The following is a 144179-nucleotide window of genomic DNA, read 5'->3' on the forward strand; positions in this document are numbered from 1 at the left end:
CAGGCCCATGTTAAAGTAACTTCCTTTAAATTCTTAAAATATAGTGCACAGAATCCCTTTGACATGATCAGATTTTACTACAAATGCATTGGAAACATGATTCAAACCATAGCCACATGTGTTCTAGGACTAGATGCCTTTTGCGGTGCCTGGCTGGATGTGCAGGTGGTATGATAACACAGCCAAAAGACTGAAGCAGTTTCGAGAGCCAAACAGTTTACATTTACCGAGGAGGTGTTTCTCTCTGCTTCCTCAGAAAATAAGATTTCTGCTACGCTCTCAAAACTGTAACTCTGGTTAAATATATAGCAGCCTATATTCATCATGATTGGACATAAACATAAACGTTTTAAATCATTGTGTTTGGGACCGAAACCGCTTTTCCCTTCATATGTGTGTTTATGCCTCCTATGAGGGGCCCTGTATTTACGGACAACTGGAGAACACAAATAATCATCCCCCTCAAGTGAAAAATCAGCTTTTATCATCCACGAACGTCTGCAGTGCCATTGTGTACTCTCGTGCTGCCTCCTGATTGCTTGTTTATTATTCCAGAATGGCCTCTGAGCCAATGGGGGACGAGCCAGCTACCTCAAGGTGCCAAGTCATTCCCAGCCATTTCCTGTCTGTGACATCATTGTGTATTCCCCAGATCCATGTCTTGTCTGCAGCCTGGGTGGCACACGGCGCACACAGCTAGTGTAAACACAAGGTGCAGTGGTGAACCAGTCATTTAGCCTGTTCTCTGGACAGCTATGAAGGGAGAACTCAGGGCTCTGGACACAATCTGATGCCACGTTTCAATTACACAGTCACTTTGGATTACCAATGTCCCATTCACTGTGATGAAACACTGATCTGTATTTCATTTACCATAACTTTATACATCGACTGCCAAACTAGATTCTATTGGTTATTTGTGACCTACCTGAAAGTCATATAAAAGGCGTAGCTCTGTTAACTTTTCTTGAAATAGCCTAATTTGATCAGCTATTTCTGGAACATTTCTCTAAACATTTCTGTATTCTTTGATTGTATTCTTGCCCTCTAACAGGGTAAGAACACATGACTGATAAAAAGCCAAGCCTAACTGGTCTCTGTTTCATTTTCTCTCTACACGCTGACGAAGGCTGCAAAGCCAAAACGTCTGTGCATGCTATCCCTGACGCAGTGAAAAATATCGATATATTTTTTTTTTATGAAGTAAGCTTTATGCGACATCGATTTGAGCCCATCACACCTTCTGTTTGTCTGAATTCCCAATTAGGCACCAGCCGAGCTTCTGGGAGAGCGCGACGGTCCCCTTTTGACTAACTCTCTCACCAACCCACCTGAGAGAAAAGCAGCTCTCTCTCTCTCTCTCCAGCTACATCGATTCACAAATCCAAGGGCAATCCTAATGAAAACAAGCTGTCCTCCAAGGCTGAGATGATGTGGGAGCTCGGTCAATAAATGACACCGTATTCCCTACATAGTGCACTACTTTTGACAAGAGCCCTATGAACCCTGGTCAAAAGTATTGCATTACAGTATATGGGAATAGGGTGCAATTTGGAACTTATTCAATATGGTTTCAGTTATACTGAAACAATGATCTGAGATCTGTAAATCAAACATGAAAAGGCCTTGGAGGAAAAGAGAGATTTTTCGTTGGTCGTCCAGTCAGGCAATACTTTGTCCATCTCTTTGGTAATGGGAAGGGTTAGGCTTCCCCATCTCTGATAGTGTACAGCTCTGTTTTCCTGAATACACCTACTTATCAAAAGGACTACTCCTTTCAAACATGCTCCAGTTTAATGACAAAATAAAGATGCAGGCTTTAGTCTCATTGCTGAAATAGTACATGTAGTGTACTGTGGCTATGCACCTCTACTCATTCCCAGCTTCCAATGGGCTCATTCAACCCCTGTTCTATCCTCCTCCCTAAGTTATTGTTGTAACTACATGTTTTCAAAACACCTTACCTGGTAAATGCAGGAAAGTAAGTGAATAAATATAGAAACAACTCATGCCATATCAGAGCTTATTCCACTTAGTAGACATAGACATCTTGCCTTGCCACACAGCTCTCAGGGTTTTTCATCACAGCACATAGCCCAAGGCAGTTAAGAGGCTGCATCTCAAATGGCACACTATTCCCTATATAGTGCACTACATTTAACCAGGTCAAAAATAGTACACTATACAGGGAATAGGGTGACATTTGGCACACATCCACACTGTTCCTACAACAGCAAATCCCAACAGATTCAACAAGCCCTTACCTTCTAGAACAGTACCAAGCTACAGAGGATGTCCCAAATGGCACCCTGTTCCTTATTTAGTGCAATACTTTTGAACAGGGCCCATAGGTAAAATGGGTGCACTATATAGTATAGGCAACAGGGTGCCATTTGGGACGCACCCCCTCTCCCCTGTAGCTTGGTACTGTTCTAGAAGGTAAGGGCTTGTTGAATCTGTTGGGATTTGCTGTTGTAGGAACAGTGTGGTTGTGTGCCAAATGGCACCGTATAGTGTACTATTTTTGACCTGGTTAAAAGGAGTGCATTAGGTAATAGGGTACCATTTGGGATGCAGCCAGGGGCTTCACTCTTCATTTCTGCTGGATGACTCTCACTTTGTCTGTAATAATCATGGCCAGCCTTTTAGCTTTGTGTCTCTGTCTTACCTTCCATAATATACAGCTAAGAGTGCAGGCACCAATGGGACTGATTCTTTCTTTTTTCAGAGACCCTGAGGGGATCTCTCTGACACTGGAGGATTTGTCAACTATATGTGGACAACACCACATTCATTGTTGCAATTTTAGATTCTATTTAAATTGTAGTTAGATCTTGAGGTTCACTGTGTTGATGGAACTGAGATATTTTGTCATTAGATTATCATTCAACACCACACAGTACATGTGTTGCATCTTTAACCAGACCCTTCAAACTTGTAGATGAAGACTGGCTGACTGAAGTCCTCACATTAGCACATCTGGACTGAACGTGAGGGGTTTCGTTCGTGAATTATTCATAGATTTTCAGTATTCAAACAATCAGCAGACTTACAACCTCAGCGTGTGTGTGTGTGTGTGTGTGTGTGTGTGTGTGTGTGTGTGTGTGTGTGTGTGTGTGTGTGTGTGTGTGTGTGTGTGTGTGTGTGTGTGTGTGTGTGTGTGTCTTGGTCTCCTGTCTACCAAAGCCTTGTCTGGATTGAAATACTGTATCTTTGATCTTATCTCCAGCCCTGGTCTGGCCTGCACCTCTCCTTTGCTGAATCCTCACATAGTTGGAGTATTTTTATTGGCATTAGGTGCTATATTTCCATAAAATATTGTGAATCTTAACAGTCTGTGAATGTATTAAAAGTCACAAAATATGTCAGATTTCTCAATTTCTCCTTTGGTTGTTCATGTGTTTTTTATTCGGATGCCACTAGGTCTTAGCTCGGCAGTCTGCACCTGTGGCCAACAGTTACATTCACCAAACAGAATACAGTCAGGTCCATTGCCCTAAAATATATCCATATGTCATCACAATTTATTCTGTTAGATATTTCCATGCAATCTAAATTGTTACATTCGTCAATCAATCATATTATCACTTTACATATTATTGCTGAATGATCAGCGAGGGTGTAGTGGGAAAGGAAGCTTCTCACTGGTCACAAACTGGTTGAATCAATGTTGTTTCAACGTAATTTGTCAAGGTATTGTGATGTGGAATCTACGTGGAAAATACATTGGATTGGAAAGAAGTCATGATGTCACATCCTGATCTGTTTCACCTGTCCTGTGCTTGTCTCCACCCCCCACGTGTCTCCCATTTGTCCCCATTGTCTCCTGTGTATTCATACCTGCCTTTTCTGTTTGTCTGTTGCCAGTTTGTCTCGTCCCGTCAAGTCCTACCAGTGTGTTCCCGTGTTTCCCGTGTTTTCTTTCTGCCTGTCCTGACCCTGATCCTGCCCGCCGTCCTGTACCTGCCTGACTCTGATTAGGACTACGACCCTTTGCCTGCCTTGACTTACCTTTCGCCTGCCCCTTGAACTATCATAAACTCTGAGACTCGTATTATCTGCCTCCTGTGTCTGCATCTGGGTCTTGGCCTGAGCCGTGATACATGAACTGTTGTTTTAAGGGTGAAATTTCAACTACATGATTATGTCATCATGGTAACCAAATTTCAACATAGGCAAACCTTGGATAAAATATATATTGAACGTGTACCTTTAAAACAACGTCAGATCTTCAACTTAAATCCACTGGGCAGCACCTCCTACTGGAGAATATATCTATCTACAGCTACCCTTTGGTCTCCCATCCAGGGTTTTAACCAAAAATGGAAATGAAAGAATAGGCCTAAATCAAATCAAACTTTTTAAAGTGCATTTATAGTTTGATTTGATTTAGTCCTATTCTTTAATTTAGATTTTTGGATGAAATGGAGACATGAATCCAACATATAAATTATTAATTGTAGACAAACTGTAAATAAAGACAGACTAAGTCAATGGCACAGATGGAACTATCCAAGCAGAATATACATCTCTCATATGTTGACATTAGGTTGTGTTGACAATTCAATATCACTTTTGAAATACAATAAATTGCCTATTCATTTGTCCACAAGTTAACAGATAATATTGTATGTTGGATTCACGTCTCTAATTCAACCAAAAAATATAAATTAAAGAATGGGATTAAGCCAGTGGTTCAGATTGAACTATCCAAGCAGTAGATAAATCTCCTTTAAATGTTGATATTTGGTTGTGTTGTCAACTAAACACAATTCAATATTACATTTGTAATAGTTAAGTTAAGGCTATTTTACAAACGAATGTAACATTCAACCTTAAAATGAGTAACACATCCATGGCCACATTCTGAGGTTACTGTAAGTATACATGTCTTCTTAAGTAATAATTTAAAGCGTGCATGTTCAAGATAGCATGCATAGGTTGTCGCAGGTCTGTGGAAATTTGTAGCTCAGGGATGTAGCTCAGTTGATAGAGCATGGCGTTTGCAACGCCAGGGTTGTGGGTTCGATTCCCACAGGGGGTATGAAAAAAAAATATGTATGCACTCACTGTAAGTCGCTCTGGATAAGAGCGTCTGCTAAATGACTAAAATGTAAAATGTAAATGAAATATTCACAATTGCTGTAATAATCTGTCAGAATCTCGAACGGCATTGATCACTTGCACCATGCACTTTAAATGTAATCTCAACTGCAATCCAGGTCATTTGGTTCTGCTAATAGATGAAGCACAGTGATGTTGTTTAAATAAACAAAATATCTGACATTGTATTCCCATTTTAACTTTGATGTGCTTTTAAATTGTTGAAAGTGCATAGACATTTGGGTGACAATTAAACCAAAAAATCTGACATTTTTTTTCGATTGGAATTTCGTTACACGTTTAGATGGTTGAAAATATAGTGATCACACATTGGAAATTCAACTCACTTTTAGCTGTCTTTTTGAGTGGATGAATAAAGGTTGTTAATCTCATCAACGTCTCAACCAAATATTACCCAGTTATCCAAGTTGAAATGACGTGGTGTGCCCAGTGGGTTGTCAATATATGATCAAGTTATATCTACCGACTGACTTCATGTTACAGCAATGCTTATTGCATTAACTATTCATTTAATTATAGAAAATATATAATACAACATTCACAACAGAACGGTATAACAATCATAAGGAAAAATACAAGTAGGCCTACACCACGGAAGGTTTTGATGCGGCCCGGAACGACTTGGCCATTGAGAATGTTTATATGTTTCACAACAATTATAATGGTAGTATACATATTTATAAATTGAAAATAGCGTCACTGAAATAGTAGTTTGTGCCATTTATGAAGGGATCTTGTGCTGTTAGGCAAGCGGCCTGTGGTAGAATAGGTCTATACTCCACCTGTTCTCAGCCATTCTTTAAACTGTCCACTTGACCTAGTCCCCTGATATATCAGAACTCAGGCACCCTTCCCCCCATTTGTGTGTCAAGTATATAATAATAATTATAATAATAATAATAATAATTATAATAATAATAATAACAACAATCATCATCATCATAAATTGTGTATAATTATAAATAACAATTTGATAAAATGTCTATTAGGCCAAAATACTTTTTTATGTAATTTACCATGGGCCAATTCTTAAGAAACGAATGAACTGAATATAGAATAGTACAGACAGCATCATAATGCCGCAACTCCTCCAATGTAGGAATGCATTCTGGAGATAGAGAACAATTGTTACCAATGTATGCAGTTAGTTATTCAAGACTCATTTTCTGATGCAGATATTTGCACCCAGTGATATAAACTGAGACTACAGGGATGAGCGATTGTTTCCGATTTTTCTTTTAAAAACACGTTATTTCATTCTTACATTGTAATTAAATTAAACATACGGTAGGCCTATAATGTGCTTATTAGGAACATCACAGTTACTTCAACCCTTATAGAAAACATTCAGTTACTGGGCAACACAGACAATAGGCTATATTATATTGATTTATGATTTATTTATTTTATTTTATTGTCCTTTTCAAAACCACTTATTTGTCATCGAACATTTTACATCCCCATTTTCTAAACTAAGAGATAGCATTTTACATCCCCATTTTCTAAACTAAGAGATAGCATTTTACATCCCCATTTTCTAAACTAAGAGACAGCATTTTACATCCCCATTTTCTAAACTAAGAGATAACATTTTACATCCCCATTTTCTAAACTAAGAGATAGCATTTTACATCCCCATTTTCTAAACAAAGAGATAGCATTTTACATCCCCATTTTCTAAACTAAGAGATAGCATTTTACATCCCCATTTTCTAAGAAAATAAACTCTGCAAAGTATTGACTATGGTTTAGCAGTCAATGAAGAGCAGGAAACACTGCAGGTCGGATTGAAGGCCCACTTCAGACTGACCCTTTGCACCAAGGTACAATTCCACACAGGCATATATTACATTCAATATATCAATAGATAAGCGCGTTTCAATAACTATCAGAAGTTATTTGGCGTCTTTCCAACAACCACTAGGCTACAGTATTGCATCCTGCCATTATCAAAACAACTTACATAATACTGGTTAATAACATTGACGTCGATTGCTGTAGGCCCTCTCCCAGCACATATCAAAAATGCAATATTCTCTTACCCCCATCTCCAGTAAATTCATGCGCTGTTGGAACCGTCCATTTTAGTTTGTTAGATTTCCTATGGGACGTAGGCCGAGGTTCAATCGCAGGTGAGGCCCGTGATAATCTATTATCACCCACACGATGTGTTTAGTCGATTTTTGTTGTGAATAGAACGCTAATGCTTCTCTCCGATCTTATTTCGAAGCCTTTCTGTCGAGGAATGCTCTCGAACTAAGGCGAGTCCCTGTTCCACAAGAACATCTGTTCATTTCACGTGACTTTTGTAAAATACTAACATCTGTTCAAAATAGGTTTCATTCGGGTGCCTCTCTGCATCGTGTCAGTTGCCAACTCCTCTCTGCAAACACGGGAACTTATACTTGCTCTTAGTTGTACTACATTTCTGAGTTTGAGAGAGTTTGTTGACTTCAAATTAAGCTATTTTGCTTGTCAGCGGGAACAGCTTGCATGTTCGTATAAGCAAGTTTTGTTCTAAGGTAGACTAAGGACTAGGTTAGTTTGCATATAACTCTATTTTCTGTTTTGGAATGCCTAACTTTTCTTGCGATTCTGCAGTGGCTGTGTCCATAAAAACAAGCGGTGTATAGGAGACTTTCACATATGCTGGCTGTATACCTCACCACCTTCCACTAGCCTACAGGGCCTACCAAAGGCGCCTTGAATTTCATAGACATCTGGGAATTCCATACATGCCTCACAAGCCAATTGCACACCTTCAAACGGACACGTGCTTTGAATCAAACGACTTCGGGAGTGTTGAAGAGTCCAAAATACTTTTCCAGATTCAACAAACGGATGGATAGATGAAGCTTCCGGGGCAATAAATGCAGGCTATGCAATATTTTGATTGAACAGGTATTCTGACAGAACACGCCTGTGATCTCAGATTGACAATCAGTTGTTCTGCGTTATCTGCAATAAAGTGACATGTTTGCACAACATCTACAACTGATACACATAGCCTTTAATACATGCTAATAATCAATCAACACCCGTTCACGTCAAATAAATTGGTGAAGAATATTGGGACAAAGTTATGGTGATAAATTAATTTGACGTGTTTTGATTTACAGGCGGTTTGCAGGGGCTTTAGCCGGAGAGCTTGCTACTATAGCCCGCCATAAGGGAAAGAGCATGCGCCCCATCAGTTCGACTTATTACATCGTTTTCGTTTATATGGAAGCCACAGAGAGAAAATAAAACACACAAACAATATTTGTTAACTTATGCTTCATCTTTTACTCTGTCTCCCATGAATAGCCTATTACATTTAGCAAAGTAACATGAATATTTGTGAATAGATTATACAGAAGCCTAAGATAATACAGACAGTCATTTACAATATGCCTGCTACATCGTCTAGGCTACGTAGTAGGGTATATTAAATATCATGATTTAAGGTGTTATGAATCGCATATCAATATATATCACAATTGAATAGGCCTATATTAATTTAGTATTTTTCAGCTTTTGCAAAACTATTCTCCATTTCTCATTAAAGAAAGAAGCAAATTCATGCAACTGATCAATCATGTCGAATTGTAACCTAATTTATCAGGAACATGGAATAACCAAATTTATCAGGAACACGAATAACCTTATTTATCAGGAACAGGAATAACTTCATTTATCAGGAACATGGAATAACCTCATTTATCAGGAACACAGAATAATTTAATATATCAGGAACAGGGAATAACCTCATTCATCAGGAACACGGAATAACCTTATTTATCAGGAACAGGAATAACTTCATTTATCAGGAACATGGAATAACCTCATTTATCAGGAACATGGAATAACCTCATTTATCAGGAACATTGAATAACCTCATTTATCAGGAACATGGAATAACCTCATTTATCAGGAACATGGAATAACCTCATTTATCAGGAACACGGAATAACCTTATTTATCAGGAACAGGAATACCTTTATTTATCAGGAACATGGAATAACCTCATTTATCAGGAACACAGAATAACTTAATTTATCAGGAACAGGGAATAACCTCATTCATCAGGAACACGGAATAACCTTATTTATCAGGAACAGGAATAACTTCATTTATCAGGAACATGGAATAACCTCATTTATCAGGAACACGGAATAACCTAATTCATCAGGAACATGGAATAACCTCATTTATCAGGAACATGGAATAACCTCATTTATCAGGAACATGGAATAACTTCATTTATCAGGAACATGGAATAATAGCAAATGTCAACACTATAGGCTTCAGTGACGCACAAAGTGTTGCTACACAATTATAAACCGCAAAGTTTGCCTACTACTATATGATAATAATTAAAGTGGTAGACAGGTTTAATATACAAATAGGCTAATAATAATAATATTAATAATAATATTAATAATACATTATTCCAACAATGTCCTCTCATTACTACAAAACAAACATAATAAATATTGTAATTATTTAGTCCTTCATAACCTATACCTTCGCGTCGAGAGAAATCCGATAATCTGAGGCATTTCAGGAGTATGTTGGTTTAAGATAAAGCGTGATTATGTTGACTATAAGCCCATGCCAATAACAACCGTGAAACGTTTCCCAGGTGGACACAGTTTCATACACCCCTCTTACTGAATGACCCCTGCGAAAGTTGTTGTCGTAAATGTGGATGTTAAGCATGGCCCACTTGTGGATTGGAGCAGGGCACATTATAAACATGTCAAAAGTTCAACTTCAATGTGTAGACGTAATGCCAATTTATTAACTATTTGGGTTAGAATAAAACTCAAAGTAGCCTAACTGATAGCCTATAAGATAATTCTGCTGCATAATATTGCCTATTTGCATCAAAAGAGGGACTTACTAAAGTATTTGACAATTGTTCGATCCTAGGACATTTATATTTTTATAATCACACCATATTTGTTTGATTAAAACTGAATTCATGAAGTAAAAAGGCAATACTTTTTTTTAAAATCATTTACTTTATTGCGGAAAATATACAATTATTTACACAACAATAATAAAAATAGGAATGCATTTCAGACATCAGATCTATTCCTCATGTAACACGTGTCATCAATAAATAAATACATGTATTCTTAAAAGAATAACCTCAATTATTTTTGCACAGGTTGGCGACACATTATTTCAAAACATTAGCATATAATACCGCAGTCAGTCCACATCGAAAGTCTCACACGGAAACTGAGACAAATGCTTCGATGCTGCCCTTTAACCTCCACAGAATACAGTCCACAGAGTCAAAGACATGCATAAAAACATACATTTCCAAGTAACATTCGTCGTCAACAATAAAAAACTAACGTATATCAGAATGTAGTAGTGTAGTAGCCTAGCACACGAATGCAGGTCCAGGTCGTCCAAAGGCGGGCCTTTCCCCCGCAAAGTGCTCTCCCCACGCCCTGTCCTCTTTGGTTTAAATAGTTTGCTCCCATAAACCGCAGCTTTGTGTGTTTCCAGCATTATTCTCCAGATTTGGCCCGTTGTCATATTGATAAGCGGAATCAGCTGTCACCTGCAGATCAGAAAATGTATAAAAAGACGATTAATTCTTGACGTCTGACTACGAACAAGTGAAACAAACACAGCAACCTAGACTTGTTTGTGGCTGCAGTATGATTCACAGATCCAGTGAAGTACAATAGGCTATTAAAGTTGAACACTATTCAAGCTGATACTGTAAAAAAAAAAAACAATAGCCCAAATAGGCTATAGTCAAATGTAGAAGGCCTATAGGCCTAAATGGACTGTTTTTGTATTTTGCCATTTTCGTACAACGAACATCAACTGAAATGGTTGCAATGTAGTATGGTCTTAAAAAGTAAGACAATGAGTTGGAAAACAGAGCATACCATTTTGGACTACAGCTCTTCGGCCGTGAGCTAGTGAGATGCTGACATGGACCAAGCGCCCTCCATCCTCCATACAGAGAACGCATAGCTTAATCTCTCATGAGCCACATAACTACAACTTGCCATTTTGGAGTCCAATTCATCGCTCTGCAGAACTTGGTACAGGAAATCGATGTACCTGGCAGCAAGTTTTAAGGTTTGTATTTTGCTCAGTTTGTCTGAGGGCAAAGTGGGGATAATTTTCCGCAAAGAGGAGAAAGCTTCGTTGAGTGACTGCGTCCTCTGCCGCTCGCGCACGTTCGCCATGACTCGTTGCGTCTGTAGGTCTTCGAAAGAATGTGGACTGCTGCTGCTGGACTTTTTCCCTCTTTTCCCAGGGGTAGGGCTATCTGAATCCTCCCCGTTTTTCCTGCTTGATCTCCTTTTCCTCCCACATCTCTTCGGTTGCCTGTCCAGTTCCCCCTCACTGTTGCTGAGACTGTCTAGTGGAGAGCCTGGGGAGCTCGACTCTTCCCCCGTCATTTCCTCAGACATCACCCCTCAGTTAGAAGACAGACAAGCGACAGTCAGTCCGAATGATCCTCGCATCAAGTTAACGGTTAATTCCAGTTGCGCCTTCGTTTCGCCGCCTTTGAAGACACCAATAATAAAGTATCCATACATGGGATCCCGAGACAAGAAATATTTTCTGATACTTGAGAAAGTTACGGAGTTCTTATAGCCTGTATGGCGTAAAGATTTGGAGAGAGAGAGGATTGGCCAATAAAGTTTATTACGTGAAAAGAGGGGTGGGCGCAAGCAAAGAACTATGAGGAACTCCTCTCGCTGCATGGTCTTCTGAAAACAAAGTCGGAGACTGCTGAAAGCATACTTCATCAATGGCGGGTTTGGTATTGTATAACCTAGAATATAAATATGATAGGCTTATCAAAGTAACAATTTTGACTTTTATACACATTTTGTTTGATTTGAATATCATTTAATAGGCCTATTAGGTAAAAATGACACTATAAGGTAAAAAAAAAAATAAGGTTAAGCGTTGAATGCAATATTTGTTTTTACGCACAGCAAATAATCTAGATTTTTAACTAAATTTATGCCATGCACCATGTTGTAATTCAAGGTGAAATTAAACACTAAAGTAAAACAGTTAAATGATATGGAGCCAAACGATGAATACCTAAAAGTTATTCTAATATTCCTCTAGTTTGGATAAACATGATCATAATGCGCTGGCTCATCGATGCGCACAAGTGGCGCGCATCCAACTGACCACACACACACCACCTGTAAGCATACAACTGGAAACCCTCTGCTGACCCAACCTTTAATTTGCTTAAACAGTTTTCGAGGTAATTATCCTGGATGAGAGTATACATAGATACGTTTCTTTAAGGGCATTTCAATTGGTCCTTAACTGGAATCAATATATTTATGTATTAATATAAGACTTAGCCTATGCTTTCTGTTGATTAGGCTACTACAGTACTAATTTTAGCCCTTTATTCTGGAAACTAGAGATGCGTTTGAGTCCAACAATATCATAGACCTCTAGCCACAATTCTTCAGTGTTGTTGAAATTCAAATTGTATGTGTGGCTTCAGTGTTGTTGAAGCTCTCCTGAGAAGACTGTAACTAGATTGTCCACAAGAGGGCATATTCCTCTATCTCTACCTTTTTCTCTATCTCTAGACTCCAGAGCAGGGCTCTCCAACCCTGTTCCTGGAGATACCCTCCTGTATGTTTTCGCTCCAACCCTGTTCCTGGAGATACCCTCCTGTAGGTTTTCGCTCCAACCCTGTTCCTGGAGAGACACCCTCCTGTAGGTTTTTGCTCCAACCCTGTTCCTGGAGAAAAACACTCCTGTAGGTTTTTGCTCCAACACTGTTCCTGGAGAGCTACCCTCCTGTAGGTTTTCGCTCCAACCATGTTCCTGGAGAGACACCCTCCTGTAGGTTTTTGCTCCAACCCTGTTCCTGGAGAAAAACACTCCTGTAGGTTTTTGCTCCAACACTGTTCCTGGAGAGATACCCTCCTGTAGGTTTTCGCTCCAACCCTGTTCCTGGAGATATACTCTCCTGTAGGTTTTCGCTCCAACCCTGTTCCTGGAGAGATACCCTCCTGTAGGTTTTCGCTCCAACCTCAGTTGTAACTAACCTGGTTCATCTTATCAACCAGCTAATTAGAATCAGGTGTGCTAGATTAGGGTTGGAGTGAAGACGTACAGGACGGTAGCTCTCCAGGAACAGGGTTGGAGTGAAAACCTACAGGATGGTAGCTCTCCAGGAACAGGGTTGGAGTGAAAACCTACAGGATGGTAGCTCTCCAGGAACAGGGTTGGAGTGAAAACCTACAGGATGGTAGCTCTCCAGGAACAGGGTTGGAGTGAAAACCTACAGGATGGTAGCTCTCCAGGAACAGGGTTGGAGTGAAAACCTACAGGATGGTAGCTCTCCAGGAACAGGGTTGGAGTGAAAACCTACAGGATGGTAGCTCTCCAGGAACAGGGTTGGAGTGAAAACCTACAGGATGGTAGCTCTCCAGGAACAGGGTTGGAGTGAAAACCTACAGGATGGTAGCTCTCCAGGAACAGGGTTGGAGTGAAAACCTACAGGATGGTAGCTCTCCAGGAACAGGGTTGGAGTGAAAACCTACAGGATGGTAGCTCTCCAGGAACAGGGTTGGAGTGAAAACCTACAGGATGGTAGCTCTCCAGGAACAGGGTTGGAGTGAAAACCTACAGGATGGTAGCTCTCCAGGAACAGAATTGGAGTGAAAACCTACAGGATGGTAGCTCTCCAGGAACAGGGTTGGAGTGAAAACCTACAGGATGGTAGCTCTCCAGGAACAGGGTTCTAGAGCCCTGCTCTAGTGTCTAGACCAGGGTTCCACACCTGGCGCATTTTTATTTTATTTATTATTGTTGGACATGAAAGACCGTAGGCTAAAAACACCAGGAAATCCTCTCCAAGTGATTTTAATTTTGGAAATCTGTTCCCAAGTATTCCCTCGCATAATAGAGAGACACATGTGATCGTATGCAAATGTAAGCAAGGTTTGAAATGATCGTTTTAGTCAAATATTATATCTGTTTGGGCTTCTTGCGGTCAATTTGCAGTCTACAAATTATTTGTAATTATGTTCCGGCCCCCCGACCAAAAATGGTCCTGCGGCTGAATCTAGTTGAGGATCCCTGCTCTAGACTGTTATTGGAAGATATCCCCCCCCCCCCCCATGCTATAAAAGTATAATTTACAGTAATTTAGCATAATACTAAAATCTAAACAAAAAACAGCAATCTCATAAATACTGCAATCAGATATTCATGAAGTCAATCACATGAATTAAATGTTGTAACATACAGTATGATTACTTAGTCCGGGTTAAAGTTGTAGCCTAGGCCACATGTGGGATCCCATATAAAAGAGAAGGTAACACTGCTGCTACCTCGCTCTCTAACCAAGGTGAATTGAGGAGCAAAATGAAGTGCAGAGGAAATTCTGCAACTCTTAGAGGACAGTGCCCCTATATAAAAGGCCTCTGTCTGTAAAAAATATTTACCAGGATGTGGGGGTGGTAAACAATAAACAATATCCATATTGTGTCATAGTAAGAGGATTACCTTCTCTGGGTTCTAGAATCCCCAGGAGCACCAATAGGGGAGCAGGAAGCAGGAGGGCAGGCAGGGTTAGAGGTCACAACACTAGTGACCATCCATTGAAACCAGCATCTAGCCAGGGCCCAGGGCTCAGAGTGAACCATTGTTCTGACTGGGGGACAGACAGGGGGACACCTCAGGGTATACCTTACTTGCACAGAGGTTGGTTAACTGTGACCTGACCTGTCCTGACCAATAATTTAATTTAATCTGTTTGACATGTTAGGGGTCAAACTGAAGTACCAGTATCCAGGAACATCCATACATTGTGACTTTAGATCTTATTGCGATATGCCAACAATTTAAGGGCTCATATGAAAAAGAGGCCTGGGTCTCAATGTGACTCCCTGTCAAAATAAAAAGGCAAAAAAAAATATGATTTCACACAATTTTCCAGAATAATTTAGCACTGAGACTAAAGATTAAACTATTGATATTTCAGTCGACTTTAAGAGTTTAGGAACAGCAGGTCCCCTCACCAGGTGACTCTACCTGGCTGTGTAGCCTTGTCCATGGTGCTGATCCTTACAGCATTACTTTGCCTGATATAGTAGTCAGTGTACAATAGCTTATGTTGAGCTATTGCCTTGATTATGGAATACATCACATTGTGAAGAAGGACAAAGCGGTGGGTGTGCAGTTAGGAGGCAGACAAGGATATTACGTTGTTTTTGCTTAAGGTGAGGGCTTTTCTTTGACGTTGATATAAATAGGCGCCAAAACGTACAATGTTTACAAAGCAATAAACAGGACGAAAAGAAGAGCAACGTAAACTGAAAGTCAGAGCAGTAGCCTTACCCAGGACTCCATAATGCCTGATTGAAAGTCAGAGCAGTAGCCTTACCCAGGACTCCATAATACCTGATTGAAAGTCAGAGCAGTAGCCTTACCCAGGACTCCATAATGCCTGATTGAAAGTCAGAGCAGTAGCCTTACCCAGGACTCCATAATGCCTGATTGAACGTCAGAGCAGTAGCCTTACCCAGGACTCCATAATGCCTGATTAAAAGTCAGAGCAGTAGCCTTACCCAGGACTCCATAATGCCTGATTGAAAGTCAGAGCAGTAGCCTTACCCAGGACTCCATAATGCCTGATTGAACGTCAGAGCAGTAGCCTTACCCAGGACTCCATAATGCCTGATTGAAAGTCAGAGCAGTAGCCTTACCCAGGACACCATAATGCCTGATTGAACGTCAGAGCAGTAGCCTTACCCAGGACTCCATAATGCCTGATTGAACGTCAGAGCAGTAGCCTTACCCAGGACTCCATAATGCCTGATTGAAAGTCAGAGCAGTAGCTTTACCCAGGACTCCATAATGCCTGATTGAAAGTCAGAGCAGTAGCCTTACCCAGGACTCCATAATGCCTGATTGAAAGTCAGAGCAATAGCCTTACCCAGGACTCCATAATACCTGATTGAAAGTCAGAGCAGTAGCCTTACCCAGGTCTCCATAATGCCTGATTGAAAGTCAGAGTAGTAGCCTTACCCAGGACTCCATAATGCCTGATCGAAAGTCAGAGTAGTAGTCTTACCCAGGACTCCATAATGCCTGATTGAAAGTCAGAGCAGTAGCCTTACCCAGGACTCCATAATGCCTGATCGAAAGTCAGAGCAGTAGCCTTACCCAGGACTCCATAATGCCTGATTGAAAGTCAGAGCAGTAGCCTTACCCAGGACTCCATAATGCCTGATTGAAAGTCAGAGCAGTAGCCTTACCCAGGACTCCATGATGCCTGATTGAAAGTCAGAGCAGTAGCCTTACCCAGGACTCCATAATGCCTGATTGAAAGTCAGAGCAGTAGCCTTACCCAGGACTCCATAATGCCTGATTGAAAGTCAGAGCAGTAGCCTTACCCAGGACTCCATAATGCCTGATTGAAAGTCAGAGCAGCAGCCTAACCCAGGACTCCATAATGCCTGATTGAAAGTCAGAGCAGTAGCCTTACCCAGGACTCCATAATGCCTGATTGAAAGTCAGAGCAGTAGCCTTACCCAGGACTCCATAATGCCTGATTGAAAGTCAGAGCAGTAGCCTAACCCAGGACTCCATAATGCCTGATTGAAAGTCAGAGCAGTAGCCTTACCCAGGACTCCATAATGCCTGATTAAAAGTCAGAGCAGTAGCCTTACCCAGGACTCCATAATGCCTGATTAAAAGTCAGAGCAGTAGCCTTACCCAGGACTCCATAATGCCTGATTGAAAGTCAGAGCAGTAGCCTTACCCAGGACTCCATAATACCTGATTGAAAGTCAGAGCAGTAGCCTTACCCAGGACTCCATAATGCCTGATTGAAAGTCAGAGCAGTAGCCTTACCCAGGACTCCATAATACCTGATTGAAAGTCAGAGCAGTAGCCTTACCCAGGACTCCATAATGCCTGATTGAAAGTCAGAGTAGTAGCCTTACCCAGGACTCCATAATACCTGATTGAAAGTCAGAGCAGTAGCCTAACCCAGGACTCCATAATGCCTGATTGAAAGTCAGAGCAGTAGCCTTACCCAGGACTCCATAATGCCTGATTGAAAGTCAGAGCAGTAGCCTTACCCAGGACTCCATAATGCCTGATTGAAAGTCAGAGCAGTAGCCTTACCCAGGACTCCATAATGCCTGATTGAAAGTCAGAGCAGTAGCATTACTCAGGCCTCCACAATGCTTGATTGACCTTGATGACAGCTTTGCACACTCTTGGCATTCTCTCAACCAGCTTCACCTGGAATCCTTTTCCAACAGTCTTGAAGGAGTTCCCACATATGCTGAGCACTAGTTGGCTGCTTTTCCTTCACTCTGCGGTCCGACTCATCCCAAACCATCTCAATTGGGTTGAGGTCGGGAATTGTGCAGGCCAGGTCATCTGATGCAGCACTCCATCACGCTCCTTCTTGGTAAAATAGCCCTTACACAGCCAGTAGGTGTGTTGGGTCATTGTCCTGTTGAAAAACAAATGATAGTCCCACTAAGCCCAAACCAGATGGGATGGCGTATCGCTGTAGAATGCTGTGGCAGCCATGCTGGTTAAGCGTGCCTTGAATTCTAAATAAATCACAGATAGTGTCACCAGCAAAGCACCCCCACACCATAACACCTCCTCCTCCATACTTTATGGTGGGAACTACACATGCGGAGATCATCCGTTCACCCACACCGCGTCTCACAAAGACAAGGCGGTTGGAACCAAAAATTTCAAATTTGGACAAATTTCCACCGATCTAATGTCCATTGCTCTGCTTATTTGAGCTATCTTCTGTATAACTACCTTGTCACAACAAGACTGATTGGCTCAAACGCATTAAGAAGGAAAGAAATTCCACAAATTAACTTTTAAGTAGGCACACCTGTTAATTGAAATGCATTCCAGGTGACTACCTCATGAAACTGGTTGAGAGAATGCCAAGAGTGTGCAAAGCTGTCATCAAGGCAAAGGGTGGTTATTTGAAGAATCTCAAATATAAAATATATTTTGATTTGTTTAACACTTTTTTGGTTACTACATGATTCCAGATGTGTTCTTTCATAGTTTTGATGTCTTCACTATTATTCTACAAAGTAGAAAATAGTACAAATAAAGAAAAACCCTTGAATGAGTAGGTGTGTCCAAACTTTTGACTGGTACTGTACAGGCAGTTAGATTTGGGTATGTCATTTTATGCGAAAGTTGAAAAAAAGGGTCCGATCCTTAAGAGGTTAATCAACAGATCATGGAAAACAGAGTAGGCCTTATAACTATTGGAGCCGCAACAAAAAGTTTGGTGTCTAAAGTTTGGTGTCTAAAGTTTGGTGTCTAAAGTTTGGTGACCATGTTTCTTTCTTCAGTGTTTTTTTTTCTCACTTTGCAGTTTTCATTTCCTTATAAAATATGAATGGGCTGCATACTATATCAGTACATAGGTTATCCAGAGTTTTGCATCAGAATGTTGTATGTTGTTGTGTATGTATGGCAACACATTCGGCTAGTTCCAAAATTGCGACAGAACCATTGTTTAAAGGTCCCTGACAGTTCTTGGTAGAGCTAAAACAATCATCAGTTTACCAGAACCATAATATATAACTCCCATAGTTACACAACAATGGAATCAAATGTTGAACTACTGCATGGAAATCATAGGAGGTGTCCCAAATGTCACCATATTCCCTATATGTAGTGCACTATGGGGCCTGGTCAAAAGTAGTGCACAATATAGGGGATAGGGTGCCATTTGGGACACAACCATAGGAGTAGTATAAAGGGTAATATCTATTTCAGTCTTTTTGGCAGATTCCCCCTCAGTGTTCCCCTCACCGCAGCAGAAGAAGAGACTCTGAGAAAACACAGCTGTTTCATGAGAATATGATGTCATGAGAGGACACACAGACAGGCCTGGTGTTGATTTTTAATAAAGACAGGCCTTTAGGAGCCATAATAACCTCTAAAATGAGATAGCATTTGTCAGTGGTGGATATTAGGAGAGATAGCAGGCTAGACATATCATTAGGACACTGAAGAGGGACCAAGATAAGTCCTGTCCTGTCATGCTTATTTTAGAATAGAATGAGGCTCCATAAACTCTAGGCTGCTCCCTTTAGGGTTAAAGTATGCTCTAAGTATTTTCTTTCTGAATATTAGTGCTGACCTTGTGGTGATTTTTTGCAAGTGGATATGAGCTCCGACCCAATATGTCTGGGCAGCCAACCCTTTAAGTTCGGCAAGGGCATTCTGTGTTTTGATAAGATAAGAGGTTTGCAGGTCTAACAGTTATATACTGTATGTTTTTTTCTTCATAATAGTTTTCCCCCTTAATTATTTAGTGTGGGGTAAAAATGGTTTCAGGATGTAACTGTCTCCTACACTACAGGTTACATAAAGGAATAACACAAACTGAGTGTCCCATCCCATCCCGCACCACCATAATACAAACCCACTCTTTGTCTAGTGAGTAGGAGGGGTGATTATGTCTAAGTGTATAATGGTGATTCATGCAACTTGACTTGACAGTCCTGAGTGATCCACCCCAGAGGATCACTAACAGCCCCTCCCACCAGGTCACTCAAGTCCCTCCAGCCTGCAGTCAGAACCGGGTCCAGCTCCAGCCTCCACCACCATAGCCAGAGTCAGCCCACAGGGACTGGTGACCTTTACTCTGTTATGAATCTATCTGCTGAGCCATATCTCTCTCTCTCTCTCTCTCTCTCTCTCTCTCTCTCTCTCTCTCTCTCTCTCTCTCTCTCTCTCTCTCTCTCTCTCTCTCTCTCTCTCTCTCTCTCTCTCTCTCTCTCTCTCTTCTCTCTCTCTGTCTCTCTCTCTCTCTCTCTCTCTCTCTCTCTCTCTCTCTCTCTCTCTCTCTCTCTCTCTCACTTTCTCCCCCCTCTCTCTCTCACTCCCCCCTCTCTCACTCTCTTTCCACCCTCTCCTTCTACCTCCCTCTCTCTTCCTCTTCTTCTCTCTCTCTCTTTCTCTCTCTCCATCTCTTAACCTACTCAGATATCTGTAGAAATAACAAACCCTGCACGGTCTCTCCATAACATAAGTCTCCCCACAATTGCCAGTGATATTCCTGTTCACTCCATTAAGTTGAACACACCGAGTGGGACGCCAGAGAGGGAAGATGGATCAGCTGCTAGCGTTGAGAAAAGACAGGGGCCTTGTCTTCAAAGAGGCAGGCAAAGCTTGGAGGATAAAGTCCCCTCGGGCCTCGCTGACTAACAAGGTCAGGCTCTTGTGGTGGATGACAGCAGAATTCATTCAACCAAATGACCTCAATAGTCTCAAAAAGTCGCATTCCGAGGAGAAACTCAGACATCATATCTGGGTGTTTGATAGCGGCCAGTCTAGCAGTCGGTCGGGGGAGAGAGGAGAGAGGGAGGAGAGGATGTGGGGTTTAGATTAGAGAGAGGTGAAGATGAAGACAGGCTTTTATAACCAGTCCGGAGCTCCTGAAGTAAACTGTTAAAGAAGCCTTTTAAAAACACAGGGCTTTGATGCTGGGAGAGGCTAATCATTTTGGTTGGCTATGTATCGCTTTAGCAGAACTCTAAAGAAGTCTCAGACTGTCCAAGAAAAATACCCTCAAATCAGATCAGTCACCAATCATTGACATGGCATAGTGGTTTGTCAATATGCATCACTAGGAGCTAACTTTCATTATTCCGGTACTAAACAATACAAAAAGACAGTTTGGAAAACAATTTGTAGATCTTGGTAGAATATAATCTACTCTATACCTGTATGGTTTGTAGATCTTGGTAGAATATAATCTACTCTATACCTGTATGGTTTGTAGATCTTGGTAGAATATAATTTACCATATCTGTATGGTTTGTAGATCTTGGTAGAATACTCTCCCGTGTGGTGCAGTAGTCTAAGGCACTGCATCGCAGTGCTAGCTGTGCCACTAGAGATCCTGGTTCGAATCCAGGCTCTGTCGTAGCCAGCCGTGACTGGGAGACCCATGGGGTGGTGCACAATTGGTCCAGGGTAGGGGAGGGAATGGCTGGCAGGGAGGTAGCTCAGTTGGTAGAGCATGGTGTTCGCAACGCCAGGGTTGTGGGTTTGATTCCCACGGGGGGCCAGTATGAAAACAAATAAATAATATAATTTATGCACTCACTAACTGTAAGTTGCTCTGGATAAGAGCGTCTGCTAAATGACTAAAATGAATAGACTCTGCCATATCTGTGTGGTTTGTAGATCTTGGTAGAATAGACTCTATCATACCTGTATGGTTTGTAGATCTTGGTAGAATATAATCTACTCTATACCTGTATGGTTTGTAGATCTTGGTAGAATATAATCTACCATGTCTGTATGGTTTGTAGATCTTGGTAGAATAGACTCTACCATGTCTGTATGGTTTGTAGATCTTGGTAGAATAGACTCTACCATGTCTGTGTAGAGTAGTAGGAAGATGTCTCTAACGTCAGCAGCCTGTGGTTATAATGGCTCACTGGGATCTCAGACAGCTCTACCATACATCAACACCTTATTGGCTACTGAACCCCAACAAACCTCTAGCATGTTTTTACAGCTTGGAAGCCAGAGGTGAGGGGAGGTCTGGGGAGAGCTAGGATCCCCACGGTATGCTTTCCACCTTATACTTTGGAATTCACACACACACACACACACACACACACACACACACACACACACACACACACACACACACACACACACACACACACACACACACACACACACACACACACACACACACACACAACAAACACACATCTATGAAATTATTTTATAAAGCCCTTTTTACATCAGCAGTTGTCACAAAGTGCTTATACAGAAACCCAGCCTAAAACCCCAAACAGCAGCAATGCAGATGTAGAAGAACATGCATGCACATACACTTTGGAATTCACATACATGCACACTGTCATGCACACACACACGCATGGATGAATGCACGCACGCACGTACACACATACACACATTTTGGATTTCACACACACACACAAATACACACGTGCACACACACATACATAAACACACACATACGCACACTTTGGATTTTACACATGTGCACGCACCCACACGAATACACACACACACACACAAACACACACACAAACACGCGCACACACACACAGTGAAAGGCTTTCCCCTAGGGCTGTTTGAAGCTGCCTCTCCAGCTCATGTTTATTATTCCTGAGTGATTCTCTCCACAGAGATTTGAAGGGGCACATGGCCCTCTTCCTCAAAAGCTTTATTTCTATGTTTTCCTTCAACAAAGTAAACATGCATTGTGAAAACAAGGCAGATTGGGGCAACAAGTTACATCATGGACACAGAGGGAAACAGTATAGTCACAATTTGTGCCTTCTGGCAATTGTGAGAAGTTAACAATGAACCATTCTTGCGCCTACTGTAAACTTGCTTGGTAACATTGGAAAATTTAATATTTTAGACCATAACATGAGATGAATGTGAATGTGGTGAGTTTCCAACATGATATACTAGGGGTCTGTCCCAAATGGCACACTATTCCCTTTAAAGTGCGCTACTCTGGTCAAAAGTAGTGCACTATAAAGTGAATAGGGTGCCATTTGGGAAATATTCCAAGGGCCCCTCGACCACTGAACCATCCTGCTCAGCCTTCTGCTACCCATAAAGCACTCTGCCTGCCAAACAGCAGACCCCACACATCCTCCCATCCTCTGGCTCCTGCATGAGGCCAAGGCACTGACCCACGGAGGGAAAAAGCCTCACTACAGATAGCTATTTCAGACCACAACAGGTGCTACTGTAGGTTTAGTGTGCAATGACTGAAAAAGTTATTTGAGTGAAGTAGCTAGATGTTTCAGTAGCAGTCACTTCAGGGCAGGAAATCTAAACCATTACATCAATATTGGTTATGATGTCATGTAATAGCAGGCTGTAGCCGTAGCAACATAACCTATAGCTACCGTACCATAAAGCCTTACATTTAAGAATGCAGCTACATATTTCGTTTGTTGCCTAGTACTGCGAGGTGAGGACTCCCACCATAGTCTCTTAATGCGAGCTCTGTGAGAGGAGAGGAGGTCACACAGAGTGTCTGCAGCTGCAGTCCAGGATGAATGGTGGACAGGGGGATGATGATGGGCAGGCAGATGCATGGGGGGGGGGGGGGTGCTCTTAGCCAAAAACAAGAGAGGGACGGAGGCTCGTTCTGGCTCCCCGGCGAACCCGCTCCCCACCCCCCCCACTCAGAGAGACAGAGACATTATGGTGTCCCACCTAGCCTGTAGTTCTACTCCTACAAGAAGAGACAGACAGACAGACAGACAGACAGACAGACACACAGACACACAGACACACACAAAGAGAGAGATAATTCCTCACTGGTTTCTCAGGTCAACAGGATAGACAAGTATTGTGAATGATGTGGAGTTATGTGAGAGGAGTCATCCTCCTGTATATCTGAAGAGGGTGAGGTGGCTCTCAGCCCAACAACCACATACACCATGAGAAATATAACCATTTACACCATGAGAAATATAAACATATATACCATGAGAAAAAAAAATATCCTAGCAGTCCATCTTAAATTATGCGAGACGCTGACACCACTTCTCCTCTGAACTGCAGCTGTGAGTTTCACACTGCGTCACAAATGTCACCCTATTCCCTACATAGTGCCCTATTCCCTATTCCTTACACAGTGCACTACTAGTAGTGAATAGGGTGCCATTTGGTACGCAGACTAAGTTTCCGTCTCCAACTAAAATCCAGTTCCCCTCACCTCTCATCTCCTCTCCTCTCCTCTCTGCTCTCCCAAGCTTGTCAGTGAGGTGACCTCCTCCTCCCCAAGTTAGACCAATCTGTCATGACACAATGGGCTACCTCTCCTCTTCTCTGCTCTCCTCTCCCACCTTGTTGTTTTTGGAACGCAGACCCCCTCATTCTGTTGGGGGCGTCCCAAACGGCAATCTATCCCGGGAATAGGGTGCCGTTTGGGACACACCCTTACGCTATTCTCCCTCTGTTGACTGACAGACATTAGAGGCCGTCGAGGAGTCGACGGGACGGCGCTATGTGCGATTTATCTTCACTCATCTCAATTCACACTCGTGAAGTCCATTTCACAATGTGTTTCTAAGGGGTTGTTTATTTGTACACGTTAATATGGTGACCGCCGAGTCGCGGTCCAGTGGTCGAGTGATCCTGTCTGACCACCCAGCTTGGACAGCCTCTCTCTCTAAGGTGTGTCATACAGGATACGTCCCAAATGGCACACTGTTCCCTATTTAGTGCACAAGTTGACCAGGGCCATAGTCAAAAGTAGTGAACTATATAGGGAATAGGGTGACATTTGGAACGCAGAAACAGTCAGCTAACATGCAGACTGTTTTACATTTACAGTATGAATAGAGTAATTACACTGATTCTGTACATGTACACATCGTTTGACATTTTCTGATCTCTGATCCTCAAGCTATGGCCACACTCAAGAAGCAACAACTCTGGACATTAGGTTTTAATAACAACACATGGGTTTTATATACTGCTTTTCCTGGACTCTAAGACGCTCCTTCAAACCAACAAAGTGCATCACCAGCTATGTACTATGTCCTTACACCTATTATCATCAAACAGTAGAGGTACTCCAAATAAGACAATAACAGAATAATGACAGTGTGGTATGGGTATTGTGAACACAGAGCAGTGTGAATGTCTGTGCCTGGTGAACACAGAGCAGTGTGAAGGTCTGTGTCTGGTGAACACAGAGCAGTGTGAAGATCTGTGTCTGGTGAACACATTAGACCAGTGTGAAGGTCTGGGTCTAGTGAACACAGAATTGTGTGGCGGTCTGGGTATGGTGAACACAGAGCAGTGTGAAGGTCTGTGTCTGGTGAACACGGAGCATAGTGAAGGTCTGGTGAACACAGAGCCGTGTGAAGGTCTGGTGAACACAGAGCAGTGTGAAGGTCTGTGTCTGGTGAACACAGAGCAGTGTGAAGGTCTGTGTCTGAGGAACACAGAGCAGTGTGGTTGTGTCTGGTGAACACATTAGAGCAGTGTTCTAGTGTAACGTGGACCCCTGCAGCCCCTGGCTCTGCAGACCATCTGGAGGTCAGGGAAGGTAAAGAGGAATGTGTGGCTCCAGACTGCAGTAGTAGGGGAGCAAATAGTAGTCCCAAATGGAACCCTATTCCCTATATAGTACACTTCTTTTGACCAGAGCCCTATAGATACTGTAAGGCTGCTCTGGTCTAAAGTAGTGCACTTCGTAGGGAATAGGGTGCCATTTGGGACGAGGACTATGAAAACCCTGTCTTTCTGTGGGTTCTAGTTCCACTATGTATATATACTTCACTGGTGAAAGACATAATTTGACTCTTTCCACTCCAAAGCATCATTATGACCTATCAAAACATACATTAGTCTACTGTCCTCATCATTATGACCTATCAAAACATACATTAGTCTACTGTCCTCATCATTATGACCTAACAAAACATACATTAGTCTACTGTCCTCATCATTATGACCTAACAAAACATACATTAGTCTACTGTCCTCATCATTATGACCTAACAAAACATACATTAGTCTACTGTCCTCATCATTAGGACCTAACAAAACATACATTAGTCTACTGTCCTCATCATTATGACCTAACAAAACATACATTAGTCTACTGTCCTCATCATTACGACCTAACAAAACATACATTAGTCTACTGTCCTCATCATTATGACCTAACAAAACATACATTAGTCTACTGTCCTCATCATTAGGACCTAACAAAACATACATTAGTCTACTGTCCTCATCATTATGACCTAACAAAACATACATTAGTCTACTGTCCTCATCATTAGGACCTAACAAAACATACATTAGTCTACTGTCCTCATCATTATGACCTAACAAAACATACATTAGTCTACTGTCCTCATCATTACGACCTAACAAAACATACATTAGTCTACTGTCCTCATCATTATGACCTAACAAAACATACATTAGTCTACTGTCCTCATCATTATGACCTAACAAAACATACATTAGTCTACCGTCCTCATCATTATGACCTAACAAAACATACATTAATCTACCGTCCTCATCATTATGACCTAACAAAACATACATTAATCTACCATCCTCATCATTATGACCTAACAAAACATACATTAGTCTACTGTCCTCATCATTATGACTTAACAAAACATACATTAGTCTACTGTCCTCATCATTAGGACCTAACAAAACATACATTAGTCTACTGTCCTCATCATTATGACCTAACAAAACATACATTAGTCTACTGTCCTCATCATTAGGACCTAACAAAACATACATTAGTCTACTGTCCTCATCATTATGACCTAACAAAACATACATTAGTCTACTGTCCTCATCATTACGACCTAACAAAACATACATTAGTCTACTGTCCTCATCATTATGACCTAACAAAACATACATTAGTCTACTGTCCTCATCATTATGACCTAACAAAACATACATTAGTCTACCGTCCTCATCATTATGACCTAACAAAACATACATTAATCTACCGTCCTCATCATTATGACCTAACAAAACATACATTAATCTACCATCCTCATCATTATGACCTAACAAAACATACATTAGTCTACTGTCCTCATCATTATGACCTAACAAAACATACATTAGTCTACTGTCCTCATCATTATGACCTAACAAAACATACATTAGTCTACTGTCCTCATCATTATGACCTAACAAAACATACATTAGTCTACTGTCCTCATCATTATGACCTAACAAAACATACATTAGTCTACCGTCCTCATCATTATGACCTAACAAAACATACATTAGTCTACCGTCCTCATCATTATGACCTAACAAAACATACATTAGTCTACTGTCCTCATCATTATGACCTAACAAAACATACATTAGTCTACTGTCCTCATCATTATGACCTAACAAAACATACATTAGTCTACTGTCCTCATCATTACGACCTAACAAAACATACATTAGTCTACTGTCCTCATCATTATGACCTAACAAAACATACATTAGTCTACTGTCCTCATTATTATGACCTAACAAAACATACATTAGTCTACTGTCCTCATCATTAGGACCTAACAAAACATACATTAGTCTACTGTCCTCATCATTATGACCTAACAAAACATACATTAGTCTACTGTCCTCATCATTACGACCTAACAAAACATACATTAGTCTACTGTCCTCATCATTATGACCTAACAAAACATACATTAGTCTACTCTCCTCATCATTATGACCTAACAAAACATACATTAGTCTACTGTCCTCATCATTAGGACCTAACAAAACATACATTAGTCTACTGTCCTCATCATTATGACCTAACAAAACATACATTAGTCTACTGTCCTCATCATTACGACCTAACAAAACATACATTAGTCTACTGTCCTCATCATTATGACCTAACAAAACATACATTAGTCTACTGTCCTCATCATTATGACCTAACAAAACATACATTAGTCTACTGTCCTCATCATTAGGACCTAACAAAACATACATTAGTCTACTGTCCTCATCATTATGACCTAACAAAACATACATTAGTCTACTGTCCTCATCATTACGACCTAACAAAACATACATTAGTCTACTGTCCTCATCATTATGACCTAACAAAACATACATTAGTCTACTGTCCTCATCATTATGACCTAACAAAACATACATTAGTCTACTGTCCTCATCATTATGACCTAACAAAACATACATTAGTCTACTGTCCTCATCATTAGGACCTAACAAAACATACATTAGTCTACTGTCCTCATCATTATGACCTAACAAAACATACATTAGTCTACTGTCCTCATCATTACGACCTAACAAAACATACATTAGTCTACTGTCCTCATCATTATGACCTAACAAAACATACATTAGTCTACTGTCCTCATCATTATGACCTAACAAAACATACATTAGTCTACCGTCCTCATCATTATGACCTAACAAAACATACATTAATCTACCGTCCTCATCATTATGACCTAACAAAACATACATTAATCTACCATCCTCATCATTATGACCTAACAAAACATACATTAGTCTACTGTCCTCATCATTATGATCTAACAAAACATACATTAGTCTACTGTCCTCATCATTATGACCTAACAAAACATACATTAGTCTACTGTCCTCATCATTATGACCTAACAAAACATACATTAGTCTACTGTCCTCATCATTATGACCTAACAAAACATACATTAGTCTACTGTCCTCATCATTATGACCTAACAAAACATACATTAGTCTACCGTCCTCATCATTATGACCTAACAAAACATACATTAGTCTACCGTCCTCATCATTATGATCTAACAAAACATACATTAGTCTACTGTCCTCATCATTATGACCTAACAAAACATACATTAGTCTACTGTCCTCATCATTATGACCTAACAAAACATACATTAGTCTACTGTCCTCATCATTACGACCTAACAAAACATACATTAGTCTACTGTCCTCATCATTATGACCTAACAAAACATACATTAGTCTACTGTCCTCATTATTATGACCTAACAAAACATACATTAGTCTACTGTCCTCATCATTATGACCTAACAAAACATACATTAGTCTACCGTCCTCATCATTATGACCTAACAAAACATACATTTGTCTACTGTCCTCATCATTATGACCTAACAAAACATACATTAGTCTACTGTCCTCATCATTATGACTTAACAAAACATACATTAGTCTACTGTCCTCATCATTAGGACCTAACAAAACATACATTAGTCTACTGTCCTCATCATTATGACCTAACAAAACATACATTAGTCTACTGTCCTCATCATTAGGACCTAACAAAACATACATTAGTCTACTGTCCTCATCATTATGACCTAACAAAACATACATTAGTCTACTGTCCTCATCATTACGACCTAACAAAACATACATTAGTCTACTGTCCTCATCATTATGACCTAACAAAACATACATTAGTCTACTGTCCTCATCATTATGACCTAACAAAACATACATTAGTCTACCGTCCTCATCATTATGACCTAACAAAACATACATTAATCTACCGTCCTCATCATTATGACCTAACAAAACATACATTAATCTACCATCCTCATCATTATGACCTAACAAAACATACATTAGTCTACTGTCCTCATCATTATGACCTAACAAAACATACATTAGTCTACTGTCCTCATCATTATGACCTAACAAAACATACATTAGTCTACTGTCCTCATCATTATGACCTAACAAAACATACATTAGTCTACTGTCCTCATCATTATGACCTAACAAAACATACATTAGTCTACCGTCCTCATCATTATGACCTAACAAAACATACATTAGTCTACCGTCCTCATCATTATGACCTAACAAAACATACATTAGTCTACTGTCCTCATCATTATGACCTAACAAAACATACATTAGTCTACTGTCCTCATCATTATGACCTAACAAAACATACATTAGTCTACTGTCCTCATCATTACGACCTAACAAAACATACATTAGTCTACTGTCCTCATCATTATGACCTAACAAAACATACATTAGTCTACTGTCCTCATTATTATGACCTAACAAAACATACATTAGTCTACTGTCCTCATCATTAGGACCTAACAAAACATACATTAGTCTACTGTCCTCATCATTATGACCTAACAAAACATACATTAGTCTACTGTCCTCATCATTACGACCTAACAAAACATACATTAGTCTACTGTCCTCATCATTATGACCTAACAAAACATACATTAGTCTACTCTCCTCATCATTATGACCTAACAAAACATACATTAGTCTACTGTCCTCATCATTAGGACCTAACAAAACATACATTAGTCTACTGTCCTCATCATTATGACCTAACAAAACATACATTAGTCTACTGTCCTCATCATTACGACCTAACAAAACATACATTAGTCTACTGTCCTCATCATTATGACCTAACAAAACATACATTAGTCTACTGTCCTCATCATTATGACCTAACAAAACATACATTAGTCTACTGTCCTCATCATTAGGACCTAACAAAACATACATTAGTCTACTGTCCTCATCATTATGACCTAACAAAACATACATTAGTCTACTGTCCTCATCATTACGACCTAACAAAACATACATTAGTCTACTGTCCTCATCATTATGACCTAACAAAACATACATTAGTCTACTGTCCTCATCATTATGACCTAACAAAACATACATTAGTCTACTGTCCTCATCATTATGACCTAACAAAACATACATTAGTCTACTGTCCTCATCATTAGGACCTAACAAAACATACATTAGTCTACTGTCCTCATCATTATGACCTAACAAAACATACATTAGTCTACTGTCCTCATCATTACGACCTAACAAAACATACATTAGTCTACTGTCCTCATCATTATGACCTAACAAAACATACATTAGTCTACTGTCCTCATCATTATGACCTAACAAAACATACATTAGTCTACCGTCCTCATCATTATGACCTAACAAAACATACATTAATCTACCGTCCTCATCATTATGACCTAACAAAACATACATTAATCTACCATCCTCATCATTATGACCTAACAAAACATACATTAGTCTACTGTCCTCATCATTATGATCTAACAAAACATACATTAGTCTACTGTCCTCATCATTATGACCTAACAAAACATACATTAGTCTACTGTCCTCATCATTATGACCTAACAAAACATACATTAGTCTACTGTCCTCATCATTATGACCTAACAAAACATACATTAGTCTACTGTCCTCATTATTATGACCTAACAAAACATACATTAGTCTACTGTCCTCATCATTAGGACCTAACAAAACATACATTAGTCTACTGTCCTCATCATTATGACCTAACAAAACATACATTAGTCTACTGTCCTCATCATTACGACCTAACAAAACATACATTAGTCTACTGTCCTCATCATTATGACCTAACAAAACATACATTAGTCTACTGTCCTCATCATTACGACCTAACAAAACATACATTAGTCTACTGTCCTCATCATTATGACCTAACAAAACATACATTAGTCTACTGTCCTCATCATTACGACCTAACAAAACATACATTAGTCTACTGTCCTCATCATTATGACCTAACAAAACATACATTAGTCTACTGTCCTCATTATTATGACCTAACAAAACATACATTAGTCTACTGTCCTCATCATTAGGACCTAACAAAACATACATTAGTCTACTGTCCTCATCATTATGACCTAACAAAACATACATTAGTCTACTGTCCTCATCATTACGACCTAACAAAACATACATTAGTCTACTGTCCTCATCATTATGACCTAACAAAACATACATTAGTCTACTCTCCTCATCATTATGACCTAACAAAACATACATTAGTCTACTGTCCTCATCATTAGGACCTAACAAAACATACATTAGTCTACTGTCCTCATCATTATGACCTAACAAAACATACATTAGTCTACTGTCCTCATCATTACGACCTAACAAAACATACATTAGTCTACTGTCCTCATCATTATGACCTAACAAAACATACATTAGTCTACTGTCCTCATCATTATGACCTAACAAAACATACATTAGTCTACTGTCCTCATCATTATGACCTAACAAAACATACATTAGTCTACTGTCCTCATCATTAGGACCTAACAAAACATACATTAGTCTACTGTCCTCATCATTATGACCTAACAAAACATACATTAGTCTACTGTCCTCATCATTACGACCTAACAAAACATACATTAGTCTACTGTCCTCATCATTATGACCTAACAAAACATAAATTAGTCTACTGTCCTCATCATTATGACCTAACAAAACATACATTAGTCTACCGTCCTCATCATTATGACCTAACAAAACATACATTAATCTACCGTCCTCATCATTATGACCTAACAAAACATACATTAATCTACCATCCTCATCATTATGACCTAACAAAACATACATTAATCTACCATCCTCATCATTATGACCTAACAAAACATACATTAGTCTACTGTCCTCATCATTAGGACCTAACAAAACATACATTAGTCTACTGTCCTCATCATTATGACCTAACAAAACATACATTAGTCTACTGTCCTCATCATTACGACCTAACAAAACATACATTAGTCTACTGTCCTCATCATTATGACCTAACAAAACATACATTAGTCTACTCTCCTCATCATTATGACCTAACAAAACATACATTAGTCTACTGTCCTCATCATTAGGACCTAACAAAACATACATTAGTCTACTGTCCTCATCATTATGACCTAACAAAACATACATTAGTCTACTGTCCTCATCATTACGACCTAACAAAACATACATTAGTCTACTGTCCTCATCATTATGACCTAACAAAACATACATTAGTCTACTGTCCTCATTATTATGACCTAACAAAACATACATTAGTCTACTGTCCTCATCATTAGGACCTAACAAAACATACATTAGTCTACTGTCCTCATCATTATGACCTAACAAAACATACATTAGTCTACTGTCCTCATCATTACGACCTAACAAAACATACATTAGTCTACTGTCCTCATCATTATGACCTAACAAAACATACATTAGTCTACTCTCCTCATCATTATGACCTAACAAAACATACATTAGTCTACTGTCCTCATCATTAGGACCTAACAAAACATACATTAGTCTACTGTCCTCATCATTATGACCTAACAAAACATACATTAGTCTACTGTCCTCATCATTACGACCTAACAAAACATACATTAGTCTACTGTCCTCATCATTATGACCTAACAAAACATACATTAGTCTACTGTCCTCATCATTATGACCTAACAAAACATACATTAGTCTACTGTCCTCATCATTATGACCTAACAAAACATACATTAGTCTACTGTCCTCATCATTAGGACCTAACAAAACATACATTAGTCTACTGTCCTCATCATTATGACCTAACAAAACATACATTAGTCTACTGTCCTCATCATTACGACCTAACAAAACATACATTAGTCTACTGTCCTCATCATTATGACCTAACAAAACATAAATTAGTCTACTGTCCTCATCATTATGACCTAACAAAACATACATTAGTCTACCGTCCTCATCATTATGACCTAACAAAACATACATTAATCTACCGTCCTCATCATTATGACCTAACAAAACATACATTAATCTACCATCCTCATCATTATGACCTAACAAAACATACATTAATCTACCATCCTCATCATTATGACCTAACAAAACATACATTAGTCTACTGTCCTCATCATTATGACCTAACAAAACATACATTAGTCTACCGTCCTCATCATTATGACCTAACAAAACATACATTTGTCTACTGTCCTCATCATTATGACCTAACAAAACATACATTAGTCTACTGTCCTCATCATTATGACTTAACAAAACATACATTAGTCTACTGTCCTCATCATTATGACTTAACAAAACATACATTAGTCTACTGTCCTCATCATTATGACCTAACAAAACATACATTAGTCTACCGTCCTCATCATTATGACCTAACAAAACATACATTAGTCTACCGTCCTCATCATTATGACCTAACAAAACATACATTAGTCTACCGTCCTCATCATTATGACCTAACAAAACATACATTAGTCTACTGTCCTCATCATTATGACCTAACAAAACATACATTAGTCTACTGTCCTCATCATTATGACCTAACAAAACATACATTACTCTACTGTCCTCATCATTATGACCTAACAAAACATACATTAGTCTACTGTCCTCATCATTATGACCTAACAAAACATACATTAGTCTACTGTCCTCATCATTAGGACCTAACAAAACATACATTAGTCTACTGTCCTCATCATTATGACCTAACAAAACATACATTAGTCTACTGTCCTCATCATTAGGACCTAACAAAACATACATTAGTCTACTGTCCTCATCATTATGACCTAACAAAACATACATTAGTCTACTGTCCTCATCATTATGACCTAACAAAACATACATTAGTCTACTGTCCTCATCATTATGACCTAACAAAACATACATTAGTCTACTGTCCTCATCATTATGACCTAACAAAACATACATTAGTCTACCGTCCTCATCATTATGACCTAACAAAACATACATTAATCTACCGTCCTCATCATTATGACCTAACAAAACATACATTAATCTACCATCCTCATCATTATGACCTAACAAAACATACATTAGTCTACTGTCCTCATCATTATGATCTAACAAAACATACATTAGTCTACTGTCCTCATCATTATGACCTAACAAAACATACATTAGTCTACTGTCCTCATCATTATGACCTAACAAAACATACATTAGTCTACTGTCCTCATCATTATGACCTAACAAAACATACATTAGTCTACTGTCCTCATCATTATGACCTAACAAAACATACATTAGTCTACCGTCCTCATCATTATGACCTAACAAAACATACATTAGTCTACCGTCCTCATCATTATGATCTAACAAAACATACATTAGTCTACTGTCCTCATCATTATGACCTAACAAAACATACATTAGTCTACTGTCCTCATCATTATGACCTAACAAAACATACATTAGTCTACTGTCCTCATCATTACGACCTAACAAAACATACATTAGTCTACTGTCCTCATCATTATGACCTAACAAAACATACATTAGTCTACTGTCCTCATTATTATGACCTAACAAAACATACATTAGTCTACTGTCCTCATCATTAGGACCTAACAAAACATACATTAGTCTACTGTCCTCATCATTATGACCTAACAAAACATACATTAGTCTACTGTCCTCATCATTACGACCTAACAAAACATACATTAGTCTACTGTCCTCATCATTATGACCTAACAAAACATACATTAGTCTACTCTCCTCATCATTATGACCTAACAAAACATACATTAGTCTACTGTCCTCATCATTAGGACCTAACAAAACATACATTAGTCTACTGTCCTCATCATTATGACCTAACAAAACATACATTAGTCTACTGTCCTCATCATTACGACCTAACAAAACATACATTAGTCTACTGTCCTCATCATTATGACCTAACAAAACATACATTAGTCTACTGTCCTCATCATTATGACCTAACAAAACATACATTAGTCTACTGTCCTCATCATTATGACCTAACAAAACATACATTAGTCTACTGTCCTCATCATTAGGACCTAACAAAACATACATTAGTCTACTGTCCTCATCATTATGACCTAACAAAACATACATTAGTCTACTGTCCTCATCATTACGACCTAACAAAACATACATTAGTCTACTGTCCTCATCATTATGACCTAACAAAACATAAATTAGTCTACTGTCCTCATCATTATGACCTAACAAAACATACATTAGTCTACCGTCCTCATCATTATGACCTAACAAAACATACATTAATCTACCGTCCTCATCATTATGACCTAACAAAACATACATTAATCTACCATCCTCATCATTATGACCTAACAAAACATACATTAATCTACCATCCTCATCATTATGACCTAACAAAACATACATTAGTCTACTGTCCTCATCATTATGACCTAACAAAACATACATTAGTCTACCGTCCTCATCATTATGACCTAACAAAACATACATTTGTCTACTGTCCTCATCATTATGACCTAACAAAACATACATTAGTCTACTGTCCTCATCATTATGACTTAACAAAACATACATTAGTCTACTGTCCTCATCATTATGACTTAACAAAACATACATTAGTCTACTGTCCTCATCATTATGACCTAACAAAACTTACATTAGTCTACCGTCCTCATCATTATGACCTAACAAAACATACATTAGTCTACCGTCCTCATCATTATGACCTAACAAAACATACATTAGTCTACCGTCCTCATCATTATGACCTAACAAAACATACATTAGTCTACTGTCCTCATCATTATGACCTAACAAAACATACATTAGTCTACTGTCCTCATCATTATGACCTAACAAAACATACATTACTCTACTGTCCTCATCATTATGACCTAACAAAACATACATTAGTCTACTGTCCTCATCATTATGACCTAACAAAACATACATTAGTCTACTGTCCTCATCATTAGGACCTAACAAAACATACATTAGTCTACTGTCCTCATCATTATGACCTAACAAAACATACATTAGTCTACTGTCCTCATCATTACGACCTAACAAAACATACATTAGTCTACTGTCCTCATCATTATGACCTAACAAAACATACATTAGTCTACTGTCCTCATCATTACGACCTAACAAAACATACATTAGTCTACTGTCCTCATCATTACGACCTAACAAAACATACATTAGTCTACTGTCCTCATCATTATGACCTAACAAAACATACATTAGTCTACTGTCCTCATCATTATGACCTAACAAAACATACATTAGTCTACTGTCCTCATCATTATGACCTAACAAAACATACATTAGTCTACTGTCCTCATCATTATGACCTAACAAAACATACATTAGTCTACTGTCCTCATCATTATGACCTAACAAAACATACATTAGTCTACTGTCCTCATCATAATGACCTAACAAAACATACATTAGTCTACTGTCCTCATCATAATGAACTAACAAAACTAGCTAGTTTCTGGTGCGGAAAGTGGAGACACACAAACACGTTTGTTTAACTATCCTTGTGGGGACCAAACAATTGATTCCCATTCAAAATCCTACTTTCCCTAACCTTTAACCCTAACCTTAACCCCAAACCCCTAACACACACAAACACACACACACACCCCTGACTGCAATTTGATATTAATTAGCATGAATCGCTCAAAACACAAAATCATTTTCAGTATCAGCAAATATTGCACTAGATTCTTGAATAACACAGGGCATGAATCATTAGTGTTCATATATCCTTACTGTGTCAGTAGTATTGACCCGTTGCTCTCCTCCTCCTCCAGCTAAACATCCCTCTGGTTCTTACATTACCAGTGGAACTGAGAAAGTCGAGGTTGATACCTCAGCAAAATCTGTCCGGCCCACGATCCCATTCAATCTGGCCCACGGAGGGTTGAGGTTTTTGTGTGAAAAATCTTCTTTTGGGAGAAAGAAAACACACACTCCAGGCCACACTTGAACGTCTAAAACTAGACAGGAAGTATTTGGAAATTATAATGGACGTATATATTATCACATAACTGCCTTTTTTTCTGGCCCGCAAATTGATTTCGACAAACAAATATGTGCGGCCCTCAGTTGAATTTCAAAATCCTGATGTGGCCCTCGAGCCAAAACGTTTGCCCACCCCTGTCTAGAGCCTGCTGTTAGAGTCTCCTCCGCCTTATCAAAGGGCCATGCTGTGAGGGAATCGCTTTAAAGTGATGTACATGTGGCTGGCTGGTGGAAAAAGTGACAGTGAAAGAAACACAGTGTGTCCAAGGATGTGGATATGACCCAGCAAACCACAGCGATCACTCCCAAACAGACTCACAAACACTTCACATTTCCTCTCCCTGCAATGAGTCACAGAGCTGGAGCGGCAGATTTTCACCATTCCCAGCGGTGGTCCTGGAGAGAGAGAGAGAGAGAGAAGAGAGGGAGAGAGAAGAGAGGGAGAGAGAGGCACCTCTTGCCAAAAGTATGACCACCTCTTATACTACTGTATGTTCTAACTCTTGTACATAGTGGTGTAGTAATACTCATTATTATTAAGACTCATTATTAGTAATACCCATTATTATTCATACTCATTATTATTAATACTAAATATTACTAATACTCAATATTATTAATACTCAATATTATTAATACTCATTATTAGTACTACTCATTATTATAAGTGGCAAATATTTATTGTAATTTTATGGCACTGTACGAAATGCTAATTTATTTACATGTTACACTAAGGGAATTGAAATGTTCTCTTAATTGTTCTTGGTCTGAAGGAGTGTCTTTGGTATATAACAGCTGACTGATTGATGAGGAGTTGATGAGAGGCTGGTTTCAGGACAGATCAACAAGTGACTCAATGAAACCATGACTGTAGAAAAACACCATCTAGAGGCCGCATTCCAAATGGCACTCTATATCCCCTATATAGGGCACTTCAGATCCCTATAGGCTCTGGTCAAAAGTAGTGCCCTAAACAGGGAATAGGGTGCCATTTGAGACACATAGTGCACAGTACACGGCCTCTTCAGTAATCTATCTCCCTCCATGGAGGCAGTGTTATACTCTGCTCTTTTAGAGGTCTGCTTCCATGCGCTGGTCTCAACATTCATCCATTACCTTCCACAGTACTCAACTACCAGAGTGACACATGAACTGCGGGCCAAGAAACCGTAAACCCATGTTTGTTTTGATTTAGTCTAATTGTTAAACTTTCTCAGCCTTCACATCGTCTGTCACCAAATTATTAGAGTGTACTCAGAGGAGGAGTGGGGAGTGATGGAGTGATGGAGGGATAGAGAGATGGAGGGATGGAGTGATGGAGCAGACACTACTGATGCTTTTATAGTGTACACAGAGGAGGAGTGGGGAGGGATGGAGTGATGGAGGGATGGGTGATGGAGCAGACACTACTGATGCTTTTATAGTGTACATAGAGGAGGAGTGGGGAGGGATGGAGTGATGGAGGGATGGGTGATGGAGCAGACACTACTGATGCTTTTATAGTGTACATAGAGGAGGAGTGGGGAGTGATGGAGTGATGGAGGGATGGGTGATGGAGCAGACACTACTGATGCTTTTATAGTGTACATAGAGGAGGAGTGGGGAGTGATGGAGTGATGGAGGGATGGGTGATGGAGCAGACACTACTGATGCTTTTATAGTGTACATAGAGGAGGAGTGGGGAGGGATGGAGTGATGGAGGGATGGGGGATGGGGCAGACACCACTGGTGCTTTTATAGTGTACATAAATCAAGGGGCTAATAAATTAATAGCTGCATAACTTCTTGGCCTCAGCATATATCACAGAGGGGAACAAGTTGAAGTCCTGTATACCCCAGAGGACAGAAGAATGCTTCTGTTCAGAACTGTGATTTGTGGATGTCTCTTAGACACATTAGCCTCTGAAACTCAAGCTCAAAGACGGTGATCAGGCTCCGCGGGGCCAAGGGCTCCAGTTACACACACTAACAAGCAGAGCCCCTCTGTATACAACAGGTCTGTGTCCCAAAAGGCACCATATTCCCTATATACTACACTACTTTTGACCAGGACCCATAGAATCCTGTTCCCTATATAGTGCACTACCTTTGACCAGGACCCATAAGGCTCTTGTCAAAAGTAGTGCACTATATGGGGAACAGGGTGCCATTTGGGACGCACACCAGAACACCTCTGAATCATGTCTACCTGCAATGTCATGGGTGTGTTATTGGATTGATAGGGGTTTTGGAGGAACATACTTTTTTGGCACATTTTCAAGAAGTTAGTTACAGGCTACGTTAGTGGACTCATAAAACAGGCCCCTTAAATGGAAAATCTGCGATTCAAACAACAGAGATTATACATCATTAATTTAAACATCCAAAAACGGATGTACCAATCCCAGATTGCCCCTTTAAACCAGAACTACACTCCCTGCCAACGTTCTCCTTTCCAGGCTGGCTGAAGTGAACTGTAGTGGAAATGTAGTTTTGTCTAGACACAAATTCCAAAAGATTATAAAGAACCATTAATCTCTATGAGTTTGCAGATTCAAACTTCTTACAGGGAGCAAATGGAGAGGCAGTGGATTACTAGAAGAGAAAGGACAACAGAGGAAATAATATGGAAGGACAGTACAGATTAACATGGTATTAGATACGGGATAATGTTCTCATGGCTTTCACCTCTTTGTATCAACACAGACATAAAGAGCTCGTTCAGACTGAATAGACATGAACACACAATGCATGTCCCGATCAATTCCTTGTCTTTTGACACCACAACATACATGCGTTTACTTTATGAATAATCTCTTCCCTTATCAAGGACTACAAGTCATGAAGGGTTAGACTCTTTCTCAGTCAAACCCCATCAATCCCTGCCCTTATCAAGGACTACAAGTCATGAAGGGTTAGACTCTTTCTCAGTCAAACCCCATCAATCCCTGCCCTTATCAAGGACTACAAGTCATGAAGGGTTAGACTCTTTCTCAGTCAAACCTCATCAATCCCTGTGGTATACAATGGAACAGCCCAGTTCATCTGTGTATATTAAGGGCAGCTCGTGTTGTTGGATGGAAATAGTTTTACCCACAATACGATAGTTCCACCCCTTGGATTGACAGTGTACTGCAGTCTAATTCCCAGTCTAAAATCTCCTGTTTGCTCTCACACAACTGAACAACTACTACAGTCAATGGTACAATATTAGCCAAAGGATAAAGAACATGACCACTTCATAATGGAGTTATATAATCAACATGATGCCACATATACATCCAGTACAGTACATAAGTGATGATAGAATTAAATATCAGATGTAAACAGTATTTGACTTGGGCAGGAGCTCACCGGAACTGAGTACAGGCACCTCAAATGTTCTTCTGCTTTGCTTGAGTTCCTGCACATCGTATAGAATATTACCTCAAAAGTATTGAGGGTTCCCGCACCTAAATATAAACGGTACCAGCACCCAAAATGAGTACCTGCCCGTATTTCAGTCCAAATCAAGCACTGGGTGTAAAATGAGACCGTGTGATCACAGAACACTTCTGGCTGAACCTGTGGGATGTCTGTTGTTCACCTAAACAAATCTACAGTGATATTCAGTGCACCCGCACACACACTCAGGATGCGTCCCAAATGGCACCCTATTCCCTTTATAGTGCACTACCTTTAACCAGGGCCCATAGGGCACCATGCACTATGTAGGGAATAGGGTGCCATTTGGGACACAGCCTCAGTCTGCTCTGTATACAAATCACCTCCCAAATATTGTGGGGGCTGATTCTTTCTGTGGCTCCAGGATTAACCTTCAGTCATATATCTTCAGACACTCCCTTCCGAGACAGGCAGGCAGACAGACACACATACAGAGGCAGACAGACAAATAGACACACAGACAGACAGGCAGGCAGACAGACAGACAGAGAGACACACACACACAGAGGCAGACAGACAGAGACAGGGGCAGACAGACAGAGGCAGGCAGGCAGGCAGGCAGGCAGGCAGACAGACAGACAGACAGACAGACAGACAGACAGACAGACAGACAGACAGACAGACAGACAGACAGACAGACAGACAGACAGACAGAGATGAATTAGCAGTGGTGGGGGAACATCACCTTGTCTACATCCCAAATAGCACCCTATTCCCTGTATAGTGCACTACTATTGTCTTTCTCTCTGCATGGTTGGGAAGGGCCCTTCAGTTGATTTCACTGATAGTCCACACCTGCTGTTTAACAAACATGTGAGGAATAACATTTGATTTGATTAGACTTTTGACCAGGGCCCATAATGTTCTGATAGAGGGAACAGGGTGCCATTGAGACAGACACTCTGTATCTGTGCTGCTGAAGGAAATGGTTTGGTGTAGCTACATATCTGGAGCTGCCCATCACTGACTGAGTCTTTTTCTGTCATTCTCACTTTTTAACCAGATAGCAGACAACTGTGGTGATTCAGCTGCAGTACAGTATCAACACAGGTAACTAAAGTACAGTACAGTACGGACCTCTCCACCGGGGCAATATCGTGTGCATCTCAAATGGCACACTATTCACTATATATGCCCTATGGGCCCTGGTCAAAAGTAGTGCACTATAAAGGGAATAGGGTGCCATTTGGACACATCCACTGATCCATCACTGTAGTACTCACTCAACATTCCCTGGAAACATAAAAGATGGCATATGTCTGTCTCTGAGCGCTTCCCCTAAAGTCTCTCCTGAAGGAAAGAACCCTAAAGTCTCTCCTGAAGGAAATAACCCTAAAGTCTCTCCTGAAGGAAAGAACCCTAAAGTCTCTCCTGAAGGAAAGAACCCTAAAGTCTCTCCTGAAAGAAATAACCCTAAAGTCTCTCCTGAAGGAAATAACCCTAAAGTCTCTCCTGAAGGAAATAACCCTAAAGTCTCTCCTGAAGGAAATAACCCTAAAGTCTCTCCTGAAGGAAATAACCCTAAAGTCTCTCCTGAAGGAAAGAACCCTAAAGTCTCTCCTGAAGGAAATAACCCTAAAGTCTCTCCTGAAGGAAAGAACCCTAAAGTCTCTCCTGAAGGAAAGAAAAATACAATGGAATAATAGAATAAGTTATTATTGGCAGCCAGCCAGCCAGCCAGTCAGTTAGTCAGTCAGTCAGTCAGTCAGCCAGCCAGTTAGTCAGCCAGCCAGTCAGCCAGTCAGCCATCCAGCCAGCCAGCCAGTCAGTCAGCCAGTCAGCCAGCCAGTTAGTCAGCCAGCCAGTCAGCCAGTCAGCCATCCAGCCAGCCAGCCAGTCAGTCAGTCAGCCAGTCAGTCTGCCAGTCAGTCAGTTAGTCAGTCAGCCAGTCAGCCAGTCAGTCTGCCAGTCAGCCAGCCAGCCAGCCAGTCAGCCAGCCAGTCAGCCAGTATGTTAGTCAGTCAGCCAGTCAGCCAGTCAGCCAGTCAGTCAGTCAGTCAGTCAGCCAGTCAGTCAGTCAGTTAGCCAGCCAGCCAGCCAGTCAGCCAGTCTGCCAGTCTGCCAGTCAGCCAGTCTGCCAGTCAGTCAGTCAGCCAGCCAGTTAGTCAGCCAGCCAGTCAGCCAGTCAGCCAGCCAGCCAGTCAGCCAGTCAGCCAGTCAGTCAGCCAGTCAGCCAGCCAGTCAGCCAGTCAGTAATTCAGTCAGCCAGTCAGCCAGCCAGTCAGTCAGCCAGCCAGTCAGCCAGTCAGTCAGCCAGTCAGTCAGCCAGTCAGCCAGCCAGTCAGCCAGTCGTCCGGGACTAGAGCCAGGTGAAACAGTATTTGGAAGTTTTTCCAAAAAAAAGGGAAAGGAGAAAAATATAGCAGTCAGTCAGTTTGTCTCCCACACCTCCACCTGGTTCACCGTGGCAACAGATTTATAGGACAGACAGAGCTGGGTGAGGACCTTCAGGGGAGCTTTGTTTGGAAGGTTTCACCCTGTCCAATGTCCGCATGAGAGCAGGGGTGGCCTTGGAAGGACGAGGTTTCACTTTACAGGAAGTTCTGGTGGTTCTCACAACTCCCCGGGATACAGTCTTCCTGTGTCCCAAATGGCATCCTCCCTATGGGCTCTGGTCAAAAGTAGTGCACTGTGTATGGAATAGGGTGCCATTTGGGACGTACCCATCATCTGTATTCTTACTTTACAAGGGATGAGGGAGTCGGTTAGAGAATACATGAATGTCTTTCCTCGTCCGTCCAGACTCTGCTTAACTTCTCTGGACAGCATTCCCATAAATAGGACTCGATATTTTCAGGTTAAGGGATACACAAACTGCAACACTCATGTATCCATAACGTTCCAGATTTATTATGCTGTTTAAACGTTCTACTACAAGAATCATCGTCTGAGTCCCTATTCCCTATATAGTGCACTACCTTTGTCCATAGGACTCTGGTCAAAAGTAGTGCACTATATAGGGAATAGGGTGCCATTTGGGACACCTAAGTTAAAAGGAGATGGAGTGCTCCCTCTAGTGGGGAAAATATAACTATCACTACTGCCTACTACTGGTGGTGGTCTGCTGCAAAATATACTAATGCATTTAGAATTAATTTCCTACTGGATACAATAAAGTCATCAAAATCATCACCATCATCATCATCATTCATCATCATCCATCGAAGTCGTCATCCATCATCATCGTTGTCATCCATCATCATCATCATCATCATTATCATTCATCATCATTCATCGAAGTCGTCATCCATCATCATCGTTGTCATCCATCATCATCATCATCATCATCATCATTCATCATCATCCATCGAAGTCGTCATCCATCATCATCGTTGTCATCCATCATCATCATCATCATCATTATCATTCATCATCATTCATCGAAGTCGTCATCCATCATCATCGATGTCATCCATCATCATCATCATCATCATCATTCATCATCATCCATCGAAGTCTTCATCATCCATCATCATCGTTGTCATCCATCATCATCATCATCATTCATCATCACCATCATTAAACCTTTAATTCATTATAATTCTCTAAATTGTAAAACCATGTCACAGATGGGACATTATTATATTTGCATGCTTATGAATAAACAATAACATATTTAAATAATAAATACATAAATAATAATTAAAATTAATAATAGTACTGGAAACAACATCCACCGTATGACATGATCTCTATGACCAGTCAAACTCAGAAGCAGTAATGTCTCTCAATGTCTTAACACTGACAATCTCAATTGTTTTAGTTGTTCTTTTTGAGCCTTTGGAGGTGCCATAGCTTTGTCCCCTTTACCTGCTGTTTCCATGTTCTCCAAAGCCCTGTCTGGGGACTATCCAGGTGCATCATTCAGCCTCCATCGTCATTGGTGAGCCGATTGTCAAATCTCACAGCGCCTTCTCATAGCGTTGCCGTAACTTCCGTTGATTAAGTTGATTCCTTTGTGTATCAGTTAAGTGCAAGAGATCACGTCCCCTGCAACCGTTGGGGTTGTATGGAACCAACATTGTCTCCAAGTTGCTTTGAATACAGTAACACAGCTGGGCTTTAGCCTAATGATAATGGAGGTGAGGACTTTCCATTGAAGGAGATCTGGGGGATGCTGGCTGCTCTTTCAGATCTCTCAGCAAACTCCTGGAATAAAGAACAGTACAGTGGGGTTATATGAGGTTCACAATTATGACTTTTTTGTCATTTTAGTTAGCAGACACTTATGAAGAGCGACTAAAAATAGGTGCATTCCAGTGGAGGCTGCTGAGGGGAGGACGGCTCATAATAATGGCTGGAACGGAGCAAATGGAATGGCATCAAACACCTGGAAACCATGTACTTGATACCATTCCACTAATTCTGCTCCAGTCATTACCATGAGCCCGTCCTCCCCAAGTAAGGTTGCACCAACCTCCTGTGGTGCATTCATATCTCTCTTTAGAACAGGGGTTCTCAACTCCGATCCTCGAGTAGCTCCAACAGTACACATTTTTGTTGTAGCCCTGGACAAACATACCTGATTCAACTTATTGAGGGCTTGATGATTAGTTGACAAGTTGAATCAGGTGTGCTTGTCCGGGATACAATAATAATGTGTATCGTTGGGGGTACTGGAGGACCGGAGTTGGGAAACCACTGCTTTAGAAACACATAGTGACAGAAATGACAGGCCATTCACTCTGTCTGACTGAAATGTCACTATTTTATTTCCAATTATATAACATTATTGAGTTTTCCATTTTTTAATTTTTATCTGAGCTCACCTTTTCACTCATCTCATGGGAGTGGTACAGGGACAGCTCTCTCTCCAGGTACATCCTCTGCTGTTCGCTGCTGGCCAGACGACAGGTGAGCCAGGTAAACAGGATGGACACTCCGATGCCCAGGCAGGCCAGCACCATGATGGCCAGGTAGAGGGACGGCAGGGCATCGGGACGCTTTGCCACCACACGCACAAACTGGAAGTTTAGGATCCCACTGATCAGCCCACAGATACAGCAGGCTGAAAACAGGATCATCTGGAGAGAGAGAGAGGGAGGGAGAGAGAGATAGAATCACAGAAAAATAAATGTCCTTACTATGACTGAGATATGTGGTTGTCCCACCTACATTTACATTTACATTTTAGTCATTTAGCAGACGCTCTTATCCAGAGCGACTTACAGTTAGTGCATACATTATTATTTTATTTTTTTCTTCATGGGAATCAAACCCACAACCCTGGCGTTGCAAACGCCATGCTCTACCAACTGCGCTACATCCCTGCCGGCCATTCCCTCCCCTACCCTGGACGACGCTGGGCCAATTGTGCGCCGCCCCATGGGTCTCCCGGTCGCGGCCAGCTTCGACAGCTATCTTAAGATGAATGTGCTAATTGTATGTGGCTCTGGATAAGAGCGTCTGCTAAATTACTACTACTACTACTACAAATTTTGCCATGGGGTGAAGAGAAATTGTTGTAGTTTTAAAGAAAATTTCCTGCAATTCTACACATTTTGCCATGGGGTGGAGAGACATTTTTGCAGTTTTAAAGCTAATTTCCTACAATTCTACACATTTTGCCATGGGGTGGAGAGACATTTTTGCAGTTTTAAAGCTAATTTCCTACAATTCTACACATTTTGCCATGGGGTGGAGAGACATTTTTGCAGTTTTAAAGCTAATTTCCTACAATTCTACACATTTTGCCATGACTTATGCCATGTTAATGATATCTGAATGAGAGTGACTAACAAAATCAATGAGGGGCCCTCTGGACGTCAGGGCCTCTGAGCACGTGCCCTGCATGCCTGGTCGGTACTCGGCCATGATTACTACAAGTTTAGATGGCTGGCTAGACTAATTTAGCAATCTAAAAATGGTTAGCTGACATGGCCAACTGAGTGACTGTCAGTGACTGACATAACAGCAGCCTCGGGCCCTAAGCAACCGCTTATGTCGCTTATGCCTGGAGCCGGCCCTGGGTGTTTCAAGTTTAGAGTTTTAATGTCACATGCACAAGTACAGTGAAATGCCTTTCTTGCAAGCTCTAACCCTGGCAAGCTCTAACCCCAACAATGCACTGAATGTTCAAAAAAAGGGTTCCAAAATGGTTCTTTGGCTGTCCCCATAGGATAAACATTTTGGGTTCCAGGTAGAACCCTTTAGGGTTCCAGGTAGAACCCTCTGTGGAAAGGATTATACCTGGAACCTAAAAGGTTCTCCCTGAAACCAAAAAAGGTTATTCAAATGGTTATCCTATGGGGACAGCCAAAGAACCCATTTAGGTTGTAGATAGCACCTTTTTTTCTAAGAGTGTACCCATGTTAAATATATTGTATTAAAATCAACTTACAATCAAGCCTGACCTCTTCTTTGCACACACCATCCCACATAGTCCACAGATGAGAAACTGGGGGGAAATAAAAAGTTATACCCTCCCATTCCTATTAACCATAGAGCTAATAATACTGCAAAAGTGAATGATTTGACTTACACACACTCCGCTCCATATAGGGGAGGCATCCCCCAGCTGCAGCTTGTGAACCGACCGGACTCGGATGATGCCGACCACCCCGAGGGCGATGCTGGATGCACCGAGCCCCATCTCCAACACCGACAGTACCACCAGACTCCAGATGGTACATCCTCTCTCCGGCATCACTCATTCCTCCACAACGTGTCAGTCAAGAGATGGTGGTGGTGGTCACCCCCTCGAACCACCCAAAAAGCAGCGAGTATTGTTTTTTGCGCTAAAGACATTAATCCATTAATCCAAATTACGCAGGTGGACTTTTGCTCAGAGGGAATGTTTTCTATCCAGTATCCACCAAGTGATCCAGACTCCACTGTAAGACTTTAAAAGGTATTCCTAAATCATATCTTGTCATGGACTACTTGGACTATTAGGAGGCGTTTTGGACAGCTCTGCAGACAGCTAGTATGCGTGTTTGATCTACTGTAAAAGTAGATCAAACACAACTGGCCAGTTGCCACCCTCTCAAAACTTTCCTTGCGCACAGCTGCAGGGGTCGCGACTCACGTGACTTCCTTGACCTCTTATAGTGCTCATGTGTGCAGTTTATATACATGAGGGTGGTTTAGGGTAAATAGCTAGTAAGATTATATAACTAACTAATCCCATTAATTGCCCCTAAGGGGATAAAAATAATAATATTTAATTAAACCCCCAATCAATGCTTAATGCATAGGCTAATGCACAATGCATAATATTTGATATGTTTGATATTTGCAGGAAAGTTGTTGTCAATTGCATAGCTTGCATGGTCCAATGTTACAGTATATAGCTGAATGAATCCAGAGGTTTTATTTTGCACACATTATTACATATTATAAACTGGGTGGTTCGAGCCCTGAATGCTGATTGGATGAAAGCTGTGGTATACCACCTGTATGACAAACATTTATTTGTACTGCTCTAATTACATTGGTAACCAGTTAATAATAGCAATAAGGCACCTTGGGGGTTTGAGGTATATTGTCAACATACCACAGCTAAGGGCTGTATGCAGGCACTCCGCGTTGCGTCGTACATAAGAACAGCCCTTAGCCATGGTATATTGGACATATACCACACCCCCTCTGACCTTATTGTATTTTTATTTTATTTTTATTTATTTTTAGTCATTTAGCAGACGCTCTTATCCAGAGCGACTTACAGGAGCAATTAGGGTTAAGTGCCTTGCTCAAGGGCACATCGACAGATTTTTCACCTAGTCGGCTCTGGGATTAGAAACAGCGACCTTTCGGTTACTGGCACAACGCTCTTACCCACTAAGCTACCTGCCGCCCCTATATTATATTTCAACTGTAGTATTTAAAAAATGTCATTATGGCATTATGAAATATATCTAGTAGGAATACTTCCTGTGTAGTATAAAACCCAGCAACATGTTGTAGGGCCTGTTTCCCGGACACAGATTAAGCCTGGAACTAGACAAAAAATCATTTTCAATGGGGTTGTCCATTGAACATGGTTTTTAATCCAAGACTAAGCATAATCTGTGTCCAGGAAACCGACCCTTAAACGTTGCATAATAATTCACAAACCCTGCCAACCTGATCCTTTACTCCAAGCCCTGGAGAACAACTCAGTCTGACATAGTAAGAGGCGTGCTATTTTTAGCACCTGCCACAATATTACATGAACACTTCCCTCTATAGAGGCAGGCATCGATGTTCACCTGCTAAACCCTACAACCCTAATCTCTGACTGAGATAACACTCCATGCTCGGTGTGTGCGTTCCACTTCTTTTGACCAGGGCCCATAGGGCACTATAAAGGGAAGAGGGTGCCATTTGGGACGTAGAGTGTCAGTGAATGGGAAGGCTACAGTATAAAAGGTTCCCTCAACAAAAGTAGTCATATCTCATTAATCACAAAATACACTGCCTCACTGAGTCTGAAAAGGCAGAGTGCTGGTCTATTCTTTGTGCAGATTGGTTTTGCCTGGGGGCATTTGGGGGTTTTGCTCCTCTGGTTTCGCTGCTATGGGTGAAGTCTCTCCGCTGATTCTCCCTTGGCTTGTTAACAAAAAAGCAGGCAGGCAACAGAAACATTCCAGACAGTGTTCGCATTCAGTTCACACAGACAGTCCATGTTTTTAGTGCTGACGGTCTCAGACAACCTGTTCCTGTGTGTTCTGTTCTTTGCTCTACTGTCGGTGCAAGGAAGAAACCAGGAGAAAGAAATTGTCAAGCACGCATTACTTTTTACACTTGACAAGCTGCAGTTTATGTTAATGCTGTTGATGTTTGGGTTTGTGGATGTTGTATGAGTGTTGTATGAGTGTTGTATGTGGAAGAGGATGCATCCTTTAGTCATGTTATCTTGTTCCTGTAAAAAAGAAAAGCTACAGGTGTACTATTAATACAGCGGGCCCCTCCTAAGTCCTAAACGGTACCCTATTCACTACATAGTGCACCACTTTTGACCAGAGCCCTACTACGGACCCTGGTCAAAAGTAGTGCACTATATAGGGAATATGGTGCCATTTGGGACGCACCTTGTGTGTTTGGAAATGGCCGTCTTCTTTAATAGGCCGGGCAGAGGAGACACTGTCTGATGTGGTGGATCATGTGACGTCAATAAGCATAATGATGGTGATCTACAGTCAACATCAAAACAGGGTCGTGGGGATTAGCTGTATGTCTTATTCAAATGGGCACTGACGATCTGGCTCAGATTTAGGGGTCGACTCGGTACATTACAATATTTTAATGAACTCTGTAATCGACTATTAACTTTAACCTACTCTCACTGCAACATGTGCAGGAAGTTGCGTTTACAGATTGAGCACGGTTAAAAAATAGAAAGTGACTGTACATGAGGCATGTTTCACACATTTCTTGAGCTTGAGACATCACATCATTTAAATGTAGAACAGGTAACCTGCCACCTCCGTTTATGAAACATGTCAGGTGCATTGTTGTTTCGTCTTCACAAAGGGAAGCTGCGTACCTCCATCAGGTACTTCTCTTCCTTCCTGTTTACTTTAACTAAAGAAACCACTGAAACTATATTTGATCATGCAAAATCAGACCTAAATAAATAGACAATACATCTCTGTCTCTTCCTATATGATACTAAGCGAGTGACAGCCAGGCATGTTGACATCTCACTCGTGACGATCTGTGCTGTCCCAGATAGTGCATTTTACAGCCATTACCTCCATCATCACACTGCTCCCAGTAATGTGGAGTGTCAGAGCCAGCGCCATCTTAGAGGACAGCTCACCAGGTACAGGCAACGCTACCTGCCTGCCTTCAACATGTCTAGTGAAGGAAAACCACAAAGTAACTATTGCTGTAAAACAATAACCTGCATGGTGTTATTCTAAAGGCCTAGACTGTTAGATGCAGGCCTGGGTCAGTCAGTTCTGTTTTCATTTCCTGAATAGCAAACAGAAGATTAAAGTGCATTTGGAAAGTATTCAGACCCCTTGACGTTTTCCACATGTTGTTACGTTACAGCCTTATTCTAAAATGGATTCAATAGTTTTTTCTTCTTCCTCATCAATCTACACACAATATCCCATAATGAAAAAGCAAAAACAAGTTTTTATAAATCTTTGCAAATATATTATAAATAAAAAACGAAAATATCACATTTACATAAGTATACAGACCCTTTACTCAGTACTACTATTACAGCCTCAAGTCTTCTTGGGTATGACACTACAAGCATGGCACACCTGTATTTGGGGTTTCTCCCATTCTTCTCTGCAGATCCTCTCTAGCTCTGTCAGGTTGGATGGGGAGCGTCGCTGCACAGCTATTTCAGGTCTCTCCAGAGATGTTCGATCGAGTTCAAGTCTGGGCTCTGGCTGGGCCACTCATGGACATTCAGAGACTTGTCCCGAAGCCACTCTTGCATTGTCTTGGCTGTGTGCTTAGGGTCTTGTCCTGTTGGAAGGTGAACCTTCGCCCCAGTCTGAGGTCCTGAGCGCACTGGAGCTGGTTTTAATCAAGGATCAAGAATGATGGAGGCCACTGTGTTCTTGGGGACCTTCAATGCTGCAGACATGTTTTGGTACCCTTCCCCAGATCTGTGCCTCGACACAATCCTGTCTTGGAGCTTTACGGACAATTCCTTCAACCTCATGGCTTGGTTTTTGCTCTGACATGCACTGTCAACTACTGTGGTACCTTATATAGACAGGTGTGTGCCTTTCCAAATCATGTCCAATCAATTGAATTTACCACAGGTGGACTCCAATCAAGTTGTAGAAACACCTAAAAACCGGTTTACGCTTTGTCATTATGGTGTATTGTGTGTAGATTGATGAGTGAAACAAATAATTTAGTCTATTTTAGAATAAGGCTGTAACGTAGCAAAATTTGGAAAAAGTCAAGGGGTCTGAATACTTTCCAAATGCACTGTAGACGCGGCTATCATTTCTGCACATTCAGATGGGACATCTGTTTCCTATGAAGCAGATCTCCCAGTCTATGGTGGTGACTGGTGATTGAAGGAAACTGATTGATAAGGAAACTGATTATTTAAATGGATTAATCCAGGTTTTTTTACACATTGAGCAACCGGTGTGGTGTCCGAACAACGATGCTGCGATGATGTGTTGATAAGGAATCCGCTGACACTGTACTTGATTATAAAGGTTTATTATATCAAAGATTTCAGCATCAATTTACAGACTCTGCAGAATCTGGAGAGCAACGAAACCAATCCCAAATATGATCGCTCTCCCTGTCCTTTTGTTAAAACATGATATATATATCCTATGCTTCATGTAACACAAGATGGCGTGATTTGAATAGACCAATCCCTGGCGTCCACATATCCGAATCTCCACTGTTTTAGGGGGCCCCTATATTAACACTTTCCAGATGTTTCAGCAAAGTAGAGTAAAGTTCATCTAACCAACAATATGAAAAGCTCAGATACTACAAATTTCCCCCCTTCGAGACTAATTAAGTCTCGAAAACAAAAAGAATAGGATTATGACAAATAACAATTTTTATTACATCAGGCTTCTTGTGTAACTTTAGCAACAAAACCAAGTTTATGGAGTGTGAACAAATTTTTATGGAGTGTAAGAGCGAAAAACCTGTCTGGCAGCTTTGTTTCCAAATATCCATCAATCAATCAAGACAGGAAAATTCTCTCACGGCCCCTCTGCTCCAGGCGATCACCTAAGTACTCCAGATCAATTTATAAATCTTTATCAATGCATTTTAAGCTATGATGCAATCGAATACACGTGAAAGCCTCAGAAAACAAAATACAATAAAAAAATGTCCACATTCAGGCTGGTCGACCCATCGGACCCTCCCGTGGATTCTCTCTGTCCCTGCCTAGACCCAATATCCCTAAGCGTCAAAGAAAAAAGAAAAACATCTGATGTCCCCACATGTACCCAACAACAGAAAACATAATTCTTCAAAAAATTAATACAGAAAGAATATGACACAAATTATGTATTACACATGCAAATATGTATATACAGTGGGGAGAACAAGTATTTGATACACTGACGATTTTGTAGGTTTTCCTACTTACAAAGCATGTCCAGAAAATCACATTGTATGATTTTTAAGTAATTAATTTGCATTTTATTGCATGACATAAGTATTTGATCACCTACCAACCAGTAAGAATTCCGTCTCTCAGAGACCTGTTAATTTTTCTTTAAGAAGCACTCCTGTTCTCCAATCATTACCTGTATTAACTGCACCTGTTTGAACTCGTTACCTGTATAAAAGACACCTGTCCACACACTCAATCAAACAGACTCCAACCTCTCCACAATGGCCAAGACCAGAGAGCTGTGTAAGGACATCAGGGATAAAATTGTAGACCTGCACAAGGCTGGGATGGGCTACAGGACAATAGGCAAGCAGCTTGGTGAGAAGGCAACAACTGTTGGCGCAATTATTAGAAAATTGAAGAAGTTCAAGATGACGGTCAATCACCCTCGGTCTGGGGTTCCATGCAAGATCTCACCTCGTGGGGCATCAATGATCATGAGGAAGGTGAGGGATCAGCCCAGAACTACACGGCAGGACCTGGTCAATGACCTGAAGAGAGCTGGGACCACAGTCTCAAAGAAAACCATTAGTAACACACTACGCCGTCATGGATTAAAATCCTGCAGCGCACGCAAGGTCCCCCTGCTCAAGCCAGCGCATGTCCAGGCCCGTCTGAAGTTTGCCAATGACCATCTGGATGATCCAGAGGAGGAATGGGAGAAGGTCATGTGGTCTGATGAGACAAAAATAGAGCTTTTTGGTCTAAACTCCACTCGCGGTGTTTGGAGGAAGAAGAAGGATGAGTACAACCCCAAGAAAACCATCCCAACCGTGACGCATGGAGGTGGAAACATCATTCTTTGGGGATGCTTCTCTGCAAAGGGGACAGGACGACTGCACCATATTGAGGGGAGGATGGATGGGGCCATGTATCGCGAGATCTTGGCTAACAACCTCCTTCCCTCAGTAAGAGCATTGAAGATGGGTCGTGGCTGGGTCTTCCCGCATGACAACGACCCGAAACACACAGCCAGGGCAACTAAGGAGTGGCTCCGTAAGAAGCATCTCAAGGTCCTGGAGTGGCCTAGCCAGTCTCCAGACCTGAACCCAATAGAAAATCTTTGGAGGGAGCTGAAAGTCCGTATTGCCCAGCGACAGCCCCGAAACCTGAAGGATCTGGAGAAGGTCTGTATGGAGGAGTGGGCCAAAATCCCTGCTGCAGTGTGTGCAAACCTGGTCAAGACCTACAGGAAACCTATGATGTCTGTAATTGCAAACAAAGGTTTCTGTACCAAATATTAAGTTATGCTTTTCTGATGTATCAAATACTTATATTTATGTCATGCAATAAAATGCAAATGAATTACTTAAAAATCATACAATGTGATTTTCTGGATTTTTGTTTTAGATTCCGTCTCTCACAGTTGAAGTGTACCTATGATCAAAATTACAGACCTCTACATGCTTTGTCAGTAGGAAAACCTGCAAAATCGGCAGTGTATCAAATACTTGTTCTCCCCACTGTATAAGTCTGCGTGTCACAGCAGCTCAGTGCAGGCAGGGGAGTGGCATATTTGTTCTGTGTAACTGTAAACTCCTAGAACTCCACACATGCGCAGTTCATTTATTAGTGTGACTTCAGAGTGAGATGAGCATTCCCGCAAGCAATTTTTCTCTAAGTCAAACAGCAGACAGACCAGCTGTCTCTCCGTTCTTTCCAACAAACCACATTTACCACACAGACAACAGTAACACTGAACAAAATGCACAAACCAACACAAAACATAGAACACAAATCCTACTTCGAAGTTTCTTAACTTTACTTTAGTCTATTTTCTCTCTCCTCTTTATTCACCCATTCTACTCCAATCTGCAGATCTATACCCATTTTCTTATCCATTACAAATCCTCTCTATACAATCATAACGTCCTCCCGGGGGCTCATAGATTTTAACAAATTTGAAAACGTTCTCTCAAATGGAGACTCATAAGGTTTTAACCGTAATTAACAGATTTCCTTACAAAAAACTAAAACCCCTGTTCTCAACCAAAACATATATATGTATATATATCTAACATAAAATCTTATCATAGCATGAGTCGAGCATATAAATCTCTGCACAATCCACACAGCTGAAACACAGCAGAGACATCTTTCTTTGCGCACACACACACTCTCTTTCTCTCACACACACATGAAAACTTCCCTAAAGCATGCTTCCGCCGGCTCCTTTTCCTTTATTTTCCTTCCTAAATTTGTGCTACCTTGAGTTGCAGATATTCAATGAGAGGCTACTTCGGATATATAGCTCGTCAACTATATAACGAAAGGTAACATACAATTGAATGTGTATTCTACAATCTCCCAGTTCCTTGGAACGGACCCGAAAATTCACCTAGTGACTTTCCAGGATTTGCGGCCCATCTAATGATCGCCTCATTTGAGGGCTTCCGTAGATCAGCGGCGTCATAATCATTATACCTTTTTCCTTAATTCCTTGTCCCTTATTTTATTCCTCTATTTTATTCCTTTTTCGCTTTAATTTTATTCAAGCCAAATTTCCCTGGGCCCAGTGTTATCAATTCCTTTTTTCCTTTGATCCTTTATTATATAGACACTCCCCCCTGTTTGCGTCGTTTCCAACGCAAACAAAATTTAGGAAATTTAGAACGGAATCTCATCACACAGCAATCACAGCATGGCACACACAGGTTCTTCACGGTGCATCCCCTCAACGCACACACAGCCACACGAACTGACCAGCGCCCAAAGTTGTGAGAAAGCTCACCTTATCTGCCGGCCTCTGGAGCGGGAGTCAGCTCACCTTATCTGCCGGCCTCTGGAGCGGGAGTCAGCTCACCTTATCTGCCGGCCTCTGGAGCGGGAGTCAGCTCACCGTATCTGCCGGCCTCTGGAGCGGGAGTCAGCTCACCTTATTTGCCGGCCTCTGGAGCGGGAGTCAGCTCACTGTATCTGCCGGCCTCTGGAGCGGGAGGCAGCTCACCTTATTTGCCGGCCTCTGGAGCGGGAGTCAGCTCACCGTATCTGCCGGCCTCTGGAGCGGGAGTCAGCTCACCTTATCTGCCGGCCTCTGGAGCGGGAGTCAGCTCACCGTATCTGCCGGCCTCTGGAGCGGGAGTCAGCTCACCTTATTTGCCGGCCTCTGGAGCGGGAGTCAGCTCACCGTATCTGCCGGCCTCTGGAGCGGGAGTCAGCTCACCTTATCTGCCGGCCTCTGGAGCGGGAGTCAGCTCACCGTATCTGCCGGCCTCTGGAGCGGGAGTCAGCTCACCTTATTTGCCGGCCTCTGGAGCGGGAGTCAGCTCACCGTATCTGCTGGCCTCTGGAGCGGGAGTCAGCTCACCTTATCTGCCGGCCTCTGGAGCGGGAGTCAGCTCACCGTATCTGCCGGCCTCTGGAGCGGGAGTCAGCTCACCTTATTTGCCGGCCTCTGGAGCGGGAGTCAGCTCACCGTATCTGCCGGCCTCTGGAGCGGGAGTCAGCTCACCTTATCTGCCGGACTCTGGAGCGGGAGTCAGCTCACCTTATCTGCCGGACTCTGGAGCGGGAGTCAGCTCACCTTATCTGCCGGACTCTGGAGCGGGAGTCAGCTCACCGTATCTGCCGGCCTCTGGAGCGGGAGTCAGCTCACCTTATCTGCCGGCCTCTGGAGCGGGAGTCAGCTCACCTTATCTGCCGGCTTCTGGAGCGGGAGTCATCTCACCGTATCTGCCGGCCTCTGGAGCGGGAGTCAGCTCCGAGCCCATGATGGAACGTTGAAACAGACGCAACACGTCCCAAAATCCTCGTCGCCAATTTCTGTGGTGTCCGAACAACGATGCTGCGATGATGTGTTGATAAGAAATCTGCTGACACTGTACTTGATTATAAAGGTTTATTATATCAAAGATTTCAGCATCAATTTACAGACTCTGCAGAATCTGGAGAGCAACGAAACCAATCCCAAATATGATCGCTCTCCCTGTCCTTTTGTTAAAACATGATATATATATCCTATGCTTCATGTAACATAAGATGGCGTGATTTGAATAGACCAATCCCTGGCCTCCACATATCCGAATCTCCACTGTTTTAGGGGGCCCCTATATTAACACTTTCCAGATGTTTCAGCAAAGTAGAGTAAAGTTCATCTAACCAACAATATGAAAACCTCAGATACTACACCTGTTTCTTTAGTGAAACAAGGAAGTGAATCAGAGGAATTGTCCCAGTAAGTGTGGACAGTCAATGACTAAATGGGCAGACATCCTGACCTGGGGTGGTAATCCAGTCAGACAGTACTCTCTCTAGCCTGTCACATCAGAGAACTGTCATGACTTGGGATGTTCAGGACGGTAGATTAGTATCTATGTTCAAACACACTTAAATACTGTGGTTCTAGCTCTGCCTATAATTAAAATATTTTAATTTTAATAGTGAGGAATAAACAGTAAATGTCCCATCTATGTTCCTCCTCTCTTCTCCTAGGAAACAGTCGGACATGAGCCAGATATCTGGACAGGATTTGGTGTCCTCCTTGTGTTACTGCCTGCTCACCCGTGCTTTAACCTCACCCGGAAAACAGGACCTCTTTGTCTTGGGTTATGTCACATTTAATGGCCCCCTAATAGGTCCCATGTAGCTCAGTTGGTAGAGCATGGCGTTTGCAACGCCAGGGTTGTGGGTATCGATTCCCACGGGGGGCCAGTATGAAAATGTATGCACTCACTAACTGTAAGTCGCTCTGGATAAGAGTGTCTGCTAAATGACTAAAATGTAAATGTAATTGATCTGAAGGCTGGGATTGGTTGAATTTTTTTATTTAACTTTTATTTAACTAGGCAAGTCAGTTAAGAACCAATTCTGATTTACAATGCTGGCCTGCCAAGAGGCAAAAGGCTTTCTGCAGGGACGGGGGCTGGAATTAAAAATAAAACTGTAGGACAAAACAGACATCACGACAAGAGAGACACCACACCACTACGTAAAGAGAGACCTAAGACAACAACACAACACTACATAAAGAGAGACCTAAGACAACAACACAACACTACATAAAGAGAGACCTAAGACAACACTACATAAAGAGAGACCTAAGACAACACTACATAAAGAGAGACCTAAGACAACACTATATAAAGAGAGACCTAAGACAACGCAACACTACGTAAAGAGAGACCTAAGACAACAACACAACACTACATAAATAGAGACCTAAGACGCCACAACACTACATAAAGAGAGACCTAAGACACCACAACACTACATAAAGAGAGACCTAAGACAACAACACAACACTACATAAAGAGAGACCTAAGACGCCACAACACTACATAAAGAGAGACCTAAGACGCCACAACACTACATAAAGAGCGACCTAAGACACCACAACACTACATAAAGAGAGACCTAAGATGCCACAACACTACATAAAGAGAGACCTAAGACAACGCAACACTACATAAAGAGAGACCTAAGACACCGCAACACTACATAAAGAGAGACCTAAGACAACAACACAACACTACATAAAGAGAGACCTAAGACAACAACACAACACTACATAAAGAGAGACCTAAGACAACAACACAACACTACATAAAGAGAGACCTAAGACAACAACACAACACTACATAAAGAGAGACCTAAGACAACAACACAACACTACATAAAGAGAGACCTACGACAACAACACAACACTACATAAAGAGAGACCTAAGACGCCACAACACTACATAAAGAGAGACCTAAGACACCACAACACTACATAGAGAGACCTAAGACACCACAACACTACGTAAAGAGAGACCTAGCATGGCAGCAACACATGACAACACATGAATTCTGTGTGTCTCACTCACTCACTGCTGACCAGTCCAGCGGAGAAAGAAAGAATACTGCCCATGCAAGCTGGAGGAGTGATATCCATCCCTCTTATTACGTGGATATGAAAACACATAGTAATCATTTATTGTTTCCTCAGTGCAGAATATGAGGAGTTGGTGTTGACTGTTACTGTACATTTACCTCCACGTAGGGCCGGTTTCCCAGACACTGATTAAGCCTATATAGTCCTGGAAGATAAAGTGAAAACAGGCCAAAATGTGATTCAGGCCTATGTAATGAAAGCGTTTTTGCCATGGTAAATCAGGCCATTTTATTAATCCACCTCTATGAACAGACTTCAGTATTAGGGTCAATGACGTCACTAACGGAGCCCAAGTATTCTCATTTATCTTTAACTGAATGGATGTGACATGTTAAAGACCAAAGTGAACCGCATGACACTACTTGTAGTATCTTGTCACATGATTCCACTACCCACAATGCAAGACACAGACCAGACCCTTCCTGCTCACTATCCCTGCTACTCTTACAAGAAAATGGGATTCACAACCTGGTGATAAACTACAACATGAATAATGGGTCTTCTTCTCAATTAACTACTTACAGTTTTAGTTGCTAATTAATTGAAAATAAATTTACATTTTACAAAATAGATACATTTTCACAGATAAGTAATATATAAGTAATATTTATTCATACTTCACACACACCAGGTCACCATTTCAGTTATAAATCTACATTGTGAAATATTATATTTCAGAAAAAGCACAACAAGGTTGTTTTACATTATATTACATATTTAAAATAGTTTTTAACATAATATGCTATTTTCAAGTAGACAACACTGAGTGCCCTTTAATAGGTTTCAATGGATGGGCTTAAGACACTGAGATAGAAAACAGCAATCTAAATACTTAGGATTGGATTTGGCAGATAAAACATTCCAACCTTAATCAAAATGTGCGTAAATACAGTGTCTAAAATCAACATTGTCTAATTACTAAATGTAAAATGTAATGAAAAAGCAGGGGGATTGCATGTAACATAAAATATATACAGTATAAAACTGTGTGAGAACATATTGTGTACAACTGGAAGAGCTAACTACTGTATGTTGCCTTACTATTAATGTAAGATCAATAACAAGCTCTATCACATAGTGTCGAACAGAAAAATCAAAAGTAACAGACGTCAATATAGTTTCTGCTGTTTTAAGAAAATATGTAAATGGAGGCAAATTAGATGATAATCTGTTAGAGAAATTATCATGTAAATGGTTAATATGGCAGAGAAATATGTTTGTTTGCATCCTGTGTAACAGAATCTGTCCATACACTGGTTCTAGATTTGTATGAACAAAATCTAGCAATATAGTTTAAGTATCTGGCCACAATGAAACATGCAATATTGCTATAATTATTGTTTACGACATTAACTGAACTATAAGAAGAAACTCTGAAAAAGTGGGCAAAGATACGGCACAATACAAGAACAAGGACAAACATTGACTCTGCATCGTAAACAAGGACCTCCATTTTCAAATATAGTGGGAACTGTACAGTAAGCTTCATCAAAGGGCCTCTGTGGCCTCAGTTCTTACCCATTGGAGCGCTCCAGCGCGTTCATTCTTCTCCTCAGTGGGGTTCTATGGTTCTATGGTTCTATGGTTTGGGGAAGGCCGAGACCCTGAGGATCTCCAGACAGTTGACTGCGATGAGCGCCCCGGTCAGCTGCCTCCACTGTCTGGTGATTGGGCTCTTCATCTTGTCCAGGGCCAGGTGGAGGTCCTGGATCATGTCCTGGTAGCCCTCCTCATACAGCTGGCTCCATGAGTACAGGAAGTCATAGGCAGGTTTCCACATGGACTACAATAGAGGAGAGAGGAGGAACCACGAGTTCAGTTCAGTTGATAGTTAATTGATAGTTTGAGCATCTATCATATCAGAGTTTATTCATCATATGCACAGGATACAGCAGGGTATAAACGGTACAATGAAATGCTTACTTGCGTGCTCTCAAAAGAGCAGTGGAAATAAATCTATTGCCCATCTATAATGGACGATATGAATAAAAGTATTGGTACAGCCTTACTAATCCTTGTCTGTTGATCCAATGAGATCATGAAGGTGTGATCTTCTAAAAACAACACATTTTCCTAAATACAACAAATACAAGTCAAATGAACAAACCGTGGCGCTAACTTCTCCACTCTTCCCCCGGTGTGGTGCCTCGTAATCAGCGATCTGAGCACTGGAGAGTTTCCCCAGCCTCTCAGCGAGCTCCCTCCACCTGATACCCAGCTCCACCGCCGTGGACAGGATGACCGTGTTCTGGATCAAATGAGCCACAAGAGCCTGAGAGTCCATCTTCAACAGGCCCTAGGATGTAAAAAGCACCATACAAAACACATACTTGAAATGCAACAAATGAAGCGCATTTAGAAAAGAGAAAAAGTCACTCAAAACAAAGGTCAAGTTGGTTTGAAGTTTCTTCTCTAAACCTGAGACCTATCAAACAAATGTTTTCATGCCCCGTCCTTTTCTACACTTACGATTATAAGCTTGTGCTGGAACTTCTTCTTGCTGTTCTCAGTGTGGCAGTCCTCCTTCAGTTTCTCCAGCACGCATGCAACCTTCTCGGCTTCTGTTTCAGCATGTCTCCGTGTGATTGTGTCCAGCGACAAGCTTGAGTAGCCAAGGGCATCAGCGAAGCCCCTCCAGCTGGGAATGTGTTTGGTCACCAGTGTCTGGATGTCTGAGTACATGTAGGTGAGCTTCTTGAACGGCAGTGCCATGTTGTCCAAGAGGGTCTCGGTGGTGAAGTCAGTGCCGTTGAAGTCGATCACTTGGTCTCGGGTGATGAGCTTGACGTTCTTGCAATGGACCAGGCCGGTCCTGCCTCGGAGGAAGCCAATGTACCACTCCTTGACTTTGGACTGGCCCACCGACCTCACGGTCTCTCTGGAGAGGAGAGCCACTGTGTCTCCCTTGAAGTACTCCAGGAGGTATTCCACTCGCGGTTGACGGAGCACTGACTTCAGTGCCACCCCGTAACACTGCACCTTCACAGGTCTGCTCCCAAATTTGGGGAACTCTGGGACGGATTCCTCCGGGATAGGTAGCGATTGACACATTTTGTTTTGCCTGGAACCTCGCTTTTCAGAGCGAATAGGTGCCGCTGCAGGGGAAGACACCTGGAACTCTGCTACAGTGACACTGTTTGAATCCCTCACCTGGAGGCGTAGCTTAAAGGAATCCATCTCCCCATTGCCCATGTTGGCCAGCTCAAGAGGCAGGTGAATGACTTTGCCCAGTTTGAGTAGCCCTTGTCTCACCTCTTTCCTTTTATCCTGGGCTTTGACCTTGAACTTTGATGCTATGACGGTAGTCGCGATGTGTAGGTCATTCAGTCTCTCTGGGCTAAACTGGTGCTTCTCCCAGAGCTGTAGAACCAGAGGGGGCAGGTTTCTGCTGCCTCTGTGGATATCTGAGAACGGAAGCCTCGGTGGAACATTATCGTGGCAAGAGACGACCACGACCACTTTGAAAGACGGATGGATATACTTTGGGCCATAAACGGCAACAGTGACTCGACGATCCAGGTAATCCCAAACAGATGTAGCAGGGGGTTGGATAACCGATGCCTCTGCGGCTACAATAACATAGAAATGAGACTTTAAGTCTTGAAGCTTCATCTGCATGATGTTCTTGTAAATGTAACAGTCCTTGACTTTCTGATAAGGTCCCTCTCTCTTACTGGACACTAGTCCAACAAAGGTGGTCATGACCTGACTTATCGGATCCTTCTTAACCTCCGCAACCATTTTCATTTCCAGAGAGATGGATTCCTTTCCGCTCGTGTTGCTGAGACTCACCTCCAGGAGCGGACTCACGGTTGTCATATAGTTGTTGTTCAGCCCGTGAGGGGGCTCCAGGATGGCTTTCAGCGCAACCTCCTGAACCTCCCCAGCAGGAACATGGCCCTCTGGGATATGGGCTGTAATATCAGAGTCTGGTAACTGTAGTGACCCTCCGCTGTGACCTATCTTGCAGACTATCTGAGAGTCGGTGGCTTGGGTCTGGGCCCATCCAGGACTCTGACTCATCAGTCCTAGGTCAAGGCATGACCTCGTTAGCTGCCTGTGACTCAACCAGGCCATTTTGTAAGCCTCCCGGTCATTTTTCAACCACTCAAAATCTGCATTCAGAAACAGGCTTGCTGGCGATTTGAGGCTATTGTCTCTTTTGGGTTCCTTTCTCTCCAGGTCGCCGAGAATATCCGAGGCACTCCTCCATCTCCCTGACTGTCTTATGCTCTTTCGCTTCGTATCCGCAAAATGGACGAAGTTTGTTTCGTCCGAAGATGTGCTACTGGCGTCAAAGTTCTCACTGTCAAACAGAGCCGAAGGTTCATCTTGCTGTATTGATAGATCAGCATTGTTTAACGTTTTGTCATTGTTTGTGTGTACAATGTCATCCAAAAATGGATTGGATCCAGATAGTTTGTTCCAGAATGGATTTGTGGTTTGACTTCCATGTTTGACCTCTGGCTGCAACACAGGCCACTCAGAATGTTTTGGCACTTGATTTATTATGTAACTACTCCCTGTGAAAATACAAAATATATGTGTGAAATCAATGCCTTATTTGCTAATATAAAACATACTGTACATATGAGAGCATGGTAAAATCACATAGAATGGGCTTCAATACTGGTTGTAGCTCTTTAAACAGGCAACCATTCAAAGGAGTTACAATACCCATAATGCAATCCTATATTTGAAATTGTTTCATAACTAGGGTTGCAAGAATCTAGTCACTTTCCTAAGACTACCAGATTTTTGCAACCCTATTCATGACATTTAGTTCAAAGACAACATATTTAATAAACGTTAGAGTAGGCTACCAATTAAATTGTTGATGTTCAGCGTTCCATTTTCGTCTAGATCAATCAACATCCCCTCAGATTTGCTCCTAATTAGACTTCCTTGGCGACGAAATGACTTTGCTCTGACAGCTGCCATCTTTACATCTGTAAACATTAAGATTCATAAGTTACATACACAATGACTACAGCTCAAATTGCAATCAGTTTGCATAATAACATATACAGTATATCCTGTATAATATTTTAGCGAATTCGGAGGGTAGCCCTGGCTCGTAACCGGGTCCAGCGACTGTCAAACCAAGACCTTCACCGTTATGCCAAGAGGTCCGAACCCCTTGACGAGGTCGCTAGGTGTTGAGTTAAGGTCGCTACGATATAGGCCTATGTCCTACAATGTTATATGTTTTCTACCCTGGCTGTTTATTCTATAAATATTGGCTACATACACAATAGTTAAAAAATACGGATAAAGTAGCCTACAATTGAAGCTAAAAAAAACTATGAAAACACAGAGAAACAACATATCTAGATAGGCCTACAGTTTCTTTCTTTTACCAAAAATTGTTTTGTGGTGCTGTAGTAGGGCTGGCTGATATCTCCAATTAATATTTTTAGGCCATATCGCCCAGCCATTTGCCATTGTTAGTCCATTTCCTCCACACTGGTTCACACCTGAGATTCTTTACCTGGGGCTACCTGTGGGTTTAGTTTGAGGTAACCTATTTTACAGAGCATAAAGCATGAACTCATTCAGACTGTCATTTGTTTGCGTAAAGGGAGACTTCTTAACATTCATGTATAGCCTATGTAGCTGTCGCAGTGAGTCAGTAGTTATTAATTTGGTTTGTACACGAGTGCACACAAACAGGTTGCTCTTGTCTGGGATTCAACAATCAGTTATTTCGCAAAGCCGCTTCTTGTGTGTGTGTAGGTGGGTGGGTGGGTACCAACCCTCCTGTCGAATTTGACTGTTGCGTCATCTTGAAATACAGAAGCCTAGTTCAGGCGCACCTGTTGGATAGCCTACCTTATCGTTGAGAAAATGTATAAAGCCAGAGCTAGGTGTGAACACACCATCATCATCGACAAAACCATCATAAAAATTAGGCTACATACAGTATGACTACTGTAATAGTTGTTTTTACACATATAGAAATGCTGTCCCACTGTCTATGCCAGATTAATTTTTTTTAAAATACAGTTTCCGCGGAGTCAACAGGTGCATTACAAACGCCCGCTTGTGCGCTTCAACTACGGTAAACCAGTGGCTATGTAGTTCTGTATGATTTTAAAAAGATATATATATATATATATATATATATATATATATATATAGCCTACATGTCAAACTTTCAAACACAAGATAGACCTACCTGTACTACGTTCATACAAATATTATGATTCCGTTCGGCTACCATATATTTAACTGATTTGCCAACTTGCCTACTATTCCCAACGTCGGTAACGTTAGAAGCAGCAGCAGACAAAAATATTGAAAAATAGATTGTAACAATATTTACTTACCATGTCTCGCCAAACGGTCTTTCAGAGATGTCGGGGAATCTCACTTTTCATCCATGGTAATAAGGTTTCCATCATAGCCTTATTTAAACACCAACTTTTTTTAGGAAGCGAGTCATATCGAATCATATCGAATCATATCATTACACCTTCACGCCACAACTCTCGCCTCTGTTTGCTTTGAAACTACAAGCATTCCGGGACTAGTAGTTCAAAACAATGAGGCTACTATTCAAATGAACTGGTTTAAGTTGATTATAAAACTACAATATCCGTAATGCAATCCTGTATTTACACAAAGAGCGTTGCAACACTGAAACTGGAGCAGAAACTAAGTAGTTTCAGTGTTCTGTCATTACATGAGATATTCTTTTTTTCTCCCATGGATGCAATTATGTGAATGGCAGACAGTTCAATGACAAAGTTGGCTCATCATGCATAATCATTTAAGCTATTATAAATGATGGGTCATAATAACACATGTATAAGCTATTTACTAATTGTTTTATACAAAGGGTTTTTGATTAGAAGTTATACATTGTGTTACTCAATTAGTGCATTTTAGTGTATTGCTCAAAATATGTGTTATCACTTGTAGCCTAATATGGCCTACATTAAATATATGTGAATAACATTGTGATCCTCTCTCTTTGTTTAAACATGGGTGTGTTTCTTCTAGCCTATGGCTTTATGCACATCATATGTTTGTGGTGTTGAGATTGCGCTCATATATCTTGTCTTGTCCAAACTCAACATCCAAACTCAATATCCAAACTCAACATCCAAACTCAACATCCAAACTCAACATCCAAACTCAGTTTCTTGCTACAATCACTCCTTTTGGTCATTTAGCCTACCTAGTATCCAGATGGGCCTATGGGCCATTCTGGCTGGGACAAGGAAGGCTTACTTAGTCTCTTTAGATGTTAGGTGACATTTTACCTTTGAACAAAGCATGCTGATATTCTCCTATGCTCTAAATAGGGTAATGTAGTAGTGTTGTTCTCATTGACTTCAATAACACTGAAACATTCAGATACTCACTTTAACCCAAGTAATTTACATACAGTCCTCGTCATGTTGATCTTACATTTACGTTTACATTTACGTCATTTTAGCAGACGCTCTTATCCAGAGCGACTTACAGGAGCAATTAGGGTTAAGTGCCTTGCTTAAGGGCACATCGACAGATTTTTCACCTAGTCGGCTCGGGGATTAGAACCAGCGACCTTTCGGTTACTGGCACAACGCTCTTACCCACTAAGCTACCTGCCGCCTCTTGACAAGGAGCAGGTATAGCCTGGACATAGACCTGTAAAAATGTTCAGTTTAGTATCAGCATACTGCTGATGGAGTGAGTTCAAATCAAATTTTACATGATGTCTTATTGTCTTCTAGGAAAAAATAGGATATATCCATCACCATAATTTATCCATCTGACAAAATGACTTACAAATGTGTCTGTATAACCAGGGAAAAGTTGAAATGGCTGAATTGTGGCCAGAGCCGCTAATATTGTGGCCAGAGCTGGTTTGGTGGCGTGTGGACCTTGGCCTCTGAAAGTAGCTGGTGTTCGAGGAATGCGACTAAGCGCTCCTGAGTAGATTATGAATGTTAATTTTTAATGGGGAAAAGACGGTCATACAGCACCTATTTAAAACTCTGGGGAACACATGCAATGACTGTGAAAGGCAAATTGCAAATAAAACTTCACCTACAGATTAAGGTTATGCCCCTTTGGTGCTCAACCCTTAAATTTGTATTATTATTATTTTTTATAAAACATGATGAACAATATTTCAGTATTGTACATATCATACCCCTGAAGCTGATACTGTAGTAGTCTATGCTTAGGACAACTCTACTGACAATGACATGAAATAATTGAGACAGTGGGGAGAACAAGTATTTGATACACTGCCGATTTTGCAGGTTTTCCTACTTACAAAGCATGTAGAGGTCTGTAATTTTTATCATAGGTACACTTCAACTGTGAGAGACGGAATCTAAAACAAAAATCCAGAAAATCACATTGTATGATTTTTAAGTAATTCATTTGCATTTTATTGCATGACATAAATATTTGATACATCAGAAAAGCATAACTTAATATTTGGTACAGAAACCTTTGTTTGCAATTACAGAGATCATAAGTTTCCTGTAGGTCTTGACCAGGTTTGCACACACTGCAGCAGGGATTTTGGGCCACTCCTCCATACAGACCTTCTCCAGATCCTTCAGGTTTCGGGGCTGTTGCTGGGCAATATGAACTTTCAGCTCCCTCCAAAGATGTTCTATTGGGTTCAGGTCTGGAGACTGGCTAGGCCACTCCAGGACCTTGAGATGCTTCTTACGGAGCCACTCCTTAGTTGCCCTGGCTGTGTGTTTCGGGTCGTTGTCATGCTGGAAGACCCAGCCACGACCCATCTTCAATGCTCTTACTGAGGGAAGGAGGTTGTTGGCCAAGATCTCGCAATACATGGCCCCATCCATCCTCCCCTCAATACGGTGCAGTCGTCCTGTCCCCTTTGCAGAAAAGCATCCCCAAAGAATGATGTTTCCACCTCCATGCTTCACAGTTGGGATGGTGTTCTTGAGGATGTACTCATCCTTCTTCTTCCTCCAAACACGGCGAGTGGAGTTTAGACCAAAAAGCTCTATTTTTGTCTCATTAGACCACATTACCTTCTCCCATTCCTCCTCTGGATCATCCAGATGGTCATTGGCAAACTTCAGATGGGCCTGGACATGCGCTGGCTTGAGCAGGGGGACCTTGCGTGTGCTGCAGGATTTTAATCCATGACGGCGTAGTGTGTTACTAATGGTTTTCTTTGAGACTGTGGTCCCAGCTCTCTTCAGGTTATTGACCAGGTCCTGCCGTGTAGTTCTGGGCTGATCCCTCACCTTCCTCATGATCATTGATGCACCACAAGGTGAGATCTTGCATGGAGCCCCAGACAGAGGGTGATTGACCGTCATCTTGAACTTCTTCAATTTTCTAATAATTGCGCCAACAGTTGTTGCTTTCTCACCAAGCTGCTTGCCTATTGTCCTGTAGCCCATCCCAGCCTTGTGCAGGTCTACAATTTTATCCCTGATGTCCTTACACAGCTCTCTGGTCTTGGCCATTGTGGAGAGGTTGGAGTCTGTTTGATTGAGTGTGTGGACAGGTGTCTTTTATACAGGTAACGAGTTCAAACAGGTGCAGTTAATACAGGTAATGAGTGGAGAACAGGAGGGCTTCTTAAAGAAAAACTAACAGGTCTGTGAGAGCCGGAATTCTTACTGGTTGGTAGGTGATCAAATACTTATGTCATGCAATAAAATGCAAATTAATTACTTAAAAATCATACAATGTGATTTTCTGGATTTGTGTTTTAGATTCTGTCTCTCACAGTTGAAGTGTACCTATGATAAAAATGACAGACCTCTACATGCTTTGTAAGTAGGAAAACCTGCAAAATCGGCAGTGTATCAAATACTTGTTCTCCCCACTGTATGCCTCCTACTGGTCAACCTTAAACAAACTCACATCACAACGCTGGTTAGATACTAAGCTGCTCTCTAGTGGTGCTTTTAAAAGTGTTGTTGTGCCAGGATAAAAAAGATTCTAGATGACTGACTGAATGTACATTGAGCGAAAGCGTCTTACCCCTCATATAGAGCCTTCCGACTCAAAAAGGAGCCATGGTCATCATCATAAGCCCTGTTTATACCTGCCGCTAACATGCGTCCTTTGTCCTGATCTCATCCTGATCTTATCCGTTTACACTTATAAAATCTGATCAAAATAAGTTCATAATGCGTCTTTTAATCGTCTACACTTGTCTAAAAATGTTTGCACAATCAGAATGTGGACAGTATCAGGACAAAGGACGCATAATAATAATAATAATAATATGCCATTTAGCAGACGCTTTTATCCAAAGCGACTTACAGTCATTCGTGCATACATTTTTGTGTATGGGTGGTCCCGGGGATCAAACCCACTACCTTGGCGTTACAAGCGCCGTGCTCTACCAGCTGAGCTACAGAGGACCACATGTTAGACCTAGGTATAAACGGGGCCAGAGTCTCTGTGGAAAGTAGCAATATGTGAATCACTTTGTATTAAAGGGATAGTTCACCCAAATTACAACATTAGTTAGATCAGTGGTTCCCACTGGGGGTACTTGGCCTATCCACAGCAGGTACTTGAGAAGACTCATGAGACCATAGGCCTACTGGTAAAATGCATGAGAGGATCCTTCAGGGGTACCCCGGGCAGAGCAAAATTCAATTGGTGGTACAGTAACCAAAAAAGGTTGGGAACCACTGAAAGTCATCTATGAGCCAGAAGAAACTATTCCACGTTCAAATATTTTTTGGGGCAGCAGCATGTTTGAATTGCATAAAGATAGTTTACCCAAATTACAACATTAGATGATTCATTGCCCTGAAAGCAGTCTATGGGCTAGAAGAGACTTTAATTATATATTATTGGTTTTACTTCGCAACTGCCACTAACTATGAACTTCAGAGCAGCAACATGTATGAATTGCATGGCCAAACCAGCTAGGATGGAGAGAAGTAAGTGGCAGGTGGTTTAAGCTCTCTCACCTGGTTAAAAGTTTAAAGTGTGTACAGATGTAGAATCTTCATTTGACTTATATTGTCACAGTGTCACGATCGTCGTAATGAGTGGACCAAGGCGCAGCGTGATATGCGTACATCTTTTAATGCGTACTTTTCAACAATAACAAAACGATACGTGAAGTCCTGAGGTTAACAAACACAAACCTCTCCGGAACAAGATCCCACAAATGACAAGTGCACAACAGGCTGCCTAAGTATGGTTCCCAATCAGAGACAACAAGACACAGCTGCCTCCGATTGGGAACCACCCCGGGCCAACACAGAAACACACGATCTAGATAAGAACACATAGAAAACAAGACATAGATACTACACATATAAACTAACACCCTGGCTCAACATATAAGAGTCCCCAGAGCCAGGGCGTGACACACAGCAAAATAAGGATTAGAATGTTTACGCCATAAATTCTCAGCAACAAAAGAGTGATCAGATTAAGATCCTACACCTGTAGATTATATCAGTTGGACTGTTTGCTTCCAGGGACCATACTGGATGTGTCATGAGCCTCTCACTCCACCGGGTTACCACCTTAATTTTCTTCCACTCTGCTCACCTCTCTCTCTACTCAGCCTAACTAGCTCCACCTGTCCCTGCTCTGCTCTGCTCTAATTACTCTGCCAGCTGCGCTGCATTACCCACTACCTCTCCCAGTATTTAAGGCCCTGTCTTTCAGCTCTCCGGTGTCAGATCGTCTGCAAAGCTCACACCCGGAACCTGTTTGCTCGCGCTTCTGGCTCACCCTGGTTTTGTGACCCCGGACCTGCCTGATTTTTGGATACTCTTCTGCCCCAGGAGATCCAGACCTGCTTCTGCCATTACGACTCCTGACTACTCTTCATTCCCGGTAACTCTGACCAGCCTTCTGCCTTGCTACTACGTATTTTGGATTTCCCTTGAACTGTACTGCTGCCTTGTTTCATTCCGCCCTGTTGTGTCTGTGTCTCCCCCCCCCAGGACTTCTGGACCACCCACCACCGGCTTCATAGGACGCATCGCTGCCACTGGGGGGGGCACAGACCCAGCACATTGGACGGGATCCCTGTTACCCCTGGAGCCTTCATTCACTCCCTACTTCCCTTTTCCCTTAAGTTTTAATAAACTTTCTGGTGTGACGCAATTGTGGTCCTCTGGTCGTCTGTCTGAACCGTGACAGTACGATCTGACCATTATGGACTCAGCGCACACTTTCCCCGACATGGAAACCGATGAGCATGAGCAGCAGTTCCAGCAGCAGCAACAACAACTCGCCATGATCATTCAACTCCTCACCAACCTTACCCCAGCCAGTCTGCCCACCAGCCCTGCCCCCGAGTTACCTGCCCCGGTCATTGCAGCCGCTGCTCCGGAACCCAAGATTGGAAACCCCGAGCGGTTCAACGGCGATTCAACCCAGGTCCGGCCATTCCTGACTAGCTGCCGACTTCAGTTCTCCTTGCAGCCAAGGACCTTCGCCACGGAGGGGGCTAAAGTTGGGTATGCCATCACTCACCTGACGGGCCGAGCTCGACTCTGGGGAACAGCAGAGTTCGAACGTCAAACCCCCGCATGTGCAACCTTCGACCTGTTTGCTGAGGAGATGCTGAAGGTGTTTGACCTGGATTCACCAACCGCAGAGGCGTCTCGTGAACTGTTCAGTATTCGACAAGGCAGACGTACAGTCGCAGACCATTCCATCGACTTCCGAACCCTGGCTAGACGAAGTTCTTGGAACACACCATCGTTGGTGGACGCGTTCTTCCATAGTTTGGCTGACTATATCAAGGACGAGTTGGTCTCCCATGAACTGCCTTCCACTCTTGATGAAGCCATCGCACTGACTGTCAGGATCGACAGAAGGATACAGACCCGTCGTCGTGAGAGGGGGCGCCAAGGTCCACCTACTACCGGCATTCGGAGAGATCCGACTGGGCTCCTGTCATCTACTGCCACTCACCCAGGTCAGCTTGATCAGTCTGAGCCTATGGAGATTGGGCGAGCCTCTCTCACTCCTGCAGAGCGCCAGCGCCGCTTCACCTCAAACCTCTGCCTCTATTGTGGAGGTGATGGACATCGTGTGGTAACCTGCCCTTTAAAGGGCCGAAGCTCACCGGGCATAGGGGGAGTCCGGTTGAGTTCAATGACCATCCAGTCCTCCGACCGCAAACCCCTGCTGCAAGTTCACCTCCGCCTCTCTGACTCAACTCACACCCTGGCTGCTCTGGTGGATTCTGGCGCCGAAGCCAACATAATGGACATCAAGCTGGCACGCCAACTGGGACTGGAGAACCTCCGTTTGACACCTCCTATTCCTGCCCGGGCACTGGACGGACACTTACTCGGATCGGTCACTCATGTCACGGCCCCGGTCTCGATGGGTCTGTCCGGAAACCATCAAGAAACTATCCAGTTTCACCTGCTCCCCTCTCCAGGCCAACCCCTCATCCTGGGTTACCCATGGCTCCGCCGGCACAACCCTCAGCTCGACTGGGTGACCGGGGTGATCAGGGAGTGGGGAGAGGACTGCCACCGAACCTGCCTGCTTGCTGCCGCACTACCCCCTCGGCCAGTACCTACTAACTCCGCTCCTGACCTCTCCAATGTCCCAGAATGCTACCATGGTCTCAGAGAGGTGTTTAACAAAGCAAGAGCCACATCTCTGCCCCCTCACCGACCGTACGACTGTGCCATCGACCTCCTCCCTGGAACAGCCCCTCCAAAGGGTCGTCTTTATTCGTTGTCTGCTCCTGAAAGAAAGTCCATGGAGGACTACATCAATGGCTCTCTGTCCGCAGGATTAATCCGTTCATCTTCATCTCCTGCTGGTGCTGGCTTCTTCTTTGTGGGGAAGAAGGACGGATCTCTTCGCCCCTGCATCGACTACAGGGGACTCAACGACATCACAGTGAAGAACCGTTACCCTCTGCCTCTGCTCACCTCTGCTTTTGAGTTGCTCCAGGGAGCCACTGTTTTTACCAAGTTGGATCTCAGAAACGCTTACCACCTAGTGCGGATCCGGGAGGGAGATGAATGGAAAACCGCATTCAATACACCAACAGGCCACTACGAGTATCTGGTTATGCCTTTTGGCCTCACCAATGCTCCTGCTGTGTTCCAGGCTCTAGTGAATGATGTACTGCGGGACATGTTAAACAAGTTTGTCTTCGTTTACCTGGATGACATCTTAATCTACTCCAGAAACCTGTCTGAACACACCCGTCATGTCCAGCAAGTCCTTCATCGTCTTCTGGAGAATTCCCTCTACGCCAAGGCAGAGAAATGTGAGTTTCACGTCAAGACAGTGGCCTTCCTGGGGTACATAGTGGCAGAGGGAAGTATCCAAATGGATCCTGCCAAAGTATCAGCAGTCACTTCATGGCCAGTTCCGGAGAACAGAAAGAAGCTGCAACAGTTTCTGGGGTTTGCTAACTTCTATAGAAAGTTTATCCGGAACTACAGTACCGTTGCTGCCCCTCTCACTGCTCTAACCAGCACCAAGCAACCCTTCACCTGGACCCCAGCAGCCGACAAAGCCTTCAGTACCCTCAAGGTGAGGTTCACCTCCGCTCCCATCCTCCAGATGCCTGATGTGGACCGGCAATTCATTGTGGAGGTGGACGCCTCGGATGTGGGAGTTGGTGCTGTGATTTCTCAGTGGGCTGCGGAGGATAGGAAGCTCCATCCCTGTGCCTTTTTCTCACGTCGGTTGTCCCCCTCTGAGTGCAATTACGACATAGGGAACCGTGAGCTGCTGGCTGTGAAGCTTGCCTTGGAGGAGTGGCGTCACTGGCTGGAGGGGTCCACCATTCCATTTCTCGTTTGGACCGATCATAAGAACTTGGAGTACATCCGCACGGCCAAACGGTTGAACTCCAGGCAGTCCCGCTGGGCCCTGTTCTTCACCAGGTTTAATTTCACTCTGTCATACCGGCCTGGATCACGCAACACCAAGCCAGACGCCCTCTCCCGTCAATTCCAGAAGGATGACACCCCCTCCAAGGACCCTGTGTCGATTCTGCCAAGTCCCTGCATCGTTGCAGCTCTGACCTGGGCTGTTGAGGAACAGGTGCTGGAGGCTCTCCGTAACCAGCCAGGTCCCAGCACTTGCCCAGCTGACCGCCTTTTTGTCCCCGAAGACCTGAGGTCCCAGGTCGTTCAGTGGGGACATGACTCCCGCCTAGCTTGTCACCCTGGCTCCACCCGCACTTACAACCTGCTCGCCCAGAGGTTCTGGTGGCCCTCTCTGAGGAAGGATGTACGGGAATTCGTCCAAGCCTGCCCCATCTGCAACCAACACAAGTCGTCCTGCCAGCCCCCAGCCGGATTGCTGCAGCCCCTGCCTGTGCCCAGACGTCCCTGGTCTCACATCGCCCTTGACTTTGTCACGGGGCTGCCCCCTTCAAGTGGCATGACCGTCATTCTCACCATAGTTGACCGTTTCAGCAAGATGGCACACTTCATTCCCCTCCCCAAGCTCCCAACCGCCAAGGAGACCGCCCAGGTGGTCCTGGAACACGTCTTCCGGATCCACGGACTGCCAAAGGATGTAGTTTCTGACCGTGGTCCACAATTCTCCTCTGCTTTTTGGAAGGAGTTCTGTCACCTGCTGGGAGCCACAGTCAGTCTGACTTCCGGATTCCATCCCCAATCCAATGGGCAGTCAGAGCGGGCTAATCAGGAGCTCGAGAAGGCACTGCGATGCATGACTTCACGCAACCCCCACTCCTGGTCGCAGCAATTGACATGGGTGGAGTACGCACACAATTCTCTGACCTGCTCTGCCATCGGTATGTCCCCTTTCCAATGTGTTTATGGATACCAGCCTCCTCTATTTGCCAGCCAGGAAGAGGAGGTTACTTGCCCATCTGCACTTGCTTTTGCCCGTCGATGTCGCCGCACCTGGTCACAAGCCCGAGCCACACTCCTCAGATCCGTTGCCAGCTACACTACCGGGGCCAACCGTCGGAGAATTCCTGCTCCCACCTACCATGTTGGTCAAAGGGTGTGGTTGTCATCGAAGAACCTGCCACTCAGGGTGGAGTCGCAGAAGCTGGCACCTCGGTTCATTGGCCCATTCCCTATCATAAGAGTGATTAGCCCAACTGCTGTCCGGCTCCAACTGCCTAATTCCCTGAGGGTGCACCCCACTTTCCATGTGTCTAAGATTAAGCCCATCCATGAGAGTCCGCTGGTCCCTGCTGCGCCTTGTCCTCCTCCTCCACGGCTCGTCGATGGTGGTCTGGTTTACACCGTCCGCCGCCTGCTTCGGTCCAGACGGAGGGGTAGGGGTCTCCAGTACCTCATTGACTGGGAGGGCTATGGACCTGAGGAAAGGACCTGGGTGCCAGCTAGTCGGATTGTGGATAGGACTCTCATCACCGCTTTCCACCAACGGCATCCTGATCAACCTGCAATCCGTAGGGGCCGCCCCAGAGGGGTCCCTAACCGTCCTGCCCGCTCGGCTTCCTGTCCTGTGCCTGATCCTGTCTCGGGACCTGTCCCATCTCCCGACCACGGCCCTCCGGCTTCCTCCGAGGATGAGGACGTTCACTCGGACCGTTCGGAGGAGTTCTAGCCCTCCTCCGGCTCCCCTCCTCCCGCCCGGCGTGGTGTTGCTCTTGGGACTTCTGGGGCCGTCCCTTGGGGGGGGGGTTCTGTCATGAGCCTCTCACTCCACCGGGTTACCACCTTAATTTTCTTCCACTCTGCTCACCTCTCTCTCTACTCAGCCTAACTAGCTCCACCTGTCCCTGCTCTGCTCTGCTCTAATTACTCTGCCAGCTGCGCTGCATTACCCACTACCTCTCCCAGTATTTAAGGCCCTGTCTTTCAGCTCTCCGGTGTCAGATCGTCTGCAAAGCTCACACCCGGAACCTGTTTGCTCGCGCTTCTGGCTCACCCTGGTTTTGTGACCCCGGACCTGCCTGATTTTTGGATACTCTTCTGCCCCAGGAGATCCAGACCTGCTTCTGCCATTACGACTCCTGACTACTCTTCATTCCCGGTAACTCTGACCAGCCTTCTGCCTTGCTACTACGTATTTTGGATTTCCCTTGAACTGTACTGCTGCCTTGTTTCATTCCGCCCTGTTGTGTCTGTGTCTCCCCCCCCCAGGACTTCTGGACCACCCACCACCGGCTTCATAGGACGCATCGCTGCCACTGGGGGGGGCACAGACCCAGCACATTGGACGGGATCCCTGTTACCCCTGGAGCCTTCATTCACTCCCTACTTCCCTTTTCCCTTAAGTTTTAATAAACTTTCTGGTGTGACGCAATTGTGGTCCTCTGGTCGTCTGTCTGAACCGTGACAGGATGTGGGTTCCTGGTGCTTCAAATGCCATAGCAGGTTCATTTAATGTGAAGAAAGTTCATTTACTGTGTGCTATGTTAGGCCTACAAATGTGTAGGCTAGTATTGACTCTCACAATACACTATGTTCAACAAAACAGAAGATGGGGCTCCACTTTATGCAGACTTGAAGAAGCTTCATAAGAGCATTCATAAAGTATTTTAAGCTCTACTTACAGTGAGGGAAAAAAGTATTTGATCCCCTGCTGATTTTGTAAGTTTGCCCACTGACAAAGAAATGATCAGTCTATAATTTTAATGGTAGGTTTATTTGAACGAGAGACAGAATAACAACAAAAAAATCCAGAAAAACGCATGTCAAAAATGTTATACATTTATGTGCATTTTATTGAGGGAAATAAGTATTTGACCCCCTCTCAATCAGAAAGATTTCTGGCTCCCAGGTGTCTTTTATACAGGTAATGAGCTGAGATTATGTCACGCCCTGACTCAGGGGACGCTTATATGTTGAGTCAGGGTGTGTATATTTCTTGTTGTGCTTTTTCTATGTGGCTTGTCTAGTATGTTTAGTTCTATGTTGGCCGGTGTGGTTCCCAATCAGAGGCAGCTGTCGCTCGTTGTCTCTGATTGGTGACCATACTTAGGCAGCCTATTGGCACTGTCTAGTTGTGGGATCTTGTTCCTGGTAAGGTTAGTTGTGTATTCTACCTTAGGACTTCACGTTTCGTTTCCGTTGTTGTTTTGTCGTGTGTTTGTTAAGTTCAATAAACATGTACGCATATCACGCTGCGCCTTGGTCTGACCCGTCATTCAACAAACGTGACAGAAGATCCCACCAAACGAGGACCAAGCAGCGTGCCCAGGCGGAGCGAATAGCCATGTCACAGGTGGGCAAATTGTGGTCATGGGAAGAGATATTTGCGGGGAGAGGACCATGGGCTAAGGTAGATGCCCAGGCAGGAGAGGTGCAACGGCAACACGGAGGAGGCCGGTCGAGGAGGAAGCCCGAGAAGCAGCCCCAAGAACATTTTTTTTGGGGGCACACGGGGTGGTTGGCGGAGGCTAGTGTCAGAGCAGAGCCAACTCCCCGTACTCACGCGAGGAAGCGTGTGACTGGGCAGGCTCCGTGTAATGCGGAGCTACGTACTGTGTCGCCAGTGCGTCGGCACAGTCCTGTACGTCCTGTGCTTGCACCACGCACGTGCCGTGCGAAGATGGGCATCCAGCCAGAACGGGATGTGCCGGCTCAACGCTCCTGGTCTCCAGTACGCCTCCTCGGTCCCCCATATCCTGCGCCAGTTCTACGTACTGTATCGCCAGTGCGCGTGCACAGCCCAGTGCGTCCTGTGCTGATGCCTCACACAGACTGTGCGGAAGTAGGCATTCAGCCAGGACGGGTTGTGCCAGCTCTCCGCTCCAGACCTCCAGTCCACCTCCACAGTCCGGCCCGGCCTGTTCCTGCTCCTCGCACCAAGCCAGTGGTGCGCGTCGCCAGCCCGGCCCGGCCTATTCCTGCTCCTCGCACCAAGCCAGTGGTGCGCGTCGCCAGCCCGGCCCGGCCTGTTACTGCTCCTCGCACCAAGCCAGTGGTGCGCGTCGCCAGCCCGGTCCGGCCTGTTCCTGCTCCTCGCACCAAGCTAGTGGTGCGCGTCGCCAGTCCGGCCCGGCCCGTTCCTGTCCCTCGCACCAAGTCAGTGGTGCGTGTTCCTAGTCCGGTCCGGCCCGTGCCTGCTCCTCGCACCAGACCAGTGGTGCGTTTGTCCAGTCCGGCATGGCCCGTGCCCGTTCCAACGGTGCCTGGTCCAGCTCCGGTCAGCTGCTCCACTCCGGAGCCAGAGCAGTCCGCTACACCGGTGCCTGATCCAGCTCCGGTCAGCTGCGCCACTCCGGAGCCAGAGCAGTCCGCTCCACCGGGGTCCAGTCCACCTCCGGTCAGCGGCTCCACTCCGGAGCCAGAGTAGTCCGCTCCACCGGTGCCTGATCCAGCTTCGGTCAGCGGCTCCATTCCGGAGCCAGAGCAGTCCGCTCCACCGGTGCCCAGTCCAGCTCCGGTCAGCGGCTCCAGTCCAGACCATGACGTCAGCCCCTCTCCAGGTTCGGGGTCTCCCACACCAGGGTCCAGACAGGGCCTGGCGTATCGTGGGAGGAAGGAGAGGGGAAGCAGCGCGCCGAGGTCCAGACCAGACCAGGGTCGCAACAGGGAGGCGGAGAGTGAGAGGTCATCACGCCCCGAGCCGGATCCGCCTCCGAGGCGGAATGCCCACCCGGCCCCTACCCTGTTATGTTTATGTTGTGCGGTCGGAGTTCGCACCTTTGGGGGGGGGGGGGGGGGGTACTGTCACGCCCTGACTCAGGGGACGCTTATTTGTTGAGTCAGGGTGTGTATATTTCTTGTTGTGCTTTTTCTATGTGGCTTGTCTAGTATGTTTAGTTCTATGTTGGCCGGTGTGGTTCCCAATCAGAGGCAGCTGTCGCTCGTTGTCTCTGATTGGTGACCATACTTAGGCAGCCTATTGGCACTGTCTAGTTGTGGGATCTTGTTCCTGGTAAGGTTAGTTGTGTATTCTACCTTAGGACTTCACGTTTCGTTTCCGTTGTTGTTTTGTCGTGTGTTTGTTAAGTTCAATAAACATGTACGCATATCACGCTGCGCCTTGGTCTGACCCGTCATTCAACGAACGTGACAGATTAGGAGCACACTCTTAAAGGGTGCTCCTAATCTCAGTTTGTTACCTGTATAAAAAACACCTGTCCACAGAAGCAATCAATCAATCAGATTCCAAACTCTCCACCATGGCCAAGACCAAAGAGCTCTCCAAGGATGTCAGGGACAAGATTGTAGACCTACACAAGGCTGGAATGGGCTACAAGACCATCGCCAAGCAGCTTGGTGAGAAGGTGACAACAGTTGGTGCGATTATTCGCAAATGGAAGAAACACAAAACTCAACTCGCCGTGTTTGGAGGAGGAGGAATGCTGCCTATGACCCCAAGAACACCATCCCCACCGTCAAACATGGAGGTGGAAACATTATGCTTTAGGGGTGTTTTTCTGCTAAGGGGACAGGACAACTTCACCGCATCAAAGGGACGATGGACGGGGCCATGCACCATCAAATCTTGGGTGAGAACCTCCTTCCCTCAGCCAGGGCATTGAAAATGGGTCGTGGATGGGTATTCCCACATGACAATGACCCAAAACAAACAGCCAAGGCAACAAAGGAGTGGCTCAAGAAGAAGCACATTAAGGTCCTGGAGTGGCCTAGCCAGTCTCCAGACCTTAATCCCATAGAAAATCTGTGGAGGGAGCTGAAGGTTCGAGTTGCCAAACGTCAGCCTCGAAACCTTAATGACTTGGAGAAGATCTGCAAAGAGGAGTGGGACAAAATCCCTCCTGAGATGTGTGCAAACCTGGTGGCCAACTACAAGAAACGTCTGACCTCTGTGATTGCCAACAAGGGTTTTGCCACCAAGTACTAAGTCATGTTTTGCAGAGGGGTCAAATACTTATTTCCCTCATTAAAATTCAAATCAATTTATAACGTTTTTTACATGCGTTTTTCTGGATTTTTGTGTTGTTATTCTGTCTCTCACTGTTCAAATAAACCTACCATTAAAATTATAGACTGATATTTCCTTTGTCAGTGGGCAAATGTACAAAATCAACAGGGGATCAAATACTTTTTTCCCTCACTGTAGGTGATTCACAAATAATTGATATGGAAACATCATTCAGGGTCAAAGGTCTTTACTTCTTATGCTTTTCCAAATGTGGCATATGAATGCAATGTGAATGCTGCATCTACTGTCCATAGGCTTCAATTAAGCCTTAACAGTTCCATTTTGTCTAAAGTGGGACCAACAGTTGTTGAGAGAACATAGTTAGCCTGAACCCGTTTTCTAGGTTAAACAGTAGGGTAGTATTTTATGTAATTACATCTGGAATGGATGGTTATACAAGACAGTATGTTCAGAGTTCATAGATGTTGTCAGTCCCAAAAACAATACAGTTCTCCAAATATTCAGACAAACCAGTTTTTTCTAGATAGCATCTCATGCATTGTAGATAGCATCTTCTGCATTCTCGCCATGAGCTGTGCGCTATGCTAACACACGCACACGGTTGTCAGGCACACGGTTGTCACGCACACACACGTGCACATCAGGTATATTTCAGTGCCAAAACCAGATCATACTGTAGGTCCTCAACAACAAAGTTTTAGGAGAGTTAATTAATCTTGAGTAGCACGATCACTAACATCAAAATAATTACATTTTCCTGCGATTCACCATTAAGTAGAGGAAAAAATCAGTAGGGAAAATCAGATCAATGTCAGGTTGATTAATCTGACTGGATCACTGGGTCGAGATTGTTTATATTAATACAATTAAACATTAAAATGCTCATTCAAATTAAAGTATTGATCTGGATCTTATTCTGGCAATAAAATAACAAGAAATGTTGAAACAGGGAATCTTAGGTTGGCATCTAATTTAACCACACATTTTATTCTGAAAACTGGAAACATTTTTGTCTGATTGGCGACTATCTGGTAGTAAGAGTAGTCTTATTCCACTTATAAGGATGATATTTATTCCACTTATAAGGATGATATTTATTCCACTTTTACTGATGTGTGATGGGATGAATGCATGAAGTACGACAGCCATTGGCTTTGAGGGGCCAGTGTTTTGGGCAACCATAGTCCTGAAGAAGACCCATAGTGGGGCCAAACATGGTATTGATCATCCTTAATATTCAAACATTGTATTGATCATCCTAATATTCAAACATTGTATTGATCATCCTAATATTCAAACATTGTATTGATCATCCTAATATTCACTTGGCAGCATACTGCGGTCTCCAAGCCCCTGGCAAATATCATTTGAATGAATGTGTCATGCCATTAGAACAATGGTACAAATGTGTATGCTGAATATTCATTCATGAACTCAATAACAACATTTATAATAATAAGCTTACAATGACAATGTGTCTCTCTTTTCTTTTGAGATTTAAGGATCCTAGTTGATGACAATTTCAAATTAGCACTTGGATACGTTTCAAAGGTTATGAAAGTTGCTTGTCACACCCATAGAAGCAGAAATATGCCAACCAGATGACTTTGAGGTGTGACTGTCCTAGGAACTTAAAATGTGCAAAAGTTAATTCACTTGTCACATAAATCTGCACTTGAGTGACTGTGACTGCCTGCATAGAGTGATTCACTGATCTCATGGTCTGAATAGTTGGTCAATGCTATGCCACATATTGTAAGATGTGAAAATGTGATGCGATAGAAAATGTAAAATATTTTCACCATTAAAAAAAATATATGCTTTTGAAAACCACTAAGAGGAAAACATTATTCAGACAATAATGGAGTTATTATCTTCAAATAATTTATTGAGCAAAGGTTTATAAGATGTATTAGACATGAGTCTAATCGAAGGCAGGATAAATAATCATCAAATTACCTAGTTTTGTAAATACTGTATATGAAATATGCCATCAGTGACTTGAAGTGTCATTATTGATGAATTGTATAATGTGTCATGACGCACCTCCCCTAGGTGAGTGGAATGTCAATAGGCTCCTGCACTTGAGGTAACTTGACACCTGACACCTGATGATGATGCCGTCCTGCATAGCGATATAAAATCTCCCAGCTCCCAAAATAATGATACAATTCCTCTGACAATTAGTAAGGGTGGTATTATTGAGAGAATAGCTTGTGGATTGTCTAAACGGCACATACTGGATTCTCTGAAGGTAAGTAGCCCACATCTGTACACATTACGTCTGTATTCATAAATGTTTGTAGACTACAACATTTTGTATAACATGCTTTTTAAAAATGTTTTTCCACAGCTTAAATGTTTGTTGTTGTTGGCAAAACCCCTCTTATTGTGATTAATTCGTTTTAAATATTTAACTTAGTTCCACTAGGTATAAAAACCAATATGCACCTTTTGGTATGTAGCTTAATACTACATTTGCCAATATTTGCTCCAAGCCCCTGGCAAATATCATTTGAATGAATGTGTCATGCCATTAGAACAATGGTACAAATGTATATGCTGAATATTCATTCATGAACAAAATAACAACATTTATAATAATAAGCTTACAATGACAATGTGTCTCTCTTTTCTTTTGAGATTTAAGGATCCTAGTTGATGACAATTTCAGATTAGCACTTGGATCCGTTTCAAAGGTTATGAAAGTTGCTTGTCACACCCATAGAAGCAGAAATATTATGCCAACCAGATGACTTTGAATTGTGACAGTGCACATGTCCTAGGAACTTAAAACATGCAAAAGTTAATTCACTTGTCACATAAATCTGCACTTGAGTGACTGTGACTGCCTGCATAGAGTGATTCACTGATCTCATGGTCTGAATAGTTGGTCAATGCTATGCCACATATTGTAAGATGTGAAAATGTGATGCGATAGAAAATGTAAAATATCTTTTGAAAACCACCAAAAGGAAAACATTAGTCAGACACTAATGGCGTTATTATCTTTAAATAATTTATTGAGCAAATGTTTATAAGATGTATTAGACATTCGTCTAATCGAAGGCAGGATAAATCATTATCAAATTACCTAGTTTTGTAAATACTGTATATGAAATATGCCATCAGTGACTTGAAGTGTCATTATTGATGAATTGTATTGAAGTGTCATTCTTGATGAATTGTAAGTCGCTCTGGATAAGAGCGTCTGCTAAATGACAAAAACATTTAAAAAAAATATTTATATAATGTGTCATGACGCGTCCATTGGACAAAATCATGTTCGTCTAGTTAAAAGCAGCATAAACATGTATTACAACATGTATACATAAATGAAGGCAACCTCAACTCGCCCTAGCATAGCATTCAACAGATTGTTTAGGACAGAAATCATTATTAACTTTTCAAAATGTACATTAACTCATTAATTTAGGGTCCGCAAATATTCTCATATTTACTATATTGAAATTACGGTTTTAAATCGCTTTCTCTGAATTCCAGGAACGCAGTGTCTGAATTCATTCACCATGGGGAGAGAGGATGGGGGCATACCAGACTCTCTACCAACCATCCCTGAGGGTAACGTCTGTTTCACATAATTTACTGTCTTATTTATTAGCATAGGATTCCTAGTTAAGAGTAGATTAGAAGGAGTTGTGGTTGACTGATACAATCAGTAGGTTAAATAAAATAATTCTGTACAGTCAGTACACCAAAGTGAGAGGTATCTTTCAACCTGGTCTCAGAGCATTTCGTATTATTCTCTATGTAAATCATAAAATTCAATTTAGTATGATATCAAATAAAATCAAATAAAATCAAATGTTATTGGTCACATACACATGTTTAGCAGATGTTATTGCGGGTGTATCGAAATGCTTGTGTTTCTAGCTCCAACAGTGCAGTAATATCTAACAAGTAATATCTAACAATTTCACAACAGTACACACAATACACACAAATCTAAAGTAAAGGAATTAAGAATATATAAATAAATATTTGGATGAGCAATGTCGGAGCGGCATAGACTAAAATACAATAGAATATGTTACGTTTTTTTATGGTATGTATTAATTTGTGGATGTCCATCACCCATTTTGTATATGACATGTTACGAATTACTATTCGTATTATATGTTACGAATTTGCTAAATGTACAATATGTTCTGAATTTGCAAAAAGTAGGATATGTAATGAATTCTAGCTAGGTGGCTAGGTGGCTAAGGTTAGCTAGCTTGCTAACGTTAGCTAGGCTAGGGGTAAGGTTTATGGGTTAGGGTTAAGGTTAGGGTTAAGTTAGGAGTTAGGTTAAAGGGTTAAGGTTAGGGTTAGGGTTATGGGAAGGGTAACTAAAAGGGTTAAGGTTAGGGTTAGGGGAAGGGTTAGTTAAAAGGGTTAAGGTTAGGGGAAGGGTTAGCTAACATACTAATTTGAGTGTCCCGAATTTACATTTACTATGTTATGTCTAATCTATGAGACCAAGCTGCCTCATTGGACAGCAGGTAGCCTAGCGGTTGAGAGCATTGGACCAATAACCGAAAGGTCGGTGGTTTGAATCCTGGAGCTGACTGGGTGAAAAATCTGTTTATGTGTCCTTCAGCAAGGCCCTTAACCCTAATTGTCACTGTAAATCGCGCAGGATAAAGAGTGTCTGTTTAAATGATGTAAATGTTCAATTTATCATTGGTAAATGTTTAATTGATTCAGAGGTATTTGAAAAAGGTTACCCCAAGCTGGCCATCGATGAGGATAAGAAGCCTCAGGAGCGGATGACAGAGGGGCAGCCAACTGTTGACACAGAGCGCAAGCCAAAGAAGGGCCTGGGGTAAGCAACATTGCCATAATGGTATTCCTACATTATTCCTGTCACAGTGTGCTAGTACTGTTAAATATATTTTGTTTGCTCATTAATCTATGTTTCATTTTCAAGAAGGAAGAAAAAAGAACCTGCAAAAGCAGTTGGATTTTTCCAGTTGGTATGTCGTGACTTTGGTTTCAGATATAGTAGGAAATACACAACAATCTTTTGGCAATCTGCACATACACTATAGTACATATAGTATATGTCAAAATGTGATAATTTGTTACAAGTGATCATGACAAGATTCATATTCTCCAGTCATTCCAATGTCGGCTGCATATGACAGTGGTTTTCTGTGTGTTGTGGTTGTAGTTCCGCTACGCCACGGGTTGTGAGGTGCTCCTAATGATAATCGGCCTGCTATGTGCTGCCCTCCACGGGATAGCGCTGCCCCTTATGTGTGTCGTGTTTGGACAGATGACCGACAGCTTTGTACAAAGTGGACAGCGGCTCAACGTTACAGGTACAAATTCTGTTTGACAAGGTACATATGTAGGATCTTAATTTGATCACTCTGTTACAGGACATTTAAAACTTCAAATCAAAACACATTTTATTCATCACATGCTTCGTAAAAAACAGGTGTAAACTAAGGGCTCTATTTTAACAAACCTAATGCAATGGTACATCTAAGTGCTGGAGGTAGGGCTTTAGGTTGGGGGTTTTGTCAGAAATATATTTTCTATTTTCACAACCCAAAATTATCCGTGCAGTGCTGAAGGTGGCGAGAAAGGGCTGGGTTTTTTGACAATTAAACCAGTTGTGGGTGTGTCAGGCTTGGCCCCTCACTGGCCATTCAGAAAGTGCTCCATGGCTAAATATTTGGTCTATTCAAGTTGTGTATTTATGGTATTTTATGTATTGCCTTGGAATCAACTCCAATTCCAAAGTTAGTCCATTATAGTTTGTTAAACAGCTTACAGAAATAATAAAATGTAGACCTATCCCATCTTTGCTAAATATGTTAACTTGAACCTGTTTGCAGTCACCATTGTTCAAAGTAATTGCATGGCTTCAATGTGGACATATATACATAGCATTCGCACTGATATTGGGGCTAGGCCTACTGTAAATTGCATTATGGCAGAGCATGGACATGCCAAAAGTTGTCAATAGGCAAGATACAATTCATTATTGATAAGGCCTAAAAAGAGAGCGAATAATTCTAATCACATTTTAAACAAAACAACAACTTGTTTTAAATAGGCTATTTCCAAATACACTTACAGGCACCATAATTGCTCCCAGTGAGCATATAATATTAAAACAACGCAGACTATGGAGGGTTTTACACACATCCAAACTTTTCACAGTAGTTGGACAAAGATCCAATATAAAGAGAAATGGAGGGGTCTCCCGAGTAGCACAGTGGTCTATGGCACTGCATCGCACTACAGACCCGGGTTCGATCCCACTTTACCTCTCCCGAACCCTTTGGGGAGTTGCAGCGATGAGAGACAAGATTGAAAAAGGGGATTTAATAAAGGGAGAATGTCCACTCACCATCACATTGTTCCAAATATAGTGTTTTAATACATATTGGAACCATCTTACAGATCTCATTCACACTGTTCGTTTTTTCAACAACAACAACAACAACAATAAATACATGTAAAATGTAGAGATGTTATAAAACCTCCAGGATAAAAAAGACTGACGCATTGCTGTTGATCCATCCTTCGTTATAGTAGGCCTATAGGGTAACGGTAGCCTATAGAGGGCTTGGGTTTAAAAAATATGAAACAGAAAACAAGCAATCGTTACAGGAAAATAACTTCTAAATATGAGGTTCACAGGTATTCACTGAGGTTCTCATCTCTCGTTAGATGGGCATGGACACATGTAGGGTTTTACACATGTCCAAAGCATGGCTAAAATAATGTACGGCTGCCTACAATACATAGACAAAAAGGGAATGTCAGCTCATTGTTTTGCTCCTCAAACTTGATCTTTTAATAAAGCTTTGGTGATTAAGATTGATTTCTAAGAGGTCTCACTGAGCCAAACCCTTTATATGGTCTTGACTAGCTTGACTTGATTACATTGGGCAGGACAAAAATAAAACAGGCTTCATTGAGAGGAGGGGAGGCTATGCTTGGTTTTTAATAAAATGAAACAAAATGGGGGGAAAATATAGTGTTTTATGTTTTTAAATACTAAGAAGGCCTATACAGGCACCAAAAGAACATTACTCTTGTTCCATGCGCATATGGGCAGTGTGCATCACGGCTGGATAGGCTGCGTTTTCACTGTCAAAATTCATGCCATAACCAACCGCATAACCGCTAAAACCAGTTTTTGTTTGGTCTTAAATATCCCTTCCAGCACTCCCTGAAATTAGCACTTTGATCATGTTTTTAAGGACGCACCTCAAATATTTCCACCCCTCCCATCTGAGTGCAAGCAAGCTGATATAAGAGAGGTACATTACCAATCCTTGCGCAATAGTTGAACAATAGCAGAGCGCAAATTAACGTGCGTTTGACACTAGTGCTGCCTTAACGGCAGCCCAAAATAGAGTCATATCAGTGAAATGCAGAGAATGTTTACTGTTTATACTTCACCCTGTCCCCCCTGCTAGTGTATCCCACTGCACCCTGTCCCCCCTGCTAGTGTATCCCACTTCACCCTGTCCCCCCTGCTAGTGTATCCCACTTCACCCTGTCCCCCCTGCTAGTGTATCCCACTTCACCCTGTCCCCCCTGCTAGTGTATCCCACTGCACCCTGTCCCCCCTGCTAGTGTATCCCACTTCACCCTGTCCCCCCTGCTAGTGTATCCCACTTCACCCTGTCCCCACTGCTAGTGTATCCCACTGCACCCTATCCCCCCTGCTAGTGTATCCCACTTCACCCTGTCCCCCCTGCTAGTGTATCCCACTTCACCCTGTCCCCCCTGCTAGTGTATCCCACTTCACCCTGTCCCCCCTGCTAGTGTATCTCACTTCACCCTGTCCCCCCTGCTAGTGTATCCCACTTCACCCTGTCCCCACTGCTAGTTTATCCCACTTCACCCTGTCCCCACTGCTAGTGTATCCCACTTCACCCTGTCCCCCCTGCTAGTGTATCCCACTTCACCCTGTCCCCCCTGCTAGTGTATCCCACTTCACCCTGTCCCCCCTGCTAGTGTATCCCACTGCACCCTATCCCCCCTGCTAGTGTATCCCACTTCACCCTGTCCCCCCTGCTAGTGTATCCCACTTCACCCTGTCCCCCCTGCTAGTGTATCCCACTTCACCCTGTCCCCCCTGCTAGTGTATCCCACTGCACCCTATCCCCCCTGCTAGTGTATCCCACTTCACCCTGTCCCCCCTGCTAGTGTATCCCACTTCACCCTGTCCCCACTGCTAGTGTATCCCACTTCACCCTGTCCCCCCTGCTAGTGTATCCCACTTCACCCTGTCCCCCCTGCTAGTGTATCCCACTTCACCCTGTCCCCCCTGCTAGTGTATCCCACTTCACCCTGTCCCCCCTGCTAGTGTATCCCACTTCACCCTGTCCCCCCTGCTAGTGTATCCCACTTCACCCTGTCCCCCCTGCTAGTGTATCCCACTTCACCCTGTCCCCACTGCTAGTGTATCCCACTGCACCCTGTCCCCACTGCTAGTGTATCCCACTTCACCCTGTCCCCACTGCTAGTGTATCCCACTGCACCCTATCCCCCCTGCTAGTGTATCCCACTTCACCCTGTCCCCCCTGCTAGTGTATCCCACTGCACCCTATCCCCCCTGCTAGTGTATCCCACTTCACCCTGTCCCCCCTGCTAGTGTATCCCACTTCACCCTGTCCCCACTGCTAGTGTATCCCACTTCACCCTGTCCCCACTGCTAGTGTATCCCACTTTGTGAATGTTTAGTGTATACAGTGTATTCGGAAAGTATTCAGACCCCTTGACTTCCACATGTTGTTACGTTACAGACTTATTCTAAAATTGATTAAATCGTTTTTTCCCTCATCAATCTACACACAATACCCCATAATGACAAAGCAAAAACAGGTTTTAATAAATTTTTGTAAATGTATATAAAACATTTAACAGAAATACCTTATTTACATAAGTATTCAGACCATTTACTCAGTACTTTGTTGAAGCACCTTTTGCAGCAATTACAGCCTCGAGTCCTCTTGGGTATGAAGCTACAAGCTTGGTAAACCTGTATTTGGGGAGTTTCTCCAATTCTTCTCTGCAGATCGTCTCAAGCTCTGTCAGGTTGGATGGAGAGCATCGCTGCACAGCTATTTTCAGGTTTCTCCAGAGATGTTCGATTGGGTTCAAGTCCAGGCTCAGGCTGTGCCGCTCAAGGACATTCAGAGACGTGCCGAAGCCACTCCTGTGTTGTCTTGGCTGTGTGCTTAGGGTCGTTGTCCTGTTGGAAGGTGAACCTTCACCCCAGTCTGAGGTCTTGAGCACTCTGGAGCATGTTTTCATTAAGGATCTCCCTGTACTTTGCTCCGTTCATCTTTCCCTCGACCCTGACTAGTCTCCCAGTCCCTGCCGCTGAAAAACATCCCCCCAGCATGATGCTGCCACCACCATGCTTCACCGTAGGCATGGTGGCAGGTTTTCTCCAGACGTGACGCTTGGCATTCAGGCCAAAGAGTTCAATCTTGTTTCATCAGCAGAGAATCTTGTTTGTCATGGTCTGAGAGTCTTTAGGTGCCTTTTGGCAAACTCCAAGCAGGCTGTCATGTACCTTTTTACTGAGGAGTGGCTTCCGTCTGGCCACTCTACCATAAAGGCCTGATTGGTGGAGTGCTGCAGAGATGGTTGTCCTTCTGGAAGGTTCTCCCATCTCCACAGAGGGGCTCTTTTGCTCTTAAAACAGCCTCAATTCGTCGGGGCATGGACTCTGCACCTCCCTGACCAAGGCCATTCGCCCCCGATTGCTCAGTTTGGCCGGGCGGCCAGCTCTAGGAAGAGTCTTGGTGGTTCTTCCATTTAAGAATGATGGAAGGCCACTGTGTTCTTGGGGACCTTCAATGCTGCAGAACATTTTTAGTACCCTTCTCCAAATCTGTGACTCAACACAATCCTGTCTCGGAGCTCTATGGACAATTCCTTCGACCTCATAGCTTAGGTTTTTGCTCTGACATGTACTGTCAACTCTGGGACCTTATATAGTCAGATGGGTGCCTTTCCAAATCATGTCCAATCATTTGAATTTACCACAGGTGGACTCCAATCAAGTTGTAGAAACATCTCAAGGATGATCAATGGAAACAGGATGCACCTGTGCTCAATTTCGAGTCTCATAGCAAAGAGTCTGAATACTTATGTAAATAAGGTATTTCAGTTTTTTATTTGTAATACATTTACAGACATTTCTAAAAACCTGTTTTTGCTTTGTCATTATGGGGCATTGTGTGTAGAATGATGAAGAAAACAATTAATGTAATCCATTTTAGAATAAGGCTGTAAAGTAATAAAATGTGGAAAAAGTCAAAGAGTCTGAATACTTTCCGAATGCACTGTATACTTCATCCCTCCCCACGGAGAATGTTGACTGACTCCAGCACTTCCTGGTTCTGTCAGCAGTCATTGTCCTGTTGGAATGTATATCTTCGCCCCAGTCTAAGGTCATGTACACTCTGAAGCATGTTCTCGCCAAGGATTTGCCTCTGTTTGGCTCCATTTATTGTTCCCTCTATCCTTACCAGTCTCCCATTCTGATGGTGTTAGACAGGTGATGAGCTGTGCACTATGATCTTAGTATTTCACTTGCAAACTGTCGTGTGCCTTTTTTTTCTGGAGTGGCTTCCATCTGGCCACTCTCCCATAAAGCCCAGATTGGTGAAGTGCTGTAGAGACTGTTTTCCTTCTGGAAGATTCTCAGCCAAGGAAAGGGAAAGGGGGATCTAGTCAGTTATCTGCCTTGCTCACCTTGCCCTCTTAGGAATTTGAACCAGCAACCTTGCGGTTACTACCCCAACGCTTTAACCGCTAGGCTGCCACCCAGGGAACTCTGTAGTTCATCACTCTAGAAATTGTTTTATACCCTTCCCAGATACTGTATATGCCTCATCACAATTCTATCTCAGAGATCTACAGAGTTCCTTGGACTTCATGGTATAGTTTCTGTTCTGACATGGACTGTCAACTGTGGGACCTTACACTGAGTGTACAAAACATTAAGGACACCTGCTCTTTCCATGACATAGACCGACCAGGTGAATCCAGGTGAAAGCTATGATCCCTTATTGATGTCACTTGTTAAATCCACTTCAATCAGTGTAAATGAAGGATACAGGTTTAAAGAAGGATTTTTAAGTCTTGAGACAATTGAGACATGGATTCAGAGGGGTGAATGGGCAAGACAAAATATTTAAGTGCCTTTAAATGGGGCGCACCGGTTTGTGTCAAGAACTGCAACGCTTCTGGGTTTTTCACGCTCAACAGTTTCCTGTGTGTATCAAGAATGGTCCACCACCCAAAGGACATCCAGCCAACTTGACACAACTGTGGGAAGCATTGGAGTCAACATGGGCCAGCATCCCTGTGGGACGCTTTTGACACCTTGCAGAGTCCATGCCCTGACGAATTGAGGCTGTTTTAAGAGCAAAAGGGCCCTTCAGGTCTTACCCACATCGGCTACGGAGAGTGTGATCACACAGTCATCCAGAACAGGTGGTGCTCTCATGCATGGTTCAGTGTTGCTTGTCTCGAAGCTAGCATAGAAGGATAGAGTTATGGTCAGATTTGCCAAATGGAGGGCAAAGGAGAGCTTTGTATGCGTCTCCACATGAAACATGACATAATTAGGGCTGTTATGGTGACCTTATTACTGCCACACTGGTGGTCACGAGTCATGACGGTAGTCAAATTCCGCGTGACCGTTTAGTCACGGTAATTAGGCTTCTCCAAGCTCTGATGTTGCTGGTGGTCAGAAGTAGCCTACCAAACTTGCTAACTGTCTGGTACTCAGCACTCTATTGTCACTCTAGTCATTCTGACATCAATGCAAATGTAATTGAAAATCTAATCATACACTTCAGGAGAGCCCTTGAGCTCATGTTGCGCAACATTTCTATAGGCTACGCAATTGCGTGAGAAAACAGAGTGTTGGCCTCTATTAAAAATAGGAGGATCCCATCAGCATTCTATAGGCTAGGCCTACTATATTTATTTCTCAACTTTCCTAATATTAAGCACATTGCTTCTCTTTACAACAGGAGTATAGCCTACCTGGCTGGCATGAAAATGAACCACAGGAAAAGCGTCCTCCATTCACAATTTAAGTGCATAGATGACATGTATTCTTTTCTGCTGCACCTGTTCCGAGACAGGTGCATGACAACGGTCCATTCTAATTCAAAACAAATTTCACACATATATATGATTTAGTATATGTAAAGACAAGATTAAATCAAGAATAGTGTGATGGGGGTGACAATATTAGCCTATCACTTGTGAATGATATATTATCACTTGTGAATGATGCCCAGCTTAAGGCAATAAACTTTTTTTGGCGTCTTTTTCTAATCATAGTCGCACATCTCAAGTAGCCTAGCCCATACGTTTTGATAAGGTTTGTATCACAACTAAAGTGGCCAAATAACTTCTTAAAATGAAGCACATTAATCCGCTTTACAACGGGTGTAGATCCTAACTGGCAGACATACGCATGAGTTTCAAGTTTGGGTAAGATAATTTTCACCATACAAATGCGCCTTTATAATAAAAGCATGACATGCATAATCACATATGTGGTCACTTTCGAGAATGGTGTTTTCCTGCTAATGGAACATTCGCGCTTATAGCCTACTGCCGTGTGAGCATTGCTGCGCTTATAATGTGAAGAAATAGCCTAATAGTTTATCAACATTTTAAGCTAAACGTTCTCATCTGTTGCGTCAGGCTCATTGCTTAAAACAGGTTTTTTGATGTTAGTGGTTGTATTAATTTGGAATCTATCTCATCCCACAACTGTCCCAGACTATGTTTGGAATATTTATTTCCTGCACAGAATAGAATAGGTCAACTTTTGTACTATGGGGGATAGTAGATTGACATAGGCTAGTGCTTTTGCTGTTCGTTAGGCCTACTCATCTTGTTGGCTGACGAAAAGTAAATGTGGACAGTTCTTCCAATATCTTCAATATGCACCTCGGAATTGAATAAGGATGCGCGCATTTGCGTCCCCAATGTGTCTGTCTTCACTTGTAGCCTGTGAGAAAGACCCGATCACGTGATGGAGAGCCATGCGAGTGAGAGGTGCTTTGGCACGCAGCCGGGAGAAGGGAATTGTAATTGTTATATTCAGCCCAAGGGCATAATGGCCACTGGCCGCAAAAGGCATGGATTTTTTTTAGGGGGCATTACGGCCACACAAAGGGGATGCAGCTGGGAAATTCGAGGCATTGTCAAGTGCTTGTCAAATTGTGATTAAGTGACTGATGACGTGTGTACAGCCTGCACAAAAAACAAAGCAGAGCTCATGCCTTTCATGCAACCTTTTTCAAATCATGTCATTAGAGTCACATCATGCAGCCTTAGAATGTATTCAAAGTCAAAACATATAACCCAACATTTGTATCACAACTAAAGTTGCATAAATAACTCTAAATTAAGCATATAGGAGGACGTTTGCTCTTTGTCAACACAGAATAGCCGCATGTTGCATGTTGCATGTTGCGTTTATATTTTTGTTCAGTATAATTCCTTTCAGCCAGTCATCACTCATTTGTGTCAGTGCTGAGCATGTTGAGTCCATCCCTATAAACTGAAAGTCAGTTGTCTGTTATTGTTTTCTGTCAAATAACTTTGTATTTGATCAAACTTGTAACAGGCTGATTGGTCGGCTGTTTGAATCATTAAGGGTGCTCTGCTATTCTTGGGTAGCCGAATGACCTTTGCCTCCCTCCATGTCGGAGGGGACACACCGTCTTCTAGGCTTGTGGTGTTAAATACACAGCTATTTTGGTAAATAGTATGGTCTACATCTTATCATGAGGTATTCTTACTCAGGTGAGCAGAACCTCGAGACTTCCTTAATATTAGAGATTGCGCACCAGCTGTTGTTAACAGAGACACACACCTCCCCCCTTGATCTTATCCGGGGTAGATGTATATTGTCCGTGTCTTCGTTCAGCCACGACTCCGAGAAACATGGGATATTACAGTTCTTCAGATTCCATTGATATGATAGTCTCGAACAGAGCTCGTCCAGTTTGTTCTCTTGCACGTTCGCCAAAAGAACAGAGGGTAGAGGCGGTTTATGTACTCGCCAATGTAGTTTTGTCAGGGTGTCCGCACGTCGGCCTCTCTCGCGCTGTCTCTTTCTCTTCCGAGTGTCGGGAATCAGTGCCTGTTCCGGGGTGAGCAGTATGTCCTGTGCCGCCGACTCGTTGAAGTAGAAATCTTCATCCAATACGAGATTGGTGATCGCTGTTCTGATGTCCAGAAGCTCTTTTCGGTCATAGGAAACAATGGGGGAAACGTTAAGATCAGGTCTCAGGTTCAGGAATGGCTGAAAAATTATAACATTTACCTAAAATTAACTCTACAAATAGCACTGTTGGGATATTTGGAAAGCCATAGTCAATCAATCAACAATATTATAACATTTTAGTAAAAAGATTCATCTTTAACTTACAATCTTTGGATACTGTGAGATTAGAAAGGTTCAAAATTCATGTAAGACATCACAGCACAGTCGAAAGATATGTGGCACGTGAAAATCTAAAGAGGATGGTCTACGGAGATACATTTAGGTGGGGTGGACTGAGAGTAGCAGAGGGGTGGGATTAAAAAGCTCATGATCAGTAATAGTTTTGACTGAAACCATTATATAGATTTCTGAGTACCTATCCAGTATCTATCCAAAATGTAATGTGTATAATCAAAAAATATATATATTTGTTGTCTAATTACTGTGTATAAAAGTACCATGTGTGTAAAATGTATATCTAGCCTAACCAAAACAAGTCGAAAAAAACAGGGCCAATAATAAAACAAATAAAGAAATAAAAACCTAAATAGCAGAATTGGTCAGGAGCTCGTAAAACGGCCGCTATCCAATCCAGCGCCATTCTTAACTTGTAGCTGATTTGAAAAGGTTTAAAAAGGCTCCTGAAGTTTGTCATTTCCACTTTGAAATTTCAGACTTGATTTTCCCTTATGAAAATGTCCATTAATTATAATCCAGATAATTCACCCATCATGTTGCTGCAGGATTATTTTCCTGCTTGTAGCAAACTGTCTCAAATTAAGATCTTACATGTGTAGTGGCTATAAAGTGCAGGGATCCTTTGTGTCCATGTATTACAGAATGAGATACACATATTAAAGTATTTCTATTATGGTTGTATTGTTTAGGCATATCTTCACCATACATGATGGTGATTTGTGGATTATGTTTTATACTACACATATCATATGTTAGGCACGCCAGATTGTGAACATTGACTACTGGTATTGTCATTTTTCCATAGCCAATTTGACTGTGGAGGAGATCAGTGCTTTATTGAACTCAACTGACGGATGTATTCAAATTCCTGGAGTTGACATAGAGGCTCTAATGACTCGGTAAGTGATAATGAGTACAGTAGATAACAAACACATTATAAATATATTATATCATAAATATAATCCTCATGTAAATACAATGTTGATTTTATTTATGATTATAAACTGTGTGGTTCGCGTCCTGAATGCTGATTGACCCGTGGTATACTGATTGGCCCGTATACCACGAGTATGACAAAACATGGTAACCAGTATATAATAGCAATAAGTCACCTCTAGGGTTTGTGGTATATGGCCAATATACTCTGTGTTGCATCGTGCCTAAGAACAGCCCTTAGCCATGGTATATTGGCCATATACCACACCCCCTCAGGCCTTATTGCCTAAACATACAGTGGGGGAAAAAAGTATTTAGTCAGCCACCAATTGTGCAAGTTCTCCCACTTAAAAAGATGAGAGAGGCCTGTAATTTTCATCATAGGTACATGTCAACTATGACAGACAAAATGAGAAAAAAAATCCAGAAAATCACATTGTAGGATTTTTAATGAATTTATTTGCAAATTATGGTGGAAAATAAGTATTTGGTCAATAACAAAAGTTTCTCAATACTTTGTTATATACCCTTTGTTGGCAATGACACAGGTCAAACATTTTCTGTAAGTATTCACAAGGTTTTCACACACTGTTGCTGGTATTTTGGCCCATTCTTCCATGCAGATCTCCTGTAGAGCAGTGATGTTTTGGGGCTGTCACTGGGCAACACAGACTTTCAACTCCCTCCTAAGATTTTCTATGGGGTTGAGATCTGGAGACTGGCTAGGCCACTCCAGGACCTTGAAATGCTTCTTACGAAGCCACTCCTTCGTTGCCCGGGCGGTGTGTTTGGGATCATTGTCATGCTGAAAGACCCAGCCACGTTTCATCTTCAATGCCCTTGCTGATGGAAGGAGGTTTTCACTCAAAATCTCACGATACATGGCCCCATTCATTCTTTCCTTTACACGGATCAGTCGTCCTGGTCCCTTTGCAGAAAAACAGCCCCAAAGCATGATGTTTCCACCCCCATGCTTCACAGTAGGTATGGTGTTATTTGGATGCAACTCAGCATTCTTTGTTCCCCTAACACGACGAGTTGAGTTTTTACCAAAAAGTTATATTTTGGTTTCATCTGACCATATGACATTCTCCCAATCCTCTTCTGGATCATCCAAATGCACTCTAGCAAACTTCAGACGGGCCTGGACATGTACTGGCTTAAGCAGGGGGACACGCCTGGCACTGCAGGATTTGAGTCCCTGGCGGCGTAGTATGTTACTGATTGTAGGCTTTGTTACTTTGGTCCCAGCTCTCTGCAGGTCATTCACTAGGTCCCCCCGTGTGGTTCTGGGATTTTTGCTCACCGTTCTTGTGATCATTTTGACCCCACGGGGTGATATCTTGCGTGGAGCTCCAGATCGAGGGAGATTATCAGTGGTCTTGTATGTCTTCCATTTCCTAATAATTGCTCCCACAGTTGATTTCTTCAAACCAAGCTGCTTACCTATTGCAGATTCATTCTTCCCAGCCTGGTGCAGGTCTACAATTTTGTTTCTGGTGTCCTTTGACAGCTCTTTGGTCTTGGCCATAGTGGAGTTTGGAGTGTGACTGTTTGAGGTTGTGGACAGGTGTCTTTTATACTGATAACAAGTTCAAACAGGTGCCATTAATACAGGTAACGAGTGGAGGACAGAGGAGCCTCTTAAAGAAGAAGTTACAGGTCTGTGAGAGCCAGAAATCTTGCTTGTTTGTAGGTGACCAAATACTTATTTTCCACCATAATTTGCAAATAAATTCATTAAAAATCCTACAATGTGATTTTCTGGATTTTTTTTCTCAATTTGTCTGTCATAGTTGACGTGTACCTATGATGAAAATTACAGGCCTCTCTCATCTTTTTAAGTGGGAGAACTTGCACAATTGGTGGCTGACTAAATACTTTTTTCCCCCACTGTATACTCTTTGATGTATACATTTGAATTTCCAGACATGCCTATTACTTCATCGGGATCGGTTGTGCTGTGTTCCTGCTGGGGACCTTTCAGGTGATGTTGTTCTTGCTGACAGCCACCAAACAGACCAAACGGATCCGGGAGAAATACTTCCATGCCATCCTCCACCAGCAGATGTCCTGGTTTGATACACACCAGATAGGAGTTCTCAACGTCAGGTTGACAGAGTAAGTTTGATACATTGGATGAATGATTGGGGTTTATTTTATATCAAAGAAAGTGTGATATTTTAGCCTAGATGATCACATTGAACAACTACAGATGTAAACAATGCTATTAAGATTGTCTCAATAATCAGGATTATGACAGTTTTAGCGCACTGCCAATCATTTGACTTTCTACAGTGACATCAACACAATCAACGAAGGCCTTGGAGACAAGATCTGTGTGTTTGTGCAGTTCTTCTGTACCTTCTTGTCAGGGTTCATCATTGGTTTCATCTTTGGCTGGAAGCTGACCCTTGTCATCCTGGCCGTCAGTCCTCTCTTGGCAGGGTCAGCTGCCGTCTGGTCCAAAGTAAGACTACCAATGACCTACAATGATCTTCATCCCAAATGGCACCCTATTCCCTATATAGTGCATTACTTTGGACCGTATGGGCCCTCTTCGAAAGTAGTAGACTATATAGGGAATAGGGTGCCATTTGGGACGCAGACAAAATATTGTTTTCATATGTGCCACTAAACAGTGGTGGCATCTCTACTCTTGTGCCCAAACCCAAATTGACCCCTAGTTTATACTTATGACCCCTAGTTTATACTTATGACCTCTAGTTTATATTTATCCAATCCTTTCAGATTTCCACAATCACATTTATTGTATAAAGCCCTTTTTACCTCAGCAGTGTAAGATACCGTATTCATTAACGTTTGTATTTGATTTCAGATACTTGCCACCCTGACCAGTAAGGAGCTGTCTGCCTATGCCAAAGCAGGGGCGGTCGCTGAAGAGATACTAGTGGCTATCAGGACAGTTGTGGCTTTCAATGGACAGAAGAAAGCTGTGGAAAGGTTAGTCAGTTATTAACTCATTAATGTGTTGCATAAAACAGTGTATCTCTTCCCATAATTATTAATACAGTCTACCAAAATCAAGACACATTCCACAATTGATGCATGTCTTCTATCTATTTTAGGTATGAAAACAACTTGGAGGATGCTAAAAACTTTGGAATAAAGAAGGCCATCACCACTAATGTGTCCATGGGCTTCACCCAGTTCGTCATATTTGGGACGTACGCCTTGGCTTTCTGGTACGGGACCAAGCTCTCTGTGGACGAGCCTGAAAACTACACCATTGGAAAAACCATTACAGTAAGCTTTTATGGAAGATCCAAAAGATAATTAAAATGTTATTGTGAAGAGGCCTCTGCAATGTCTTCACACCTGTTATTCTGTCTGGCATGCAGTATAATTTCTTTCTTCATTACATTTTTTATTGCTGTTCATTTTAGGTCTTCTTCTCAGTGATGATTGGGTCGTTCTCTTTGGGCCAGGGTGCTCCTAACTTGGAAGCCATCGCCAAAGCCCGGGGTGCTGCCTATGAAGTCTACAATACCATTGACCAGGTACCGGAAGTATCCGGTTTAACCCCCTAAATCACAATAGCATTGAAACTGTATGAACTCACTCTAACTCACTCAGAACAACATGATCTCAAGAATTCAAGTCAAATTTAGACGTTTGTCCTACTGCCGTAGTTGATGTGAGTTGATTTGTTTGTCATAGCCGCGGCCCATAGACAGCAGTTCAAAGGAAGGTCACAAACCAGACTGTGTGAAAGGAGACATTGAATTCAAGAACATCCACTTCAGCTACCCCTCCAGGAAAGATGTCAAAGTAAGTAGTGGATTTGAATCGAACCAGATCCAGACACTAACCTGTCTCCAAATGATTTGTAAAATGCAAAATAAGGAAGAAGTTTTGTTGAATTGTCACAGTTTCCAGTTGGATTAGCATACTTGCATAAATGATTACAAAAACATAATGACAAGCCGTACAATAGTAAAATGACAGATAAAAATACATGTTAAATACATTGTGGGATGTGTTCCTTGTCGCTGTAGATTCTTCAAGGAGTGAATCTGACAGTGCCTCGTGGGAAGACCATAGCTCTGGTTGGAGCCAGTGGATGTGGGAAGAGCACCACCATTCAGCTGCTGCAGCGTTTTTATGATCCAGACTCAGGAGAGGTATGAACACATCTAATCAAGGTTTATTCAAAGTGTATATAAAGTGCATTTGAACAGAACCAGAGTGCATACAGAGTCATGAAGAAGAGACACATGTCCCACTATAAAGACTCCAGAGGAGGCTGGTGGGTGGAGCTATAAGAGGACGGAATAAATTCCTCCATTACAATGAGCCCGTCCTCCTATAGCTCCACCCACCAGCCTCCACTGAAGGACTCACATGCTTTATTATCCAACCTCAGGAGAGGTATGCAGGACAGGAGTGCATTTAAAGTTCACTGAACTGACCCATAGTGCATACAGAAACTCACATACACACACACACACACGTGTAATGTACACACACACACACACACACACACACACACACACACACACACACACACACACACACACACACACACACACACGTGTAACGTACACACACACACAAACATTCACTCACGTACACTCATTCTCAAGTTCTGGTTTATCAGGTTTAGGGTTGACATCAGTTCAGTAAAGAGTAAAATAGTATTATAGTGCCCTCTTGTGGAATATTGATATATAATTTGTCAGGAACGCTGCTGGTCTGGGTTGCATAGCCACGGGTGGTAAAGGGTGTTAAGGCTGCTGCATCACACCCTGATAAATCAAAAATAATAAATACAATAATAATTCTTATAATAATAAACAAAATTCCCAACTTTATAACTCCTTTATGAGCAGAGAAAAATACTTGTCAGCAAAGCGGAGAAATTTGCATGCCTAGTGAATATGACCCTGGTTTGTTGTCAGATTACCCTGGATGGTCGGGACATCCGGACCCTGAATGTGAAGTGGCTGAGGGAGAATATGGGTATCGTCAGTCAGGAACCTGTGCTATTCGGAACAACCATCGCAGAGAACATCCGCTACGGCAGAGAAGATGCCACAGACGAGGACATCGAACGGGCCGTGAGAGAGGCCAACGCATACGACTTCATCTCCAAGCTCCCCGATGTATGTGGGATAGGATACTCACAAATGACAGCATACAATGGCTTCAGTGTTTCACATGTACTATACATTCAATTATCTAGGGTGTACAAATGATCTGAAGTGAGTACGACAGCAGATATTATGTTGTTTCTATGGTGACTGTGTTGAATTGAAAAAAAAATTTTGTTGTTTTGAAATTGTATTTAGAGTAAGGAAATGGCCGAATAGTGATGATATTATCCAAATGGACAAATTAAATATAATTATTGAATCTCCATCCCATTTCATGTGGCGATAACAGAAGCTGAACACCATGGTGGGGGAGCGGGGAGCCCAGCTCAGTGGAGGACAGAAGCAGAGGATTGCCATCGCCCGGGCCCTGGTCAAAAATCCAAAGATCCTCCTGCTGGACGAGGCCACATCCGCCCTGGACACCCAGAGTGAGTCGGTCGTCCAGGCCGCTCTGGATAAGGTCAGTACCCTCCCTGAGGACCAGACCCATGGTTAAGGTTGTTCTCACACCTGGTTTTGCGCAACCTAATCTCACATTTGACGGCATAGCCTAATTCTATTTGCTTGACTGCAGCCTTGCAAATTCACGTTTGCGGCAGTCGGACAAACGTCAAGAATCACAATGAATCCATGAGATCTGGTTGGAATCCATCTCAGCGAAAATGAAGACCTAATACAACATTTTAAAAATTTGGAATAAATGATGACAATATTGTCTTCTCCCAATCCCATAGGCCAGGGCGGGCCGCACCACGATAGTGATCGCCCACCGCCTGTCCACCATCAGAACAGCTGACGTGATCGCTGGCTTCAGCAATGGGGAGGTGGTGGAGCAGGGAACACACAGGGAACTCATGGCCAGGAAGGGAGTCTACTACTCTCTGGTCATGCAGCAGGTACTGTATCCGCCTCACTGAGTCCCAAATGGCACACTATTCCTTTTATAGTGCACTACTTTTGACCATGGCCCCAACTCTGCCTCAACAGTAGAATCAGTCAACATCTAAATCATGTTGATCAGAGTCATATTTAGAGCCACATATCATCAGCATCAGAGCGATATACCTTATCAAGCCTGTGTCTATATGAATGATGAACAGCAGTAAACAAGCTCTGTGTGTAACATGATCAAATCCACTATAACACCTTGTCTGTTGTTCAGAGTCAAGGGAAGCACACTATCATACCTTGTCTGTTGTTCAGAGTCAAGGGAAACCCACTATCACACCTTGTCTGTTGTTCAGAGTCAAGGGAAGCCCACTATCACACCTTGTCTGTTGTTCAGAGTCAATGGAAGCCCACTATCATCACCTTGTCTGTTGTTCAGTCAAGGGAAGCCCACTATCACACCTTGTCTGTTGTTCAGAGTCAAGGGAAGCCCACTATCACACCTTGTCTGTTGTTCAGAGTCAAGGGAAGCCCACAATCATCACCTTGTCTGTTGTTCAGAGTCAAGGGAAGCCAGAGGAAGATGAAGAGAACCCTGTGGAAGAAGAGGACAACCCTCCTAAATATGAGGATCTGGATGATGTCCTGTATGACTCTTCTGACATGGATGAGCTGGAAGTGGTAAACGAGGAAGGAATAGAAAATGGCGGCTTTGAAAGGAACTCAATCAGCAGTGGCCGCGTGGAAATGAGACCGACCAAGAAGAAATCTAAGAAGTCCAAGAAAGACAAGAAGGTACTATTACATAGATTATCCTTAAGGGAGTAATATGACATCCTTTATATGTTATATTATAGGAACATGGCTTTGTTATAGTGCTATTGCTGAACTATCATCATAAGTACTTACTATATAATGTATGGTATATAATGTATGGTTTATAATGTATGGTTTATAATGTATGGTTGCATTCATTTATGTTTTAGTCATTTAGCAGACGCTCTTATCCAGAGTGACTTAAAGAAGCAATTAGGGTTAAGTGCCTTGCTCAAGGGCACATCGACATATTTTTCACCTAGTCGGCTCGGAGATTCGAACCTGCCACCCTACTTTATATAGTGATAGTCTATCATCATCAGAAATAAGATCTGTTATATCATGTTGGTCCTTGGTCATTTAGTTTTGTCATTGATGACAATGTTTGATGACAGAAGGAAGAGAAACCAGAGGAAGCTCCAGACGTCCCCTTCACCAGAATCCTGGCCCTGAACAAGCCTGAGTGGCCGTACCTGTTGGTAGGAACCCTGTCTAGCCTGGTGGGGGGAGCCGTTTATCCCTGCGTCGCCATCATCTTCGCCAAGATCATTGGAGTAAGTGTTTCACAAGAGCACCACCTTGTGTTCATATGAAGTATTGTTAAATACTGTAGAGACTACTTACATTTTCTTGGTGTCTTGATTGAGTTTGATTTAAAGGAGGTGGTCTTATTTTTCCACATCATTTATTTGATGGTCTTGGTTGGTGGGTTTTGGGTCTTATTTTCCTAAATGTCCTGTTCATTTTATGTTGTTATCTATTTTGGGGGGGTTTCTCTCCACCCCTTGACCTTCTCTAGGTGTTTGCTGAGGTTGACCCGGAAGTCAAACGACAGAGAACTATGATGTTTTCACTGCTTTTCCTTCTCATCGGAGGAGTGGCTTTTGTCACCTACTTCCTAAAGGTTTGCTAATCTATAGATCTAACATGTGTCCAAAATGGCACCCTATGCCCTATACAGTGCACTACGTCTGACCAGGGCCCATAGGGTGTCATTTGGGACACACTTTAAAGTACAATTCTGTATCTATCTCAAAGCCTTAATACGTTGTGGGTATAACTGGTTGGGTAAATCTCTGCTGTTTCAGGGTTACATGTTTGGAAAATCAGGGGAACTTCTTACCATGAGGCTGAGGAGGCAGGTATTCCTTGCCATGATGAGACAGGTAGGACAAACTGTCATGCAGGAAAATAAATACTTCAGACATTGTACATAAATTCAAAAAGACTGACTTGTCATTTTTAATTGGCTTTACTGTATTGATAATACACAAAAAAAGGACGATTCTGAACTGCCACTTTGCTGTGTTTTGCCTCAGAATCTTGCTAAAATGATGATTCTGAACTGCCACTTTGTAGTGTTTTGCCTCAGAACCTTTCTAAATTGCTTTCCTTACAGGAGATTGGATGGTTTGATGACAACAACAATGCAGTGGGAGTTCTAACCACCAGATTGGCCACAGATGCATCACTGGTAAAAGGGGTAAGCACAATGCCCTAATGTACACATTGAGCTAGCAATCAAAACCTATCACATCAAGTCAATGTCAATTCAGAATCATTCTACTGTACAAATCTTTGAAAATATCTACCTGTACATATGCTTCTATGTATTTGTGACCATTTACATTTACATCATTTAGAGTTCCAATGTCTGAGAATGGATGGATCCAACTTGTTTCCTCTCTCCTCACCACCAGGCGACTGGGTCTAGGTTGGGTCTGGCCACCAACACAGTGTGTGCTCTCACCATCGCCATCGTGGTGGCCTTCATCCACAGCTGGCAGCTCACCCTCCTCATCCTCGCCTGTGTGCCCTTCCTCATCGGAGCCAACATCATTCAGATGAGGGCCATGGCAGGCCACGCCTCCAAAGACCAGGGTGCCCTGGAACAGTCTGGGAAGGTAAACATCAACCTTCTATTGCAATTAGGGTTGCAAAATTCCGGTAATGTTCCCAAAATTCCCAGGTTTTCCAGTAATCCCAGTTCTAGGTTTTCCGGAATCAGGAGGGAATCAGCAGGAAATCAGGGAAACCTTCAAACAGGATATCTGGATAACAGGGAATTTCGGGAAGGTTACTGCTATTATGCAACCCTAATTGCAATGCACTTTGGGACAGTGGCCTATATCAGTGTGTGATACCATTTGTTCAAATAAAATGTTCATATATGTTTGTAGATATCTACTGAGACCGTTGAAAACTTCAAGACGGTTGTTGGATTGACACGGGAGGACGTCTTCTTTCACAAGTTCATGGACAGTCTAGAAAGACCATACAAGTAAGAATACAATTATTCACATTGTTTATAGACTCAGCTTTTGGATTGCTTGACCTCATAAACGACAATCAAGTACTGATTTGGTTTCAATTGAATACATCAGGAACGGTTTGGTGAAGGCACCCATCTACGGACTAACATTTGCCATTGCCCAAGCAATCCCTTACATGGTCAACGCTGCAATCTTCCGTTTTGGGTCCTGGCTTATTGCTCACTGTTACACAGAATATGAAAATGTTTTCCTGTGAGTATACATACTGCTACTGTTACAGTATATCCTCATCTAAATAAATACACTCACACCAGGGTTGGAGTCAATTCCACTTAAATTCCAGTAAATTCAGGAAGTACACTGAGATTTTAATTCCAGTTCTCTTCAATGCTTTTCAATTAGGAAAATGTGGAATTGGAATTGGGTTTACTTTTTGAATTGACGGCAATTGAAATGGAATGTACCCCAACCCTGACTAGAACCCCTGGCTGCCACATTGTCACTACACAGTAATATAATAATAATAATAATAATAATAATAATAATAATAATAATAATAATAATAATACCCTCCAAAATAATAATAGTTTGGAGGGTGCTTACATTTGTCCTATTTCACACATGTACAAGTGTGTATTAATGCGCATGTGTGAATTGTAAATGTGTTTTTTGCATATTCCAAATCTCCCCGAGACACCCTCGTTGAGTTGGGTCATGGCCAGGGTCTGCCAATATAGTGGCAGTGATAGTACAACATTGTCCTTTTCTTTCGCAGTGTGTTTTCCGTGATTATATTTGCTGCCATGAACATAGGAGAGTCTGCGTCTTTTGCTCCTGACTTTGCCAAGGCGAAAGCAGCAGCAGGGAGAATTCTTGGCTTGTTGGAGAAGAAACCAGAGATTGACATTTACAGTGAGGAGGGAGGGAAGCCAGTGAGTGAGCTATGATGCGTCTTACTCCAATACAAACAAACAAACAATGATATAACATTGTTTTCTTTCTGGAACAAAAATGTTGTCTTTTCCAGACGGACATTGCCGGGGACATTGAGTTCCGAGGGATCCACTTTGCATACCCGACCCGTCAGAACGTAAGGGTTCTCCAGGGGTTGAACGTGTCAGTGGGGCCTGGTCAGACCCTGGCGCTCGTCGGGGAGAGTGGCTGTGGGAAAAGCACCTCCATACAACTACTAGAGCGCTTCTATAGCCCTGCTGAAGGACAAGTGGTGAGACAACCACAAAAATAATAAAATAATACATGTAATGTAAAACACGCTTTTCAAAACTATTTCAAGGTGCTAAACCAGTATACTGTGTATTAGAATGCAACAAATATAGTAAAACTGTAAGGCCACTTTTTAGCATTTTAATATTTGTAACATTATGGATTATTAACTCCTTTGGTATTCCAAGATGTTACTTCTTTTTAATCTGAACATTTAAACATTCTAATCCTAACTCTGTAGTATTATTGGGGTGTCTCAGTTAGTGAAGGGGTTGACCTAAATTTGTGGTATTATTGTGGTGTCTCAGTTAGTGAAGGGGTTGACCTAAATCTGTGGTATTTTTGTGGTGTCTCAGTTAGTGGATGGGTTGGATACTAAGAGCCTGAACCTGTCGTGGCTGAGGTCTCAGCTGGGCCTGGTGTCCCAGGAGCCCATCCTGTTCGACTGCAGCATCTCAGAGAACATCCAGTACGGGGACAACAGCAGAGAGGTCTCCCAGGACGAGATAGAGGAGGCAGCCAAGAACGCCAACATCCACAACTTCATCATGGGCCTGCCAGAGGTATAGAAACAGCATAGTGAGGGAGATGGGAGGAGAGATGATAGGCTGTAGCTGTAGGATGATATTTGAAGTCTTCTCAAAGGGGATCCCAAAAATGTCAGTGGTGAGGTCACAGTAGAACTTAAACTAATGTCTCTCTACAGATATTCATATACAATAGCTATTGACTAGCCCAAGACTGGCTATTATAACTTAGAATTTGGCTGCTGAAAATTTATATTTTAAAAGTGTTCAATATAGACACACTATAAATTGTGTTGTTGTTGTTTTGTCAGAAATACAACACCAGGGTTGGGGACAAGGGGACCCAGATGTCTGGAGGTCAGAAACAGAGGATAGCCATCGCCAGAGCCCTGGTCAGACAGCCTAAAGTACTGCTGCTGGATGAAGCCACTTCTGCCCTGGACACTGAGAGTGAGAAGGTAAGTCACATGGACATTGAGTGTTGGCCATCTCATTTTCTATCTATGAATGAATGAATGAATGAATGAATGAATGAATGAATGAATGAATGAATGAATGAATGAATGAATGAATGAATGAATGAATGAATGAATGGCCTGGTGACGGGCGGCAACACACAAAAGCTTATCTTCACACAGTATGGCCTCCCCCTCCTTCCCAAATAACCTCTCTGTCTCTCTGTTTCCTCCCTCCTTCTCTCCCTCCCTCCCTCCTTCCCCCTCTCCCTCTCTCCCTCACTCTCCCTCCCTCCCTCCCCCAGATTGTCCAGCAGGCCTTAGACGCCGCCCGGCAGGGCCGCACCTGCATCGTGATCGCCCACCGCCTGTCTACCATCCAGAACGCAGACCAAATAGCGGTCATTCAGTATGGTCAGGTGACAGAACAGGGTACACATGCTGACCTAATGGCTAAAGAGGGGGCTTACTATGCCCTGGTCAACGCACAGGTCACCCACTAACTCATATTCAGATTGACGTTTTCGCTGCATATGTACTGTTCTGTTGAATGTTGTTTTGTGAGCTCTTTTTATTGAGCTGCCCTTCTTGGCCAGGTCCCCCTTGAGAAAGAGGTATCCTGTCCATAATGGGACTTCCTGGTTAAATGAAGGTTATATATAAAAATGAATAAAAAATAAGGACTCTATTTGGATAATGGTATGGCAGCCAAACTCACTTTGAATGGACTGCTAATATGATGTCAAATTGTATGATATAAACTGTCTCAGTGTCAGTAGGTGGTGCACTGAAATGTAGCCTATTGGTTTACTGTGCTAGTGGGTTACTGTGCTATTGGGTTACTGTGCTATTGGGTTATATTGGGTTATTGTGCTATTGGGTTACTGTGCTATTGGGTTATATTGGTTTACTGTGCTATTGGGTTACTGTGCTATTGGGTTACTGTGCTATTGGGTTATATTGGGTTACTGTGCTAGTGGGTTACTGTGCTATTGGGTTACTGTGCTATTGGGTTATATTGGGTTATTGTGCTATTGGGTTACTGTGCTATTGGGTTATATTGGTTTACTGTGCTATTGGGTTACTGTGCTATTGGGTTACTGTGCTATTGGGTTACTGTGCTATTGGGTTATATTGGTTTACTGTGCTATTGGGTTACTGTGCTATTGGGTTACTGTGCTATTGGGTTATATTGGGTTACTGTGCTAGTGGGTTACTGTGCTATTGGGTTACTGTGCTATTGGGTTATATTGGGTTACTGTGCTATTGGGTTACTGTGCTATTGGGTTATTGTGCTATTGGGTTATATTGGGTTATTGTGCTATTGGGTTATATTGGGTTATTGTGCTAGTGGGTTATATTGGGTTATTGTGCTAGTGGGTTATATTGGGTTATTGTGCTAGTGGGTTATATTGGGTTACTGTGCTAGTGGGTTATATTGGGTTACTGTGCTATTGGGTTATATTGGGTTATTGTGCTAGTGGGTTATATTGGGTTACTGTGCTATTGGGTTATATTGGGTTATTGTGCTATTGGGTTACTCACTGTATTACTCACTTTAGCAGCAATGCTGGAGCAGTGACATTAGCGTAGATAAGTTTTGATAAGCTGCCTCAAATGAATTAAGTGTTCTTGACCATGGAACCTTTCATTGTCTGAAGACAACAAATATGTATTTCTATGAGAAATACAATAATCCACATTATCACAGTTAAATTACTGGATAAAAGCAGTGATTGGAATAGGTTGTATACCTGTAAATATGATAGGTTGATGTTCTGAAGACTATTGTATATTATTGAATACTGTGATATTTTGATTATTTTAAACAGGGACATTATGGTGTAAAAGCTAAAGTATGCATTTGAAGAATATCTATGTATTTAAATTAGTTCACTATTACTTGTTTGTAAATATACATTCAAAATAAAAGTGTAAAAGCTAAAGTATGCATTTGAAGAATATCTATGTATTTAAATTAGTTCACTATTACTTGTTTGTAAATATACATTCAAATTTAAAAGTTAGATCCCATAACATTTTATTTTAAACCTGATTCTAAAGTGACATAAGGATTAAATTAATCTATAATTTAATTGGATTATGGGGTATAAATCAATACATTTTCAAATAAACTTGGAACTCGTTAATTCTAAATGCCGAGTTACACTGACGATGAGCCAAGAAATTACTCATATCCAAATGCAGGTTAAAAGATGCGCAAGAGTTTTGTTATTTGAGAGCATTTTCAAGGATAAACCTATGTTCTCACACTGAAGAAGGCACAGTGATGCCGAAACGTTGGTGGTTTTTTACCTAATAAATTACTGGGAGGTTATACATATGGAGTGTGCGACGCTCTTTGTTTTTATAGCTCAAATATTTATTGAACATAAAATAGTCCGACTAAATAGGCCACTGAAGTGTGCAGAGGGCTGATGAACACAAGATGGCGCACGTTGCCAATGAAACCCGTTAGTGGGGAAATATAACTTTCAAACGACTTCACTTCGATTGAGGCCTATTTCAAATGCCACTAAATGTAGCCTATCTCCAACCAAAGCTAACTTCGGTAAAAATGCCAATTGTTTTCCAACTGTAAATGAAGGTTTAAACAACACTAGATGACATTTAAAAAATTGGCCTATGAAAAATAAATTGTAGAAATATATGGCCACGTCGTTTTAGTCTAGGGTTATGGAAAATAGCTTCTTTGGTTTACATTCCTAAAAAATTGATGTAAAGGTAACATTTCTTATCTTGCACGCCGCAACATTAACTTTCTTTCAACCTCCCGAATTAGATCAGAAATAATAGTCTACAGCTGGCCATAAGAGAATGATAAAAATAAAAAACGTTAAAGAAATGTGTTGTCATAAAAATCTAATCTTGAAATGATAAAATCGTGATAGGCCCAGGCTTGGTGTTAAACGAAGTCGGACTATTTCAAAAGGCACAACATCAGGTTACATGAAGCTATGAACCAGTTATCCTATCGTGCATGCCCTTCTCAGTCAAGTCAACCTAAACCATCTAGGCAGAAATGTATTATTCTGCGCCAATGTATTTACTTCCTTACATTTTATTTATGAAGAGTTATAAGAACTTAGCCTATATTTTTGCCTGTCGTTTTAATATTAGTACGTTTCCCACAGCAGGTGAAACATGCACGGCTGTACCAGTAGCTGATTTGGTTCTGGGTGACACTGCAATGATTACCCAAATATTTTTTCCAAATAGGCAGACTATAGTTTTTTTAAGCAATAAATATAATATATTATTTTGTGGGAATAATTTTGGGGATGTAGAGAAGTTTTGCACTACGATAGTTTTGCACTACAATAAATATAATAAGTATTATGATGGAAATAATTTGACGGATCTAGAAAAGTTTTGCGCCTCAACTTTTTCATCCGATTTTTGTCCATGATATTTGGTTTTGTTTGAATAATTCTGATATCAATAACATCCTATAAATATTACTTTATGGCAAATTAACAAGTGCTGTAAAGTTATACATATTAGAAAGCAAAACTACTTCCGCCTATTTGTAAAAGTGACACACATTCGCAACCAAAAATGGAACCCGTTTTACGGGCGCAGCAGTTTCTCTGGACGCGAGCTTTTATGTTCAGAAAATGAGATTGGACCACAAGAAAATTATAATACTTAAAATAGTAGTTACAGTATTTATTTTTCAAACATGGTCATGCAATCCAGCTAAAATGTTTGTTTTTAATGTGGATGGTCGTTTACACAAACTACCCAAACTTTCAGACACATATCTTGGCGTGGAAACGTCACCTGCATGACATACATTTCTCTCTATACTTTTGTTATAATTGCCCATCGGTAATAACAACTTCATTACATACATTCAAATATAGATTTGTATATGTTTTTATATAAAATGTTTTGCACATCTGGAAGTAAAACGTCACAGAAAGGAAGTTCAGTGCTAATTCTAATTTCTTAAGAAAAACTAAACCTATGTTTTAGGCTATAAAATTCTGATGAAAGGATATGTTCTATTCAATATTTTGTTTGAACTCTCTTATTTGTTTAAGAAGCAACAGATCGGAGAATCAAGGACAATTTGATTGATATTACATACAGGTCATGTTCTCCATCGGCCTATGTCAACTATATGAAATAGCCTACCACAGCATGGCAACATTTTAGGTGGACTCTACCAGTAACACCTTTTGCCTACTTCTCATTGCAGAGAATAGCTTTGTCGACTGTGCCAATGACGTGTTCAATTTCAATTACGAAGCAAACAAACTGAGTCTGAACGAATTGATTCTGAATCCATAGCGACTTTATTGAGTGCCTTAAATTAGAAAGCCAGTCTCTGAGAAATGATGCTTGTGAAATTAACGTCACTTTACAACATGCTTACTTAAATTAAAACATGGGAATAATAAACAGTGAATGATTTCGAAATCATCTTACAAATAAATTCAAAGTGCGTCTTTTAAAAGACTCCGAAATACAAGTAAAACTCGTGGTTAAATATAACTCCCCACAATAACATGTTTTATATCCTGACAAACAAACAAAACAAAATAAAACAAACATTTCTAAATACAATTCCGTACATGTTCAGATGTTTACTAGAGCCAAATGTACAACTAGAAATGACTATACAAAATCGTCTCCTGGACAAATAACTCACCTTTACATTGGTGCGGAATAATTTTCTAGGCTATTACATTTCTCATTATATACAGCCTTGCACTGACGTGAAATGTAAGTATTTCTTACAAACTTGGTCAGGCTCTTTCTGATAGTATCCGTGGAGCGTTGAATCAATGCGTGATATAACTTTTCCTCCATTATGAATAAACAGGTGATGTGTTTGATAGGGTAGATAAGGGCATAAAGAAAACGTTGAAAACCGCACATACATAGCTACAGTGATTTGTTCTTACAAAGGAGCCGTCGAAAAGGAGACGCGCTGATCATTTTAGTGTTCAACAGGCTAATAAAGTGCCACAGTTTGGTTTTGAATAAAAGTACGTCAGCACAGCAGTAACAAGATATTTCAGGCCACATATTATCACCAACTGATAGAACACCGTTGTCTATGTCTTGCTTATTGTAATACCCATGTAATAACCATGTTGCGTAAAAACACTCAAAAGGGTACATACACCAAAGTATAGGCTTCCGGGTTGGATCAGTCTGTGCGTTAGAAGAACATTAATGTGTTTACATTGTGCCCCAGTGTTCCAGTGTGCCTTCAGGATTACTTTACAACTACTGTATTTGACCTGTACACCCCACGTCGTCAATAGGCTACTAGGATATATCATTTGATCAGTAGTCTAAATCACTTGATTAACTCAACTCGTACACATGAGCATAATTACGCATACTCAACGTATGTCCACTGTAGTTTAGCCATTTCCCTCAGATCATCTGTTTTTCCCAGATATCATACTTAGTCGAGAGAGTTTAGAAAGACCGTTCGTTGCCCGTTCCCGGGGCAGACTCCGGAGGTTGCAACAGGTCGGGGGAATGGCATGGAGGGCTCCCCGGGGCGCTGTGCTCACTGTCGGTATCGCTTCCCCTCTTTCCCCCGCTGCCCGAGCCAGACCCGGCGGAGCCCCCGGCGCTATGAGTCTTTACGTGTTTACTCAGATGGTCGCTCCGCATAAACCTCTTGTTGCAGACCGGACAGGCGAACCTTTTCTCCCCGGTGTGCGTGCGCAAGTGTCGCTGGAGCTCGTCAGAGCGCGTGAACCTCTTCCCGCAAAACAGCCAATTACACACAAACGGTCTCTCTCCGGTGTGCCACCTCAAGTGCGCCTTGAGGTGCGACGTTTTGCCGTAAACCTTACCGCAGCCCGGAATGTGACAGCTATGGAGCCCTTTCCTCCGCAGACTTGCTCCCGCCGGCCCCAGCCTCTCCGACTCCTGACAGTTGGGACAGTCGCAGGTGGCTCTGCCAGAGTAGCGCCGTGCAGAGGACCGGGGAGACCCCGCTAGAGAGGCCGTTGGCCCCCCAGACAACATAGTCCCCCCTGCTCCGCCTAATGGAGACGGACTGGAGTCCGGATAAGAGGACAACACCGGCTTGTATCCGTCCATCAGGTGCTGCCCGGTTGTCAAAAGGTGTGGAGAGGGACTTGTACTGAAGGCTGAGTGACTTAGGCTGGAGTAATCGGAATTGTAGCCCCCTAAAGGAGAGTGTAACGACGTCTGGAGTCCACCGGAGTGCAAGGAGGTCTGTAGAGCTGCACCATTCGGGTTCTGAACATCAATCCATCCCGCTCCCACGTCCCACCACGCAGATGCGCCGGTGGTGCCAACCTCTCCTGTGGGGATACCATGATGGGACGACTTGAACCAGGACTCGTATGGATGAGCAACGCTCATTCTCGGGTAGATGCCTTGCAGACTGTCCACTGAGGAGTGCACCTTGGAAATAAAGACGGGTTGATGGCTGGGTTCTTGAGAACTGTTTGTAACGGAGGCCTGAAATACAGAATAGTCGTTTCCAAAGTGGGGTGTGGATGAGGTACCGGACGTGAGGGAGAAGGCACTGGATCCGGGGGAGCTGTTGGTGCCAAACGAGTCCGATAGACCAGCTCCGTTACGGGACACTCCGAAACCGGATAGGCCGGACCCAAGGCTGCAGCTGCTGGCGGTGGCTCGCTTCCACGGGTGGAAGCCTTTCCCAAACGATGAAGAATTATCCGAAATGGAGGATGGTGAAGGGCTCGGACTCCCTATCTTGTTGCATGTCGCAGCCAACATGGCTAAAGGAGTCGATCCTAACCTCGGCTCCTCCTGAAATGACAAGAAACAACATGTAAGTGCCTGTTGATATTGATAACGAACGTTTCAGTTTGCTTGGTCAGTTGGTGCCTAATAGCCTTTTCTATAGTAAGCTACAATAACAATGATTATTTGGTCGGTGAAAAGTTAATTCCGTGCTAATGCGAAAGATACTTTGTAAACTATTTGCATTTGCAATATGCCTACTAGCGGGACAGTTTAAACAGGCATCTTTTCCAAGGCGTAACAGAATCATAACATACCTGTAGACTGAGATGAAATAGAAAGCACCAAAATGTATCTATAACAAAACTATTAAATTACGTTATATATGACATGCACGACAACATGCGCGTCTTGTGCACATCAGTAGAAAGTTATATCCCGCGCGCGTCTCTCTGTCGTTGCGAAATGAATCTCAGCTTTTTTCTAGTGACCCACTTGCTTAAAACATAATCAACGAACTGTCTTTCCTACTGTGACCGAAGTAATGCTAATCCCCTCCGCTGGACAATAAAATAACTAATTAAACCAGCAAGAAACCCCTTAGACTCACCCCTAGAAGTGAAGTTGCCATCACAAAAAGTGCCCTCCTCAGAGGATCTTTTTATATTTATGAATCACAGCAGTGTTTTTTTTTTAGAGGTGTGCAATACAATGATGTGTTCCGCCCATTCCACCACAATTGTAGGTCCTCTCCGGCTTTGAAGTACCGCTGTGACACGGGCGACCAATCAGCGCCTCTGTACCACCACACCGCCACATTCTGACGTGAGGTCATCAGTAGACTACTTCAGACAGCTCTCCACCCCTTCTTCATAATAAAAGAACGGAAGAAGGTAAAGTTAAATGAGAGTGAAAAGATTTACTTACTGAAATTTGAAAGAGGAAATTTGGGAATTTTATTTCTTTACGATGAAAAGGAGACTACTTGTGCTATTATTTATTGTTATCGTAATTATTGTTATTAGGTTATTATTCGTTGTTGTTGTTATTGTTGTCCACTTTCTACCAGTGTTACATTGAGGAAATAAATGTCTTAGCTACCCTTTTGTGGCGTATTTCCCTTCTAAGTTTTACATTAAAGTTGTTGTCATTACATTTAAGTAGTTCATGCAAACAACGATTATGAAGCCTACAAAAGACTCCATTGTTTTCACAGGACCAATATTACCTTTTTTGAAAATGTCACTTTACTGTAATTGCATTCCATTATCTTGCCAATGTTGATTAAAATTACAATGACTGCATTCCAGAAAATAGATGACTGACGTTATTATTAACTTCATAGTATGACAAAATAATTATGTAAGTACACCTAATTTAGCTAGTTAGTTTACATTGATACATCAGTCCATGGAGTTACAGTGTGTGTGTGTGTGTGTGTGTGTGTGTGTGTGTGTGTGTGTGTGTGTGTGTCTGTGTGTCTGTGTGTGTATGTGTGTGTGTGTGTGTGTATGTGTGTATGTGTGTGTGTAAAAGAGAGATTGAGGAGCTTAAAGGAGAGCAGAGCACATCTCAAGTAAAAGGAAACCAACTTCATTTCATCATTCTTACCTTTCCCTGTTTTGTGTGGCCAGATGAGATCTGTTTAGCCTAATTATATCGTTAATAATTAATCAATGTGATCTTAGATTTGGCCTTTGTTGAGATTGAGATATGAAAACAGTATTAATCGCATTACAGTGGTACAAGGCACGTTTCTGTCCTTTTCGTACAGCCTATGCGGAGCTTACACATTCGATCAAATATATAAATGAAAGGCTATTTTGATAATATCGAATATGTTCCATCACATCTCAACTGTTATGAGCCCATGTAGCTAAGTACATCATAATAATAGCTTCTGTTCGTTACATAACAGGAACTTGTAGGCCATAACATAGGTTGAACCCGGGGACTCTCTCTCTCTCTCATTCTCTCTGTCGCTCTCTCTTTCTTTCTTTCTTTCTTTCTTTCTTTCTTTCTTTCTTTCTTTCTTTCTTTCTTTCTTTCTTTCTTTCTTTCTTTCTTTCTTTCTTTCTTTCTTTCTTTCTTTCTTTCTTTCTTTCTCTCTCTCTCTCTCTCTCTCTCTCTCTCTCTCTCTCTCTCTCTCTCTCTCTCTTCTCCTCGCTCTATTAGCATGCAGTGTGCATTGGCAGCATACATTTCATTTGAATTTCAAATTTAATAACGCAGGAGGTTTTTAATCATGCGCAGTTTTATTTGTTTGATATTAACATGCTTATTGACCGGGTCTGTTGACCAGTTTGGTATTACAAGACAGCGAAAAGTTAATTAAAACGACCAAGGATTATTCATCACATCATCTGCCTAACTCATGTCGCTTCCTTTATTACACTGTGTGATAGATGGACTCTCTGATTAATTCCTCTGTTTCTTCGATTGGACAACAGCTTTTTGGATTTCATTTACGCTGCTAGAGCGAACAAGGTGCCATCAAAATGTGTCCATAGCGCTGGAAAAACAAAATTAAATTAATTAATATCTAGGCTAAGTAACAGAGCGCATTGGAGAAATAAAGTTAATATTGGAATTGGACATCCACAATTTTGATACAGGGTGGCGATTACATAGCGCTGGAAAAACAAAATGAAATAAATTAATATCTAGGCTAAGTAACAGGGCGCATTGGAGAAATAAAGTTCATATTGGAATTGGACATCCACAATTTTGATACAGGGTGGCAATTACATAGATGGACTAAAAATGATTACTATAAATTTAGTTGATATAGCCTAAGTAACAGTTGTGCTGTATCATGTCTATACGTTTGTCGATTTGTAGACTAATATTTACATAATAATTTATCGTGTTCATGCAGTAAAGGTATACATATTTTATCATTGGTTTTTATTGTCTGTAATTTCTGCAAATATTGAAATAGAAACATTCTCTGAAAATAATTCAAACTTTAGATTTGTAAAACCTGCCTGTAAATTAATTACTGCAACCCATTAATTTAGCTTATAATTTCGAGAAAACTGGGTCTCCAATATTAAACTTAAAACACACTAATATGCTATTTAATATAACCATAAAAAAGCAATACAGAGTTTCCATAAGAACAGAAGTATACGCTATACTAGAACTCAATCAGTTGATTAATTGACGTCATTTCTCCCTAAACAATTTAGCTCAAATGGCAACAACAAAAAAAAAAGTCCGAAAACGATGCAACAGATACACCAAATTATTTGAATAATACAATGTGTAGCCTAGATAGAAGCTTACATACCGTGCTCCACTCCGCGCCATATTGATATCGATTGGCCCTCGATGTTTCTGTCTGTACTGCATGAGGCTGAGCGTAGCGCTGCATCCCCTCCACCCGCAGGCGGTACAACAGTAGACCCGGTCCCCTGCAAGATAAATGGTACTTTGGGAATTGCGTTTAATTAGGAATAACTGAGGAGAGAGCGGCTTGCTAGTCCACTGGTGGTCTAATCACAACATGTGTTCAAGCCAACTGACATGGTTGCGCAGACATGTGCTTACCTAAATATCCCAGGTAGGTATGAGAGCTAACATAAGGGATGCAAAAATGTGATGCTGCGTTATGCGTTTTGCTATTCAAGGGGAAGGAAGGAGAGGTTATCTTTTTAAACAAGTCACCATGTGTGAAAACCAAGGTATGTCACATTGACAAATTGCTGGGTTGTATTATCAAGCAGACTGATTTGATAGGTCAGCAAGATAACAGTTAACGATGCAACATGTTTCAGCATGTAATAATAATAATAATAATATGCCATTTAGCAGACGCTTTTATCCAAAGCGACTTACAGTCATGCGTGCATACATTTTTGTGTATGGGTGGTCCCGGGGATCGAACCCACTACCTTGGCGTTACAAGCGCCGTGCTCTACCAAATGAGCTACAGAGGACCACAATCAGTGACAGCATGTCACTGATGGACAACTACATCATTGATGGGAGAGAGAGATTGGACACTTCCAAATGGTCAATTGACTTTCATATGTCTAGGGTGGTTTTACCGATCCGTATTTTGCAATTGAAACAATGCCCTTTGTCGGCTATTTGTGCGCGCAGACTGTCCCATAAACCTTTCAGTCACAGTGAGGTTGGGTTGGCCTGAGTTCACATGGTGAGGCCGGGCACAGGTTGTTCTTTCTGATCGCCTATCTCTCCGCTAACTGTACCTCACAATGAACAGATGTCCCCATTTAGGGCTTTCTTTCTCCTACACACATGGACTATATTACCATCATGAAATCAAACTCCAAACCTGTCCCTTTCGCCGCTACAATGACCGCGTTATTCAGGGCCGCTGAGCACGAACAAAATGTGCTCAATATTGTCTTCTTTAGAATGATTCTGCATAGAACATGAAGGAAGGAGAGTCTGAGGGGGAAGTAGCCGGGTGAAAGGGATGGAGAACTTTACTCTAAATGTGGTGATTTACAAAGCAACTCGATAATCTCAGGGCCTTACTGCTGAAGACCCATGCTCAGAAGTAAACTGCAGGTTGCGGCTTGCCACAGCAATTAGTCGACTATCATGTTGAAATTAGATAGCCCCATTTTTGAAGAAAACCATACAAATAATTGTCTTGGAAGAATAAAAAAAACAAGACCATTGTTTGTGGGTTTAGGGGCACCACCTCACTCCACCTCTGACTGTTCAATTACGTTACAAGATAAATAAAGAGTTGAGTGTCCTAGGGTAGCCTACAGATGCATATCAAACCCATGTTTCAACCAGATCATACTTAGCCTATGCTATGTTGTTTTGTGCAATATATCTCAAGTGACAGAAGAGGATTTCAGGACACAAGTGTTTTTGAGTGACTGCTCCTCCACTATTCCACTATTGTTACTCACTCTGCACATAGATGTGATCATGTCTATAGCATGGTGTTAACTCAAGTGACAGAACAGGATATTGGGACACAAGTGTTTTTGACTGACTGACTGCTGGTGTGGGCTAGTAGTGGTCTCTCCTCTCCTCTCCTCTCCTCTCCTCTCCTCTCCTCTCCTCTCCTCTCCTCTCCTCTCCTCTCCTCTCCTCTCCTCTCCTCTCCTCTCCTCTCCTCTCCTCTCCTCTCCTCTCCTCTCCTCTCCTCTCCTCTCCTCTCCTCTCCTCTCCTCTCCTCTCCTCTCCTCTCCTCTCCTCTCTCTGTTCACCACGCAGGAGGTTAGGAGGAGCAGATGTCTGTCTGCCCTGTGAGCTGCCAAGTGGGTCTGAAGCAGGGGAGCCACAGACACAAGGGCCCAAATGGTGTGACAAAGGATGTGCAGGAAGCCCGTCTCCGCCTGGGTGAGCCACACTCACTGAGGGCCTCCCCTCTCCCAGCAAGCCAGCAGGGGCACAGAGGTTGTGTATTCCAAATGGCACCCTATTCCCTATATAGTGCACTACTTTTGACCAGAGCCCATAGGGTGCAAAAGTAGTGCACTATATAGGGACAGGGACACAGAGAGCCAGGGACACAGAGAGCCAGGGACACAGAGAGCCAGGGACACAGAGAGCCAAGGACACAGAGAGCCAGGGACACAGAGAGCCAGGGACACAGAGAGCCAGGGACATATATGGACAGGGACAGGGACCTAGAGAGCCAGGGACACAGAGAGCCAGGGACACAGAGAGCCAGGGACACAGAGAGCCAGGGACACAGAGAGCCAGGGACACCAAGAGCCAGGGACACAGAGAGCCAGGGACAGGGACAGAGTAGGGGCAGCAAACGTATGTGTTACACAGGATGTTTGCACACAAGCACTCAAGTATATCACTCACTCAAGTATGTACACACACACACACACACACACACACACACACACACACACACACACACACACACACACAAACACCAAACACACTCCAATGGGTGACCAAGATGACCATATTTTGATTTAGAGTAAATATACTATATTGTTCTGTGTAAAGATTGCACCTTTATAATCACAGTGTAATGCAACAATGCAACAGACAGTGTAATTTAGCTTATTTCAGTGGCTTGCACATCACATCACATCCAACTCTGTATCAGTAAATTAGTATCAGTGGGTGGTGCTCCGCTCAGAAGACATTTAAAAGCTCCTAAATATCTTATCACAGTTAGTTGGCTAGATCTACCTACGCATAGCCACTACAGACATCAGACAACTTGAAGACGTTGTTCAGAAATAACATTGAAACTGTAGCTAGCATTCTCAAAAACCAAGATAAGCTGTCATAATGATTCTATTTTAAAAAAAACTCTCAATGACATGTAAAATGTTTGTTTTCAAGTAAACAAACCCTGAACAAGAGACTGTGTGCCGAAACTCTGGTGTTTATCCATTACATTATTGGGAGCTTTTATAGAGCGTGCTACTCTCTTTATTTATTTTTTTACACCTTTTGAAGTAATCTACATTATCTGGGATGTCACTTCAGTCAGACTGGGAGTGATGTTGCAGGCAGGTTTTCTGGGCCAGGTCAGGAGGTCATCAACAGTGTTCCCTCATAGTGTTCCAGGCACAGGTGTGCAGCATGGCCTGTACTGAAGAGAAGCACTGGACCATAAACAATGATATAAATGTCTGGCAGATAAAATGGCTCCTTAACAATCTTTTGACTGCCTTAACCTCTGAGCTTTTGTGGCATATCGATCAGCCAGCTGCTTGGGGCATTGTCTAGCAGGAGCTCTTTGGTTCAGGGATGAATGGACTGGGGCTGGGGCCTCCAAATGCTTTTTATCCTCCTTTTATTGTTGCTTTTTGGGGGGAAATAAAAAACAAAATCATGGAAATGTATTGATTGCTACTTAGTGTAATAAATGTTTTAGGTTTAATTTAATTTAAAAACAGCTTTGCTATGGCAATGTAATAGTTAGGTAATGGAAATACAGTTGATAATAGTTCATAAACGCTTGACTTCCTTGTGGACCATGTCCTAGTTAGCTCCACGGTTCTATTTTTGAGTTTTAACAACCCACAACAGCACCTTATACTCTGTTCCCTGCACAGGTGTTGCTGACGCAATGCAGTACGTTTCTAAGTTTACAGGGAAAAGATTCAACACCAAGAGAGCTACTGGGTAATTTACATGGACGTAATTGGTCCTATGTATAATATCAAGTTAATTGCACGCTAAACAACACATGCCCCCAGAGGCTGAAGTGACGGCTGGTGGAGGCTGTACGACTGTGATGGCCATGATGGTGTGGTAATGATAACTCTTAACACCTGTCTGTCACTGTGACTATGTACATCAGCCTAGATGCACGTCTCCAGCTGTTATGCATGTAGGCCCAGATCCAACGGTAGGAACCAGGGGGGGAAAAGGAACAGAAGTCTCAAAGATACACTATAGAAGTTTAGTTGCTACTTTTAGGTCGTATTTGGGCTTCAATGTTGGCTGTATGGTCCATACATACAGTATATGATATAATAATAATTACTTTCTTATCTATGAAACCACGCACTGTTGTTCCCCAAGCTGCCTGTGTGTTTGACTCTCACTTTGGGATCAATACGTATCATTGTTGGGAGACACTCAGACAACTTCTCCAGTAGTGTTGTGTGTTCAGCGTGAAGAAACAAAGGAGTTATTGTTTTCTTCAGTTTCGTAATATGCTTCACAGTTCACGCAAATGACTGGCCATCTATGATAGATACAAAGTGGTTGCATTATCCCTATAGCGTGTCATGATTAACTGTTGGCCTAGCTCATAACGCCCCGTTCACTCTTTTATACGTCTAGTAGCTGTTTGTTTGGTACATGACTGGAGCGATAGATTGCTGCGTCTCAGGCGAGTCCAGGAATAAGGCCGTTTACAGTATATTGTGCTGCCATTTGGTTTGACTGGTGCATCTGTAGGCCATGAGGCCCTCTTGTTGACATTCAGCGAGCCGAAGCGTTGCACTTTGTCTGTGTGAGCGGCAGCCTAAGAGACAGCGGGCTGGTGGCGGGGCGAGGGAGGCAGGCAGGCATACAGAGTCAAGTACGTAGGATTAGCCCTGGCTCTTCAAGTTTCTCTAATTATCCGCCTGCAGGCATTCTGGCCGTGTGGGATAATAATGGAAGTCCGTGTGTTCGCCCGTCACCTCTCAAGTGTGGGTGGAGAAGGCGAGCGAGAGGAGAGTCGCGGAGCAGAGGAGAGAAATGTTTGCTTTCCTTGTTACGTCACCCATGGAACACAATAGATACAGATTACTTTGTTTTGTTAGTTCACGGAACGGAACGGATTGGGGCTGAAGCATAGCTAGCTTAGAAAGTACTTAGCTACCCACTATGCACAGATGTCAGTTCAACATCTAGTTTGGATTTACATTTGGTTGAGTTGTCAACTAACTTTAATTCAATGTGAAATCAACAAAAAATGTCACCACGTCGTTGGATTTAGGTTAAAAGTTGTGTGAAAAAAATACGAAATACCCTTACTTTGACCTTTTTCCAAATCCAATCAGTTTTCCACGTTGACTCAACATCATCACATTTAATTTTGGGGGTTGAAATGATGTGGAAACAACATTGATTCAACCAGTTATTGCCCAATGGGTAGTTTCTTTATACTTGTGAACTGTAGCCAATGAATCGATATAAACAATGATTGCCTTAGTTGTGACTTTAGTGTTACAGCACATACAGTATGTTCAACAATGTTCAAGTTGTAGACGTGATCATAGACTTGTGAAACGCCACGTTACAGATAAGTCAATCTTTCCAGAACATTGGATCAAAGTTTCCAACCTGTGAACATATTCTAGTGTGACAGAGGATCAATTGTTACAACCTGTGAACATATTCCAGTATGAGGGAGTGAGCAGTGACACAATTATCACATTTCGAGAACATTATTCTGTTTTAATTACTGAATGTGTGCTAAACATTTCCCCTCTCTATCAGCCTACACTGACAGACAACAGGGCCGGTCCTCTGCTGTCATCTCTCTTCATCTGACGTCTTAGTTTCCTGTAAACAGCCTTGTTCTTCTCTCAAGTACACATGGAGATAATAGAGCGCTGAGAGAAAACACAACGCTTTAATTAAGAACTGGACCGATTTCCCTGAGGGGGGAGATTGTCTGCTTCCATTAAGTTTGTTTATCATACAGTAAAGAGGTTGCCTTGTCCTTCCCTGACAATTGGTTTTAATCAGCTAGCATGCCTCCCCAGGCTGATCATTTATGCTAAATTGACATGGGTGGTGGATACCTCTGAAAATCATTATGACAGGGCTAAGGCCACTGGTGTCACTGTCTTTGGCTTCAGTGTTTTTTAAACAGCATATCCTGGTGTATGTCTATATTTTCTATACAAGGATATTTGCTGCCGTGGCAGCCTATACGTCTCTGGTGTTGTTTCGTCTTTGAAGAATAGCAATGTGGCGTGGGTGTTTTGGAGCAATGTTTTGCTTTGCTGAGAGAAACATAAACTGTTAGGTTGGTTTGTAACCCCAGCAACACCATCTTGTAGGTTGCCAATACATCAACAGGTTTCGCTGGCTTTCTTTTACTCTTTTGGGCGCAATACATTAATGCAATGTGCATGGGTTGTTGCTAGAATGACAAAGTAATTTATGTGTCAAAGAGAAACCAACAATGCACATCATTGGATTATTTTGATGATTTCACAATGGCCTCCGAAATGTCTGTTTTCACTTCACTTGGCACCTACACATGCAGACTGTGCAAGTGTGGAAGTACAAACTGTGATTTGAAGTAAAGGGTGGTGGGTGGGGAGGGAGGGAGGGATAGAGGAGGGAGGGATGGAGGAGGGGGATAGAGGAGGAAGGGGAGAGGATAGGAGGATGAGTATGAGGAGGAAGCTGGGACCCACTTCTCGCCCTGCAATTTAATCACTGTACACCCAGGGAAGTATTGACAGTTGTCCTGTGGAAGCTATTAAAGTTGCTGTCCAAGGTTAAATGAAATTGCAGTTTATCAAGGCAGCGTTGAGAAAATAAGGGAATCTGTTCATGGCTGTTGATTAATGTGGAGCCTGATCAACACAAGGGGTTCATTAAGCTATACATCACGGGGGTAATTTAACATGTCATCACGCCTGCTGCGGTCTCTTCCCGCAACACGTTTTGTGTGTCTGTGTGTGTGTGTCTGAGATGCTCCCCATGGGCGTTTGCAACAGTTGACACATGCAGCCACAATCTCAAATGGTATGGACGAGGATGCGCCCTGCCAACCCCCTTTGTGTCTGTCTGTATAATCCCCCAACCAACCTAACCCCCAGTTATCAATGTTGAGAACTACTGGGATAAAGACTAATGTCTGACTGCAGCATTACAGAACAAGATATCAGAAACTTTACATCTACTGTATATGCAGTAATACACATGACTTAATGCAGTAATACAAGACTTAGTGCAGTAATACAAATGACTTAGTGCAGTAATACACATGACTTAGTGCAGTAATACACATGACTTAGTGCAGTAATACACATGACTTAGTGTAGTAATACACATGCCAGTGCAGTAATACACATGACAGTGCAGTAATACACATGACTTAGTGCAGTAATACTCATTACTTAGTGCAGTAATACACATGACTTAGTGCAGTAATACACATGACTTAGTGCAGTAATACACATGCCAGTGCAGTAATACACATGACAGTGCAGTAATACACATGACTTAGTGCAGTAATACACATGAATTAGTGCAGTAATACACATGACTTAGTGCAGTAATGCACATGACTTAGTGCAGTAATACACATGACAGTGCAGTAATACACATGACTTAGTGCAGTAATACACATTACTTAGTGCAGTAATACACATGACATAGTGCAGTAATACACATGACAGTGCAGTAATACACATGACAGTGCAGTAATACACATGACTTAGTGCAGTAATACACAATTGGCCCAGCGTCATCCAGGGGAGGGAATGGCCGGCAGGGAGGTAGCTCAGTTGGTAGAGCATGGCGTTTGCAACGCCAGGGTTGTGAGTTCGATTGCCATGGGGTATGAAAATAAAAAAGAATAATGTATGCACTAACTGTAAGTCGCTCTGGGTAAGAGCGTCTACTAAATGACATAAATGTAAAATGTAAATGTAATGACTTAGTGCAGTAATACACATTACATTTACATTACATTTACATCATTTAGCAGACGCTCTTATCCAGAGCGACATGACTTAGTGCAGTAATGCACATGACTTAGTGCAGTATTACACATGACTTAGTGCAGTAATACTCATTGCTTAGTGCAGTAATACACATGACTTAAGCAGTAATACAGATGAAAGTGCAGTAATACACATGACTTAGTGCAGAAATACACATGACTTAGTTCAGTAATAAACATGACTTAGTGCAGTAATACACATGGCTTAGTGCAGTAATACACATGACTTAGTGCAGTAATACACATGACTTAGTGCAGTAATACACATTACTTAGTGAAGTAATACACATGACAGTGCAGTAATACACATGACAGTGCAGTAATACACATGACTTAGTGCAGTAATACACATGACAGTGCAGTAATACACATGACTTAGTGCAGTATTACACATGACTTAGTGCAGTAATACACATGACTTAGTGCAGTAATACACATGACATAGTGCAGTAATACACATGACTTAGTGCAGTAATACACATGACTTAGTGCAGTAATACACATGACTTAGTGCAGTAATACACATGACTCAGTGCAGTAATACACATGCCTTAGTGCAGTAATACACATGACTTAGTGCAGTAATACACATGACAGTGCAGTAATAAACATGACTTAGTGCAGTAATACACATGACTTAGTGCAGTAATACACATGACAGTGCAGTAATACACATGACTTAGTGCAGTAATACACATGACTTAGTGCAGTAATACACATGACTTAGTGCAGTAATACACATTACTTAGTGCAGTAATACTCATTACTTAGTGCAGTAATACACATGCCAGTGCAGTAATACACATGACAGTGCAGTAATACACATGACAGTGCAGTAATACACATGACTTAGTGCAGTAATACACATGACTTAGTGCAGTAATGCACATGACTTAGTGCAGTAATACACCTGACAGTGCAGTAATACACATGACTTAGTGCAGTAATACACATGACTTAGTGCAGTAATACACATGACTTAGTGCAGTAATATAGATGCCAGTGCAGTAATACACATGACTTAGTGCAGAAATACCATGACTTAGTTCAGTAATACACATGACTTAGTGCAGTAATACACATGACTTAGTGCAGTAATACACATGACTTAGTGCAGTAATAATCATGGCTTAGTGCAGTAATACACATGACTTAGTGCAGTAATACAGATGACAGTGCAGTAATACACATGACATAGTGCAGAAATACACATTACTTAGTTCAGTAATACACATGACTTAGTTCAGTAATACACATGACTTAGTGCAGTAATACACATGACTTAGTGCAGTAATACACACGACTTAGTGCAGTAATACACATGACTTAGTGCAGTAATACACATGACTTAGTGCAGTAATACACATGACAGTGCAGTAATACACATGACAGTGCAGTAATACACATGACTTAGTGCAGTAATACACATGACTTAGTGCAGTAATACACATGACAGTGCAGTAATACACATGACAGTGCAGTAATACACATGAATTAGTGCAGTAATATACATGACTTAGTGCACTAATACACATGACAGTGCAGTAATACACATGACTTAGTGCAGTAATATACATGACTTAGTGCAGTAATACACATGACAGTGCAGTAATACACATGACAGTGCAGTAATACACATGACTTAGTGCACTAATACACATGACAGTGCAGTAATACACATGACAGTGCAGTAATACACATGACTTAGAGCAGTAATACACATGACTTAGAGCAGTAATACACATGACAGTGCAGTAATACATATTACTTAGTGCAGTAATACACATGACTTAGTGCAGTAATACACATGACTTAGTGCAGTAATACACATGACTTAGTGCAGTAATACACACGACTTAGTGCAGTAATACACATGACTTAGTGCAGTAATACACATGACAGTGCAGTAATACACATGACTTAGTGCAGTAATACACATGACTTAGTGCAGTAATACACATGACAGTGCAGTAATACACATGACAGTGCAGTAATACACATGAATTAGTGCAGTAATATACATGACTTAGTGCACTAATACACATGACAGTGCAGTAATACACATGACTTAGTGCAGTAATACACATGACAGTGCAGTAATACACATGACAGTGCAGTAATACACATGACTTAGTGCAGTAATACACATGACTTAGAGCAGTAATACACATGACAGTGCAGTAATACATATTACTTAGTGCAGTAATACACATGACTTAGTGCAGTAATACACATGACTTAGTGCATTAATACACATGACAGTGCAGTAATACACATGACAGTGCAGTAATACACATGTCTTAGTGCAGTAATACACATGACTTAGTGCAGTAATACAAATGACAGTGCAGTAATACACATGACTTAGTGCAGTAATACACATGACTTAGTGTAGTAATAAACATGACAGTGCAGTAATACACATGACAGTGCAGTAATACACATGACAGTGCAGTAATACTCATTACTTAGTGCAGTAATACACATGACTTAGTGCAGTAATACACATGACTTAGTGCAGTAATACACATGACAGTGCAGTAATACACATGACTTAGTGCAGTAATACACATGGCTTAGTGCAGTAATACACATGACTTAGTGCAGTAATGCACATGACTTAGTGCAGTAATACACATGACAGTGCAGTAATACACATGACTTAGTGCAGTAATACACATGACTTAGTGCAGTAATACACATGACAGTGCAGTAATACACATGACAGTGCAGTAATACACATGACTTAGTGCAGTAATACTAATGGCTTAGTGCAGTAATACACATGACTTAGTGCAGTAATATAGATGCCAGTGCAGTAATACAGATGACTTAGTGCAGTAATACACATAACTTAGTGCAGTAATACACATGACTTAGTGCAGTAATGCACATGACTTAGTGCAGTAATACACATGACAGTGCAGTAATACACATGACTTAGTGCAGTAATACACATGACAGTGCAGTAATACACATGACAGTGCAGTAATACCAGTGCAGTAATACACATGACTTAGTGCAGTAATACTCATGGCTTAGTGCAGTAATACACATGACTTAGTGCAGTAATATAGATGCCAGTGCAGTAATACAGATGACTTAGTGCAGAAATACCATGACTTAGTTCAGTAATACACATGACTTAGTGCAGTAATACACATGACTTAGTGCAGTAATACACATGACTTAGTGCAGTAATAATCATGGCTTAGTGCAGTAATACACATGACTTAGTGCAGTAATACAGATGACAGTGCAGTAATACACATGACATAGTGCAGAAATACACATGACTTAGTTCAGTAATACACATGACTTAGTGCAGTAATACACATGACTTAGTGCAGTAATACACATGACTTAGTGCAGTAATACATATGACTTAGTGCAGTAATACACATGACTTAGTGCAGTAATAAACATGACTTAGTGCAGTAATACACATGACTTAGTGCAGTAATACACATGACAGTGCAGTAATACACATGACTTAGTGCAGTAATACACATGACTTAGTGCAGTAATACACATGACAGTGCAGTAATACGCATGACAGTGCAGTAATACACATGACTTAGTGCAGTAATACACATGCCTTAGTGCAGTAATACACATGACTTAGTGCAGTAATACACATGACTTAGTGCAGTAATACATATGACTTAGTGCAGTAATACACATGACTTAGTGCAGTAATAAACATGACTTAGTGCAGTAATACACATGACTTAGTGCAGTAATACACATGACAGTGCAGTAATACACATGACTTAGTGCAGTAATACACATGACTTAGTGCAGTAATACACATGACAGTGCAGTAATACGCATGACAGTGCAGTAATACACATGACTTAGTGCAGTAATACACATGCCTTAGTGCAGTAGTACACATGACTTAGTGCAGTAATACACATGACAGTGCAGTAATACACATGACTTAGTGCAGTAATACACATGACAGTGCAGTAATACACATGACTTAGTGCAGTAATGCACATTACTTAGTGCAGTAATACACATGACAGTGCAGTAATACACATGAGTTAGTGCAGTAATACACATGACTTAGTGCAGTAATACACATGACTTAGTGCAGTAATACACATGACAGTGCAGTAATACACATTACTTAGTGCAGTAATACACATGACTTAGTGCAGTAATACACATGACAGTGCAGTAATACACATGACTTAGTGCAGTAATACACATGACTTAGTGCAGTGCATATCAGTAGAGAAGACAGAGATAGTATTATAGTCACCACATGGACATTTTATTTTCCATTACTTTCACCAATTTTAGATGCAATGCATACGGTATATAACATTGTTGGACACTTGATTAAACAATGATTTAACTCAATTTAAAGTGATTCTTTATTGCTGCAACCCAGCCTCAATGCACATTGTACAATACATATTTTGAACCAGAACCAGGCCACAGTGGTCACTATTCCGCCTCCTTGTCATGGAACCTAACTGCATCTACTGTCCATCTCTGTCATCAGGGCAGGATGGACCCTAACTGCACCCACTGTCCATCTCTGTCATCAGAGCAGGATGGACCCTAACTGCATCCACTGTCCATCTCTGTCATCAGAGCAGGATGGAACCTAACTGCATCCACTGTCCGTCTCTGTCATCAGGGCAGGATGGAACCTAACTGCATCCACTGTCCATCTCTGGCATCAGGGCAGGATGGAACCTAACTGCATCCACTGTCCATCTCTGTCATCAGGGCAGGATGGAACCTAACTGCATCCACTGTCCATCTCTGGCATCAGGGCAGGCAGGGTTTTGATCACTTGGGTTTTCTCTACTGTAGCCGCAGGAGACAGGACAGCCAGGAAACAGGACAGTTCCAAATGGCACCCTATTCCCCATATAGTGCACTACCTTTGACCAGAGCCTACAGGGAATAGGGTGCCATTTGGGACGCAGACAGAGCTATGCTAATCAGGCCTCCCTCCCAGTGTTGTTGTCGCCGTTGTGATTTGTTTCTTCTGGGGGATTTGTTGACTGGCGGATAATTGATGGTGCTTGAGGGACAGGCGTGAGTCGGACATGAATCACGGGGCGACGCGCCTCATGATAAGGAGCTGAAAGTCGTCCGTAATTAAGCAGGGCACTAGAGACCAATTGTTTGCAGAATGATTTGGCCGCTGGCTAATTGACACTAATTGTTTAATCTGATTTTTTCCCCCTCCACACCGTCAGGCTCCTCTTGTGCACTCATCCACAGCACTGTGCATTAATACAGCAGAGGCTCACACAGTGGCGGAGTCCCAAATGGCACCCTATTCCCTATATAGTGCACTTCTTTTGTCAAGTTTCCTGCCAAAAGTAGTGCACTATATAGGGCATAGGGTGCCATTTGGGACACAGTCACTGTGTTATGATGATAGGCGGTGTTGTGGGGTGAGATAGAAGGTGGATCAGATCATGATATACAGTACCTTCAGAAAGTATTCAGACCCCTTGACTTTGTTACGTTACAGCCTTATTCTAAAATTGATCAAATTGTTTTTTCCCCTCATCAATCTACACACAATACCCCATAATGACAAAGCAAAAACAGATTTTTAGAAATGTTTGCTAATATATTCGAAATATAAAAACGGAAATATCACATTTACATAAGTATTCAAACCCTTTACTCAATACTTTGTTGAAGCACCTTTGGCAGCGATTATAGCCTCGAGTCTTCTTGGGTATGACTACAAGCTTGGCGCATCTGTATTTGGGGAGTTTCTCCCATTCTTCTCTGCAGATACTTTCAAGCTCTGTCAGGTTGGATGGGGAGCAGCGTTGCACAGCTATTTTCGGGTCTCTCCAGAGATGTTCGATCGGGTTCAAGTCCGGGCTCTGGCTGGGCCACTCAGGGACATTCAGAGACTTGTCCAGAAGCCACTCCTGTGTTGTCTTGGCTGTGTGCTTAGGGTCGTTGTCCTGTTGGAAGGTGAACCATTGCCCCAGTCTGAGGTCCTGAGCACTCTGGAGCAGGTTTTCATCAAGGATCTCTGTACTTTGCTCCGTTCATCTTTCCCTCGATCCTGACTAGTCTCCCAGTCCCTGCCACTGAAAAACATCCACACAGGATGATGCTGCCACCACCATGCTTCACCGTAGGGTTGGTGCCATGTTTTCTCCAGATGTGACGCTTGGCATTCAGGCCAAAGAGTTCAATCTTGGTTTCATCAGACCAGATAATCTTGTTTCTCATGGTCTGAGTCCTTTAGGTGCTTTTGGCAAACTCCAAGCAGGCTGTCTCTACCTGCCTTTCACTGAGGAGTGGCTTCCGTTTGGCCACTCTACCATAAAGGCCTCATTGGTGGAGTGCTGCAGAGATGGTTGTCCTTCTGGAAGGTTCTCCCATCTCCACAGAGGAACTCTGGAGCTCTGTCAGAGTGACCATCGGGTTGTTGGTCACCTTCCTGACAAAGGCCCTTCTCCCCCGATTGCTCAGTTAGGCCGGGCGGCCAGCTCTAGGAAGAGTCTTGGTGGTTCCAAACTTCTTCCATTTAAGAATGATGGAGGCCACTGTGTTCTTAGGGACCTTCAATGCTGCAGAAATATTTTGGTACCGTTCCCTAGATCTGTGCCTCAACACAATCCTGTCTCGGAGCTCTACGAACAATTCCTTAGACCTCATGGCTTGGTTTTTGCACTGTCAACTGTTTGGACCTTATATAGACAGGTGTGTGCCTTTCCAAATCATGTCCAATAAATTGAGGTGGACTCCAATCAAGTTGTAGAAACATCTCAAGGAGGAATAATGGAAACAGGATGCACCTGAGCTCAATTTCGTGTCTCATAGCAAAGGGTCTGAATACTTATGTAAATGTGATATTTCTGTTTTTTATTTTTAATAAATTTGCACAAATGTCAAAAAATCAGTTTTTGCTTTGTCATTATGGGGTATTGTGTGTAGATCGATGAGGAAAACAATTAATTTAATCAATTTTTGAATAAGTGTCACGAATACAGCCGAGGCTGCCCCTCCTCCTTGCTCGGGCAGGCTTCGGCGTTCGTCGTCACCGGAGTACTAGCTGCCACCGATCGATGTTTCTGTGTAACACTAGTCTTGTCTTTATTATTCACACCTGTTACCCATTATGCTTATTTGTTTCCCTATAATTACCTCTGTTTTCCCTCCTGGGTTTGTGCGTGATTGTCCGTTGTTTTACGTCGTTTGGTGAGCTGTTGTACTGCTCTTCCCTGCGTGGAGGGTTTGTTATGGTTTACTTTGTTTTACTAAATCCATTCATTTCTCAGTTCTGTGTCCTGCACCTGATTCTGTTTCACCACTTCACCCAGACGTGGACAGAATCACGCACCACCTATGGAGTCAGCAGGCACGTACGATCCCAGCGCCTTGGTGGAGGAACGCATCCAGCAGCACTCGACCATGCTGCAGACTCTAGGTTTGGCTATGAATCGAGTGGTGAACACCATGGATCAATGGGAGAGAGGTGGTTTTCCTACACTTCCTCCTCCTCTGATTTCTTCCCCATCAAGACCATCAAACCCTGGATCCAGTGGAATTCGGCTCTCGCTCCCGAGGGAATATTATGGGACAGCTGCCGGGTTTAAGGGTTTCTTGCTCCAGGTGGAGCGCTACCTGGCAACCATCCACCCGGCTCCCTCGGGATATGAGAGCGTGTCAGCCCTCATCTCCTGTCTGTCGTGCAGAGCGCTGGAATGGGCCAACGCGGAGTGGGGTGGAATAGACGCTGAGTCCGTATGTTATGAGGATTTTACCCTCCGTTTCCGGGCAGTATTCGATCATCCGCCGGAGGGGAGTGTGGCGGGGGAGCGTCTGTTTCACCTCAGACAGGGAAGGAGGAGCGCACAGGACTTCGCCCTGGATTTCAGGACACTGGCAGCCAGCGCGGGATGGAATGAGAGGGCCCTGATTGACCACTACCGATGCAGTCTACGGGAGGACGTTCATAGGGAGCTGGCCTGCAGGGACACGAATCTAAACCTGGACCAGCTGGTAGATTTATCGATCCGGCTGGATAACCTGTTGGCCACCCGCGGACGTCCGGATCAGGGTCCATCCAGTCCATCCCCCAGCACTTCCGACTCCACTCCTATGGAGCTTGGAGGTGCTGATGTGGAGAGACTCGGCAAGGGGGTGGTCTCCTGCACCAACTGTGGCCGCAGAGGACACACTGCGGGCCGGTGGAGGAGAGGACCCTCATGGAATCGAGGCAGCAGGCAGGGCCCTGGTGGGCCATCCCAGGTGATTAGGCACCCAACTCACCCAGAGCTCCCTGTTGTTCACATGATGGTCAATGTAAATTTCCCTGGGTTTTCCCCACATTCCCAGCATAAGGCGCTCATAGATTCTTATAGATTTAGAATTTTATGGATAGGCATGTTGCGCATAAATTAGGGATTACTATATTGCCCTTCCCCATATGTGCCCTAGAGAGTCGCCCTTTAGGGTCGGGTATGGTTAGGGAGGTCACAGTTCCACTCCGGATAGAGACGCAGGGGGGTCATGAGGAGAATATTAGTCTCTTCCTTATCGATTCTCCTGCGTTTCCTGTGGTGCTGGGGCTTCCCTGGCTAGCCACCCATGACCCCAGGATTTCGTGGCAACAGAGGGCTCTTAAGGGATGGTCACCTCAGTGCTCGGGAAGGTGTGTAGGTGTTTCCGTAGGGGCAACTACGGTGGAGAGTCCAAACCATGTCTCCACAATGCACATTCCCTCAGAATATGCAGATTTGGCTCTCGCCTTCTGTAAGAAGAAGGCGACTCAATTACCACCCCATCGACGAGGGGATTGTGCGATAGATCTCCGGGAGGGCGCTGCACTTCCCAGGAGTCATGTGTATCCTCTGTCACAGGAGGAGACGGTGGCTATGGAGACATACAGTGGGGAGAACAAGTATTTGATACACTGCCGATTTTGCAGGTTTTCCTACTTACAAAGCATGTAGAGGTCTGTACTTTTTATCATAGGTACACTTCAAATGTGAGAGACTGAATCTAAAACAAAATTCCAGAAAATCACATTGTATGATATTTAAGTTATTAATTTGCATTTTATTGCATGACATAAGTATTTGATCACCTACCAACCAGTAAGAATTCCGGCTCTCACAGACCTGTTAGTTTTTCTTTAAGAAGCCCTCCTGTTCTCCACTCATTACCTGTATTAACTGCACCTGTTTGAACTCGTTACCTGTATAAAAGACACCTGCCCACACACTCAATCAAACAGACTCCAACCTCTCCACAATGGCCAAGACCAGAGAGCTGTGTAAGGACATCAGGGATAAGATTGTAGACCTGCACAAGGCTGGGATGGGCTACAGGACAATAGGCAAGCAGCTTGGTGAGAAGGCAACAACTGTTGGCACAATTATTAGAAAATGGAAGAAGTTCAAGATGACGGTCAATCACCCTCGGTCTGGGGCTCCATGCAAGATCTCACCTCGTGGGGCATCAATGATCATGAGCAGGGTGAGGGATCAGCCCAGAACTACACGGCAGGACCTGGTCAATGACCTGAAGAGAGCTGGGACCACAAAGAAAACCATTAGTAACACACTACGCCGTCATGGATTAAAATCCTGCAGTGCACGCAAGGTCCCCCTGCTCAAGCCAGCGCATGTCCAGGCCCGTCTGAAGTTTGCCAATGACCATCTGGATGATCCAGAGGAGGAATGGGAGAAGGTCATGTGGTCTGATGAGACAAAAATAGAGCTTTTTGGTCTAAACTCCACTCGCCGTGTTTGGAGGAAGAAGAAGGATGAGTACAACCCCAAGAACACCATCCCAACCGTGAAGCATGGAGGTGGAAACATCATTCTTTTGGGGATGCTTTTCTGCAAAGGGGACAGGACGACTGCACCGTATTGAGGGGAGGATGGATAGGGCCATGTATCGCGAGATCTTGGCCAACAACCTCCTTCCCTCAGTAAGATCATTGAAGATGGGTTGTGGCTGGGTCTTCCAGCATGACAACGACCCGAAACACACAGCCAGGGCAACTAAGGAGTGGCTCCGTAAGAAGCATCTCAAGGTCCTGGAGTGGCCTAGCCAGTCTCCAGACCTGAACCCAATAGAACATCTTTGGAGGGAGCTGAAAGACCGTATTGCCCAGCGACAGCCCCGAAACCTGAAGGATCTGGAGAAGGTCTGTATGGAGGAGTGGGCCAAAATCCCTGCTGCAGTGTGTGCAAAGCTGGTCAAGACCTACAGGAAATGTATGATCTCTGTAATTGCAAACAAAGGTTTCTGTACCAAATATTATGTTCTGCTTTTCTGATGTATCAAATACGTATGTCATGCAATAAAATGCAAATTAATTACTTAAAAATCATACAATGTGATTTTCTGGATTTTTGTTTTAGATTCCGTCTCTCACAGTTGAAGTGTACCTATGATAGAAATTACAGACCTCTACATGCTTTGTAAGTAGGAAAACCTGCAAATTCGGCAGTGTATCAAATACTCTCCCCACTGTATGTCACCGAATCTCTGGGACAGGGATACATTCGGCCCTCCACTTCCCCTGCCTCCTCAAGTTAATTTTTTGTGAAGAAGGATGGAGGTTTACGCCCGTGCATTGACTATCGAGGTCCCAATCAGATAACCATAAAATACAGCTATCCTCTACCTCTCATAGCTAGTATGACGGAGTCATTGCACGGGGCGCGCTTCTTCACAAAATTGGACCTCAGGAGCGCGTACAATCTGGTCTGTATCCGGGAAGGGGACGAGTGGAAGAAGACATTTAGTACCACCTCTGGTCACTATGAGTACCTCGTCATGCCGTACGAGTTGATGAATGCTCCCTCAGTCTTTCAATCCTTTGTCGATGAGATTTTCAGGGATCTGCACGGACAGGGTGTAGTGGTGTATATAGATGATATTCTCATCTACTCCGCTACACGCGACGAGCATGTGTCCCTGGTGCGCAAGGTGCTTGGTAGACTGTTGGAGCATGACCTGTACGTTAAGGCGAAAGAGAAAGGTCTGTTCTTCAAACAGTCCGTCTCTTTCTTAGGATACCGCCTGTCAGTCAGGGGTCGAGTGTGACCGCATTTCAGCCGTGCGTAATTGGCCGACTCCTACCACGGTAAAGGAGGTGCAGTTATTTTTGGGGTTTGCCAACTACTACCGGAGATTTATCCGGGGCTTTGGCCAGGTAGCAGCTCCCATAACCTCTTTGCTGAAGGGCGGACCGGTGCGCCTGCAATGGTCAGCTGAGGCGGACAGGGCTTTTGGTCAGCTGAAAAAGCTGTTCACCTCGGCTCCCATGCTGGCTCATCCGGATCTTTCCTTGCAATTCACAGTCGAGGTGGACGCGTCCGAGGCTGGAATAGGAGCTGTACTGTCTCAGGGCTTGGGTACGCCTCCCAAACTCTGCCCCTGTGCTTTCTTTTCGAAGACGCTCAGCCCAGCGGAGCAAAACTATGATGTGGGGGATCGGGAGCTGTTAGCTGTTGTGAAAGCTCTTAAGGTGTGGAGACATTGGCTTGAGGGGGCAAAACACCCTTTTCTCATTTTAACTGACCACCGCAATCTGGAGTACATACGGGCAGCGAGGAGACTGAACCCTCGTCAGGCAAGGTAGGCCATGTTTTTCAAGCGTTTTGTGTTCACCCTATCGTACAGACCAGGTTCCCAGAATGCTAAGGCAGACGCTCTGTCCCGGCTGTATGACTCAGAGGAGCGGACCAGAGAGCCCACTCCCATACTTCCGGCTTCTTGTCTGGTGGCACCGGTGGTATGGGAGGTTGACGCGGACATCGAGCGGGTGTTACGCACGGAGCCCACTCCCCCCCCCCAGTATCCAGTGGGTCGTGTGTACATTCCGTCTGAGGTTCACGATCGTTTGATCTATTGGGCTCACACATCACCCTCTTCTGGCCATCCTGGCATCGGTCGTACAGTGCGCTGTCTTAGTGGGAAGTACTGGTTGCCTATCTTAGCTCAGGACGTGAGGGTTTATGTTTCTTCCTGTTCGGTGTGCGCCCAGTGCAAGGCACCTAGAAACCTGCCCAGAGGGAAATTACAACCTCTCCCCGTTCCACAACAGCCGTGGTCACACCTATCGGTGGACTTTGTTACAGGTCTTCCTCCGTCACAAGGTAACACCACGATCCTGGTCGTTGTGGATCACAAGGTAACACCACGATCCTGACGTCTCATTCCGTTGCCCGGTCTCCCTACTGACCTACAGACCGCGGAGGCCCTGTTTACACATGTCTTCCGGCACTACGGGGTACCTGAGGATATAGTGTCTGATCGGGGTCCCCAGTTTACATCAAGGGTCTGGAATGCGTTCATGGACCATCTGGGGGTCTCGGTCAGCCTGACCTCAGGGTTTCACCCCGAGAGTAATGGGCAGGTGGAGAGAGTAAACCAGGATGTGGGTAGGTTTCTGAGGTCATATTGCCAGGACCGGCAGGGAGATTGTTCAGTTTACATCCCCTGGGCAGAGATGGCACAAAATTCCCTCCGCCACTCCTCCACTGACCTGTCTCCCTTTCAGTGTGTACTAGGTTACCAGCCGGTCCTGGCACCATGGCATCAGAGCCAGATCGAGGCACCTGCGGTGGATGAATGGTTTCGGCGCTCGGAGGAGACATGGAACGCTGCCCATGTACGCCTGCAAAAGGCTATCAGGAGACAGAAGGTGAGTGCCGACCGCCACCGCATTGAGGCTCCGGTGTATGCACCGGGGGACCGGGTCTGGCTCTCGACCCGAAACCTGCCCCATTCGCCTGCCCTGCCGGAAGCTGGGTCGGCGGTTTGTGGGGCCCTTTAAAGTCCTGAGGAGGTTGAACAAGGTTTGTTATAGGTTAAAACTCCACCCTGATTACCGTATTAACCCCTCATTCCATGTGTCTCTCCTCAGGCCGGTGGTAGCTGGTCCGCTCCAGGAGTCTGAGGTGCGGGAGGTTCCTCCACCCCCATTGGACATCGAGGGGGCACCGGCGTACTCGGTCCGTTCCATTCTGGATTTGAGGCATCGGGTGGGAGGCCTGCAGTATCTCGTGGAGTGGGAGGGCTGTTGTACTGCTCTTCCCTGCGTGGAGGGTTTGTTATGGTTTACTTTTGTTTTAGTAAATCCATTCATTTCTCAGTTCTGTGTCCTGCACCTGATTCCGTTTCACCACTTCACCCAGACGTTGACAATAAGGCTGTAACGTAACAAAATGTTGAAAAAGTGAAGGGGTCTGAATACTTTCCGGATGCACTGTATAATCATCCCATTTGCTTATTTTAAAAAATAAGCAATTTTACCCCCAAGATGATTTTCATGCATCCTCCTCCTCAACTTTTGAGGTAATCAGCCGCCACTGAGAGAGACAAAAGGGTTTCTATGGTATTTGTCCTTAGTCGGCTTAGTCTGTATAGACTAGACTACTCAGAAGTCCTTACATCTGTAGGTGGATAAGTGTGAGAAGAAACAAAGTGTTGCTGGACATACAGTACATGAGGAGTTAAAACATCTGAACTTAGATCATACATAGACAGTAAACAGTAGACAATAGACAGTAGTAGACAGTAGAAGACAGTAGACAGTAGACAGTAGCCATCGTAAATTTAGCAGTGGCGTTGTAACATCCACTAAAGCCTCGTGCATGGTCACATTAAAGCTAGTTGTAAGATATTTAATAACATTTTTCTCTATACTTTAATATATGTCACTTTGGCTTGTAAAACACATGAGAGATAAACCTCTCCATATTGGCAGTGCCTTTTACCTGCTCTTGTTACAGTGACAGTGGTTGTAGGGACGAAGTGTTTAACCTACAGGATCTTAATTTGAGCCAGTTTGCTACAGCAGGAAAATAATCCTGCAGCAACAGGAAATGTGAATTATTATGTGGATTATAATTAATGGACATTTTTTTGTAGTGGTTGATACATTTTTCGTTAGGGCAAATCAAGTCTGACATTCTAAATGAAAATTAAAAATGTTAGATTCCTTTTTAAACCTTGTATACACTACAAGTTTGCATTTCCTGCTGTGCAGGAAAATTCTCAGTAAGAAAATAGTGATCAAATTAAGATCCTACATCTGTAGTTGATTTATGGTATTGAGAGAAGGCTTATAAATTAACAACTGTAATCCCCTCCTCCTCCTCCTCCTCCTCCTCCTCCACTATTTTGGCTGAATGACATATACTGGTTTTTAATAGCAGCAATACTTTATAATTAAGGGGTCAACATTAAAGCAAAGGAACATATGTTATGGCTCATTATCCAAAAATGTTAGGATCACAACAGAGACTAGGCTATGTTGTGAAGGGATGTTGACAATCATGTCAACTCTACCCCTACAGTATCTGGGTCATAGAGATTCTATGGTCTATAATATTTTAGCATTCTATCCTATAAGTGAATTACATGATCTCCATCGTCTGGGTAGTAAGTACAGAAACCCTCATAACTATTGTTTTGATAAATACAGGACTTGAAAACACTAAGAATATGTGATTTGACACCTGGTTATTGAGGATGAAGGACAATGGATATATTTCTGATATATTTGTGGTCCTCTGTAGCTCAGCTGGTAGAGCACGGCGCTTATAACGCCAAGGTAGTGGGTTCGATCCCCGGGACCACCCATACACAAAAAAAATGTATGCACGCATGACTGTAAGTCGCTTTGGATAAAAGCGTCTGCTAAATGGCATATTATTATTATATTTCAAGCTGTGTCACGAGAGTGGGTATTGAGAAGACACCTCACATTATTACAGAGCTGTAGCCTTTATGGGGCATTCATGTGCTTGTGGGAAGTGGGAAACTTGGAATTGGGAAGTCATAAGTCTGACATAATTGTGTTCAAGTGCTTTTGAAGTCGGACCAATACTTCAACCAATACGATGTTAGCTAGCTTGATAAGCTAGCTAACGTTGCTAATAATAAAGTTAGCTAGCTTGCTTAACATTGACAATATGGTCAAACTAGCTACATTATCCAAGTTTTTTATTGTCAAACTTTTTTTTTTTAAAGGTAAAAGGTCAGTGGTGAAACGCCACAACTCGGTAACTCCGGTAACAACATTTTCTCAGAGTTTCCCACTTGTAGTTACGACTTTGAGGGATGTTCAAGTGAAACTCAGAACTTCCGATAACTCTGACAGCATGTGAACGCCCCATTAGCCAGAACCAGATTAATCATAATAGTAGCATAGCCCCTTAGCATCTCTGTTAGCTTGCTAGCCTAATATTCTGGAGTAGGCCGATAATTGACTTGATTGACGTACAGTAACTGAAGAACAGAGGAACTAACGAGGAACAAACTTAGTTTGAAAACACATTACATAATTAAAATAGCTAAATTATGCATATGAAAAAAGCTCCAAACAAGCTATGTTATGAGCATCAATCTTGCACATTGCCAATATCATTATGCTGTGACAGTCCAATGCCTTTACTTTTTACAAGGCTACGATAACAGAACCATTTGTTACCTTGTGTTGAGTGTCCAGACAACTCAATTGACTTTGCCTTGCATGCATATTCGGGAGTTGGCACTCTTCATCTGGTTGCTGCTCAACATTACTGTGTCTCATGGTAACTGTGTCCCGCCCAGGCCAATACATCCATATCTATCTGGAGCTCTGACAGTAGGGGATCAAAGAGAGTGAGTGGCTGGCTGGTTTCTGGTAGGCTGACCATCCTACAGTGGGAGCCATTATTGTTAGACCAAACACTCCTGAACCCCTTGGCATTAACCCTTCCCCTACTCTTTATTAAAAATGGTCAAGGAAAAATAAAGAATCTGTCAAAAACGGAAATACTGCATATACACATACACTACCGTTCAAACGTTTGGGGTCACTTAGAAATGTCCTTGTTTTCGAAAGAAAAGCAATTTCTTTGTCCATTATAATAACATCAAATTGATCAGAAATACAGTGTAGACATTGTTCATGTTGTAAAAGGCTATTGTAGCTGCAAGAGAGACACAGTTGCAAAGAAAAAGTCCAGTGTCTGTGTTCTTTTGCCCATCTTCATCTTTTCTTTTTATTGGCCAGTCTGAGATATGGCTTTTTCTTTGCAACTCTGCCTAGGTCAGCATCCCAGAGTCGCCTCTTCACTGTTGACGTTGAGACTGGTGTTTTGCGGGTACTATTTAATGAAGCTGCCAGTTGAGGACCTGTGAGGCGTCTGTTTCTCAAACTCTCTAATGTATTTGTCCTCTTGCTCAGTTGTGCACCGGGGCCTCCCACTCCTCTTTCTAGTCTGGTTAGAGCCAGTTTGCGCTGTTCTGTGAAGGGAGTAGTACACAGCGTTGTACGAGATCTTCAGTTTCTTGGCAATTTCTCGCATGGAATAGCCTTCATTTCTCAGAACAAGAATAGACTGACGAGTTTCAGAAGAAAGTTATTTGTTTCTGGCCATTTTGATCCTGTAATCGAACCCACAATTGCTGATGCTCCAGATACCTGTGCTAACATAATTGCAAAAGGATTTTCTAATGATCAATTAGCCTTTTAAAATGATAAACTTGGATTAGCAAACACAACGTGCCATTGGAACACAGGACTGATGGTTACTGATAATGGGCCTCTGTACGCCTATGTTACAATAGCCATTTACAACATTAATCATGTCTACACTGTATTTCTGATCAATTTGATGTTATTTTAATGGACAAAAAATGGCTTTTCTTTCAAAAACAAGGACATTTCTAAGTCACCCCAAACTTTTGAACGGTAGTGTATACTTGCCCAAACCCCTATAACTACCAAACTCATATACAGTACATCCTAATAAAACTACTCAAACACATATCCTGATGAACAATACCTCACTGGCAAACAAACCAAGATTCCCATTACGCAAAACATGGCTGCTGAACTCCAATCCAACCAATCCAATGTCTACTACCAACGATGTGTTTGTTTTGGTGTCAACTTAAATAATTTCTTTAGCTCTGCCAATATGAATACTGGAAAGTCTTAGCCGATGGTAGTGAAGTGCTGTGTGTGTATTGTGTCTCGGCGTGAAGATGAGATGATGAAGTAGAACAGATCATTCAATATAAAGGGGGAGAAGACTTCCCTCTCTATCTGATTAAACTCACCAAGTCTGAATAACGAGAGCCTTGATGGATGGGATCCTCACAAATGAACATTAGATCTAACATCATTACATTTAACGGCAATTACATTTGTAGCTTTTTTAATTATCACAAACTATGATGGGATATTAATGATTATTAGAGGGGGAGACAGCAAAGGGTTGACGCCCGCAACACCCCCACCACCCCCATACAGGACAAACAGAGCGTGTGCAAATCCAAACATACATTATTTAAGAGAGTGTCATATTTAGTCCAATCCTTTGTAAGAGTTCTCTATGCCAACTTCTCCATGACTTCAAAGCCTATACTGTGAACATGAATAACTGTTGTTTTCCCTCAATTCATAGCTGTTGGGGATCAATCAGATGAGAGCCACTCATGTGCATCCAGTCATTTATTTAGGTACAATCCACTGAGAGAATGATTAGTAGCATAAGGAAAGGATAGTGTTAGTTTAACTACGGCTTGAACTTCCAAAGACACACTGATAGTACAGTGTCATGGAGATGGCCTTAGAAAAGCCGGCGGTAAACCTGTTAGTTTTTGATCATTTGTTGACATTAAGTTTATGACTTTGAGGTGGAGAGATTGATGAACCCTCATATTCATTCTGTTCATTTATCTTAAACTACGTGTCACTGAATTGTACTACTATCTCATCAAACATAACCATCTCAAATAAATGGTAAGTAATACAATGGAGAGAGGCTGTATCTTTTAGCGCAGTATTGTGCATTATTTGCATTCCAATCAACATTTATCTTGTCTGTGTCTCTTTTCAATAAAGTTTGCTGATTTATTGTGGAAGGCTGCCTTTACTTTGTGCTAATAATTGGATGCTATTGAAAGGATGAGTTTCTATTGATTTTGTGGATGACTGGGAGCATTAACAGGGCCAGAGCTTAGATTGTCAGCCGGCTCTCTCTGTGTTGAGATGGGATCGATGTCTGTGAATCTTCCCTCCCAGCTTTTTTTATTCACTTCTGTCTCCATTGATTGAAACATGCAATAGTTCAGGGGGCTATTATAACACTGATGCAAAGTTTCTCTCTCTCTCTCTCTCTCTCTCTCTCTCTCTCTCTCTCTCTCTCTCTCTCTCTCTCTCTCTCTCTCTCTCTCTCTCTCTCTCTCTCTCCAGTGAAATCACTCCCTTTATTTCAAGCCATACCTCACTGCAGCAAGTGCTCTCATCTGTTCCTTTCTAACTAATGAGTGAAGAGTATTACTATGACCTGTTAGCATTAATCACAGACACCAAAGGAGACATTGACTGACTGCTATCTGCACAATGAAAGCCAGAAGATGAAATGAAAGGGTGCTATGATTCTGGGACGTATTAGTTTCAAGTTTAAAAAACAAACTGCACTTTATAAAAAATAATTAATTTGGTAGCCCGGTGGTAGTGGTGAAATACATTCTATTACTGTTGGAGAAACAGGAACAGGAACGTGTCCAATGGAGATTTTTGGTTCCAACCGCCGTGTCTTTGTGAGATTTCCCACCGTAAAGCATGGAGGAGGAGGTGTTATGGTGTGGGGGTGCTTTGCTGGTGACACTGTCTGTGATTTATTTAGAATTCAAGGCACACTTAACCAGCATGGCTACCACAGCATTCTACAGCGATACGCCATCCCATCTGGTTTGGGCTTAGTGGGACTATCATCTGTTTTTCAACAGGACAATGACCCAACACACCTCCAGGCTGTGTAAGGGCTATTTTACCAAGAAGGAGAGTGATGGAGTGCTGCATCAGATGACCTGGCCTCCACAATTCCCCGACCTCAACCCAATTGAGATGGTTTGGGATGAGTCGGACCACAGAGTGAAGGAAAAGCAGCCAACAAGTGCTCAGCATATGTGGGAACTCCTTCAAGACTGTTGGAAAAACATTCCAGGTGAAGCTGGTTGAGAGAATGCCAAGAGTGTGCAAAGCTGTCATCAAGGCAAAGGGTGGCTATTTGAAGAATCTCAAATATAAAATATATTTTGATTTATTTAACACTTTTTTGTTTACTACATGATTCCATATGTGTTCTTTCATAGTTTTGATGTTTTCACTATTATTCTACAATGTAAAAAATTGTAAAAATTAAGAAAAACCCTTGAATGAGTAGGTGTGTCCAAACTTTTGACTGGTAGTGTGCATATTTTTGTACTTTCCCTGTTGTGAATTCAACTGATGATCCTTAATCCAATTTAGTTTTCGCAAGACTCGACAAAAACCATAAATTTTCAATCCAAGCGTTACAATCCAGCCCCTTTCAAACTGATAACTTGCAGAATCTACCTTGTAGTCGCTGCCCTGGTTGATTATTTTCACAATACAACACATATGGTTGTTGTATGGCTGTGTCCTATCCTGCTATCCTATCCTTCTACATCTGATTTTCTCTAGAGTTGGCAGAAAGGTCAGTGTCGCATCCAACTGGGATTCTCCTGATTCAATGTAATCAGTATATACTTGTTATTCTGAGTGCCAGGGCCTTTCTTTTATTTGCTGGCCCAGAAGTTAATTTCCCCAGTGACCTTTGTGTAATAAAACGGTATTATCTGTTGCAGGAGCCACTGGGAGGAAGCAAATTAGCTTTCTCAGCAGAGTTTTGTCACTAAGGTGATCAGTTATAAGTTTATTTCCTTTAATTAGATTAAAAGTGTGCTAAAGGCATGCATCTGTGTGGGAACAGCTCCCTTGTCTCGTTCCATTATCTGATCCATCCGGCCAGTGAATCAGACAATGGCTTAGCATTTTAAAGATTACGCACTCAGTCTCATTGACACGTTTTGGTGGTCAATGCCATTCAAGGGGGTAGGTTGATGTTTTTAATACGTTAAAGAATTAAAATAAGTGCAGATTGTTTTTAATACAAAGTTATAATTTATAAGTAATAACACGTTCAGTACTATTGTTGAAGTACGTAAAGAAAATGTCATCAACTTAATTTTGATAGGGAATTCTATAACCTACTGAC

The 144179-nt window shown here is 42.5% G+C and overlaps 5 protein-coding genes across 7 annotated transcripts; 1 reads left to right on the plus strand and 4 right to left on the minus strand.

Moving 5' to 3' along the window:
• Window positions 1-10608: 10608 nt before the first annotated feature.
• Window positions 10609-11672, minus strand: LOC311139755 (twist-related protein 2-like). Its single transcript, XM_084174697.1, has 2 exons — window positions 11022-11672; window positions 10609-10684 (listed from the first exon to the last, which is right to left on the minus strand). Exon 1 carries the CDS (start codon window positions 11553-11555, stop codon window positions 11052-11054), a length of 504 nt encoding a protein of 167 aa, XP_084030823.1. The 5' UTR covers window positions 11556-11672; the 3' UTR covers window positions 10609-10684; window positions 11022-11051.
• A 33142-nt stretch (window positions 11673-44814) lies between these two features.
• LOC311140118 (transmembrane protein 196-like) lies at window positions 44815-47467 on the minus strand (the record flags this gene model as incomplete). The annotated part of the gene is made up of 4 exons (XM_084175055.1): window positions 44815-44970; window positions 45591-45845; window positions 47162-47218; window positions 47303-47467. 4 exons carry the CDS (start codon window positions 47465-47467, stop codon window positions 44884-44886), a joined length of 564 nt encoding a protein of 187 aa, XP_084031181.1. The 3' UTR covers window positions 44815-44883.
• Window positions 47468-59335: 11868 nt separating this feature from the next.
• Window positions 59336-65203, minus strand: LOC311140486 (metastasis-associated in colon cancer protein 1-like; the record flags this gene model as incomplete). Of its 2 annotated transcripts, XM_084175563.1 has the most annotated exons (5): window positions 59336-60528; window positions 60853-61041; window positions 61215-63268; window positions 63569-63694; window positions 65075-65203. In XM_084175563.1, the coding sequence occupies 4 exons, from the start codon at window positions 63684-63686 to the stop codon at window positions 60325-60327; spliced, it is 2565 nt and encodes an 854-aa protein (XP_084031689.1). In that variant the 3' UTR covers window positions 59336-60324. The 2 variants fall into 2 exon arrangements, with proteins under 2 accessions (XP_084031689.1, XP_084031688.1); XM_084175562.1 differs by lacking the exon at window positions 65075-65203 and having other exon boundaries at window positions 63569-63704.
• Window positions 65204-83047: 17844 nt separating this feature from the next.
• LOC311139462 (ATP-dependent translocase ABCB1-like) lies at window positions 83048-106744 on the plus strand (the record flags this gene model as incomplete). Its single annotated transcript, XM_084174341.1, has 28 exons — window positions 83048-83099; window positions 84228-84345; window positions 84451-84496; window positions 84694-84844; window positions 94811-94904; window positions 96871-97062; window positions 97240-97411; window positions 97781-97905; window positions 98031-98208; window positions 98349-98462; window positions 98623-98733; window positions 98961-99086; window positions 99864-100067; window positions 100348-100518; window positions 100793-100954; window positions 101508-101741; window positions 102158-102316; window positions 102562-102666; window positions 102851-102928; window positions 103162-103245; window positions 103463-103666; window positions 103943-104043; window positions 104147-104287; window positions 104811-104967; window positions 105063-105260; window positions 105616-105822; window positions 106098-106244; window positions 106547-106744. The coding sequence occupies 28 exons, from the start codon at window positions 83048-83050 to the stop codon at window positions 106742-106744; spliced, it is 4029 nt and encodes a 1342-aa protein (XP_084030467.1).
• Window positions 106745-109917: 3173 nt separating this feature from the next.
• On the minus strand, window positions 109918-113686 carry LOC311139508 (transcription factor Sp8-like). 2 transcript variants are annotated; one of them, XM_084174391.1, is made up of 2 exons: window positions 113584-113686; window positions 109918-113039 (listed from the first exon to the last, which is right to left on the minus strand). In XM_084174391.1, exons 1-2 carry the CDS (start codon window positions 113602-113604, stop codon window positions 111702-111704), a joined length of 1359 nt encoding a protein of 452 aa, XP_084030517.1. In that variant the 5' UTR covers window positions 113605-113686; the 3' UTR covers window positions 109918-111701. The 2 variants fall into 2 exon arrangements, with proteins under 2 accessions (XP_084030517.1, XP_084030518.1); XM_084174392.1 differs by having other exon boundaries at window positions 109924-113039; window positions 113291-113614.
• Window positions 113687-144179: the final 30493 nt, after the last annotated feature.

The sequence above is a fragment of the Coregonus lavaretus genome (genome assembly GCF_964263955.1).
Source record: "Coregonus lavaretus genome assembly, chromosome: 13".
NCBI lineage: Eukaryota > Metazoa > Chordata > Actinopteri > Salmoniformes > Salmonidae > Coregonus > Coregonus lavaretus.

Excerpts from the sequence above, each read along its gene's own strand:
- LOC311139755 (XM_084174697.1), bottom strand. The coding sequence starts at position 11,555 with ATGTCTGAGGAAATGACGGGGGAAGAGTCGAGCTCCCCAGGCTCTCCA.
- LOC311139508 (XM_084174391.1), bottom strand. The coding sequence starts at position 113,604 with ATGGCAACTTCACTTCTAGGG. Across the intron at positions 113,040-113,583 it reads TGGCAACTTCACTTCTAGGG|GAGGAGCCGAGGTTAGGATC; the intron begins GTGAGTCTAAGG and ends TTGTCATTTCAG.